The 132367-nt window shown below is 43.4% G+C and overlaps 3 protein-coding genes across 3 annotated transcripts; 2 read left to right on the forward strand and 1 right to left on the reverse strand.

Annotated features, from left to right (window-relative positions):
• The first annotated feature begins 11805 nt into the window (after nt 1–11805).
• LOC117001080 (sphingosine-1-phosphate phosphatase 2-like) lies at nt 11806–46882 on the forward strand. The gene is made up of 5 exons (XM_033069253.1): nt 11806–12003; nt 25577–25735; nt 35358–35537; nt 37670–37759; nt 43581–46882. The coding sequence occupies exons 1-5, from the start codon at nt 11806–11808 to the stop codon at nt 44121–44123; spliced, it is 1170 nt and encodes a 389-aa protein (XP_032925144.1). The 3' UTR covers nt 44124–46882.
• Nucleotides 46883–51521: 4639 nt separating this feature from the next.
• On the reverse strand, nt 51522–88202 carry FARSB (phenylalanyl-tRNA synthetase subunit beta). The gene is made up of 17 exons (XM_033069121.1): nt 88120–88202; nt 87126–87181; nt 86057–86211; nt 85466–85538; nt 85052–85167; nt 84488–84638; nt 83204–83312; nt 80898–80968; nt 79543–79604; nt 79404–79455; nt 77888–77949; nt 77268–77475; nt 76764–76844; nt 73702–73794; nt 71510–71627; nt 66134–66286; nt 51522–51793 (listed from the first exon to the last, which is right to left on the reverse strand). Exons 1-17 carry the CDS (start codon nt 88175–88177, stop codon nt 51642–51644), a joined length of 1770 nt encoding a protein of 589 aa, XP_032925012.1. The 5' UTR covers nt 88178–88202; the 3' UTR covers nt 51522–51641.
• Nucleotides 88203–89388: 1186 nt separating this feature from the next.
• LOC117000902 (2-acylglycerol O-acyltransferase 1-like) lies at nt 89389–110950 on the forward strand. The gene is made up of 6 exons (XM_033068976.2): nt 89389–89567; nt 99244–99422; nt 99819–100020; nt 102581–102755; nt 106196–106395; nt 108373–110950. Exons 1-6 carry the CDS (start codon nt 89474–89476, stop codon nt 108525–108527), a joined length of 1005 nt encoding a protein of 334 aa, XP_032924867.1. The 5' UTR covers nt 89389–89473; the 3' UTR covers nt 108528–110950.
• The last annotated feature ends 21417 nt before the right edge of the window (nt 110951–132367 follow it).

The raw sequence follows: 132367 nt of genomic DNA on the forward strand, positions 1-132367 counted from the left end.
ACAGGTTCATTGGCAACGAAAAGGTGAGGCTTAAACCTGGGGGTGATGCATAATTTCTGATGGGAATAATTCTCATTGTTCCCATCCATTTCTTTTCCATATCAGCACCTCTCAAATAGGTAACTGCATTACAAGCTTTTGCTAAGAAATTATGAGGAACCATTTGAAATTGTGAGGGCATGTCCTGTGTGTGCATCTCCTTCTAGAATAGCTAAGCTTGAACAGCACAAAGAGATCCCCCAGATGTGCTGTCCATAGGAAACCCAGCTCAGAAGTGTTCAAGCTGGTGGCAGATATGGGCTGGCTCTGCAGTTTGGGCAGAGGTGACTCTGGTGCTCCTGTGCACACCTAGCTTTGATATTCCCATGGGAATACTGTGTTGGATGGTTTGGGCTCCAGAGCTGTGCACCCTTGTTCCCTCAGGCTGCAGAGCAGTGACACACACCAAAGGAGTCCCCATCTCCTGTGGTGTGACACGTTATTCATGGCTCCTTGGAGCAGAAATTGTGTTTGGGCAGCTCTGCAGGGATTTTACTGATCTTTTAGAAAACAGTATTTAAATTGCTGCAGTCTTCCAGGTTAGCTGCAGCTTTTGGATCAAATGTATTTGTATAAAATTTACCTTCTCCTAAGCTAATGGCCCTTCTTCAAACCCTGTAGGGATGATATAACTGAATTGAGAATCCAGGAATTTCTTGGCTTTAACTGTTGGGGTTTTTTCAAAAAAGACCAAGCTAAAAAGAGAAAAAGAGGAAAAACCTGAGGGAAGTCCTTTGTTTTAGCCAGCACTGTGTTTTCTGCACTTCAGAGTAATAGTGAATATTTAATCCAACACTGGGTGCTGAATCAGGTGTCAGTGTGGGGCTGGCAGAGCCTGTTTGGGCTTGCTTGGAGCAGCAGCCTCTGCAAGGAGAGAGATTTCTGTGGAGCAGGGCATTTTCAGATGTGGAGCTGCTGTGTCTCAGTGGCACCTTGGGGCTCAAAATTAAGGTTATGTTGGCCACAGTAAAGCAGCTGGGTAGGAAAATTTATGAAAACAAGATTAATAATTATTATTAATTGTGATTAGAGTAATTAGTGAATACCAGCATGGCTATTAGCTCTTGGACAGTTACTTTTTGCTGCCCAAATTGTCCTTGCATTGCAATGACATAGTCTGTGGGATCACTTTAAGAGATTACTTAGTCCTTTGGGAGCTCTGTTTAGAAGACACAGCACACATTCCAGTTACTGATTTTATTTCAGGGTATCATTGGTAACCTTGAGTTAAAATAGGGATGGATGGTTATCTCTGAACTGAAATCCTGAGCCAGTGAAGCTGGTTAAGAATTTTTGTCATCAGCTTTAAAGTGGCCAAGTTTTTGTCCTTGAAAATGACAGGGACTTTTTTTTTAAGACAGCTTGGAAACAGCTACTATTGCTCAAACCACAATATTATGTATATGTGCTTGAATCAATTCCAAATGAGAAACAGGTGAAGAATTCAGGAATTTATTTTGCATTCATACTATTGCATATGTGCGGATATTAAAATTATAGTTTGTTTGTTTTGAGCTGAAGTGAACACACAGGAGTTGGTTTTGTTGGGGTTTGTTTTTTTTTTTGTGGCTTTAAAATAAACTTTAACACCTTCTCACAAGAAATAGCAAATCTAAACATAACTTGACATGAGCCTAAAAGCTACCCGCATTTTTTTGCAACCTTGGAGAAGTCTTTGAAAGAGGCATTAGTCAGAAAAGCAAATACCGAGTGTTAGGGCTGAATTAGGAACAATTCTGGATGACAATAGAAAGCATTGTTTTGTTGCTGTATCACCCACGTGCTGAGCACTGTGTGTGCTCTGGTGCCTCTCCTCTGGGAAGGAAATGTTCAGGCAAGAGCAAGGAGGAGCAGGGACTGGGGGGATGTTGTGTGCGAAGGAAACACAGCAGAGCGGGGCTGCACAGCCTCCGGGGGAGCTGGCTTACAGGGGGTGCAGGAACAGGTGAATTGGCTCTGCTGAACCAGCCAAGTGGCTCAGACACAGTGCAGGGATCTCAGCATTAGAGGGATGGACACTGCCAAGGGGGTGCTGCCAGCCTCGGAGCTCATCCTGCCAGGGGTAACTGTAAATCTGATTTGTTACTTGGCATACTCCTGCTCTATTGTCCCTGCTGCTGGCCCACTCCTTTTCATAGGATTGGTAAGGAAACTGAGAAGCTTGATTCCAGTGGGTTGATTAGATATGAAATATTTTATAACAAAACCAGCTAACAACTGGGATGTCTTTCTGAGGGGCGTGAGAACTCAGGAGGTAACCTATGGAGAGAAAACTCTTCAATTAGCTAAAAATGCCATCCTAGCTGAGTCAAGAAAGAGATTCCTTCATCCCAATTTAAAATCTAAATTACATTAATTGAAGAGTGTATGGTTTCTGAATTTTATGAGTAAGAATAACTGAAAATTGATTAAATTGCCATTTCTTATTCACAATTGTTTTCCCTGCAAATATGTGGACTGAATTTGTGGACACACAGTAAATGCCAGTTTGGAAGAATTCCACTGGATTCATTGCAGTTGTTCTAGTTGTACCTTCCTTGGTGAGTATAGAATCAGGCCCTGCAGGCACAAGTTTTCTACTTTTAGACCTGAGGGAATATAATCAGGATCCTGGCTGAGGTTCCATTCCAGATGAAGTCTTTCATATGCAGATTATAAAATCAGTAAAAAACAAGCTTAGTTTGGCAGGGACTTCTAAAGAGACCTTTGGATGATTTTATCAACAACAGAAGAGGCAATTCGTTCTTCATGCTAGAAATCAACATATATCTCATTTTAGGAGATGTATGTTGGTCTATACTGACTGTATAGATCTGGTTTTTGTGAAGACAGAAAAATACCATATTTGAAAGAAATTTTCTTTGGACCACTCCAGGTCTCTGGACTGAAAAACCTTATCCCCTTATCTCAGAGAAACATTTTTTACCCAATGCATTTAGATCAATATTTTTGGTTTATTTAAGTTGTCTTGTCTTTTTGACTGCCTAAGGCTTCAAATAAGATTTTAGAAGTTTATCCCAAGTTTCCATATTAATTCTGCAGGAAGCTTGAACACTGAGTTAAGATTTTTGGTTTGGGTTTGTAGATGCTAATGTAAGAAAGCTCCGAAGGAATGCAACTTCTCTCAACTCTTGTACTGCAAGAGACCTCATAACCACTAAGAAAGGGAGTTGAAGCCTGACTTTCTCTTCAGCCATTGCCAGGAAAACTGCCAGCCAGATGGATAACATAGTTAAAAATTCCGTGTGCTGCCATTGCTTTTCAAAACTGCATATTCCCCAGCAGAGCACAAATAAATAGAGAGATAAGGGGGTGGGCATGGATGCCTTCTCTGAAACAATCACTGGATGTCTCAAGTCTTGTTGGCTTGCACAGTGTGAGTGCAGGAGCCACAGTAAATGCTGCCCTAACATCCACCCTCCCAGTCAGAGGGTGCAGCAGCTTCTCTCAGGTGTGGTTGAACACCTCTCAGATGACATCTGACATTCAAAAGCTTGATGCAGAGGAAATATTTTACCAAGATAGCTGAAAATAATGTTAATATAACCCTACATGAGTTTGCATTAAAGGGAGATTCAAAGTATGGCCATGTTTCTCTCCTGTAAAAAAAAAAAAGAGTTCAACCTTTCACCCAGCCCCCAGCCTGCCATTTGGTGATATTTAAATGCAATTCAACAGCAAAATGTGTGGTCTGGGATGAGGTATAGTAGAAAATCACTCCTACTGTAAGTTATTAGAGGTGAAGGATCATTTATGATTTTGTTCTGAAGAGGGAGGAGGGAGCTGCCCAGGCAAGCCCCCTGCTCTATCTGCTGCCCCAAATTCAGTGATGTCTCCACAGGGAGGGCTCTAAATGGAGCTTTGCCCTGTATTTCTGGCTTCCATACGAGCCCCTTTTCATTTTTTCCTTCCACTGGCCCAAAGATGGTCAAGTTCTTAAGGGTTTGAGAAAGGAAGAGCAGGACAGGCTCAGGCTCTGGGAACACACTGGTGACACCTGAAAGGAACAGTCAGCTCCATTCATCCACCTGTAAGAATAGCAGAATAGCAGGGTCCCTGCTGCCAGAGCAGCTGAGTAGTAGTTTCTAGAATCAGGGCTAATTCACAGGTTATTAAAGGTTTTTCCCACTGCTGTGTACAGGTAATTTCACAGCTTCCCCATTTGAAGTGGATAACTTGTATTATTTTTAATGAATCAAGGTAAATGCTGTCAGACTTCCTAATGATTGTTTCTATCTACCTTAAAAATGTACATGTGTATGCTTTTTGGTTTGCTGCCAGTCAATCAATGTTAAAGCATTGACATATGGATGTGGGATTTTTTGCTGTCTTTAAAATAGGATCAATGACATTAAGGTTTGTCATGTAAATAGTAGAAATAAAGCAGAAAAATCCAAGTGCTATTTATGTTTTTTTGGATGACATCTGTAATGTGGGTGGCATAGAATAAAAAGTAGAAAATTTCAAAGCTGTTCATGGTTGAATGAATTGACTGAGCATATATTTTTTTAGCGGTTTAAAAGGCATTAGTTATTCAAAGTTTAAGCATGCAAACAAAATAAATATATGAACTAAAGATAAACCTATGAACTGGCTGCACAAATCTCAATCCATTTATTTGCTCATTTTCCACTCCCACCCTTTTTTCTCTGGACTGTTCACTCCTGAACAGACTTTTTGCTGAAACTCATAAATTGCCTGAAAAAAAATAATTTAAGAGATGAGCAGCTCCTGGCAGAGGCCTCTGTTGCCCTTTGCAGGATGCTTTTTGTTGACTGAGTATCTGCAGGGACCAAACAATCCTGCTGGCCAGGTTGACCTGCCCTGGCAGTGCCCACTGCAAATAGATTTTAGACAAAAGAAAAGAACCCTCTGTCTCTCGTGTTCCAAACCAGTGTTTGGCTGCAGTGACTCATGCTGCCGTAACGCAGGGATAAACATTTGGAAGACATAAAGCTGCAGCTTTAAGGATGATGGCAGCAAGTTTGGTGCATGCAGGTAAGGTGCCACAAAGGAGAAGCTGTCAAGGGGCAGGGCAGAGAGGTACCTGGCTTTCACATTCCTCTTCTGCTCTCAACACGAGGAAGAACCATGGAGAGCATGCTGTGTGCAGAGGGCATTTGGAAGTGGTCTCTGGCAGGGCAAGATAAACCTCTGCTCCCCTGCACTGGTGAGTATCAATTACTTGTGCCCCAGAAAAGGGGCAGGATTAAAATCAGCAGCTCCTTTCCCACAGTTTTTGTTCAGTTCTGTGAGCTGCCCATTAGCAGCTGACTGTGCTCAGGCTTCCTGCTGTGCATGTGGGCTCAGAGCAAAGCTGACTTTTCCAGAATAATGGCTTTCCTGAAGGAAAAGGCAGCTGTAAAAAGTAGAGTATTACTCTGTATTTGATAATAATTGTTCGAGAACTGTAACCTTGTCTCCATTTTTACACTGGCTGGATGAGGATCCATTGAAGAGCCCATGCCAGGAGATGTCTCAGAATAAAGCCAACAAAGGGGAAGGATGTTTGCTCAGCTCTGCCCTTCCAGCAGTGCCCGTGTCTCTTCAGCAAAGTGTACTACCAGCCTGACCATTTCCAGGGGAGCTGGTTGTGAGGATCAGGAGCTGGTCACCCTTAGCAAAGACCCTCCCAGGCCCTTTCACGGGAATGATTCACAGAACCTGAATTCCTTTGTTTTTGTGCCATCCTTTCAGTGCAGGCACTGAGTGCTGTAAGCAGAGATCACCAGACAGCAGCATGGGAGCTGCTGCAGAAAAACCACTAAAAGCCCTTTCCACGGCTTCAACTCCATTGAGGCAACACTCAGCCCAGAGAAAGAGAAGTTTTTGCCATTTTAAGCCTAGACTGGTGTTGATGAAATCAGATTTTTTTTCCAGAGAGCTGGTATATGGTATTTTAAATAAGATAATCAGACAGGTCGGTTCTTATTATAGTTAGGTTTTTAAAAATTCTTAGAGGTTGAGTTCAACATTTCAGTACAAGATTATTAATTCTTCTCCTGCTGCTGTTTCCTAAAGCACTGCAATAGCAAAGGTCTGGCATAGACAAAAATAACCAGAAACATTGTGAACACCTCTAGGAATTTCACAGTAGATATACATGCAATTGAAGTGTCCAACTGATATGGTGCAGAATAATTATTTAAATAACATGCTAATCTTCACTGGAAATTAGCAATACCATTTCAAGCAATGCTAATCATAAGCAATTACATGGAATTATCTGGTCACTTACACTGCAAACAGAAAAGTTAATTATTTCTACCCAAGACAGCAGCCATAGCTTCTGCACATTCCCTTTCTTGCAGTTTTTGGAGCTGCTTTCATCTTCCCAAGTTCTAAATTTTGCTTTGTTTTTGTACTTACTTTCTCTAAAACTGAAAATATAGTCACATATATATAAAATAAAGATATTATAATAAAATTATGTGAGAATTATTAACAAATGGCGCTACAGTTCCATTTTCCTCCATGCCTAAACTTGTAGGACTTGAGCAGTTGGGAGCCCAAAGGACTGATGTATTTCACACACACAGTGTGCTGGAGCTTTACATTTTCTGACCATCTGTGCAATGATAATTTCTGTGTGTTCAGTGCATTGAAGGCTGCAGAGGTATCACAGTCTCCATTTTTTATCACTCAGCTAAAGTAATGAAGATATTGGCATATAAAAATTTCCTCTTAGAAAAGGCCTACAAAATACACAGACTTGAGACCCATTACAGCTGTGCAGACTCCTGTTGAAATTCTTTCTTTATTGACCTTTCCTGCAATTTTTTCTTTCTAAAAACATTTCTTCAAAGTTGATTTTATTTGACCTTTGATAGACACCAAATCAAAAATTAAAAACTCAGATGCTGTGGAAACCATAGTCTCTCATGTTGGTTTCCAAGGACACTTTCTACAGATTTTTTTCCATCTCTTCACCATATTTCAAAATCTTCAGTTCTTCCAGCTGATCTGAGAAAGCTCCATTTTGTTGCCTGCAAGGTTAGTGGGTGGTTGGGTCTGACATTCAGTACTGAAAGTCTCAGATCCAAAATAATGTGTTCAGTAGCTTGTCAACTAAATATAATGAAAAAACAAAAGTCTTATAAAAGGAGTACTTGTAACTTGTGGTATTAAAGCATGCACATTTTAATGGTTTCTCTCTCAATATAAAGAGTAAAAAATGCAAATTGCCAAAAATGGTGAAGGAAGATGAAAGTAAGAGTTGGGCTCTAGGTATGTTGAGAAAATGGCTGAGGAAATGAAAATAAGTGTGATGAAGCTGAAGAGAAAATTTTCTCAAACCTGTTTAAATACGATGCTGTGGTACTCGATGAGTTGGGGGATTCCTGTCTTCACTTCAAGGCCAAAGGATCTCTGTGCCTAGGATTTCTGAGTGCCACCCCTCCCTCTGGCACAGCCCACACCTCACTGCCAGGTTCAGTGGTCCCAGGTCCCAGTGATGTTTGTGTCTCTGCCCTGCCGGTACCAGAGACTGCTGGGGCCTCTCCCTGCTGCCAGAGACACCTCATCGTGCACTGCCTCTCCACCTGCTGCAGCACTTTGAGCAGGGGCTTCAGCTTGTTCATGTTCCTGTCACTTCAGTGGTGTTTTGTTTGGAAAACCACAGTTCTGACACGTGTTTGTAACTAATAAGCCACAGCCTGCTCAGAGGCGTCTCAGCTGAGGTAACTCTGAGTGTGATCTTCCACAGTGAAACGTGGCTGCTGTCAGTAGAGTGACAGTAAAAGCTGTGCTGTATTTTGCTCCTCCAGACCCATTCCCTCAGCTTATGAGGGAAAACAAGGCTTATCTGGCTGTCAGGATTGCAAACTCGGGCTGACATCTGAAAGCTGAGCTGTGCTCTCCTAGCATCATCATCCACCCCCAGCTCTGGAATTTGTACTTCACTCTTAACTTTGTTGATGCTGAAGGCAAAATTATCCACCATCATGACAATGACACCCGTTGTTGTTAAGGAAATGCCTTCAGCACAAGGCACTATTCTCAGCTTTCTCAAAAGTAATCCTTTGTATTCTCATCTTTCATGCTTTTCCTCAGCCCAGGGGTGATTTTCTTCCCTTGTGAAAATGTAGCTAAATACAGACCAGCTATTAGTGAGATATTTTGGCTCTGGATGAGGCAGTTTCACTAGATAAAGCTTTAAAAGCTTTTTTTTGCTACTGGACAGTTTATAAATAACTTCTTTTAAACACTCTCAGAATTCTACTCATCTAGTCTTTTGCAGTAAAATTGGTTCCACTGGTTTTACAGGAAGTTGCCTTTCTCAATCTCTGGAAATCTGTATGGGCCATGCAAAGTTTGGGACAGTTCTTGATTTTTTTTTTTTTAATTGTTAAATCTGGGGGGTTCTTTTTTCTGCAAGTCCTTCAAGGGCCAAATCCTCAGTATTTTCTTGCCCATCAGGAGTAATGGGAGGTAAGTCTCTGGAAAAAGCCATTAGAACATTGTTTCATAGAGGGAATAGAAGATGATTGAGTCAGACTCTCGCTTTGAGCAGGAGTAAACAAGTCATTCTGTGAGCAGTAGAAATGGTAAAATAAGGTTCCTATAGATTTTTACATTTTCCCATTACTAGACATTTTCAGTCCTCTGCCCTTGCTTCTCCTCAAATCCTCCATCCTGTCCACGGCCCAAACACCTTTCACTCCTGGGCTGTGGTCCTTCCTGTGACCCTCTGTTCCCTCCTGGAAGCATCTCTCTTTCCCTCTTCCTGGTCCCCCAACCAAGCTGCTGTATCCTGCAGCTGTGTCCCCATCTGTTCAGTGCTGGATAGACAAGAGGCCAGGAGATAAGGGTGTCCTGCCTGGGGTCATCAGGCAGCTCAAGCTGTGTCTCTGCTGCACTGCCATTTTCCCCTAAAGCCACAGGAGCACAAATCTGGGGAAACCTCTGCTCCTGAGATGGATTTGGTTTGTATTTGCTAGCTGGTTAAAAAATTGGTTGAGGAGAGGTGTTAGAGGCAGTTTGATTAGATTGATCATTATCTTCCTAAGAAAATGTCCAAAAGCTGCTAAGGAGTTTCCTTTCTGTCTAAACTTACAAAGATGGTGAATGGTCTAGCAGGGAAGCCATGTGAGAAACAGCTGAGGTCACTTGGCTTATTCAGCCAAGAAGAGACTGAGAGGAAACCTCAGCACAGGCTGCAGCTTCTCATGAAGGGGAGGGGCAGGCACTGATCTCTGCCCTCTGTGCCAGTGGCAGGACCTGAAGCAACAGCAGGAGGCTGAGTCAGGGTTAGGTGCCCATCAGGAAAAGGTGTCTCCCCCAGGGCTGCTGGGCACTGAACGGGCTCCCCAGGGACGTGGGCACAGCACCAGCCTGCGGAGCTCAGGAGCCTTTGGACATTGCTCTCAGGCACAAGGTGTGACTCGTGGGGCTGTCCTCTGCAGGACCAGGAGCTGGACTTAACGATCCCTCTGAGTCCCTTCCAAGCCAGGATATTCTATAATTCTATGAAACTGGACCTGAAAAGTTTCCTTCACTCCAGACTTCAGTCTATATGAGGAACATAACTCCCAAAAATCCCTTCACTTTCCACAGCAAAAAAAAGGTCACAGACTTCCATTATCAGCTCATGTAGTACTTGTAATCACTCATATTGATTCCAAGACATGGATAAGGCATATTAAAAATAAGTAGAAATCTCCCTCTTCTTTTTTCTCTCTATTAAGTTTAGAGTAAGTTTGATTAATGAAACCTGAATTCTCCTCAGCTGGATGCTGACATCCTCTCTGAGACACACACCCACTAACCTACGTGTGCACCTGAAGAGGAATTAGGGAGAAGCTGGCTGTGAACACTCAGTTCTATTTTAATACCTGGGAAGCATTATAATGACATAACTATGTAGGCAGATCAGATAAATATTGACTTGTGGTTAACAAAGAGATGTTTTAAGATACCCACCGAGTGCTGGCCCGAGCCATGCACTTTCCTTCCTGCTTTCCACAGTGTCCCTGGATGAGATCCTATCCCACTGGCATCAGTGGCAAGGCTCCCAGCTGCAGGGGTGTAATTCTACCCTTCAAATTAACATCTTACAGATTTTTGTACATGATGACACATAGGTGGACAAAATAAGAATGAAATAGTTTAGAAGACTCTTTCAGTGAAAATAACCATGAAGGGACTATGATTTGGATGCATTCAGCCTTACTGAAGTCAGTCTATGTAGAAGGAATAAAAAATATAAATGCAATTTTTAATTAAAATTCCATGCCTGTAGATTTTTCACATATCCAGGGAGCAGGAAAAAGAAGACAAATGTTTCCCAGATACTTATGAGCGCACCTTTTAAATTTTACAGCTATTGAAAAACAGACCCAGAGGCAAACAATAAATAATTCCCCCCAGCAGAAGAGTACAAACACATAACCTGCACAGGCTGCCTCCCTCCTCAGTCCCTGTGAGCTGGTTCTGCTGGCAGGGGAGCCCTGTCATCATGGCCAGGGCTGTGTGTGCACACAGCAGCAGTGAGGAAAGCACCCACACGTGATGGCACCTGGAGGCTGGGCAAACCTCTCCTGACAGAAGATTGCATCTGGAGAAGATGAAAGAAAATGAATCACACAAACAATTCGATGAGATCTATGGAGTCTGTGCTGGAGTGTGGATGGGGGTGATGAAGGGATGCCTGGGATTCCTCACAGAGGCCGTGTGCCCTTGGGCTGGCCTGGCCCCAGCCCAGGCTGGGTGATGAGATGACTCTGCTGCACTGAGAGCAGGCACCCGTGGGGCCTGAGTGAGCATCTCCCACAGACAGCACAAACTGTGCCATGGGAACGCGCTGGCTTGCTAAAAAGCAAAGGAACATGGCTTTGGTTTCCAAGCACTCTGGGAAAAAAAAAGGCTTAATGCAATCTTGCATAATTTGGGGTACTTGAGAATGAAAAAAAGCAACAAACTTTAAACGAGTCTATGTTGAGCAAATGATGATTGAGCAATGCTTGTACAAAATATGTTTCTGTGAATAGAAATGGGCTGTTCTTAAAAAAAAAAAAAAAGCATTGATGGAACTGAGGTGCTAAATGTTTCAGAAGTAGGAATCAGCAGGGATCACCTGTGGCAAGGTTTGCAGCCTGAGAACTTGAAGAGGGTGTCTTCTAAGTGATAACTCCTCTTTTTTTGTGCAGGAAACTCCATAGGTGTATTTAATGGAGAAAATATTTAGAGATGTATCCTTATAGGTGTACGTATACATGTGATATATACAATGCAGGCGTGCAAATATTTGGGAAAAGAAATAAAAGCTGATTCCAAAGTGGACAAAGTAAAACTGGCACAGCTCAGGGTGTATTTTTCCCCTGTGAGATGAATTGATGGAAGATGAGCCCATGCAGCCTGGCATCCACACCTAAGTGTTTTTCCCAAAGATCTTGCTGTGATTCAGGGCATTCTAGCTTCAGGTTAGGAAGACAGCAGGAAGAACATCCTGACAGGAAAAACACCAAAAAAACAAGAGGAATGTCCTGTCCTCGCGGGGTTGGGAACCGGGGAGGGGAAGCGCAGGGCCCGGCCGGCAAGGGGCGCTCCCGGGCGGGGCAGCACCGCTGTGCGGGAGGGGTGGGACGGGACATCACACCTGTGCGGGACATCCCATCTCACGTGTGCGGGAGGGGCGGGACATCCCATCACACCTGTACGGGAGGGGCGGGGCACTGGCACCTGTGCGGGGCGGGGCGCTCTCACCTGCCCGCGGCCCCGCGGCCGGCGGGGCGCGCTGCGGCCGCGCTGCGCGGAGCTGGCGGCAGCATGGCCCGCCTGCTGGGCACCCTGCGCAGCTCCCAGCCCGTGGCGCGTTTCCAGCGCTCCTGCGGGCTCTTCCCCGCCGCCGAGGAGCGCGGCGGCAGCGGTGACCCCGCGGAGGGGCCCCGGGAGCGCGGTGCCTGCAATGGAGCGGGCACGCTGCGCTGCCCGGCCGGCTCCGGCCGCGCTGCCCCCGGCCCGCAGGTGAGTGAATGAGTGAGTGAGTGAGTGAGTGAGTGAGTGAGTGAGTGAGCGAGGGCGGGGGGCGGCTGTGACTCAGCAGAGCCGCCCCGGGAGGGTCCCCCCGCATGCAGCCGCCTGCCCGGGCCGGCAGGAGGGGAGGAGGGCTCGGGCTGCGGGCGGGGAGCGCCGTGCGATGCCGCAGCCCCGCTGCATCCCGGCCCCGCCGCAGTCCGGGCTCCCCGCGCTCCCCCGGGATGGGGCGGTGGGTGCGAGCCTGCGGAAGGGAGCTGCCTGCACAAGGGCTGGGGGGCACCCAGCCTGGCCCCGGGCTGCGGTGGGGAAGGAGCAGCTCGGCTCCTGGCGGGTGTGTCCGTGCGGGCGCACCTGCCGCGCTGTCCCTGCGCTCCGCACGGCCGTGCCCGCAGCCGGCTCTGCCGAGCGCTGCGCTCCCAGCGCCCCAGCCCTGCTGCTGATGGAGACAGCCTCAGCTCCTGCGCTTCCCGCTGGCCAGGCTGGTTTCCCGGCACGGTCTGTAATTCCCCTGTGTATCAGAAGGGAACAGAGAAGGGTATGATGCAACCCCTGTGTACAGGTCGGACGACCTGCTTTCTCTCTTACTGTAATGACTTGGATTCATTAGCAGATCGCTTTGTCGTGCCTTTTGGAAAGCAGGTGCGATAATGGGCTTCCAAACTCTACTGTAATATAAACCATTCATGGACCAGCCATGAATGTCACAACTCTACCACTCCTTCCTTTCTGTACTATTTTACTCTTCCTTTTTCCACATCCAGTGCTCAGCTTCCCATTTCAAGCATCTAAAATTCTTCTTTAGCTGCCACTTGACTCTTTCTCAATTAGGTGTAGTTCAGTCTGCTCACTTCTGAACTATAGTAAGCTCATTTTGGATAAACTGTGCAGATTATTCACTAAAAGATTTATCATCATGGCTTTGTTTTGAGCAGTGACGTAGTTCATGTTGCAGTGTTGATACTAAAATCCTGTCTGAGTTAATGCTCTGTGAATGCAGCTGTTCACCTTGAGCAACTGCTTTGGGTTTGAAGTAAGGCACGATTACCTTTATGTGAAGGGTGAATGTATTCTGGGTGAGACTCCATGAAATTTGGACGTAAAAGCAGAAGAGTTTATTCCTACAGAATTACGACATTTGCTTCTGAAACATGAAAGTTGGGTTCAAACACCCCACAAAATGAGATGGGAGTAATAGATTAAACAGTGTTTCAATGAATTGTAAAGACAGGCTCTCTCTGTTCCTTTTTATCAAAATTGGAAGTGAAAAGTCCACTTTTACAAGGAGGGCCTTCTGCAACCTGACAAGAAATGAGAAAAGAGAATCTGGACCTCCTTTAGGCTATGGCTCAGACCCTCTGTTTGGTTGATAAATGACCTGGGGTTGCCCTAATGTATCTGCAAATAACCAGTTTTAGGAATCTCATTTACATAGCAAATTCCTTGGCCATGAATTCTCTTATGGACAGTGGCATTTCCTTGCTGCCAGCTGCAGGTGTTTACAGAAAGGTGCTAAAATGCTGCTCCTGCATCTCCCTCCTGGAGCCTTGTGTGGCTCTGTGCCCATCCATCCCTTCCTGAAACTTGGGAGTTTCAAGGTCCTTGTCATGAGGACAGTTGATTTCTGTAAGGTAGTAACCTTCACACTGCTTTGTCTTTACTGTCACAACTGTCTTAAAGGTTCTCAGGTTCTCCTGTGTAAGTTCTTGGACAGCCACTAGGTTATACCTGTAAAAACAGAGCATGTTGCATGCAGTGAAGATGTGAATGAGACAGTGGGACTGCCACAGCTCTGTGTCTCCAGGACATCCCCCCTTTCTCCAGTGCCAGCTCTTGGGCCCCTCCATCTGACATGGGCTGGATGTGCCCAGCTGGAGAGGGAGCTGAGGGCTGGTAGGGGAAGATGTGTGGAGAAGAGAGAGGATGTCTCAAAGGGGGCAAAAAACAGAACAGCTCTTCCTCTGGAAGAAGGAGGCTTTTAATTATTGCATACATTTGTGCCAGGAGTGCTGCTCACAATTCATCATCGTCTTTGTTTATGTATAACCTGGAGATTAAATGTGTGTTTAAAAAAGAAAGCCACAAGGCCTGATTACAGTGGCCAGCAGCAGCATCAGTGGCTGTGTGTCTGAATCTTTGTAAATCAGTCCTGCCTGCCCCACAGGAGTTGCCATGAGATGAGACAAGGAATGAAATGCTTAGATGTGACAGCTGTGGCTGCAAGTGCTTCTTAAATAATGAATCAGTGACCCAGCCCATGTTTTTGGTGTTCCTTGGTTACCAGATCATTTAGAATCACTTTTTTAATACCTCAGATGCAAACTCTGGTGTCTGTGTATGATGCACAATGGTTTATGTCCTGGCTAGGACTAGATACTGAATCTATGGCTTTTAGTGGAGAAACTGTCTGGGTTTATTACTACAAAAGGCAAGAGAGCATCTTCTTGTAATTATCCTGTCTCTGGCTAATACTGATTTCTCTTCTGTACTGCTTCCTCTTTTGTGAAACTATCATTTCACAAAGAATTTATTTCTGGAACAGCTAAAAAGTGTTTTTTTCCTGATGCTTTGTAGGAAATCCTCAAGCTGTGCTCTTAAAAATACCAACTTACTGCCTGAAGTTGGTGTTCTGTGCGTGGCCAAATAAAGGTTTACATATATTTTAAAAGTGGAGCTTTGCTTATCTCTAATCTTCTGGTTGACTTTTGCTCCTGAAATTGATAGCCTGAATGAAAGGGTACAAAGGAAAAAAAACAGCCCTCTATTCAAAGTTCTTTGTAGAGATTTGTTTGTCTTTCTCCATTCTTCCTTTCCCAGATACTTTATCATTTTGAGATCTGTCTTCCTGCCTTAGAGAGTACAGTTCATGTTTACACTGTAGTTACTCCTTAACTGTCAGAACTGCTCTGAACTGGTGCAATGTTTACAAACTGCCTGGTGATGTTCAGTGCTTCTTGTTCATGCCGTAGGTGAGGAGGATAATCAGGATAACAGCCAGGTGATAACAGATACAGAAGGTAGGTACAAACTGCACATCCATCTCAGATGCATTGCAGTCCCCAAAAATGTGGTTACTTGCAGGATATAGATGAAAACACTGTTTTTGCTGTGATGGGATGGGTCATTTGAAGCATGCTTACTCTAGAGCCTGAGTCAAGGTCTCTCTTCTGTGGTGGTCCCTTGCAATAGATTTTTGCATTCACCTCAGAATATTGCTTTTTCTTTTTAAATTGTTTTTCAGGCTTACTTTGTTTCATGTTGTTTCCCTTTCCGTGCAGCAGTAAGTTGGTGGTAGCTGAGGCAGGTTCAGCAGGAGAGGCAAACCCGTGTGTAAAAGCCCACGAGCACTGCTAGGGAGGCATTTCTGCCTCAAGCACTAACATTTGTCTCCCTAGAGAATACAGCTGAACTTTTGGGAGCTGGGGAAACATGAAACCCAGTTTCCTGTTTCAATGGGCTGAGCACAAGGCTCACATTGCCCAGCATCACTCCCGTGCTCTGTACTCAGCGTGCAGATCTCCCCTGCCTGGCGGGGCTGCCAGGGAGCTGGACCATCCTGCATGTGTGCAATGCTTGCTTTGGGTTGAGGTAGCAGTGAGGGACAGCGTTCATCTCTATGAACAAGATGGTGTCACAGGAGGGTTTTGGCTGCCCTGAGTGGTGGTCCTTTGGAAGGTGACACTAGAGTCACATCCAGGATTCAGGTAGTGTGTGGCACCCCTGTGAGAATCAGTTCTGGGCTTGCCTCTCCTCAGGGAGCAGCCGTGCATCCCCTCTGGAGAGCAAAGGCAGGTGTGTGCTGTGTGTTACCATCTCATCTTGCTGCAGAAACACCTGAAGCTAACACAAGTTTGTCATTTCTTGCTGATTGCAATAGATGTCCTGTGAGTGGGGGCTGGCACAGGGGCACACGAGGGGCCGTGCTGGCAGCCCAGCTCCTCACACCAATGGTGATGATGATGTGCTTCATGACTCAGTGCTTCCTGGCTCACAGCCTGAGTCATCTTTTTGGAGGCCACTGGACCTCATAATGAGGAACTGTCAGGATTCTAGGATTAATTCCAGTGCTTGGAGGTGAGCCACTTACTGCTTTATAATTCTGCTAAATGTCTTGGGCCATTAGTTCAGATATCAACCAGAATAATAAAAGTTAATATGCTGTCGTTTTTCTCGTTTGGGTCTCTGGAGAACAGGAGTAGATTTAACAGACAAGAAGCCAGAGAAAATGTGTTCTGGAAAGTTCCTTTGGGTGGCCAGTTCTTTCAATTTACCTCGTTTTTATGCTCTGAAGGGAATGTGTATGGGTCATCTGGGCATTGGAAGGTGGCTAATGACTGCTATGGAAAGTAAATCTGAGATCTAGAGGGTACAGGTAGTGTTGTCTAAATAATGAAATTTTGAAATGTCTGTTCACTTTCCTTCTTTGAAGGGTTCCATATCAGTCCAGTTTGGGCAGCACCTGTAACTTACTTTTCCAAGGTAAACTGCTATTGGTCTAGATGTAGAGGACTGTGAATGCTTTAATTAATGCAGCTAAATTACTGATTTGTTTTATAACTGAATTTTGGAACATTTTTTGCTAGATATGTTTATTCCTTCCTTTTGAAGACAGCTGGCAGTTGCAAGCCCCTGTTAGTAGGGTTCCCTGAGCCTGTGGGTTCTGGCACACAGGAATTGGTTGCTATCACCCCAGGCCAGGCCATGTTTTATCCCCTTTGCAGCTTGCTCCACTGAATGGAATTATGACTGCTTTAAGTCAACCAGTTTGAGGTGTAGTGCCTTTAGTGTTCCCCATGCCATTTCCCTTTGAGAAGTGAGAATGTTGGGGTACTTTACTTGGCAGGAGTCAGACAGCTCAGCTGTGCTGCGGGAGCAAAGCCTGGGTGTTTGCAGTGGAAAGAGCCCAGAGGTATCAGCAGTGAGGAGCCTGTTCCCTGGCAAACACACAGCCCACCCACCAGGGTCTGTGGCATGAAGCAAAGGGCAGAGCAAGCAAAAGACTGAAAGAGAGGTGTGGGGAGGAGCAGGGAGTCCTCTCAGAAGGGCAGCTGACAGCCGTGCCACCTGCAGGGTGAATTTTGAACTGGGACTGACTGAAATGCTCTAAGGCTTGCAGGCACCTCCCAAAAAGCGTCCCCAGCCCTATGCCAAGCCCTGCTGGCTGGGGCAGTGCCAGGGGAGCTGCAGCCACAGCGTGCCTCGTTCTCTGGGGTGGGAGATCCAGGCTTGGAGCAGCACTGGGCACCACCAGCCCACACGGTGATCTTGTGTGCTTCTCCATCAGAAACAGAGCTGTCATCGGCATGGCCTGCACTAATTGCAGCTAATAATGAGGCAGCAAGAGAATTAAGAGCATCTTATCTGCAGCTCTCCTCCCAGGGCAGGCTGGCTGCTGAGCTGTCCTGCCATGTGCCTCTCACAGCTGCAGTTTGAACACATCCCTTCCTCCTCACACGGCTCTGTGCCTTTGTGGGAGTGCATGGACAAGGCACTTGTATTTATGTGATGGCACTTAACCCAAAGCTCTACTCTAGGATACTGCTCTTTGTCTCAAATCCTGGCAATATCTACTGGCAAAAAACTCACTTCACCCTGTGCTGGTGCCTGATTGTAAGAGATTAAAATAGTTTAGCTGTCTGAAAATGGTATGGTGTTACTATGTTTGTGTTCCAGAAGCCTTGCTGCTCTGTGCCTCTCAGAACAGACCTCTGCCACTGAACTGATCTCTGTGAAAATTTAACTGATTGGATTCATGATGCTGCTGGGTAGAAATAAGTGATTCATCTGTGGTGTCAAACTTCCAGGCTATAGTTAAATTTCTAAAATAAAATCTAAAGGTGAGAACGAGCTTTTTGCTCTGAAAAGAAATGTAACAGTGAAGTCTTGGTTCTCCATGGTCATTTGCCATTCCTGCAGGTTTCTGTTGGGCTGGATTAGGTTAGGTTGAGTTTCTCTTGGGGATCTCCTCAGACCTGGTGTGCTGGGGCAAAAGTGAGTGAGTCTTCCCATTCCTTCTCCCCTGTCTCTGCAGAACACCTCGGGTCTCCAGCAGCCATGCAGGCCCTGGTGACCCTGACTCCTTTGGTTCTGGCAGTCAGCACTCAGAGTGGTGGTGCTCGAGGGAGGTGGTGAGTGTGCGGGCAGCGTGACCATCTAACGCTGTGCTGCTGGAAAACTGCTGCTTTGTGGCACGTCCTTCTACCCAAAATCTTTTAGTAACACTGCACCTTTGGAAATATGAAGTACAGTAAGCTCCAGAGGAGTCTGATATCTGTTTTGAAGCTGGAATCCCCATCTTTCTGAACTGCCTAAAATTCGTTTTCTCTGTTTCTTAACTTGCCTTTTCCTCCCTCTGTCCACAGACACTGGTGCTACCTAATCCTTAAAATGCCTTCCTCAGACATTTCCAGGGACAGGCTCTATGTTGCACCCCACAAAATTGCAGTCTAATTCTCGTAAATTAAAATGCAATTAAATAAACCTGTCCTTCCAGTGTAAAATGGGGAGGAAGATGTATCATCTTCTTTTTCTTCTGCCCTTCCCTCGCCTGCCTCTCTTGCCCTGTTGTTTCCATATTGCACAAATTGGCCAGCTCTTCCTGGAACGTGGGAGGATGCTGAAGTGTGTGAGAAGCTCACCCACCTCTGTCAGGGCAGCTGAAGGAGCCGTGTCCCAGTGCCCAACCTCTGCCTGGCAAAGCAGGGCTCAGGGAGTGCAGGGGGTGAGCTCATCAGGGAGAAGTGCACAGCCCTATTTATGCTGCTGTTGTGCAGCTTTCTTGGCAGAAAAATGCTGCTGACACACATCAGCGATTCATAACAACAGAGCTGGGCTTCTGGGGAGATACTCCAGCAGCTGGAATGGCCATGGGAGGAACAGCTTTCCATAAAGAGCAGGCAAGGAAATAAATGCAGCAGTGATCCCTCCATGCTGGAAAGGCGTGTGCTCAGAAAGATCATGGGGGAAGGCAGGCCTGTTGGAGTTCCGCAAAATGATACAGAAAAGGGATGAAACATAATTCTGATCCCAGGACACCACTGTGTGGAGGAAGGCCAGACTGTCCTCCCTTTTCAACAGCAGCAAGCAAAAGCTCCAAAGTGTATGAGCTGGTAGGTGTGAGGTTTGACTGGAGGATCTTTAAAGGTCCCCTTCCAAGCCAAACTATTTTATGACTCTCTGAATTGTGGATGTCAACTCCCCAGGTGTCTAAGGAAGGAATATAGGAAGTCAAACAGTCTGCAAGGTTGAGTGCCACAGTGGACACCTTTTGATGGAAAGTGATGAGAGTCTCTTCAGAACAGGCTCCACAGCCACGTGGAAATCACTAGCTGGAAATGGAGATGTGAGAAGCATGATACCTGTGAATGAATTTAGAAGAAGGTGCAGTTAGGCTGGAGGATGAGAACAGAAGTCCTGTCAAGCTGAAGGTATGGTTGAAAATTGACTTCTATTCAATAGGTGCAGATACTTATTGGAGAAGCAGGTGCAAACTCAGTGTGGAACGGAACAATAGATGTGGCAGAGAGCTCATGGAGGAAAAACAGTCATTTGAAATCATAGGTTTGACATAGTTCAGTGGTGACAAACCTCTGAAAACTGCCCACAAATGGAATGGCATTGTGCAGGACTGTTCCTTCAGCATTGCTGAAGTGTCACATCTGATCTTTGGCTCTGTAATTCAAGACAGGCATGTTAGGTGCTGTGTCTGGAAAATGCTCAGTACCCCCTGTAAAAATTACCAGGTGATTAGGGAGCGAAGAGAGGACAGTTATGCCATTTTTGCATGCTTAAACCAACCTTCTCCTGTGTCAGCCTTCACAGGAAGGAAACAATTTGTTCCTTGTCTGCAGTAGATAAGAAAATAGCTATAGGTTTCAATTTCAGCAAGAAAGTTTCATTTCAGACTGGGTGGCAGGAGAGCAAAGCACTTGGAGATTGCCTGGAGCAAGCAGCGGAATTTGCACCTCAGGTTCAGTAAGGACAGGTTAGACAAACTTCCACCAGAGTGGTGGGGTGTAAGCCATCCATCCTTGGGGGACAAGCTGGACCAGCCTTGGTTTGGGCTGTCTGTCAGGAAATGTGAGGCTGTCCTTTGCAGTGACTGCAGGCATGGTCCTTCCCAAGAAATCTCCTCAGCACCCTTTCTATCTGCAAGATCCTTAGGTTGGTTTCTTGGTCTTTAAGGAAGACAATCTAATCAGTTCTTCCTTCCTTGGTTCTTCTTATTAATTGCCTAAACAAATGCTCTGTCAACTCTAGCCTTATGATATTCTTTATATTTAAGTGACTTGGCAGATTCTGCTACTTCTGTGTTGTCCCTTCAGCACAAGGAAGGAGGCTGATCATGCTACTTCTAGAGCTAGACACAGAAATAAAACCTGAAATTCAGTCTATCTCCCAACTACTAGGCAGAGTGGAAGGGAAATAATATGAAGGTTAAAAAATGGAATGTTCACACATACACTGAAGTGTCTGAACTGTGTTCTGGACCCATTCCAGCTTCAGTGTGTGGGGTGTGCAGGTGTGTACCTGTCTCTGACCATCCTGTACAGGCTGAAGGGGAGGCTTTGGGTGAACACAGACTGCTGTAGGATGTGGTGACTGATGAGCCCTGTGCCCAGGGGGCCAGCATTGCTGGGACACCTGCAGGGACCTTTCCCATTGTCTCTGGGTGGTCTCAGCCCTTGGTCTGGCAAAGCATGGCCCTTTTCAGCCTGGCTGCTGCTGGCCATCCCTGGTGCTGTTGGCTGTGCAGCACTGCTCTTCTAGTGTACCTTGCTGAGAGTTCTGTCCAATGGCCTTTTGGAATGAGTTAAGATACTGCCCAAGTACTGCCAGGATTCTGACTGATTTTTAGGCTGCCCACTGGTTCTTCACCTGAGACCACTGAAAGTGCTGTGACTCTGGCTTGAAGCTTGAGCATTGCTCTGTCTCATGCAATAATTTTCTTGCTTCTGCATCAGCTGAGGGTTCCAGGCCACATCCCTGCTCATTATGCCAGGAGTGCCTGCTTGTCTTTGCTTGCACAACAGCTGGGAGCTGGATCTGCCCTCTGTGTGCTGGTCAACAAGGACCTGCTGCCAACAGCAGAGCTGGACAAAAGGTTATGACATTTAAGGAGGACTTTCTTGTGATTTCTGTTTGTCTCCATCTCCACTTTTCTGAGGTTTTGGTTGGCCCTCCAGCAACACTCTGTAAACCTGGGCAGCTATTGAAAACTGTCTGCTTCATGTTCTGCAGATACTAAAAAATTAATTACTTGTTTTAAAACGTTTAAACAGAGTGGGAAGCTGCACATATGTATGAGCTTGGTTAGCTGTATTTTTGATGCCTCAGGGCTCCTGGTGTGTGCTTTGTGGGTTCTTGTCCTGCCCCTGCTGTCTCCTGACATCTCTGCAATCCCTTCCATGACTTGTATTCTCCTCACCCTACCATGGGTGCTGTGCACCCAGCCAGGGGCTCATGGCCACACCAGCATCTCCCACGGGGGTGCAGCCCTGTTCCCTGGCCTCCCACTCCTTCCTCATGGAGCAAAGGCTTGAGTGCTGCTGCTCCCAGGGGAGATGGATGCATAAGTGCTGCAGTGGAATTGGCTGCTCCTGGCTGCCTCTTGGATCTCCAGGAAACTCAGTGTGTTTGACATGCAGCTGTGCAGTTGGATGGAAGAGCTGAAGCCTTTGATAATCATGGGTTTTGCTTTTTCTCATTTTTCAAAATCTTACTGCCAGCATCTATTTTTTTGTTGTTGTTGTTGATGTGACTTGATAGGCTCCTTTTTTAACTTGGTACAGTTAATAAACATGAAGTGATGTAAAACTGACTGCTTATGCAGAGTACTCCAGTACAAAAGGCTTTTCCCCACTGGTTTTGCTCTAAACAGTACAGCCCTGTGGGGCTGAATTGTCTGATTTATATTGTCTTTGTGTACAGAAGCATGTAGTCTGGAATTTTTATATTTTTTTTTTCCTTTTGTGCCTGATTTTGGTGGCTTCTCTAAATTTAGAACCCTTTCTTCTACTGTATTAAAAAACCTTGAAGTGAAAAGTATGTAATGTGTTAATTAGGGACTTTGGGAGGGAAACTCCTAATCTTTTGCAAGGCAATTCTGTTGGAAGGGGAGTAAGGGACTTCAAGAACTTCAATTAACATGTACATCTTCTGAGAGATCCGAAGTAATTGAGAGCTGAGAACAGAGTGTTGGCTAATGGGATCTCTGGGTCAGACTCAGCCTCAGAAGTCTGATGCTGCACAGCTTGTCTCTGGAGACAGGGCAGGAAAAGCTGGGGCCTGTTTTGCTCTCTGACAAGAGATCTCCCAGAGGAATTGCAAGGAGTAGTATCTTTGCACAGCTGCTCTTTTTTTTTCCCTAAAAATGCATTTTTAATCTATTATGTTTGTGGCTCAGCTGCTGTTCCTTTGCTTCAGCTTTGTAGGTTAAGCACTGCATACATACATCCTTTCTAAAACGATGGATTCCTCCTGTGCTGTGTCATTGTGTGCTACTGTATCCCCAGGGCCATCAGGGTGTTGGTTTGCCCTGCTCTGCTGGCCCTATAGAATGTTCTGGGGATGCTCCCATGCTCCAGGGAGGGTGGGTGGGTGCTGTGGCAGTACCTGCCCTGGGTGACCCATCCCACTGCAAATGTGGGATGACCTGCAATAGCCATTTTCTGTGCCAATAACTGCCTAGTTTATTTATGGAGACTCATACATCCATGAGAGTTTCTTGTAGTCTGAGCACTTGAGGTTTTCCAAAATAGATATTCTGTAGTTGATGAGACCAGGTCATTTTTGTGAAATTACCTGTCTTATGTGTCTGTGAATGTTGAGACTTATTACATCTTGCTTCTGAAATGCTCTAAAAATTCTGACTTTATCTACAGCCTTAATTGCTGCCCATTAGAAGCTCTTTGATCCAGACTGAATAGCAATGGAGATGGATGGAAGGATGATCTGCTGAAAGGCTCCAGGCATTGAGGAAGGGATCAGGACACTGCAGTGCATTAAGAATAACCAAGCCTAAAGATAGGAGTTACTTAAAATTAGAGATTGAATAAATTTCTGGGAATGTTAGAAGATGTTAACACAAATAATGGATTTTTCTATGCTGGGGTTAGGATGAGAATAAAAAGGGAAGGCACTTGACAAAGCACTGCACTCTGCTTTCTGCAGAAACAGTGGGTGTGATAGTAAACGTGAGCTGACTGCATTCTGAAGGTGCATGGAGGAGGCTTGCTGCTCTTTGGGATCACAACAAGTGCAAACATCACTTTTTTTACCATGCACTACCAAGTCTCAAGTGGAGCAGTTCTGTGGCACTCTGTGTGTGTGACATGTGGCTGCCAGCATTGTGTCACACACAGGCTCTGTTTTGTCCCTGCCACGCATTGGCTGTGCACAACTGATGCTGTAGAGTTTAAAAAAAAAGTGTTAAAAACCCAACCAAGTGGGTGTGTGTGTGAGTTCTGATAAAAAAAGAATGGAAGAAAAAAGAAAGTTTTTAAGAACCATGTGGAAGGACTTGGACCTGCCTTTGGCCTGAAAATATTTCTTTTACTCCACATTTCTTTTAGAACCTGATAAACCATACATTTCCCCACAAAACAGTTACTGGAATTGGAAAGTTTTATCCCTCATCCCATGAGGTTGCAAATATAAAAGCATTACCAGATCCTCTCTGAGCTAGAGCATACAAGCAGATAATTCCCAGTACCTTGGAGATTAATGCTGAAGTGAGGAGTTAGTGGTGCCAGAAGAGAGCTTTCTGTAGGGCTGTGTTAAGTGTCACCAAATAGAGTTTCAGGGTCTCAGACAGAAGCATTGGAGTTGCTAATTGTGCTGGGGGTGTTTTCTGAGTGGCAGAGAGATTTGAAACACTCAGAATGATTGCTCTGTCATGCAACCACAGCAGAGCTGCTCTAGAGGGATGCCAGTAACTCATCTGTGACCTGTGTGACTGATAGATGGGGAACACTCCTCTGACCCTGGCATTTCAGAAAATGTTGACTCATCTTTTCTGTTGTTGGTGCAAAAATAAATTCAAGTTGTGGGGTTTTTATGATAATTGAATGGATGCAAGTTCTTTCCATCTTGCTGTTGTCATCTCTGTGCAGTTTGCATTATCTCTGCATTAAAAGCAGATGAAGAGACTGGAACTTCTAATGGCTTTTGCACTGAGTCACAAGTGCATATCTAGACTCCTTAGGCAATTTTTATGTTTTCTCACTAGCACATAGGATGAGAGTTTCTCTTTAGTAAACTAGTTACATAGCCAGCTCCAAGAATAAGTTTTCCTATTTGGAGAGTTTTACAAGCTTATGTCAAAGCTGAATCTTAACTTAGTGTGTCTGTGCTGAGACCTTCATCATCCCTTCTCAGTTCTCATCTTTAGGAAGTTCTTTCATCTTGTATTTCCATAGCCAATGTACATATTTTCAGTTTTGGAGGGAAGGTGGAGTGAGACTAGATTGGCTCCTTTGCTCCTCCCCCAAATCAAAACTCCTGTCTATTTAATTTCCTGAAGTGACAGGTGCACCTACAAAATGTGATTCACTTGCCTGTTGCCCCTGCTAACAGAGTGAGGCTTCTTAGTGCTGTCTCAGTCCCAAATGGCAGCAGCAGCAAACCTTTTCTAAACAATTCAACAAGTGGCCAAAGTCATGGCCTAAGCAATGTGTGCTCGCTCTTGTGTGGCTTCCCAGCTCTGGGTGTCACATTTTGGAAGAGGGAAAATGAACCTGTTAGGTGGGGTACATCTAATGAAATCATCCAGCTGCCAAATCCAGAGACTGAATGAAATTTCATGCTAAATAAAATGAATACATAAGTGCTAAAGTGTTGCTGTTTGCAATGCATCTACTAGTAATGCTTAAAAAGACAACCTCAAGGTTGTTACTTAAAATGTTGGGGTGCAAATCTGATGTTGGGAGGTGCAGCTCCCCTCTCTGCCCCCTCAGAGCCTTGTTCCCCTGGATGTGCTGGTGCAGCTGTGGTTGCTGAGCCCAGTCCCAGGGAGGAGCTGGGTTTTCCAGCTGTGGCATCAGTGTGGGGTGGTCCCATGAGATCCTGCCCCTGGCAGACAGGGCTGGAGGCACAGGGCAGAACTCTGCTCAGGGCTGCTGGCAGCAGCACCTGGCAGCAAATTTCAGGGACTATAATGAGCCAAATCTTAAATGAAGTAGTTCAGTAATTGCAGTTTAAGTTTTTCTCTTCAAAATGAATTTCCAGTGAAAACAGTGGTGGCTTTGTCTACTGGTGCAGAAATTTCAAACTTAGCATGTCAATACCTTTTAGGAAATGCACCTGATGAAAGGCTGATCCCATCTCTTGGAAGTCTTTGTCCATGTGACTGCTACCTCAGTTACTCTGAACAGATTTTTGCTCTGCAGGAAATGTAGCTGTGCTGTCACTACAGTCTTCATTCTAGTATAAAAGTTGAACTTCAGTGACACTTTTTATAACAAAGGATTTGGTTTAAGGACTTGGAACTGTAGCACTTATAGTATTTGAAGTGTTTGTTATATTTTCCTACTTCACTAAAATGATAACATTCTCTCATTTCCAGGATTGCACACAGAAGTATATTGTGAAGAACTACTTCTACTACTACTTGTTCAAGTTTTCAGCTGCTTTGGGTGAAGAGATTTTTTATATCACTTTCCTTCCATTTACCTACTGGAATATAGATCACTCTGTATCTAGAAGAATGATAATTGTTTGGTCTGTAAGTATTTCTGTGATTAATTTAAATTTTAATTCTGTATCCATAGCAAATGAATATTTAAGAACAAGAACAACCCTTCAAACAAACAAAATCCCTTCAAACAAAAGAAGCACCAACACTATTTGTGTGTAGCTCATGTTTAGGAAGAAAAGGCATTGCAATACTGAGGGAGGAGGCAAGAGGCATCATCTGACTCAGGGTTTCTTCATCTCTGCTACATCTTGGACCTTTTTTTTTCAGCACAATCACTGACTGAGATGCTTTTGATACAGTTTGCACAGAACAGTTGGGAAAACACTTCCTTCCCAATGTGTCATAGTATTTCAGGGATTGTTTTTCATCACTTCGGGAAATCTTTCTCTTATTCTCATTTATTCTGTGCAATTTCATATAGTTCTGGCTTGGTTGAAATTACTATAAGCCTGATAGTAAGGGGATATGCAGGCTGCAGTGGAACAATAAGCAGAGTGCTTCTGCAGTCACTTGAGGGAGGAAAGGTCAGATTGTCTGTTGAAGGCTAAGACTAGAAAGTATTGATTTTTATTAATATGAGAGCATTTACAATTTAACTGACTTGAGCATTGCTTCAGCATGGATTTGGGGTATCCAGAATAATGCATTTCCATTGTAGCACTGAAAAAACAGGAGATAACACCTGGTCTTGGATAGAAGACGTCAGCTGCTGTGTGCCAGTAACCTTAGTCAATACATTTTATAAAGAGAACGTGAAGAATAACTTGCAGATGAAATTTAGAAGTAGGTGGACACAGTATAACTAGAGCTGGGTTTTGGCCAGGAGTACACCTACAGCTTCTGGAAACATGCCACAGGAGATGAAAATTGGTAGTCACTGCCTTCTGGGTTTGCATATTGCTCAAAAAACTGAGCCTTTGGAGTTCTTTACATGTTCTTCTGTAGACTTGCCTTGCATATTCCTTGCAAGGAGCTCATCTGAGTATTGGCCAGATCTAGTCTGACTTAGAGTATTCAAGCATCTGATATTATGATGATTAATATTATTTTTCACTCGCTGAGTTGTGGAGTTACACTTTATACTGAAAGGGGGTAACTGTTTAAAATACATGGGTTTGTGACAATCTGTATCTTTAAAACATTAATTATATGAATTTGTGAAATGGCTAAAAATGCCTGTGCAGGCCATGTGTTATTGCTGTGCCATGCTCAGCTGGGAGGATCTCTTGGTGTTGGTCTAACAGAGTCATAACATCATAGAATGCCTTGGGTTGGAAGGGACCTCAGAAATCCCCTACTTCCATCCCCTCTGCTGTGGGCAGGGACACCTTCCACTATTCCAGGTTGCTCCAAGCCCTGTCCACCCTGGCCTCAGGTGCCTTGGTCATGGATGTGACATTTGGCTCAGCTGAGTGGGACACACCAAGGTGGCAGTGGGACAAAGCTGTGCTTTTCACTAAATTGGAGGGGTTTGGTGATGGAGTTCTGAAGAAATGCTTCTGAATGCATGATGATGATGTAGAACTGTGTTAGAGGACAGTAAAAATCCAGGCAGCCTGATAGTCTCTGACAACAGCAGTGAGTGGAGGGCTGGGAAGAGCATGAAGGGACAATTGCAGCACACAGGCATGTTCTGCAGAATTCCCTTACCACCTGGGAAGGAGCTGCTATCAAAGGGAGAGCCCTAAGGGAAAGGTAGGAGTAGGTCCCTTTTAAAGGGGTGCTCAGGATGAGGGGAGGTTGTTAGTGAAGCTCTTCAGCAGAGAGTGGACCAGCAATGGCTTTTTCAAGAGCCTGGGGTAAAGCACACGAATATATTGGGAGCAGGGCTGGCAGGGATGATGGTGACACAGGAGGTGACACCACTGGCCAGGAGAAGTGGCTCTGCAGAAGCAGCAGGTGCTGAGGGTGGTACTTTTTGTGCTGTTTCCCACTCAAACCTGTGAGTTTCTGCTGCAAGTTGGAAATTACGATGTTGGTGTCTCGGGATGAGTCAGGGTAGTTTCTTCCCTTAAAAATTAAAGTGGCATCAGTGCTGTTTACAAAGACTTCCTGCCATCTTATCTGTAATAGTTTATGTGGAGCCAGTCACCCCCATTTGAGAAAGATAATTTCAAACTGGAGCAGGGCCAGGGATGATTAAAGAACAGACTATTTTCTGGGCAGAGACTGAAAGCTTAGATAAATCCCCAGCAAAATGAAGTTGGAGAGAGAATGGGGCTGGCTGCAAAAACCATGGGAAGGAAGGAGCTTCTTAAAATAAAACTACAGTCACAAGAAGAAACATGCATAAGGTAGTCATAAATAATTTCAGTTGAAGCCAAAGGTTGTGAAACAGCTCTAGAAGGGTGAAGGGCAGAAAGAAAAATTATAAAGAGTTCATTTCAGCAGCAGCAGAGGAGTGGACTTGGAACCCTGGAATGTCTTCCCCAGCCCTGGTCCCCAGAGCCAGCTGCTTGTGCCTTTCTGTTCAGGTGGCTGGCTGTGGGAAATGCTGGCTGCTGCTGCATCCAGGTGCTTTGGCAGCTCAAAGCAGCATGCTGTGCTTCCATGGGGCCCTGACTCTGAGAATACAGAGAGTGGTGCAGGCTTTAGCTTTGCCTCTGTGCACAGATGGAGGAAATAGCTGTATGAAACCTCTGAGCAAGGTGCTGAGTCAGTAATGAAGGTGCTCTGGTGTATTTGCTTCTCTTCTCCAGCAATTTGAAGTAAACACTCTTGAAACTGCACAGGCCAGGGTTTGATGCCTGTGTCTCTTGCAATTTCAGCCACAAAGTGCAGAGATGAAAAATAGCTTCACACAGTCCCCAAATGTACTTTAAATTGACTGCACATCTCAGCTCAAGAGATGAAAGCTCACTTTGTTTTTTTTGGGGGAGTTTTTGTTGTTGTTGTGGTTTTGTTGTTTTTTTTTTTTTTTTTACTTTTTGCACTGCTTCAGATTTGAAATCTTTATTTTGGTATGGAATTTCAAAGGCAGAGACCTGGAAAAAAAATACTGTTTCAGTTTGATATTCAGCATGCCTGGAAATCTCTTTTTTCTGTTTTTTGTTTTTTTTCCCCAGGCCACATCTCTTTATAGCCTATAAAACTTTAATGTATGCAATGTAAATAAGAGCTGGGCAGCATGGACCTTGTTGGGGCAGGTGTGGAAGCTTTTGGCATGTGACAGTGATAAGCTGCTGACTCAGGGACAGGTGGCACCTCTGCAGGAAGGCAGAGTTTGGTGATGCCAGGCTGGGTGTGCCCCTCGGGGCTCCCTGGGAAGAGCTGGGCAGGGACATTTTCAGCAGCTCTGAGAAAGTCCTGGGTCTGAACCCACAGCAGTTCAGTTTTCCATCCTGCTTTTCAGAGGAACAGATTTCTAAAGGCTGTCAGCCCTCAGTTACTCAGCAGTGATGAGCTCTGAACTCCCTCTCAGGGTAAGCAGGCGTTTCCTAATCAGCAGGAGTTTACCTCCAATTGTGATGCCACTGATATTGCTGTGCAGTGATGGAAAACACACTTGAAAGCAAACTTTGGGATTAACAATTCTTATGTTTGTTAGTTTTAGCACCTTTGCAACACTCACTGAAACAAGCCTGGAACTGCTGACAAACAGAGTCACTCGAAAGCCAAGCTCTTTAAAGCCCCAAATATTGCACTGCACAAGAAACGTAAAACTGTATTCAGACACATAAGTAACTACATGTCAGAATACAAAAATAAATGGCGTGTGCAAGTTGATAAAGTGTTGATTGAAAGGGAATTTTGCAAGAGCTGGTAGTTGTACTCCACCCTTGAAGAAAAAGTGCCAATAAGGCTTTCGTAACTGAGACAAGCTGTGAATCATTTAAGGTGAAGTTTAAATTGGAAACCTTTTGTATTTCAATAGAACTTCTAGGTGTAACAGTTTGCCAGTTTTAGGTGTTAGATGACAAACTAGATCAATGTGACAGTACTTTTCCCTGCTACCAATAGCCAAATTTCCTTTTCTAAGCCATTATAAGATAGTCAACTACCTTATAGATTTTGTCTAAGGGCTTATTTTAAAGACAGAGTGACTGTGTTAGGGTGTTGGCTGGTTGTGCTTCTGCAGGTTTGAAGTTCTACTAACCTTGTTCTGGTTTTGTGTTTCTGAAGCCTGAATTGAGACAGTCCTCCTTCCTTATATATATATATATTTTTTGTATATGTACATATGCACATATATGTGTATGTAATTATTTTAGGAAGCTGCCCATGCTATGTCTTCCCTGTCCCCCTGCCTGCTGCTGCCCTTTGCTGTGGTGGGAATGCTGTGCTGCCTGTGGTGGGCTGGAGAGCTGCCTGTTGGATTTGCTGTTCCCATGGTGGCTGGGAGTGCCCGAGGGTTTGCCCATCCCACCTGCTGAATGCCACCAATGTCCCATTGACCTGGCCAAACCCTTGGTAAACGTGAGAAGTTCCTGTGCAGCCAGCACAAGGTTGATGTATTTTCTGGGAAACAATGCCCATTCTGGAAAACAATACCCATGCAGGGAATGGCAGGTCCTGGAGCTCTAGGAGAGCCAGGTCCCTCTGCCACAAGGGGTGTGTGCCTCGAGGAGGGTCCCTGGTGCTGGGACATGGGGAGCAGCCTGGTGCTCCAGGAGGGGATGGGAGCAGGACACAGCCTGAGGGTGGCTTAGGGCCCCAGGATTGCAGTGTCTGGGACTCCTTTCTCTGCTGGGCTCCCTCCACCTGGGCTGCTGCCAGGGCAAGGTGCCAGCAGTGCTGCTCAGTGACTTTCATGGTGTGCTCTCCTAAAGCCAAGCCTTAGTTTTGGGGTTGGAGGAGTAGCTCCACAAAAACCTGCTCTTCCTTGCCTTGCTCCTCTTTCACTCTGAACCAAGTGATGCTGGAGGGACACAGTCACAGCCAGTATCTGCTGCAGTGTTTATCTGCTCATGTAACCTGGGGGATGCTGAGAACAGAACAGTGCAGGCTGGGTGCTTGGCTGAATTTCTGTAAATCAAAGCCACGCCTGCCTCGGCAACCACTTCTGCTTGACTAATCTGCAAATGTTTATTAATAGTGCATCCTTTTTTTTTTTTCTTCAATATGCTTGGTCACTCCTATCAGTGCACGGTGCTTGTGAAAGAAACCCAAAGTAACATCATTTTCAAACTGTAAATTTCCTTTCTGGGAAGATGACATATTACTGCAGGCCACGGTTTCTACAGCCAGGTTATAGAGTTTCTATTTTGGAGCTGAACCAGCAGATTCAAAGTCAGGCTGTCACACTGTGAGTCTAGGGAAGAATTGCCAATGCTCTTTGACCATGTGTCTTCTCTAGAATTTTGTCTTGTCCTTTTAATAGATCAATAATGAAGATAAGGACAGCTGCAAAATCAGAAGTTGAAAACAAGTATGATCTGTTCCCCTTTGTTAGCTGAAATATTACAGAATACAAAAGGAATTGCTCCTCCTGACCTTCACATGCCAGTGGGAGGGTCAGGTATGTCCCTCCTGTGCAGAGGCTGCAGCAGGGCAGGGATGAAGGAGGATGTCCACACACAGCACACCTGCAGCACCAAGCAGGTTTCCTCCATCCTGCCAGGCTCAGGGTCTGGGCAGCTGCCATAGGAATGTTCCACAGGGGAAATTGTGTTCTGTGGCAGTGCTGCCATGCCTCTGCTCAGGGAACTGGTTTAGCTGTGTCTGTCTGCTCCACAGTGTCTGTGCTGTGGTGGTAAATCTGCTTCCAGAGCTCTTGCTTTATGTCATGGGAGTGATGCATGTGAGGAGTGAGGGGAAACCATTGCAAATTCCAGAAAACACATGCAGGTGAGGAAAACCTCCTCTTAGATGGCTGACTCACACACCAGAGGTATGGGAATGTCAGGGAAACAGGTCACTTCATGGTGCTCAGAGGGAGAGGAGCAGCCCCTCACCCCAGAGGGCTCTCCTGCAGGTCTTGGAGCAAATGAATGAGTATCCACACTTGTGTGGATGATAATGCTCAAATTTGGTTCTGTAGTTGTTCACTAAAGCAAGATCTGTTAAAATGCAAAGATGGATTTGTCTTGTTTATCCTGATGCAAGGGCTCAGGTGAAGAAGTATTTTTGGAGATAGACCATGTATATGACTCAGAGCAAATTAAGAGGAAGCTCTCAGAAAAGGACTACAGAGGCTGTCTTGCTGCTATAGCAACTGCCAATTGCCTTTGTGTAGTAAAATGTAATGCTGTTCACACAAAGTGGCAATAAAGCCTTGCCTTTCCTTCACCTGGAGCCCTGGCTTACTGTAAAGGGTTCCTATTGCCCTCAGCCCAGCCCAGCTGCAGTGGGAGGCACCAGAGTGAGAGGAAGGTCTTGGGTTTAAGTTGCTTACAGTTTGGGGGTTTTTTGTTCGTTTGTTTATTTTTTTTATTGATGCATACATTTGTTGCAAGGATTTAACCAGGAAGAATTCAGAGTCATTTTCACTGCATTGGGAGGACATGGATGTGTGTGAGAGAAGGGCGAGGTGGGCACTGCTGGATGGCTCCCACGAGTGCTGCTCCTGCCCTGTGGCACAGGGCTGTCCCCAGGGAGGGCATCCCCCTGCCTCGGACAGGCAGGGCTGGCAGAAGCTCTGTTTGCTTTGCTGTGCTGTGAGAGAGAGACTGGGCAGAGCCTGGCATTCCCTGGGCAGAGCCTGGCATTCCCTGGGCAGTGCCTGGCATTCCCTGGGCAGCGCTGTGCTCCTGCAGCCTGGCATTCCCTGGGCAGTGCCCGGCATTCCCTGGGCAGTGCCCGGCATTCCCTGGGCAGAGCCTGGCATTCCCTGGGCAGTGCCCGGCATTCCCTGGGCAGTGCCATGCTCCTGCAGCCCGGCATTCCCTGGGCAGTGCCCGGCATTCCCTGGGCAGTGCCATGCTCCTGCAGCCCGGCATTCCCTGGGCAGTGCTGTGCTCCTGCAGCCTGGCATTCCCTGGGCAGAGCCCGGCATTCCCTGGGCAGAGCCCGGCATTCCCCGGGCAGTGCCTGGCATTCCCTGGGCAGAGCCCGGCATTCCCTGGGCAGAGCCCGGCATTCCCCGGGCAGTGCCTGGCATTCCCTGGGCAGTGCCATGCTCCTGCAGCCTGGCATTCCCTGGGCAGTGCCTGGCATTCCCTGGGCAGGGTGGCCTGGCATTCCCCGGGCAGTGCCGTGCTCCTGCAGCCCGGCATTCCCTGGGCAGTGCCCGGCATTCCCTGGGCAGTGCCCGGCATTCCCTGGGCAGTGCCCGGCATTCCCTGGGCAGTGCCATGCTCCTGCAGCCTGGCATTCCCTGGGCAGTGCCCGGCATTCCCTGGGCAGTGCTGTGCTCCTGCATCCTGGCATTCCCTGGGCAGTGCCCGGCATTCCCTGGACAGTGCCGTGCTCCTGCAGCCTGGCATTCCCTGGGCAGTGCTGTGCTCCTGCAGCCCGGCATTCCCCGGGCAGTGCCGTGCTCCTGCAGCCAGCAGGGGCAGGTGGCACAGAGCAGCCCTGGCTGTGCAGGGTGCCCTTTAGCAGCGTGCACCTGCCGTCACTGTGTCGGGAACCCGGCCGGTTGGGCTGCTGGGGGTGTTTTAGCCACCCACAAGCGCTGCTGCTGCCACATAACCCAGCACAATGTGTGTAAAGTCGATACTGTACCCAGATAAGCTGAAGGCAAAGGTCTGGTGCTGCAGAGAGCAGTGCTTAGTCTGAGGTTATTCTGGAGTCCCCTGCTGTTTTATGAAGGTCATCTCACCTCTCCTTACCATCTATACAATGTGTTTCTAAAAAGTAGAAGGGTCAGAATTTAATCTGGGCTGCCAAGAAGGGGAGGGTGTTTTTCACTGGTATTTTCACTCAACCATCCCACCCCCAGCATTCAGTCTGTTTTTCACCATCACAGGAGTCCTAGCATAGCCTTCATTTTTGAGATGACTCATTTCCTCTTCTGCAATGCTCTTACATTCTAGTACTAATAATACTTCCACAAGTGGAAGTCATCATTATGGAGGACTGCTGATAAACTGGCTCATCCTACCTTGCCTCTCAGATGGTATCACAAATGGCAGCCTCAATGTTTTATGTTCTGCCCGAGAGAGTAATTTTTCTTTCAACCCTGGAATTTAATTAACTTCCAAACATGTGCCTGCATCCATTTGGAAACTGATGGCATTAACTAAATAAACCCACACAGTAGGTTTTTCAGAGATGCTTGTTCCTTGAGCTGTTTGCTGTGAGCACTCTGGGGCAGGGTATTCACTCTCTTCCCTGTGCACTGTGTGTCCCACCTGCTGCTGATAACATGGCAGTAATGTGATTCAGTGCTGAGGGATAAAGGCTGTAAAAGCACCAGCAGTCACTTTTCCAGGCCCTGGTGCTGGCTGTAGGTCTAGAACTCTGGTGTGTGCCTTTCTGTAGAGAGAAGGATGAAGGAATGTGACTGACTTTTTCCTGGTCCTGACCTGTGAATCCTGAATTCTGCTCTTTCTTTCAATGTGAAACCGTTTTAAATGGCTGATGGGAGAGAGAGGGATGCAATGTGCCTGGTGACGAATGTGGCAGTGGGTGATTGTGTTGCTGCTCCAGCATATGGCCAACACCAGTAGCAAGGGAAGGATGTTATTTTAAGCCCCCCTCCTTTGCTGGTGGAAGCATGAGAAGCAGAAGAGTGAGCTGTCTCACACAGCAACTGAGCTTTCATGGTAGACACCAGTTAACCTGATCATTGTATTTTTTAAAAAAAGGAAAAAGGCTTGCTTGGCTTTGTTTTAAAGAGCCTCCTCTGCCTGTGTGTGGCTGCATTATCTAAAGGGAGGAAGGCTACAAGAGAAAGCAAATACACCCTACAGGGGCAGCCTGGTTAACTTTACTCAGATGTCCCTACTGTGGATGCTGAGAGCCTGCTACCTTTGGGAGGAGGGTGCTAAGGAGCCAAGGATGCCCTGGGCATGGCTGGATGGGCAGCACTCTCAGGGATCCTGGATAGCACTGCCCTTGCCTCTGCTTCCCTTGCTGACCTGAGAATGTGACATTTCTCCTAAAAGTAGTGTTGCTGTTGGGAGCTAATCAATGCAGCCCTGGCTTAAACCTCTGGTGTCCCAAGCAAGGAATCAAAATCTTTTACTGGGGAGTTGGGCAGGAGAACAGGTACCTCATGTTGCTGGTCCAGTTTTCCCTCTGCTGCCTCTCTGAGGATGCTGAGGCTGTCATTTAATAACCACAGAAGCTGGTGGTGCATCCCAGCAGGGCTCCTGCAGCACGGGGTGGGCTGGGAGCTGCTGGGAATGGGGGAGCTGGTGCTGGACACTGCTGGGCAAGGCAGTGATTCACAGGTGGGAGTGGGAAAATTTCTCTCATGGCTGTTTTCTTTGCAGGAGTGGGGTTGTAAGGGATAGGGAGAAAACTTAAACTTCTCTGGCATGGAGTGGGAGCCAGCTGTCTGTCTCACACTGTCCTGTATTGCTGAATCTCACCAGCCAACCCTCCTTTTGGTCCCCCTTCTGCTCAGGTTACCACACAGTGCAGCAAAACCACCACTTCCTTTGCTGGCTGAGCTAATGGAAACCCCTTTAATAATTCAGGGGATAAGTCTCCACTTGGAGAGGTGGATTCTGCAGGAAAAAGCGCAGAAATATGGGTTGTTCTTGGGTGGGCTGCATGGGGAGTGCCTGTGCTGACAGCCCTGTGCCTTTCCTGTCCCCAGATAGTGATGTACATAGGCCAGGTCTCCAAGGACATCCTGAAGTGGCCTCGGCCCCTGTCACCTCCTGTCGTGAAGCTGGAGATGAGGACGAATGCAGAGTATGGGATGCCTTCCACCCACGCCATGGCAGCTACAGCCATCTCCTTCTCCTTTTTCATCGCAACCATGAACCAGTACAAGGTAGGGGTACAAAAGGAAAACAGAAGGAGAAAAAGAAAATACATTAAAAAAAAAGAAAAGCCCGTATCTGCTTCCAGCAAGCCACATAAAGCTTGCAAATCCAAAGATGTTGCTGCTTCCAGAGGAGTTCTGTATTTATTTTCACAGATGTGTGTTCTTCCCTGTGCTCAGCTGTAGCTGGTCAATAACAGACACAAAAAGAAATTAAGTAGAAATGTCCCTTTTTCTGCATGGACTCCTCTCAGAGCTGCTGGCAGGCTGCACTGCCCTGCTGTGGTTTGCTGGGTTCTCTGTCTTTGCATGTGGGGTGACCATGGAGGGGAAGGCGCTGGCTGCCAGCGTTTTGTGCTCACCCCATGCCCTCCTCGTCCGTGCTGATGCAGTGCTGACTCCCAGGGAAGCCACAGGAGCTCTGTGTCATAGTGCTGTCTGTATGAAAGGAAAAGCATCCTTGGAAATCCCCTGGCTCTAACCTGTGTTAGACTAACAGCACACACAGCACGGTTGGAAAGCCTGCCTTTGTCAGAGGAGTAACAGCAACTTCTCTGCACTGCAGCTGTAGGCTGCTTGGGGAAGTCTCATCATTTTTCCTCACCATCTTCCTAAAACGTTTATTTCCTGGAAACTCATTTCTCCATAATGATTATTTTCGTTCCATTTAATGAATCCAAGCCTGTGTTTCCTGTATTCTAGCAATAATAACTTCCTGGCTGCACTGTATTTAAGAATACAGTCCTCCCAAGGCATAAACCCTTGTAAACAGGAGGGCTCCTGTTCCCTGGGTGGTAACTGGTCAGAGCAACTTGACAGTGGCATGGGGACAAGGAGCTATAAGAGGGCATGTTCGTCATTCCTGGAAGGCCAGATCCATCCCATGTGTCAGAGCTGCCAAGAAGAGCTGGTCAGCATCACCTTCCCCTCAGCCCACCAGTGACCAGTGGGACATGCAGCTCTTCACAGGCTGTCCTCTGCTTCTTGGAAACTGCCATGAAACAATAAAGCTGCTGTCAAATAATTAAATGGTTTAATTGCCTCTATTAAGATGGAAAAATCTCCCAGTACATTATGCTACTATCTTCTCAAGATGCCCTAATCATCAATTACTGATCTGGACTAGCTCCCAGGCTGCCTGCTGAGGGAGGAGTCAAGTGGGTGTAAATGCTCCAAAGGCTTAGAGGAATGAGGAAAAATAGTGTTTTATGAACTGGGAGTGACATCTGCAGCTGGGTCTGAGCTCTCTATTCAGGGGGCTGGAGTATGCCAGGGGAAAGGGTCAGAAGAGAGCTGTTATGCTTAGAATTTCCACAGAAGCATTTTTGTGTTGACCTGTAGTCACCCATGTCAGTCGTCAGCCTCTGGCAGAAGATGGAGACTTTGTGTCAAATTGGATGAATTAATGGCACTCATTTGTATTTTGAGTTGGTTTATTTTTTACAGAAAAATCTGCCTTATGGACTGAGAGGAGCCCAGCAGCCCACTCAGTTTCAGGGTTTGAATGAGTGGATTAAGGGCTAATATGTTAAGCTTACTCTTAGCCAAATGTGGGTTTTTTAATTTTTAAATGTTGATTTATTTAAATGCTTCTTTCCATGTTCTTAGGCTACTCAGAGAGGGTATTAAGCAAAAAGAGCTTCATAAGAAGATGATTAAACCTTTAAGTGTCACGGGGAAGAACAGTCCTGACTGCTCTAATAGCTGGATTGTGGTTTCAGCCCAGACATTGATTCTCCCCGCTCAGCCCCACTGCTCGAGGACTATTGATCACTTCTGGTCAGACCCTGCAGCTGTCACAATCCCCTTGGCTGAGCTGGGGCTGCAGTGCTGCCTCAGGCATGGCTTGTACAACATGCTCTGCCTTTTTCCTTAAGCTCTTTAACACTGACATGGTTTTTACAGACAGATAGTGTAGGGAATAGCATCTACTTCCACAGTGAGACCAGATCCTCCAGAAGCAGGCACCACAGGTGATAAAATGACCTTCTAACAGGTGGTGTGTCGATTGAGGGGGGCCTTTGTCTCAGGTCACATTAATCTCTTGAGGAAAGCACAGAGCCTCTTCCCAGCACCAGACCCTTATGTCAGTCCAGCTGCCTGGTTTAATGGGTGTATGTAATTTTTTTTCCTTTTCACAGTACCCATTCGAGCTCGGCCTGGCAGCAGCGTTTGTGTTTTCCACGTTGGTGTGTCTGAGCAGGCTCTACACAGGGATGCACACAGTCCTGGTAAGGATGTCTCCAGCTCTGCCCTCCTGCAGCAGCTCCCATCTCCCACTCCCAGGTGATGATAACCTGCCTTGGCCATGCCACCACGGGGGCAGATGAGCTGTGCCACCGGCTCTGGGGCTGTGTGTCACACAGCAGTGAGGAAAGCCTGGGCTATTGCAGTCAGAGCCCCGAGGGGAGGCATTTACAGCCCGGGAGCCGGCTGAGGTCAGTGGCATCTCCAGCAGAGCTCTCCTTTCCCAAATGTTAATTGGGGGAATGCGCTTGGGCCAGCGGCGCTGCTCCTCAGCCAGCCCTTTGTGCTCTGGTGTCGCTGCTGTCAGCCAGGAGTGCCCTGGCAGTGCCGGGGGGAATTCAGCTGGGTGACTCGGGGGTAAAGATGGCAAGTGAGCTGCCCTGGGGGGCAGGGCAGCAGAAATGACAGGTTTCCTGTCTTCAGCTGGAAGGAAGCTAATTCTTAAGGGACTGAGATGCACAAATACTTTGTCTGCAAATAATTATAATATATCTGTGACTTTATGTGACAGACTCGCTGGGCACAGTTGCTTAGAGACATCAGAGCTGCTTTAGGAACGAATTTCAGTGTTAGGAACAATTATCAGTGTGATAGCTGCTTCTTTCCTGACAAGAGGAAACTTTATTGATCTCTTATATATATGGTGGTCAGAGCTTCCCAAACATGGATAAAACCTTCTGGCTAGAGTTGTTGGTCGCATATGCATAAATAATTGAATCTTTTTCACTAAGTATTAATGATGTTTGTAATGAGACTTGATGACTGTAAGAAAGGGAGCCCTCATGAGATTAAGGTTAGCTATAAAATATAGCTTGACATTCCCTTTCAGGCCCACTGGATCAAAACAACATCTTACATCGAAGCTGCAGACACCCTTTCTGAGCTACTGACCTTAAGTCCATCAGTAAAAATTCTTTGCATACTTCTGTTGCTGGCCCATCCTAATGAAAGGCCCCTCTAAATTTAGATGGATTTTAGGGTAAAGAAGAAAAAGACCTTTGTGCTTTTGACATGGTAGAAAAAGGCTGTAAAATAAAATGTTAAAAAAAGCTTCTTAGCTGAAGTGTGAGCAATGCTGCCTTTCAAAAGGGCAAATGTGTTTGTCTGGGGTCTTTATTCTGTGTGTGCCTTGGTGGGGATGGAGCTGGGGAAAGGCCCAATGGTCACAGTTTCCTCATGCAACCGCTCTCTCTTGTCACCCACAATGACTGGCACTGCTGAACTGATACTTGGAAAGGCTGACCTGGAACAGAGACTAGACAGAGCGAAAGGGATAAAATAGGTATTTATTGAAAGTATACTCTGGGCAGTGCAAGAGCCTGGCTGAGGCTACACCCAAATCAAATCCCAGATAGATCCCAGTCACGAGTCTTTACACTTTTATAAGTTTTGGTTCATTACATATTGGGGTCAACTGTCCAACCACAGCTCCAGGCCATGAAGTCCCAGCCCCCTGGCCATTGTTTATGCTTTTTTGGGTACCCTTTGTCCTTGATTCTCCAGCTGGGAAGGAATTGTTTTGTCTACCTTCTCTGTGAAGAGAACTTACTAACACCTCATATGAAGTTTCAGAGTTACATACTAAGCAGCAGAGAATCTGGAAAAATATAAAAGCTAAAACACAAGGCATCAGTCCCACCTGCAGTTCTTTGGGGAAGAAGTGCAGTTCAGAGCTGTTTGTGACCCTTGGGGGGACAGCTCCTGGGCTCAGAGCTGTGTTCAGAGCTGTTTGTGACCCTTGGTGGGACAGCTCCTGGGCTCAGAGCTGTGTTCAGAGCTGTTTGTGACCCTTGGTGGGACAGCTCCTGGGCTCAGAGCTGTGTTCAGAGCTGGGATGTCACAGGGCTGGGGCACAGCAATGCCCAGCCAAGCCATTGGCTGAGACACTGGGTTTTTAACTGAGGCTTTAATAGAAAGCATATAATAATGTATTAAGTGGTCATAGCATTTTATTAAAGCAAAGGAAAGGGTAACAAATATCCATGGCCTTGGTGTAATTGAATTTTTCCTGGTTTGAGGAACCAGAGGAGTGACAAGGGAAGTTGCACTGTGCTTTCCTGCAGCTCCAGTGCACAATCTCCTTTTCTGTAGTCTCAGCTCTACAAATCTGTTTGTATTTCAGCACTGCTGGCCTTGCTTTTGAATGAGGAGTGGTATCAGAAAGTGCAGTGATGTCATTAGAAGAGATATTCCCATTAAAGACCTCCTGGAGAGGCAGTCAGCTGGTGTGGGAGCTGTCTGCATCCTTCCAGCTGTACCAGAATGAGGGAAAAGGGAATAAACACCCCTGGCTGGGCTGTTACCAGGACAGCATCCCCAGCCAGAGAGTGGGGTGGCAGCAGTGCCCTCACACTGATGACAGGTAGTTTAGTTACAACCACCCATCACCGCCTCAACATCAGAGTGTCCCGTGTGCATGGAAAAACAAGGGAAATGCACAGGGTCCTCTCTTGTAAAGAGGTCCTCTGAGGTAAAGAGGGGATCTGGAGTTACCTGGAAAAGACAAAGTAAAAAAAAAAAGTAAAAATTTGGACATATTTTGAAGCAGAAGCTGTAAATTTTTAGGGGTTATTTCTGAGAAACCAAAAGCAATTAGAGATGATATGACTGGTAGTGGTTGTTTACCTTTTTTCTCCAGAGAGCTGTATTTTAAAAAATATTACAGTAATTTCATGATTACAAGCCGTACCAGATTATAAGCCGCACGTCCGGGTTCGGACCAAAATTTTAGTCAAAATGGTCCATCTTAAAGTTTTTGGTCCCTGCCTCAATGCAGTGAACAAGTTTTCCTGTCTCACATCTGCTGAAACCATTCCCTCCAGAGCCAGAGCTGCTGTGGTGAGAACCTTGCTGGCACTGCAACTGCCCTAATAATGTAACAATGTCCTGAGCTGACCAGCATGGTCACCTTTTATAACCATAAAACCCTGAAGGGTTTCCCCCCTGAGATATATCCCTTTAGTGTTGATGCATTTATTTCTGATTGCACCTCCTATGGGGGTGGGTGGGGTGTTCTGAAGCTCCCACCCTGCCCCTTTGCTGGGTTGTATTTCAGGTTTTTCATACTGAAGTTATCTCAGATATTTTATAGCTGATAAACACACAGCATGCTCGCAGTACTTTACCCACTGTGCAGTACAGTCCTTAGGGGTGCAGCTCAGGAGTGTGAGTAGTGCCTCACTAAATGAATGTGAGGGAACCCAGGCAGTAAGTGACCGTGTACCAGAATAGGTGTAGTGCTCTTTTTGCTGGGATTGCAATACCAGGGAAGCAGGGCAGATGTTTGGGGTGGGAGCAGCAGGGCAGTCTGTGCTGAGAGAGCTGGAGCATCCCAGCCGGGCAACCGGAGGTTTTAAATTTTGCTGCTAGTACTGCACCTTGAGCAAAATCCGTGCCTGCCCTTATTTAAAAATTCCTTTATAATTGCGGGCTTGGCGAGAGACTAATCTGTTTACACAGGCAGACAGGCAGGAATGTGCTTCCTGGGTGTGCTGAGAGCTGCTCCACCCCGGGAACAGCTCGGGTCCTGCTCGGGGGGACAGCAGGGACCGTGCACACAGCAGTTGTTCTCAGAAATCACAGCCATCCCTCCCTTTCCATCTTCTCCTCAGTTTAACGGGCAAGGGGGAAATCATTAATTCTGAACTGCTAAATGTAAGTGGATCTTGCCCGCCTCCTCTGGGTGTTCAAAAAATCAACCCTGCCCATTCACATCAGGACTGAAGGGAGCCACCACATGTCCTGAGCTCTCCAGCAGCTTCTGGTGAGGAGTTCCCAAAATGAGAAGCCCAGATATTGGTGGATAGGGGGAAAACAGAATAAACCACGGGCCTCATATATATATATATATATATATATATATATATATATACACACACACATTCATAAATCTATAAACATATATATATATAATATGTAATATATACTTATGAATTGTATGCATACGCTACTGTACTGATACACACATTATAAAACACACAAAATTAACAAATATAACAATTAAAAAAGCACTACTTTTTTAAAATGCACATTTTATTTTACTTATGAACGGTGCAAAAAGTTCTCCCCCCTAGCCCCATGGGTTGCTTTGTGCACCCAATTTGGAGACCACAATGACACTGGTCAGGGATGGAGCTGATTGTCTGGGTCCTGATTACTGTACCGGGGCTGAATGGGAGGATAACAACATTCAGAAAACTTTAATCAGGTTTGTAAATAGGGACTGTTTGCAACTGGGTTGGGAACTGCTGGAGTCAACTGGGTAAATCTGAGCAAAGCTTTGTGAGGAAATGCTAATATTTGGTTACATTTCTTTAATTGGAACAGAAAAGCATGTGAACAACTTTTGAGTTTTGATCCTTGATCACCCACAGAGGGGTATAGAGGACTTTTTCTTCTAACGTGAGGTGGACAAACATCTGTGTGGGAAATGGATGTGCAGAGTGGGGAAGGCATTTCTGAGCATCAGTGCTGGGAGCAGCCCCCAGCTCTTTTGTGCTGAGGCAGTTGTTCAGTGTTGGGCCAAAACATGCTTTGTGTGTAAAGGTATCACCTAAGAATTGACATCAAAACATTAATTACTGCAAAGTAAAGGTATATAATATAATGGTATTTTACATACTAGGCAAGTTTGTGTATTTCCATGGCTAGCCTCATGTTTTGGATGAGGGAATAAATGGAAATTTGTATTAGGAATATGCAAAATGGCTGTAGGAGTTGTTTAAAACCAAATGTGCTGTGAATCTAATTGAAGTTGTAAACAGCTGAAGTTCAGCCATACAGGAGTAATGCATTTACCAGAATGTCATTAAATATTTCTGTTGTGAAAAACTCCCTTCATTCCTGCCTAACTCAAAGTGAAGCTCACATAAATAATTTTCAGACTGTGACCAAGCATGGTAGTAGTCAGCTGTCAGGACTCGTGGAAAAGATACAATCTTAGAAGGGGATATTTCTGTCTGTGACTAACTTCAGCTTTTGCAGAGCATTTTGTGGCTGTACTAACACTGCTGCCCCTACGTGACACTGCAAGGACAGCACAGGGAAACTTGTTTTATTGCTTTTTACCTGGCTGCTCTCATACAGATGGCTTTTGTTAGGGGCTGCCTCCTGTCTCCTTTCTCAGCTTTGTGGCTGACAACAATCAAGTTCTCGAAACACATTATTGCCTCTGTTAATAAATTAGGGTTTAACTATATGCTTGCTTCAGGCACTGTACTGAAAGCTGGATTTCAGAAACTTGGGCAACAAATTTCTCCTTGCTGTTTCCCTGCCCGGAGGTGCCTCCCTCCCTGCTGGCAGAAACCAAGGCACCACGTCCCTGCACTTTCCATTCCTAGAGCTTGTGTTTCTGGGATGGGAACCTGTCCCTGACAAAGGACAGCATCTCCCCTTTATGCAAAACAAGCTGGGGATAATCGCACTGATGTGATGAAATTGCTCCTCGGGTTAGGGGAGGGAAAGGGTTTGTGTGAAGGCTGCTCACTGCAATGTTGTCCCTGGGATGGAGTTGTGCACGTGCCTTTTCCAAGGGCATGGGTGGAGAATGCCCTCAAAACACAAGAGCAGGTGAGGAGGAGAATGTGTGTCCACAGACACATGTATATGTATAGGTGAGGTTGGGTTTGTGCACTGCCATGTTTTGTTCAGCACAGGCTTCAGGTTGTGCCTGCACTGGATAATGCCATCACTGGGTTCAGGGTGTTCCTCCAGCTTGGCCCCACCAATGCAGTCTTTTATCATCACCCAAATATCTGGTGTGCCTTCTGGGCCTCACAAAGCCTTTTAAATGTGATTTCTTTACAGGATGTGATCGGAGGAGCGCTGATCTCGGCTATGCTGCTTGTGCTCTTGTATCCTGCGTGGGACACAATAGATCACTTGCTGTTAACCAGCCCCTTCTGCCCCCTGCTTTCCATAGTTGTGCCTCTTGTCTTATGTTACAACTACCCCAAACTAGACTATTACAGCCCCACCAGGGGAGACACCACTACCATCTTAGGAGCAGCAGCTGGAGCGACTGTGGGATTTTGGTTAAACAACCAGTACGCTGCTTCAGCCTACCCCAGCAGAGGAGTTCAGCCTGGCTTCCCTCTGACCACCAGCACAGCGGTGTTTGTGCTGGCCAGGTTCCTCACAGGGATCTCAGTTGTGCTGCTGGCACGCTGGGCCATGAAGAGCCTGGTCCTTGGCATGCTGGGCTATCGGTACCGGTTCCCCATGCGGGACCTGGCAGCCCGCCGGCGCCTGGAGGTGGAGGTGCCCTATAAGTTTGTGACCTACTCCTGCGTTGGCTTCACGGCCACCGTGATCGTGCCACGGCTGCACGAGCTGCTGGGACTGATGTGAGCACAGCTCTGCTCACCACTGCTGCAGAGACACCATCATCCAGGCTGGGGGCTCACCACAAAGGGGTTTGTGCCTTTACTGCTGTGCTGCCTTGGGCTCTGGCTGGATGCCAGGTGCTCACCAAAGCTGCTCCACACTCCTCTCTCTTCAGGGAGAAAAATTACAATGAGAGGATCATGGCTCGAGACAAGGGCAGGGAGAGATCACTCAGCAGTTTTACTGTCACAGGCAAAACAGACTTGACTTGGGGAAATAAGTTTAATTTATTACCAAACTAATCAGAGCAGGATAACAAGAAATAAAACCAAACATTACAACCACCTTCCACCTACCCCTCCCTTCTTTCTAGGCTCAACTTCCCTCCTGAAATCTTTATCTCCTGCTGCCTACCATCACAGGGGGATGGGAATGGAGGTTACAGTCAGTTCATCACCTGCTGCTGCTCCTTCCTCCTCAGGGGTAGGACCCCTCACACTCCTCCCCTGCTCCAGCATGGGCTCCCTCCCACAGAAGACAGCTCTCCAAAAACTTCTCCAATGTGAATTTTTCCATGGGGTGAGCTTCTTCATCCAGCATGGGTCTCCTGAGGGATCAAAAGCCCTGCCAGGAGCTTGTTTCAGCCTGATTGTCAAGCCCTTCCTGGGACCCCTGCTTCAGCATGGGGTTCTCCAGTGGCTGCAGATGGATCTCTGCTCCCCATGGACATCCATGGGCTGCAGGGGCACAGCTGCCTCACTCAGGGGAGTCTCTGCTCTGGCACCCAGAGCATCTCTTCCTTTCTCCTGTGATCTTGGTGTCTGCAGAGTTGTTTCTCTCCCACATCTCCACTCTGTCTGCCTCAGTTGTGCAGGTTTTTCCTCTCCTAACTCTGTTTTCCCAGAAATTCTGCTACTGTCACTGATGGGCTCAGCCTTGGCCAGCAGTGGATCTGTCTGGAAGCCAGCTGGCATTAGTTCTGCTGGACACAGGGGAAGCTTTTGGCACCTTCTGAGAGAAGTCACCCTTATAGCCACCCCCTGCCACTACCATGCCCTTGCCACACAAAGCAATGGCCTAAAATATCTGACCTGGAGAAGTCACAGGAATTGCTGTGCACAGGTAACTTTGGGTTAGAAATCACTGACCTCACTGTGTCCCTTAATCAGACACCCTTTGCCCAGGCAGCTAAATATGACAAGCACACAGCCCAAATCCCTGCCAGAGCAGCAGCAATGGCTGTTTTGCTGTGGGGTTGGGTTCCTGGGGAGCAGGGCTGTGCCTCTGCCTGGCTCCTGAAGCAGCAGAGCAAGCCAAGGTAAGGCTCAGGTTTGGGGCATGGGGAAAAAGTGGGGTGGGGAGAGAAGTGACCAGGCAAGAACAAAGTGCTGTCATAGGGAGAGCTCTGATGGCACTGCCAGACCAGGCTAATTCTGTGTGGATGGTTTTATTCATCATTGCAATCTAAAAAAAAAGCCCAACCCCAAAATGTTAAAAAGAAGGAAAAGCTAACACAAAATGTTGAATGTGATTTGCAACAGAGCCTCCACTAAAAGATCCTCTGCCTACAAACAACTGAGCAGTTATTATCACAGCACTGAGGCCTGAGTTCAAACTGTTTAACTCCAATTTAGTTGTCCTGGCTTGGGGAAAGGAAAACCCCTTCCTGTCATGCAGAGCTGACAAGGAGAGTCCATAAACCACGCTGTGGAAGGAACTGAGTAGTGACTCTGGTGACTACAGCGTGTGACAATGACAAGATGCCATCATTTTCTGCTGCTGCTGCACATCACAGTTGTCCTTCCATCCATCCTGTAACACTGTGTGTACACCTGTAGAATAGCAGGGAGGCATGTCCATAGGAAGGGCATCCCTATAACTCATGCTGCTTATTTAAAACAATGTATTTCAGCTGTTGGACCAATGAGCTGTTGAGAAATACAGCAGTGAATGTGGTCTGCTTGGCTAGGAAAATGTACTGGAAAATGTATTGCTGCAGAGCTTCAAGCATGGCCCCGTTGCCTTGCCTGGCAGAATGCACAGTGAGACCCAGCTTTCTAACCATGCCCACTTGTCTTCCTGACTGTGAGAAAAATGACCCTGAGGAATGGAAAGGAGGTGCTTTGCCATCCATTGGCTGCCTGGATAAACATAATAAATTCCAAATCTGTAGCTGGGAGTTCTGTCTGAGGAGTGTGAGGCATGCACATCAAAGAGCTGTGCCTCTCTAAACCCAAGTTGCAAATCTCCAGAAGAAATGCAGGCAGAAATTTTAACCATTTTTAGATTTGCTCAGGCTGTGGATAAACTATTTTATGTCAGTGTGGACTTTATAGGTGCATGCAAACAGCTCCAGTAATCCTTTCAGCAGGGCACATGGCCACTCACACCTGCCCCTGGGTGAGTGCTGGCCACCACAGCCATGGGCTCCATCCTCAGCCCCTCTCCCTCCCACACACCACTGAAGTGCTGCCATCAGGTTGGAAAGACCTTTAAACCCCTTGTGTTAACAGTGCTGCATGACACACAGGCAAGTGTGTCAAGATGAGCATTTAAGCTGGAGATTGGAATTACTCCCAAGAAAGGTTCAGTTTGACAGGGACATCCATGCAGCTTTATGTGTAAAATTTTGTTCTGATTCGCAGCTATTTTATGCTATCAAGATTTTATAAATTATATATAAATGCTGAACAGGTATTTTTATAGTATTCACCTGCATGTGATTCATGCAATACATGCAAACTCTATTTGGTTCCAATTTTAAAATAAACCTATTTTGCAGAGTTTGGTGTCTGTCTGTTTTGCATCCTCTATTGATACTTGTAAATGACTGATGTGAGGGCCATGAGTCCCAGCTAAAAGAGTTTCCCAAGTGCAAGCACCCACCTCTCTTCCCAAGCTGTCCTGCTTGTGACTCCTTGTCTCCTGCTCAGTCCAGCTCCATGCTTTGGCTCCCCCAGAAGGGTCTTGCTTTTTTAAAAACATTTTAAAAAGAGATTAGTGGTCTACTAACGACTATTTGTTACAACACTTGCAAATGTAAATGAGTGAGTTGCATGTAATCAATGCAGGGGGCACTGGAATCTCCTTCACCTGCAATATCTACTTCTAACAGACTAAACAGTTCACTGGAAGCCAATTTAACACGTGCAATGAGAGCATGACAACCCATGAACTGCAGAATATTTTGCATTAGTGAGGAGCCTAACAAGGTTTTGTGGTCAAAACGTGTATTTGAAACCAGGTAGGGCCTCATTCTCCTCTCAGCATCACACCCTGCCTGGAAGTGAGGTCACTCCAAGTGCCCACGGATCAGGAAAAGCCAAATTGCTGCAGCAGCCCTGGGCCAGCTGGGCTAGGCAGGGCTTTCAGCTGGGCTCTGTGCTGAGGCTGTGCTCCTGGGATGCTCACTGGGATGCTCAGGGACCACAGCCACAACTGCAGAGCCAGGCTTGGAGAGGCAGGTCTTCTGGCAAGGTGAGACACATCGCCCTTTCTATATTTCATTAACTGGAAGCACCAGCTCCTCACTGCAAATTTGTGTCTTTGCTGTCCCTGGAAATGCCCCTCACCTCTTCACCCCTGTAGGGCAGACGCCTCTGCATTTCCAGAGTGCTGGCAGAGAGTGAGAGAGTGAGGTTTTGTGGTGGGCAGTGCTCTTTCCTTTGTAAGACAAAGGCACCAGCTGAATCCTCTCGAGTAGGCACACTTGTGTTTTAGAGTAAAACACTGTTTTGATGTGAATGGAGTGGGAGGCAACTTCAGAGTATCACAGCCTGGGCTGCTGTGTTCTCAGTACTCTGTGTGTCTGTTCTGGTCCAGCACTACAGCTCTCCCTGCTGTGCCTGCCTGCAGCTGGAGGGGTGATGTAAGACAACCTAAGTTGCCTTTGTGGTGCTGTCAGGAGGGATGTAGCAGGCACCTCACCAGAGCTTAGTCCACTCTGTCCTGCCTGGAGGCTGCTTCCCCTGACCTGCCTGCTTTGCAAATCGCTTTCTGGGCAGTGGAACTGACCCAGGCTTCCTCCTGTCTGGGGCATCTCTGTGTGCTGGCTCCCCAGTGCAGAACCAGCCACTCTGCCAGATGTCAAATGGATGTTGCACCTTTGGGCAGGGATTCAGAACCAAAGCAGTAAGCACTGAATTTCCCTGCTCTAATATTCCAGCAGTAACTTTATCACGACCCCAGTCTCCTAATCCATCCAAGTGCCTATGCAAAATTGCAAGCAAGCTCATGACTTGCTTTTCTGGATGTAGCTGATATAATTTAGGGAACAGAAGAAAAGAGTCTCAGTTTCAGTTTTGACCCTTCTCAACTGTGCTCCGAGGAGAAGTTAGAAAGCACAGCTACCTCTGTGAAGAGGCTGGGAGTGTGGCTGGGCACTGGGTGGGATCTGGCACGTTTGCTGAGCTGTGAGTAAAGCAGGGCCCTCGCTGTTTCCTGCTCCTGTCAGAGCTTCCCTGCTGTCTCTGTGTGCCCCCACCTGCCCCTGTCCCACGGGCACCCCGCCCTGGCAGCAGGCTGGGTTTCAAGGTCGCTGGGCGGTCAGAGGTGTCGTGTGTGCCAGGCCATGATCCCCTGGCAGCCTCCTGGCAGTGCTTTTGCCCAGCCTGTTCCACACTCACCTGCCAAACCAAGGCTGATTTAAATTTCAAGTGAGCACAGTGCCAGCCTGGAGATGGAAGCAGTCCAGGTGTCACCTTTATGTAAACACCCTTGTGCAACAGCAAGGGTAACCTGCAGGCAGCAGGGCTGTGCTGGGAGCTGCAGCCAGGCTGTCTCAGGGTTCTGCTCTTTGCAAAATCACCACCAACGCACAGCAAGGACAAACCCAGAGCTCAGAACTTGTGTCCAGCAGAATGGGACCCAGCAATAGCCCAGACAGCACACTAAACCAGGTCTGATCTCTCTGTGACCAGCTCTCCAGCCTTTTCTGCTTGTGTTCAGATCCCCAGCCATGACCCAGTATCCACAGGGAGCAGGAGAGGCCACAGTAATCCATAATTGAGGAGCAGTAGTTATAAAATCCCACTTCTAACTCTTCTTTAAAAATAAAACCCAAGTTAAAAAGATGTTTAAAAACTGCTCAGAAGTTCCCACCAGCAGCAAAGGTTTCCTTTGCCAGAGCCATGGCTACAGCAAAGGGTAAAAGCAAATTTCAGTGCTCACAGAGGCTGGCTCCAGCACGAAGCTGTGTAATAACTACCTCGAGTACTGCACACAGCTATGAGCAGGCTGTAAATACCAGATAATTGCTTTGGAGCTATGAAAGACAAAGCCTTGCAATAAATACACAAGACTTATGTGAAGTGTCCCACTCATCAGGAATCACAGTTAATCCTGAGCACAGCACTACAGCAGAGCTTGAATTTCATTGCAAGGCTGCTGGCACCACAGTTAACTGGAGGGGTCAGGGACTCTGAAGAGCCTTTTAACCTTTCTCTCAATTCCCATCCTCTACTTTTAGCAAGCAGTGGTACTTACCTGTGACAAAGCTCGTGGTTTAGCTGCCAATGCACGAGCAAATGGCATGAAAAAGAAGTGATCCCTAAAAACCTCACAACACATGCCATTGCAGCTCAAGCCCTTAGTCCCAGTTTACTCTAGTCTTTACATTCAAAGGACAGCTAAATTCACAGGAGAATTGGGACACCCAAAGAGTCCGAAAATCTTGTGTAGAGAAATATATTTAGTGCACACAAATATGCTTGCACTCTGCTGCAATGCAAATCTGCCTTATTGTCGTCCTAATCCCCGTGCATGACACACCAATAAACAAGGGGGGGTTAATACTTTCCATCTGCATTACAGATTGCTTCCCACACTGCGAGCCTGCCTGGCTACAGTTGTGTAGGCATCACAGAGAGAGAGATCCTGCAAATGCCAAGCTGCCTAATCCCCTGGGAGGTTTAAAATGTGAGCTGCAGTTTTCTCACTCTCCGTGGGCACTGGAGTCAGTCGTGCAACGTATGGCAATAGCTATATTCACATTTCACGTCTGTCATGCAGAGATAATTAAAATCTACACTTCCATCTGAGGGGAACCACAGGGTTTCCAGATGGGTAACTGTAGTGCATATTTCATAGTGGATTATCACTTGCACCAAAAAGCCTTGCCTGTTGCCTTCCCACCTGTTGAGATTATTGATGGGGCTGCCATTGAAAGGCCTCGTGGGCCCAGTGATAGGGGGCTGTGCAGCTCGTAAAACTACAAGCTTACCTCACCACTGCACATCTCTGCTCAGTGGGGCAGTCACTGGGGCACCCTTCTCCAGCAACTCCCAGATGTCCACTCTTGGACAGGCCCCTCCTGGCTCTCACACAGAAAGGAGCCTCAGTGCATCGGCCTAACACAAAATACTGGCTGTTGTTAGCCTGCAGCATTAGCAATGGCTATAATATTGCAAAGGAGGGACAGCCAGCCCCACAAGCCTGCCAGTCAAGAGCTGCTGCAGTGTACTGAGCTGACCACCCACTTGGTGACATTCCTGCAGAAAGGAAGGATTGGGCATCACTGTGCTGCATGGAGCTTCTCAGTTTCAGAGGGAGCAGAGGCACAATGCACCAAGCTGTGACACAACTGCTGCCAGAAAGCCACCTAGAAGGAAAAGCCTGACCCATGAGAGGTTCTCATGTACTGGCAGGGGTAGAAGTGCCAGAAAAGCAGCCCTGCCCAAAAGCTGCGTGGTCCTGCTGCACAGCTGGGGTCCAGAGAGCCCTGGTGGGGCTGGGAGCGCAGTGGGCCCACGCTCACTTCTGCAGACAAACATGCCAGCCCCAGGCAGACAAAGGCTTTGATAGTTTTCTGCTACTCATGCAAAACACCACTGGCATATGCTCTTAAACGCACTTCCCCATTTGGTTTGGAGCTTCAAAAACCGCTAGGCTGACATCAACAATGAAAAAAATTTAATTCCACCCCCTCTCCTTTCTGAATTTAGAATGATAAAGGACCAACAGTTAAGTCTGGAGCAGGGAAGCAGATATTACACACATCTTGCTTACAAAATAGCTCTGGTTTTCATGAAACAAGTTTATTTTCCTCCCCCAGCCATTGATGAGCACATGACAACCGTATAGAATAAAAGCTCAACTCCTTAGTTCTGCTCACATTCACTCAACATTTGCTCTAATCAATTATCTTATTTCATGCACTAAGAAAAGAATGAGATTCCTGTTATGCAGCCATAATCAGTTACAGTATGAAGCTGTGTCTGTGGAACATTTCTGATTTTGAAAACTAATCATGTGCTCTGCCATTACATTTCTCTTGTAAAACACTGGGCTTTGACCCAACTTGTTTTCTCCCCCCTGCCCTTTGAAAACATTGAGGGCACAGCCTAGCCTGAGATCCCACATTCCTTCCCTGCAGAAGCCAGCCAGATTGCACTGTAAAGAACACATTTACTCAGGGAGGCAGGATCTGTTTTCCTGGTTTATTGGAACATAAAAGCATAAGCGGATGTCCCCTGGGAGGCCACAAAAGAGGAGAGGGTGCTGCATGTGACAGTGGACGGCTGTCAGAGGATAAAAGTCACATCTTCACACGAAGGGCTCAATATTGATCTCTAGGACAGAGCAAGGCATGGTGAGCTCAAACTTGGTGATAACATCAGGGTGTACGACTCCAAGTTTCCCAACGCTTTGACCTTTGACAAAGACCTCAGCACAGCGACCAGGAAAGAAAGCAGTGCCTGTAAAGAAAGTGAGAGAAAAATCAATATTTCTTTGGGCTGGAGGAGTCAATAGGCATTTAACGTGCAGAACAAAGCTCTCAGTATTAAACGGTTCTCTGTGCTGAGATGCTCAGAAGGGGCTCTCACATTCTTGCATTAAGACTGGTCATGATTGATAGAGAAGGAGAAAACACTGAGTTAAAAATAAAATGTAAAGCCCAAAGCGTGGGCATTTTTCACACTCCAATTGTTTTGACTAAGTTCCTCCTGCAATAGAAATTAGCACAGTTGAGTCAGAGGGCTACTGAAATGAAGAACTTTTGCAACCTTTAGGCTATTTAACATCTGAATGTCTCCCACCTTAGTCTGTTTAAAGAAATAAAGCTTGCTGTCATCTAAAGCGTAAGTAGGCATGTCAGCCTTGATTGCCTGTCACATAATTAAAAACAACCTGTATTTGTCATCTGGAGAAGAACTTTTAAAGTAGTTTCCTATACACCATAAAACTGTGAAACAATGAGCACTCATAGAAAGTCAAAGATCATCTTCCTCTTACCTCAAACCAAGTCTCAATTTTTAAATGTTACATGGAAGTCTTTTTCCTAAAAAAGTAGTTAAATTTGCCATGAAGAAAGAACTTAAAGCAGCTGTGCAGACTTTTTCATGGAAAGACTTTTCTACCTGGGAGCTTCCCCATGTGTGGTGGCTCTACCAGCACTATGTTCTAGCTTGTCTGCTGCAACTAAACTTGCTTTTTTTGGCTTCTGTCCTGAGGTGAGTGGCATTTTTATCTGATAGCTCTTCTAAAGACAAACCCGTAACAGACCAGCCACCTCCTCCTTATGACAGCACCTCTTTCTGAACGAGTGTGTGGAAGCAAGGCACAGTGTGTGGGACATCCCATGAGCAGTGCTGCAGGCAGTGCTGTGACATCAAAGGGGGAAAGGGGAGAGGATGAAACAAGGCCACTGAATCCTTAAGATTCTGAATCCTCAGAAAGCTCCTCCACCTTGATTTAATGCTGCTGCCTTCAGTGTATTCTGCAAAAGGATCACAAGAATTTCCTGACAGCAACTTTCTCTCTGGTTGCACCAAATGCTACTTAAGGCTCAGGATCAGCCCAGGACATTTTAATATGTGTACAAGGAGCTACCTAAAAAGGCAGTAATGTCCAAATGAACCTCAAACCTCAGGAACATTTTCATGATACTCTGTCCACTAGTGGTCAAGCCCAGAGATATTCTCTGTTAGCTCCACAGTGGAAATAGTTAATTTAAGAAGTGTCTCCTATGAGGTTTGTAGTTGTAACTTGCAGCTACAAGAACAGCAATTAGGTCTTTTTCTTGCCCGAGTTGCTGCAAGTGCAAATTAACTTCAGTGTCCACTTCAGTTTTGGCTCCCTTGTGAAATCTGACCACAGTAGTAAATGACCACACTAACATTGCTTAAAGGCTGTCTTAAAAACACTTGGAAGTAGAATCTTTTAAATTATCCAGTTCCAGTCTTAGCTACAAGCACAAACTAACAACTTACACTGGATGTAGAACAGTGAAATTACCTCACCCTGGATGCTACTGGCACGTGACTCCAGCCAGAGACACACTTGCCACAGCCAAGCTGTACTATTCAAAACAAGATGAAACAAATTTAGAAAAGAGTCAAATGTCACACATACAGATCACTGTGCAGATTGTGGGTGAAAACATAACCTAAAAATAAAGTTGCCTTTTCTTAGTGGTAAAGGCTTTCCTCTCTGTAAATAAAGCTGGTATTGTACCAAAGATGTGAGCAGCACACAGAGACTTTCTTTTAGACACTTGACTGTAAGCTTGAACTGGCACAAGGGCAAGAACCAAGCAGAAGTTCATAATGTTGGCATGGTACCCCACTATAAATCTGTAGCAAAAAAAGAGCTTTGACAATAGGGTCAGTTAAAAAGCTGTGAGTCTGACTTGTCTGTTCTTCTGAGCTTCCTTCTGTGTAGTCTTGGGAAAGTTATTTTATCTTCCTGCACATCTTAGACCCAGCTATGTCATGAGACTTAACTGTTTTTAAACTTGTTATAGATATCTGATGGGGTCTAAAATAATACTGTATTCAGTCAACCTAACAAGGGCAGTTTTCCAGATCTGTGCCACTTCCCATTGTGTGAAATAATACTGTTTTCATACACAACAAATGCTCTGCTACCCATCACCAGCTGTTGGTCTCCTAGTCCCAGTGAGTTCTGAATATGCTGCTCCAGGCTAGGGGTTAGACACTAAGCAGAATTTTCCATCTCATGTAGCAACTGATGCTGGACCATGATGTTACTTTTCTTTGCACTTCCTTGCAGTGAAGAGGGAAATATATAATTAATATTAAGGGGGAACACTTAGGTCCCCAAAGTGCAGGAAACGGGACCTTCAAATGACATCTCAATTTCTAGTTAAGCTGACCCTGAAATTCTGGCTGCTTCACAGGGCAGTCACCAGTGTGCCCCATGCTCTGCAGACATGGCAATTACAGGGCACAATTCTGTGGCTGGAAAAGATCAGACAATAAGCAAATAAAAATGAAAGAACCTGTTAAAAACTTTAGAGTCCCCATCTGTCCAGCCAACACATGGCTCTTGCACCAAAGAAACATGAGCTGAGAAACAGGTTTACAGAGAGTTTATGAACTCTGTTTAATAATGGAACTATTATTATGGTAATTGGCTGCACTACAGAATGCTTCAAAGTATATTCCTGCCTGCCAAAAGGGCCTCCAGACTGCATCCCACAGGGGGGATCTAAAGCCTTCCTTATCTTAGTGAGTCCTCTTTGACCACACAGGTGGTAAGGGAAGGAGGTTGGCTCAGGCACTGAACCAGGTGGTGCTCCATGTGCCTCTGCCACGGAACCAGAATTTGGAGCAAATGTAAATTCCAGGTTAAAAAAAATCAGACATTGAAAGGGAAGCACAGAAGGAAAAGAAACCTCAGAAGTAATGTGAAAAACCTGAGGGAAAGAGAAACAAGCATTTGCAGGTGGGGGAGAGCTTTGATTGAGGGACCAACCACAAGTACAAAAGGAGACCTGAGCTAGAGGAGCCTGCTGTGCTGGGGTGAGATACAGGCTGCAGGAGGACCTGAGAAACCTCTGGAGCAGGGCAGCAAACCAGGAAACAAAGGTAAGGACTTTTTTCATTCTAATTTGTGTGTTTCTGGTATTATCAAGTAAATAGCAATGGTGGCTAGGATTTCTAGCGAAGTTTGTGCTATGGACTGGGCAGTGTTATGTCACTTCAGCTCTTGATGCAGAGTAAAAGTGAGGGACAAGGCTGTACGAAAGATGTGCTGAGGGTACTTGCACATGTGGAAATTGATAAAAGTGCACATGCTGTTACCATGTTTGTGGAAGGCATCCTAGAAGCTGAAGCCCAGTGCGCTTAAGCTTCAGTAAAGCCTTGATGTCAAAATTAGTCTTTCCAGAATCACTGGTAGCTGTGATCAGTAGCTTTTGAGCAGGGGTTTACCATAGTGTGTCCTGTCTGTCTGTACAGTATCATTCAAGAATAGCATGGTTGTGAGGAGCACAGTCTTCCCAAAGAAACTGTCCCTAGTCAGGGAGGCAGCTGGAGGCCTTTATCTGCTAGGAAGAGATTGTATTTGCTGCTCGTGTAAGTTTGCTGCTGCTCCTGTAAGTCCAACTGGTTGGTTGTACCATCAACTACATTGAGAGTCAAAATTCACTTAAGTTTTAGTTCACTGCGCCTTTTGTTTTAAGGATAACAGACTTATCCCTCTTGACATAGTAAACCCTTTCTGTTCTGCACACAAATAAACTTCACCTTGAAATCTAGTCAGAGATTGTATTGTCCTTGCTGATAGAGACCCAGACAATGCCAGAGCAAGCCTGAAGGTCTGGCAGTGGAAATCCACATCTTAATGTCAGGTGTGTAAGTGGTAGTTAGGAGAAGGGGTGGGGTGAAATCCAATAGCTGTTCCTAAAGAAGGGATGCCAAAGCCAGCCCTGTCTTACACTGACACACTACACGCAAGGCAAAGACAAAAGCTGCTTCTCGTGGCTGCAAGTAAGAATTTAATTTCTGATGTTCAGTGATGTAGAAGTAATACCTTTAATTAAAGCTTCTGTAGCATGTCCTCAAAATCCGTAATTGCCTTTCTGTATTCAGGCAACAGGGCCACTTTGATTGCTTTGGGGTAATTCTTTGGCCAATAATCCAACAGAGCATGTAGTCTTTAGCACATTTTCTGGCTAATTGACTCTCAAAGAGCTCTGAGTTCCCTGCACTCTTTGTTGTCAAACACCTTGCACAGTTTCTTTTCTCTACCTTACTCTCCCTTCCTTTCAAAAAGAAATAGATTAAAGTTGTATTATAGGCCTGCAGTTGCACTAAGCCTTCAAACCTGCTTATTTGTTGCTGTAATTTGAAGGAACACTGGAAGCTGAAGCTTAAGAAGGTAACAGAGCAGAGCTTATCTGGCCTCAGTAGCCTTTCATCTTAATTCTCCTCCCTTCAGTGACTCCAGCTGCCCTTTCACTACCTCATCACAACTCACCTGGGGAAGTGAGTCCTTTTTGCCTGTGCTACACCAGATAGAATTTACTTTTGTAAGGTTAATGTTGGTTTTAGGATCGAGTTCTTCACATTTTTGACCGATTTCTTTTTTTGGCAGAAAATGCAAATCAAATGCAGAGTCAGAGGGCACTTGGAGCCCAGGCAGTGTGTTGAAGGGCAGCCCCTCTTTCTGCCTATACACAGCACAGACAGGCTCCCAGAGCCTTATGCAAACCAATGGCAACCTCAAAATCAGATCTTGTCATGGAATGATTTACCTTCAGATAACTCTTAAAACCACAGACAGCTCAAATCTTGCATGATTTCTGGAACATACTGAGAGACCAACTGTTCTCATAAGTTGCACACTGTCAGCACTTCTTCCTTATGCTCTCAAGCCCAGAAAACACATACTTTGGGATCAGTGGGATATTTGTCAACTTTAATCTCTTGACTTGTCAGTTCTGACTAAAGCTGTGCCAGAATGACTGCCATTTCCCCACATTATACCTAACTGTAGTGACACACAAGGAAATTCAAATTAGTACTATTAAATTTAAGGTATGTGGCTAAATTACCCCTCTCAAGAAAATAATTAACACTTGACAAAAGTCACAGAATCAATGAATATGTCCTTGTCTAAAGGGCATCTTTCATTCTGATCTCTTCCTCTGTTTTTCCAAAAGCCTCCTCATACAGGGCATAGCAGAAGAGGGTAAAGTGACAATCAATTATTTACCTGGACTGCTACACTGGATTTCCAAAAATAGAATTGAATATTAGAGTCCTTGTGCAGACAGTAAGGCTGGGAACATGAAGAATCATCCACAGATTTGCAGTGGTCAGTAAATCACCTTTTCCTATTACAACTCAGTGGCTGAGTTTCTATTAACTTGTATTTCAGGGAGGGTGTGAGGAAAATGCTTCTATCTCAGAAGAACTCTCATATACAACACTATAAGGTGTATTTGTATTTCATTCTTGCTGTGGAGTGTCCCAGGTTGTTTGGTGTTGCTGGATGTCAGAAAGTGGTTCAAGGATGCAGTAGGTTTGAGGCACATCTTTATTCACCTGTCTCAATCTCAGGATTACAGCAACCTCAGACACTTACAGTGATTTTACCCAGATAATTTTGTTTCCTAATGGAAGGTAATACATGGGTGGGTGTTGAGGCTAAGGAATGCAGGTATTTGAGGTTCTCTTATTAAACACTGAATGTAGGAAAACTAGGAAAAAATCTATGAAATTCCATGTATTTCTCTAGAAATCAGTATTTGTGTATAAAGCTGAAAAATTTGCCTTTGTGGGGCAGTTGTGAGAAACAGCAACTCTGCAAAGCAACTCAACTCCAGTGGAGAGTTACCATTACACAGCTAATCTTTGCTATTAGGCTGGTTTATCTGACTTATCCAGATTTATTTGAAACATTATACTTTGTCTAAAAGTCACAAACCTAAGCTGATATTATGTCACAGCTATTTTGTCTATAAAACGAAGGAATTCCTAATCCCCCAAAAAAGCTCACTTTTAAAAAAAGTCTTGCTATTTCACTTAAAGCTTTGAACATTAAAAAACTTAATTTATTGGTGTTCTGTGGGTGTTTTCATCACTCTTTGGATATCTAAATGAATGATTTGTCCTTGCAAACAACAAAATCTGTCAAACTAGGAAACAATAAACCATATGCTTTCTGGCAGGGGGTATAACATACTCTGTGCTCAGCAAGGCAGCAGGTTTTAGCTTGTTAGGCTCTGCTTTCATAGAGGCACTAGAGAATAACAAGAACCAGCACTAAGCCAGCCTGCAAGTCTACTTTAGTGTGTCACATTTGGTTTGCATGTTGTTTAATCACTCATGTCCTCTCCCAGTGACCTGCCTGAGATACCCAAGAGCCACCTGATGCTGTGCTTTCACAGCTCCCCCATTTCATGCCTTTCAGGAAATGATGTGACAAACTGGCATGGAATAATACATCATTAAACAATGAATCTCAGCAGTCACTGGAACTGTTCATCCCTTAGTTTTAGCAACCAAGGTTTATGTTGCAAAGCAATGCCTTACAGTGGCTCCAGCAGGAATAGAAATGCCTGAGCTGAGTGAGCTCAGCATATCTGTGTATCTGCTCTTTTTTAACACATACATCACAAGCAAAGATAAAGTCACCTCCTCCACCATGGGCAACAGGTATCTTTGGAGATTGCATTCACACTGATCTCAATGTTTGAGCCAATATCTTGCAAATTCATGTTTAAAATGTTATTGCAGAAATAAAAAGGAAAAAAAGTAAGATGAAATTTGAAGCACCACCCCTCTGCCTTCATATTAAAGTCAAAAAATCACACCAGACTGGAGAGCTGCTAAACTATAAAGTATAAAATTGGCATGCTCACATTTGGTGGCATTCATATCAGTATGGCAGTGAAAATGAAAGGAGATGCACACTCAGTTTGCCTCCAGCCCCAGCAGGCTGAGCAGATGAGAATGGAATTGAAAGATGGAGCTGTGGGACAGGCAAATGTAGCATTTCTTCAGAGAAGCCAGAACTGCCCCTGCCCCCTGAGAAAGGAGCTGTGCTATTGCTGCTGCTGCCTTGGATGAAGCATTTTTTTTTAATAAAGAAGGCTTTGCAATATTGAAAATATAGTTGATGACTAAGCAATAATTTTCTATTTAAAAATGTAAAAAGTTGGAAATTACCTAAATCTATAATTATACAATGCAAAGCTGTGCCAGACATTTAAAATTCTTAATTCAAGGAAGACTTACCTGTTAAGACTTGTTACGATGTGTGATTAAAAAAAAGATAGTTGCCTTTGGGGGGCAAAACCAAAGGAATTAAAGTCTGAAGAGGCCCCTCCAGTAAAGGAACAGCAGAAGAGCAAAGAGTTGCCAGGGATAAGACATTGACATCTTGAGTTCAACAATCACAAATGCCAGTGATTTAGATGTGGGGGTTTTTTTTCAAAAACTGATAGGAAATGAAAACCCTTAACTGTCAGGAGAAATGCTACTACTCCTTGGAGCATGCCTAATCTGTCAGAATAAAATGCAATGGGAAGAAAAATATTGTAATCTTTAATAGTTGATACTTGCAAAAATAGGCACTAGAAGACAGCTTGACACTTGAAGATAGGTTGTACTTCTTTTCAAATTGACTTGATGCCTTCCTCATTTCCTCAATTTTTGCAGTTGCCATAGATTTCCTTTATCCCTCCCACTATAGGATGCATACTTCTAAATCAGTCAATTAAAAGGAGTTTCTCTTCAAAAATAATTGTCTGGATTTGAGAAACTAACACTTTCTTTGCTCTCTAATTGACTTTCTTTCATATGTGTGTGTGGGGGAAGTGTCAAACATTATTTGGTGATGAAAGTTTAAGAGACAAAGAAGTCTAAGCCTGTCAAACCTTTTGTTATCCCATGCTGTGCTAAAATGATGTACTTTAACTCACACACTTTTTGGGGATAAGAGTTGATACTTGAAGGGTATTGAGAAGGAACATTCAAGTTTCAGAGAAGAGCTGAAATGACCACAGGAATGGAGCTTTTTTCATACTAAAAATCAGCAGTGTAACACAAAGCTAATGAAATGAGACCTATTTCTAGAAAAGCTGAGTTTTGCAACAAATCCTGTGCTGTTTAGCCTACCTGCATCACCAGTGCCAGAGTGTGCTGCCAAATTTTGCTAACCAGGTTTATCTGGAGATATTCCAAATACTGTACACTTGGCTACATCTGTAATATAGTCAACCCTCCCATTTCATATCTTTCCTGGGTACCTTCTTGGGTATTAATGGAGTTAAAATCAAATTGGAGGCATTAACACCATAGTGGGAAGACACTTGATAGAACAGAAATAAGCTTGGCAAATTTACAGGAATTTAGTTCCTATAGATCTCAAGACCTGTATTACAGAAAGGAGACAACAGACAAGTAAAGGGACATTAAGTGAGCAGCCACACCCACTTTACTAGATAATTTAATGCAATTTTGACTTGTTAGACCTGTCATTCTTCATGTAACTAAGTTCCCTTGATGCTACAGAAAAATCTGTTAAAGAGAAAAGGATGAGAAATTAATTAGATATCAAAGTAGTGGCCCACATGGAAAAGCAACAAGAACTAGTGACAAACATTCAAGTTTGCAAGATGATTTATAATTAAGCCATTTTAATGATCATCTTGCAGAATTAGGGGAATAAATTTAAAAACACTAAAATTGGTCAGGTTTAAACAAAAAAGCACCTGTTCTTAGCTATCACTATTAATTCATTAAACTGTCTGGAAGGTAGGGAAAGGACTAAAGAGAGACAGGAGTGGAAGAACTTCAAGAACAATTTATTTGATAAATGAGTACTAACAGTTTCACAATAAAAAAGAGGAATGTTTTTGGCCAAAACCCTACCCATATTTTGTGCTGAAGTGAATGCAATCAAAAATCCTTAGAGTTTAATCCTTAAAGTTCCTTAGAGACAAAAATAAGAGAAATAATTTGCATTTCAGAAAATATGATTAATATCAGCGGCTGAAATTCATCAAGGAACTGAAAAAATTAGGAAAGATTAATTACTGCTGCAGTAAAGACAGCATTTTAAAAAGACTTTAGAGACTCTAACAATTTGCTTCCAATATTCTAGTAAGTGAAAGTATTCTACCTACAAGATTGGCTAAAGAGACAGAAGTGTATTAAGTTTTTAATAAATGTTTTCATCTGGGGTGGAGGGGAGATATTGTCCAGCCCATTGAGCAAATGAAGAAAGTGTCTGGTTACATCCACCAGGCTTAGGCTGTTTCTAAGACACCAGGAGTCTCAGGCATCAGATTTGTGGTGCAATTCTCAGAGCAAATATCCTGCCTGCTCCTGTCACAATACTGGGAATTCACCAGTACCAGAAAAATGTTAAAGTGGTGCCTGTATTTCAGGATGGATGATCTAAGTTGATTGTCTGTGATAAAAAAAAATTGTGGGGAATTGGCAAAAGTGAGACTACCAGGAGTGGAATACCGTGAATTACCAGCTGATGTGTTTTATTAAGAATGGATGTTTTCAAACAAATGTGATCATCTACCAAACCTGTAATTTGAAAGACTACGCAATGGCACCTATAAAAATGCCAGTTAAGGGGATTTGGAGTTGTCTGATAGTTCCCAGTATGTCAGAAATGATATTTCAAGGCCTGGTAAAATTGGCACATCTCCTTTAGCTATCTCTGAGTAAATAGACAATTATTGACATTTGTGACCAATGCAATGGCTGCCAAGACAGGCAGCTGAAAGGCCAGGATTGCCATTAAGAGCAAGCTACAATTTCTTAAAATAAGGCAGGTATTAATAATGCCAAGCTCAATATGAGCACTACAAATCTGCATATAGTTCAGTCTCCCAATTTAAGCTGATTACTGAGATAGATGCTGCAGTTCAAATCCATACCTCTAGCTTGGAATTAGTCCCAGATTTCCCTCCTCTTGTCTTGTGAATTGAGGTTCACGGTCTAAATCTTCCTTTCAAAGTTGTTTATTGTGTAATTATTACTATAAAAGCCAATGTTTATTGATGTTCTTAGTTATGGAGGTAACTATTACACCTCTAATTTCACAGCTGAACCTTATTAAATGGGAAGCTATTACTATGATTTACTGTGGAATTAAAATTTTCTACACTTTACTACACCTTTCATTTAATTAAATAAGGGCAGTAAAAAGAAGGGAGTGTGACTTCTGTTTTTGTTGGGTTTTTTTTTTTGAAGACAACTCTCAGTTAGTGAATGAAGCAAGAGTTAGTATGAATTTATCATGTACACATTCATGTTGAACACAAACAGGCTGACCTCCCAGCTTTGCTAAGCTGATCATTACCTTAAAAGAATGAATGGCATGAACATTTAGTTTATAAAAAGTAAATTAATAAATTCAGGAGTCAGCTGAAATCCCTGATAATCAGTACTGTAGAAGGAAGCTCATGTCACAAGCTGACTCTCTTTAGGGGTTGCTTGTTTTCATGAGATTGCTGTTTCAATTTTGTCATAGAGGACAGTGGGGCAGACAGGGCCATGAGCAGTAGCCATGCACAGATTCTCTGCCATTTTCTGTGAACCTGTCAAGTTGTTTCATTTTGATAAAACAGGGGTATTTCCTTTTCAAATAGTTTATGCTTAGTTAAATGCCATGTGCAAAGTGAAAGGTACTGCAAAACCAGGGGCTTCTCCCTTAAATAAGGGACTCTTAAATGCTACATTAGGAGTGAAGATAATTACACCTTCCACTTCACACCACTCCTTTGAAGGCTGTGATATATAATCCACTGTCAGGATTTCCTAAGCCCTTCTTTATTCTTTTCAGCCTAAGTAAGGCTTTACTATGGACCCAAACCCCATGATTAGCATCACCTCCTGTGATTGTTGTCCTGATTTCTGGAAGAAAATTGTCGTCTCAGATGGTCATGCAAAAGCACAAGATCACTAAAATATTGCAGAAAAGACACCCATTCCTGATTAGAACTTGAAATTAAGATTATCTTCCAATATAATAATAATAATGTCTCTAATTTTCAGTTCAAGGGAACTGAAATCAATGAGAGTGAACTAAAAGTTAATTTTATGAAATTACCTGAAAACATATAACTAATTTTGTTGTCTCTTTTCACCTGTATTTTTATATTTTAGAAGTTGTTTACCCTCTAACCAAACACATCCATATTGATATTTATATTTTATTAATGGTATGGTTAAGTCTCCAAATTTTAATGTTTTTTTTATTATGGAGAACATACGATTTGAGGAATGATCATATCTTTTCCATTTATATTTGATTATGGATGCCTGTGCCATAAAACAAAGAGGAAAACTAGAATGCTTTTTTAGGCCAGTAGGATTCACTGTCAAAAAGGTAATTCTGTGCATTTTAAAGCAATGGGGAGCATTTCAGACCTCTGTCTTTAAAACTTTAATTTTGTATGTTTAGTGACAGCAAGAAAAAGTTCCATTAGTAAGTTTTAAGAAAGTGGAAAGTATTGAGTGTCAAATGTATGTTGAAGTCTTCAAATTCAGTCACTCAAAAGCCTCTCTTCCTTAAGGCTGCTCTGAACAGCTCTTCTCCATTTATTACCTAGCTCAGATTACACCAAAGCACAGTGCAAAGGCCAGGGGAACATCACAATTTCACCCATATTTTCTAGCATCTGTACTTTTTCCCCAGGTGTTGCTAGAGAGGCAAAACCACTCTGACCTTAAGGTCAAATCACAGGGCACTTAGGTGTTGGCAGAACAGAAGGAGCTCAAATAACCATCATTTGCACATATGGACCAAGCAGGACCATAGCACAGGCATGTCATTCTCCAGAGGGAATTTGGGCAAGTGTCAGATCTGTGCCCAACACATCTCTATCTATTCTCTGCAGCTCATTTAAAGCTAGACTTTATTCTTTTTCTTAATAATCAATGATTATTGTTTTACAATAATCAGTGGAACTATTTTAATCAGTTACAGAGTAAAAACAGCTGGCCTAAACCCTACTTTTGCACTGTGTTGCTTACTGGTCTCAAGCTTTGTTTCAGATTATGGGCAGAGACAATACCTCTAAATCTCTCTAAATCAGGGGCCTAGGATAAACCCACTTCCTGCTGTACAAATTTGTAATTTGGCACAGGCAATAAAACAGCTTCGTGCAGATGCCTCTAAAAATCTGTGCCATGTGCAATGTCCTGATTTCAAACCTCTGAAGTAACTGGTACTGTTCTTATGAATTATTTCAGTATCCTGAGGTCTCTAAGATGTTACACTGAGCAGTTACCTTACTCCATCATCTGCTGGCATCTCCCTCACACACGCTTAATTGACAAACTGTGAAGCAACTTAAAACCCCCAAAATAACAAACAAATAAGCAAACCAACCACTAAAAAACCCAAACAAAATTCTCCAAGTTACTCTGATTCCAACCATCTCTGCAGTGAAGGTCTCAAGCTAAGTTGGTGCAGTGACACTGCATTTCCTATGGCACTAGAGTATCAACCATCTGCATTGATAGCAAGGTTAAATTCCAATGTCAAGATAACTGCAAGGAATCCATGTGCCATCCCAGGAGAGTTTCTGAATCATTGGTGAAACAGAAAGTAGTAGATTTTTTTTTTTCTTTTTTTGGCTATAACCAAGAGCAACAAACTGCTTGTAATATATTGCACATGACAAGGCATAATCCACCCTCTGCACTAAATGTGCTGTGGAGTAATGTCATGGGAATGCAGGGATTTTGAGTGAGCATTGTAAATCTCACAGCATCAGGAATACTGAGCAGCACTAATATCTAGAAATAACTTCTTCCCTGTGTTGGGATTATTTTTGAGGTCTCTTTCCAACTTCTTGAAATTAGCTGTCATGTTACAACACAGGATATAAAACACTTGCAAATGTTTTTCAGTACTGAAGTAAACTCTTGATCTGTCTATACAAAAACCTACTACAGCAGAGTTTTGAATAGGAATAGAACATTTCAGTTTGACTTCAGTGGCAGCTGATTACCCAACTCCCAGAGGCTCTTCCTAACTCCCCACTACCACATCCCCCTTCCAAACAAGAGGCTTTGCTATTACATGTTCTGTGCTTGATAGAATTAGAACCAGAAGTACAATTGTATTAAACATTCTTCTGATTAACCTGGGAATCCTAGTAACAATATTTTAACAAACCCCTGAGAGTCTGCCTAAGTAACACTGAGCAAAATAGTACTTTCTGGAAAAAAGCATCAGTATGTCTGACATAAGTGTGCACTGAAGTGCCAGGAGACTACTTAGCTCAAGTGTTCTGCTTGGTATATTGGCAGCACACTGCAGAACAGGGAGACACCAAACAAATTTTCATTCAAGTTCCATGAACAGGAGAGTTGGGTCAGGTTGCCAGGGACCCTGTGTCAGGGCCACTGTTCCAGGAAGTGCGGAATTAAAGCACTTCAAGCTGAGTCAGTGTCTCATACCTCTGAACATCACTGCATGACACATAAGTAGAACCACAGCTGCCATCCCTGTGGCCATGATTTTTTATTCTGTGCTTTCTATGCTGCCATTTTAGGTAGCAGAATAGATGAGTTCCTGGTGCTGCTCTCTTCCATCAACCTGTATTCTTGCAATGAAGGAATCAGGTCAACCTGCTTGCTTTCTCCCTTACATGTACAGGCACATACACAGAGGAGATTCTGCACTTAAGGATGTTATTTTTAATTCATGTGCAGCTCACCCTGTATGGAGAAGGGAGAGGGCTGTTATACAACTATCTAAGCAGCAGGGTCAGTCTCAGAGACAGTAGCTCTTTGAATGAAAGATATATAAGGCATGTAGCTTCACATGAACATATAAATAAAAGGTACCTATTAAAAAAAAGCTATAGATAAAGCTAGAGATCCAAAGATAAGGTGGAAGAAGTGGCCTTTTCCAGGCTCTCTTAGCCAAGGAGGATACAGCGGGTGTCTGGCATATTCATCAGTTCAGCAAATTCCTATGTACCCTTGCCATCAGCAAATTGTTATAAACAGTCCATGAAGCTCAGGGCATATGCTATAATTTAAGTTCCCTTAAAAAGCTGTGAACTCACAAAGTACATTATTCAGGACAGCTCACAGAAGGACAGCAATCCCATTTCACAATCAGTGAATGCAGGCAATGTCTTTTCACTATCATTCCATCATGCTGCAGTATGACAGCATATATAATGATATTAATCCTTAGTCTCTACTGCTGAGGACAACCAAAAATTCTCCTCAGATTGCAGGGGAACATTTAAGTTCCAGAACAACCTCTGCTGTACACTGTAATTCTTTCTTCCTTACCTTCAGCTGCCTTGATGGTGTAGCCATTCTCTTCATTTGGTGGTACATCCAGGACCTGCATGACCCTGTCCAGCAAACCATGGATGATCTCAAAGCCTGGGCTTTTGTTATAATAAATAGCACATAGATGTCTGTAGTTTTTTGCTCCCACATCTGCAGAAGAAGGAAGCAATTATGTTACCTGGGAAACTTTATCACACTTTGAACTCACCTTGCCTTTTGCATCACTTTTTTTCTGCTGCCCTGTGAAGTACTTGTGGCTGAAAGGAGAAATAAGTGTATAAAATGGCTTCTCTGACAGGCCTGAAATGTAGATTGAGGAAATAACACTATTTCTTTCCCCACTGGACTCTCACAGTCAGAAATATAAAGAAAGATTTAAAGTGCTCTAGGCCTCGAGCAGGAAAGATTTTTATATTCAAGTATCTTGTATGCGATGACAGGTACCAAGTGTAAAGCTAAGTGTTAAAGAAATTTAAAATAGACAAGCCAAAATGCAAATACCCAGTAGGCATGGAGAAGCTTGTGATGCTGGTGGGAAAGCTAAATATTTATAGAATTGGCTGTAGAACAACTACCAGCACAAAACAACCAGCCCACAACCTGAAACGAGTGTAATAATGTTAGCATGGTGATCTGTGAGAGGATCTTAATTCACAGAGGTTCCCAAATCACAACTGATGCTTTCTGGGATCATCTTGGACATCCCTGAAACCAAGTGATTATGAAATATGTGCTACTGCACAAATCCAAGACAGTGACATAAGGCTCTCCCACTTTGGACAACTCAAGTCAAACCCCTGCCTTATGCCTTCTGACATTAGTGATTTCAGCAAAATATGTTTCCCTTTTTTTTTTTTTAATTTCAGCATGAGTATGTAGCAGCATGTTGTTGTACTTGTACCTTGAGGCTACCCCACTGCAATGCACCCTGTCTGGGACTAGGGGGGCTTTAGAGGTTTTACTCATCGTGGGTTTCAGCATTTTGATCAAGTCAACAGGAACTAAGCTCAAAGAAATGAGAAAAGGAATGGCTTTTTCAGGCAGCATAGAGTTCAGCAGTGAAAATTCTTTACCACAGGCTTTTGTGGATGCCAGGAGTTTACACAGCTCTGAGGAGGCAGATAAATTTATCAGTCCATAGCTGATAAATCCACTGTTTCTTACTACAAAGAATTACATTTATGCTGGGAAGTCCCTGAAGTACTCCTGGCCATACAGCAGGGGAGCCCTCTGGCAGCATTATCCATTTCTACCTCAGAAGCTCTCCTGCTTCTGCCCTGACAAGCTGGAGTTACAGTCAGGGCATTAATATCTATCATATGAGAAATCAGATTAAATGAAATTTATGTCTTGTTTATGTACTCCAAATAAACATTCAGTGACAAAAAATCTGACAGGAGCTAAACAGGAAAGCATTTATCAAGTGACCACAAATACAGAAGTTAAAACAGAAAAACACAGGAGCAGAGCCTACACACAAGATGAAAGTTCATCCTTTTTGAGTCAGAAGTCATTCAAAACTTCTAGGGCAGCTACTTGGTACCACAGCTGCAAGTTCTCTCACCAGTCACTGAAAGCTGAACTTACTGTGGCACTAAGTCTGCAATTTGTCACTCAGCATTTTTTTCCTGTCATTATAATAATGTGCAGTGTTAAAGAATCCAATCCTGAAGTTAAAATGGCAACATAGGAAAGTAAAGGCTACAGAGAAAAATATCAATAAATGCAGTGTCTGTTTTTGGGTCTGAGCACTCTGGCTGCTCTGTGTGTCACATGTGTCTCTGTTTCCCAGCTCTAATGAGATACCACGAAGTAGTGCAGTCAGAGATGGTCAACAATTTATTTTTATGTTATACTGAGCAACAGAATAGAAAAAAACTATTTTCCCTTCCCTAAGACAGCATATTCTTTGGGCTAGAAGTTCAGTAGAAGATTTTCCTTTTTTTAAAATGAGTCATTATGGTAGCAGATTTTGTGACAACTATCTATCTGAATTTTAATTTCATTATGATTAAGATAGTCAGTGGTGCCTTCAGACCAGAGTTCTTAACTAAAGCATCAGAAATAAACATACACAACATTTTTTATCCCTCATGTTTTCAATTTTAGGAATCTTTGGTAAAGGAAAGGTGGTTTTTTTCGAGTGTTAGAAAACTTACTCCTTTACAGAGTTCTATCACAACAGAGGAAGTTCATTCACTACAGGAAATAGGAAGGAAAAAAGATATTGGGAATTGTAGGCAAAAGCTGGCAGATGTTAGAAATGCTTCAGTTCTTTCTAAGTCACTTAAGAGCTCTCATGTCATGCCATGAAACATTTCTATTTTTCAAGTGAGCTTGCCAAGTATGTCAAGCCAAATTACACATAAATATATGTATGTATGTATATATTTCTGAGACTTCAAAGCACTTCCTGGGGATGCTGCTGAAAAACAATCCAAAGGATGGGCAGCTGCTTAGGAATATGTGAGCCAAAAGAGAGCAGAGAAGATAAAGCAGTGTTTTATCTGTTCACTGTTCCCTTTCAAATTAGAGCTGCTTCAGAAAAGTGACCTGGTGATCTGAAAAGGGACACCTGCTCATGCAAACTTGTCTTTTAGCCTCCCAAACTCTTTTCTGCAGAAAACCAACACTTCCAGACAGTTGGAAATATGCTTCAAAAGGTGACAGCAGCTGTATTCACAGATGATGTAAATTGTACTAAATGTGTGCTACCATAAGCTTGCCAGACTCTCCCAGATCACTGGTCAGAGGTGATTTTCTAATGGATTCATTTCTTTTGTTGTGGTGAAAGGGTGTTCTCTCCTAGGCCTGATAGTAAAGGTACTGATTTATACCCTAACTAGTGTAACTGTCCTACAGAAGTGATTACCTAGTGCTACAAATTACACAAATAGTGTGCAACATATTCAGAATCAGCACGTTTCCTTCTGCCCTGAGAAAGAACATTTTTGCTCAGATTTGGTTGATTTAGTTATATTAAATCTGCCACACGTTTTGCTAATTTAATACAGCAAAACTTTGTCAGGTAAGTCTGAAGAGAAATCTGTCCAGTTCACCCTGGTAAGCACAAGCTCTGTGAAAGAAGGTGCTTTATTAAAACCCAGTGTGTTTAGAAGACCTAGGTTCATTCACACATGGATGACTGCAAGATGCCATTTCAAATACAGTTAATGTCAATACTCTTTTGACCCATACTTTTGAAACTATTAATTGGAAATTCTGCATGCCAAAATCATGAAATAATAAAATTAAATTAAGTCAGTCTGATGACATAAGCCTTGTGCAGGAAATCTCATTCCATATGTGAGAGGACAACCCCACATTTTTCAATATTTGCAGTTGCCTTTTTCCACTCCCTCTTCCCCTCCAAACTGTTTATTAGTCAAGTTTCATTTGGAAGTCAATTTGGGGAAGACAGTAGTGATTATAAACACAACACTAAAACCCATTTCAGGTTTCACAGTCTGTAAGGGCTCAGTCCATGAGAGGGCTGCCCAAGAGCAGCCAGCACAAAGCTGCTGCCTCAGAAGTCTTTGTCTATTGCAATGATTCCCATCAAAATTAAGTACACCACAAAATCATTCTTTATAAAACTGTTAAGCAGCCATCCACATAAATGAAAGCTTTCAAAGGCTGCACTTCAGAAACATGAAATGAAAGTAACAATTGAACTCACAAACTTCATAATGCCAGAGTAAATGTGCTCCTTAGTCCAAGATCAACAGCCCCACTCTTGGTTCTGAAGAATGCTGGTGCTATTCTGCCATCTGTCCCACGTTTTTTGCCTTCTCGCTAACTGCATGCCCAACAAGGAATGAACTGCACCACCAAATTGTCTGCATTTAATAAAAAAGAGCCTACATGGTTTGCTAAAACTGCTTGTTTTGCTTGGCAAGGCTCTTTTTTCCTTCAAAAAGAAAAAAAGGTAATCTACCAATTAAATTCATCACCAAAGCAATTTACTTGCCATTTTGTTTAGGCCTTATATAAACCTTTGTTTTGCAGATCCCAGATACTTTAAACACAACCACTAAAATCTGAAACCAGATAATGAAACAACAGAACAATTGCTACCACTGAATTTAAAGTAAAGTCAGCCTCTTTACTGAGGCAAAACTCCATTCAACTCCTCCCAGAAGTTGTAGGTTGGGCATTCCTTTTCTCTCAATATACCAGAGAGAAAGACATGAATCAGTAAAATTTAGCCAAGTTTTTAACATTAAAAAATGTCTTTACAGTTCATTTTACTGTGACACATTTTTCCAAACAAAGATAATTTGAAATTTTGATCATATACCATGAAACCAGAGCAAAGAGGCCCCAAAACACAGGAAGGATTTCACTGAAGCTTCTGGAAAGTGAACGAGCTGCTTTGTTTCATGTACAACAATTAAAGCTACAGAACAATTCCAAGGCAGCCATGCTTTCTTAGCATAGCTAGATGAAGTGGAAAGATAAGGGTAATATTTTACTAATGAGAGAGAAAATTTTATACTGTGGAGCTTTTTATTTATGGATTCAGTTTTTCACACACACTTGCTCCATTCTCTACCCTGTATTTCTGTACCAATCTCATTCTTCATATCAGTTATCAGCTTCCCAGAAAATAATTTGGAAGAATAAATACAAGCAATCCTGTTTAAAGATGATGGGAAAGAGATTTATGTTGAGACATATTGACCCCAAAAGGTTCCTCTGAATAACTGCTCTCTAGGACAGAATCTCCTATAAATAAAACCTGTTCTTCCTGGGCTCAGGACATTCTGCTTTCCAGCTGGCACAGCCCTGCACATCACTGAGACTGCAGTGGTCTAAACAGGCTCCTGAATTGTAACAACAGCATGCCTTTGGTACTTCTGCTTTCCAGGGTTTGTGCCACTTGCCAGCACTACCAGCAGGTAGTTTCTCTCATGAGCTACATCCCTGATAAGAATATCAATTATATTCCTGATCAGAATACAAAAACACACTAGATTAAGAGCACAAAAACAGGCACATTGATACAAGCAATTTAGAGCAGATAATTTATTGGTGCAAAATTGTCTTGTGTTTATGCTTGCAGTTTTTCAGTATCTGTGACAGATTTTAAGGAATAGTTAGATGCCTAAAAATAGCTGCAGTGTATCTTCCAGCACTTTTGAGTAGACCATCTAAAATGAACAATGTTTCCAGCCACTCTAAAATCCAGCCTGTAAACCAAGCTCTTAAATCTTGTGCTGTGCATGTTAGTACAAAACCCCATTGCAGTATGGAATGACTATAATTATGGAAAAGCCTATTTTAAAGGAAATACAGATTTACCTACTATTATCATTTGGTATGTAAATGTGTTTACATCATCAAAGATTCTGAGGGACCTTTTCTTCTTACCTGCATTAGGATCTTTTACTACAATGTCAGAAATCTCAAAGAGTTTGAGAGGCAAGGGCATCTTTCTGTTGGCAGCAATAGTTTTCAGCAGCCCAGGAAGGAGGGTTGTACGTGCCACCTGCAGGACAAACAGAGAGACTGCAAGTCAAATACCTTCCAAAATATCTTGTTTTCTTCAGGTTTTTTGTTTTGTCCATTTGTAACAGGAATTTAAAAGTAGTCAAGTGCAAATACTGCACTTACCTCTCATGTTTAAGCAACTTTGAATTAGAATTATTAAACTCAGAAATGTACATTCTTTCCATGTTCTATATACTGCATTTTCTCAAGGAGTTTATATGTGAGCTTAGAACTGGTACCATTTCACAGGTGGCTGAATTGCAGTGCAGGGTAGAAAAATAACATAGGAAGTGAAAAAAAGTCCCATAAATTTACTCTCACTTTTACAAAATGCAAATTCTAAGTGCAGTTTTGGAAATATCAAGTGTTATCTAAAATGTTATCTCTATACTACAGGAAAATGCTATGTAGTAGTCAGTCACGGAGACCTGAAATCTATAGAAAATATCTTCAAAGAACCAAGCAAGAGAAAATCATACCTGTGAATGTATCTGTAAGAACAGTAACATTTCCTGTGTTCTCCATTCAAATACTACCTTTGAATTGCACCTTTTTTATTTGTCAGACTTGAAGAGTCTGATCCAGTAAAGCTAATATAAGAGGGGTGGCAATGACTCTCTGCTCCTTGACTGCAGGTTCAAAGTCCCCATGTGCTCAGCCACAGTTCCTTCTTATGCTTGTTCATGCAGCATTTCTGTCTATTTATCCTACTTTTCCTAACCAATGAGGAGCTCCAGCTGCACACTCAGTGTAGGATGGACCCTGGCATCATCCTGCCCTTCCCTTGCTGGCAGAGGACAGGGGATTGGGAGAGTCATCCTGAGAATCTCATCCCAGCTACCATCTAAAGCTGAAAGTTTATAGTGCATCACAAAGAGCAGTGCTTCCCAGTTTTCAGGGAGGTCTACTTTTCAAAGATTTTAAAAGACTGAAGCTCTTTTTTCCCCACAAGGAATTATCCATCCAATAGTAACACTGCTCAGCAGCACTGCTACTGCAAAGGCCTGCAGTCTTGCAGGAGTCTGAAATTGTATCTGGCTAAAGGAGCTGCCATGCTTTCTCTTTTTGTTCACTTTATTGTTTGTTGGGGTACACTTTATATTGCTCACTGTAATCACCATACTAAATGGTAGAAGTGAATAGATGGTAATGGTCTAAACAGGTTCCAACAGTGTCTTGCATGACTGCTTATTTGTGGTACCAAATAAAAGGTGCAAAAAATTCTGTTCTTGAATCTCAGAGCAGCAGAAGACTGTCATCAATATTAGAGAAAAAATCTAGGAAGGTATTTCAGAAACTCAGAGAAATTGGGTGCACTGAAGGTCTTAAGGGAAAAAAAACACAAATCACAAAATATTAATAGCTCAGACGCCTGAAACTTTTCAAAACCTTTCTAAAGTGAGTTTACCTTTGTATTTCTTAGGCTAGAAAGAAAAAAAAGGGGCCTCCAAATTTATGCTCCTTGTAAACTAAAGAAACCATCTTAAAAAAACCAACACTCTTGAAAAGAAATATAAAACCCATGAATACACTCTCTTGGTATTTTCAGAATTGTTGACAATACCATACTTGAGCTCTCACTTCCTGCTTTAGCTAAAATCAAAGGATCTAGAAAGGAGTATTAAAATACTTCAAGAGCATCACAGACTAAAAAAACAAAACCAAACCAAGAGTAATAATGATCAATATTTTAAAAAAACCCAACCCAAAGCTCAAGAAGTTTAGAGATTGTCAAGTCTAATAGTTCCTTCTATGTTGAATAGGTTTTCTAGATGAGGGAGCTGATCCATCTGGGATTTTCTGCAATAAGAGGGCTCAGTTTTGCTACATTAATACCACACAGAGCATGGTACTTTGCTTTCTTGAAAAGCTGATAGTATTTCACACAGGAAGAGAGATTTCTCAGTGGAGTAACAGAAGATGACACCTTCAGCACATAAGTATACACAAGCTCTTTAATGCAGGAAATGTAGCTTAGAGTTTATAAATTTTATTTCCTGTAGTTTCCTTTCTGTCCTTTTTAAAATACAGAATCCATAACAATACTATTTTCAAAATGCAAATGGTCTCACCTGAAATTCTGCTGTTTTGGGGTTTGCTATGATCACAGCATTTGTTGCAGAGATGTCTGTGCCAAGTTTATCTGCAATATCTTCTTGAGAACACTGAAAACAAGACAAAAAAACTATCAAGGTCAAGTAGTTAAAATAGACAGTAAGCCAATGATGAAATTTGATATCAAAAATGAACAATGGAATTATAGCACTGCCCCATAATATGTGCTCTCACACCTAACACTCATAGAAATTAAGCCTCAGCCTTAAGACTAGGTGGGCAAACTGGTTTATTTACAAGTGTAAATTATTAAATAAAGTAAAGCTGGGTTTAAAAAAAGCAGGGTTTTTATTTAGGCTTCTCTCACGGATTGTTGTCATTTATTTTAAAAACAGGCTCAGATTCTGCACCCTGCCTTGCAGTGTTTTATAATGAAAATAGCACTTGCAGAGGGACAGGTATCTGTTCCTTCACACAAAGTAAAACAATCCCTTGAGGGACACTTACATAAAGTTCAGTACTGTCTATGAAAAACAGCTCATATGGCCAAGCCTTCAATTTTCAGAGCTGCATAAGATTCTTGTAGTTTGTTCAATTTTTGGGGCTGAGGTGTTTGTAAAGCCTGTATTCTAAAGGTGTATTTTTAAGCTAGTCAGTAAAACAAAATTCACTCACTTTATCAGGCTCAGCCAATGTCTCTGCACATACTGCAATAGATGCTACTTCTAAGATTTACACTTCAGATATCCAGAATTTATAGCTTTATTAGAGTAATAAAGAAACCAATAGCAGACTAGGCATGTAATTGAGGATTTGCTTGAGTACTGCAGTCTCCCAGAGTGTTCTCTTTGTGCTGGCAGCACTCACAAAGTGTGTTGATAAACCAACTGTGAGAAAAATGAGCAGATGATACCATCTGAAAAAGTGGATTATTGAATAATAATTTTAAAAGATCCCAAATAACACAAGGAATGCTGAACTTAGGAGGAGAGAACTGTGTTAACAGTTTTCAGATGTGTATCTAAACTACAGAATGTTACTGTGATTTAACTACATGCATTCTGGCTAAACTGTAGCTCCTCACAGAAGGCAATGTTACTGTGTACAAGTAACATTGTTTCTTGGTTTCTCTAACCAAGAAACAGATTGAGCACAAACACATAAGCAGTGTTTGTCATATAACTGGGGTACAGAATGTTGCAGCATAAATTATATCAAAATTAACATAAGCTTCACACTGGTATTTTAATAAAGTGTTAGGGACACAGCAGACTGTGAGTTTCATCCTGCCACAGCAGAAATACAAATGTGAAATGTGACACCATGACACACTGCATGACCTTCAAAAATTCTGCTGTTGCAGTTCATAAAGGTTCTCAGTTGTAGAAATGTAATATATTAAATGTTGCAGACATATTACCTATTTGGTGCTGAAAAAAAAAAAAGTATGTGCTCAAATAACTAAGCAAGAGTGCAGCACTCAAAAATGAATAATGAATTAGGAAATATTAATTTTGGATAGTAATATTAATGAGTAAAGAAAAACTTCAAAAGCTTGACTATACATACTATTCCTCAACATGGCAGTAACCACAGGGCTGACCTCTGTCAGATATTAGCACTGCAGGAAGCAATACTACTTACTGTCCTGGTTACTTAAATGAGTGAATAACCAAACATTAAAACTGGAATATATTTCTCAGAATGAGATCAGATTTTGCTTTTGAAGCTCTGTGAAATGTGAAGGTGTTAAAATTTTATTCAGTCCATTCAAATGACCGAATCTGGGTGCAATACCTGAACTTTTCAACTAGCAGAAATGTTTTAGGAGCCTGAAATGCTGCATCTTAAAATATTTGAGTAAATTAGTAAAAAATAATCTGTGAGCATATCACTCTTTCTCTTAAGAGGTTGTGTACTTTCAAGGATTTATACCTTGGGCCACCTAGTAAGTTTTAGGTTCAGGAAGAAGTTGAGAAATTCCACAGAGATTTTAACAGCATATGTGATGGTAGCTCCCTATGTGTTAAAATGTGCACAAACTGGATGTTCAGGCAAAGGCTTTGAGCAGATCTTGTAACAGAAAGGATTTTTAAAAATATAAATTTTCAATAGCTGCCTATGCCAGTCTCCATATATGGACAATTACCATATACATTTGGATGGCATGGGAGCATATTTAACTTTTTGGTTTTTAATAGTAGATCAGGTTCTCTGATCCAGTTCACAACTAAGGGGTATGAGCAAGTGGCCATGACAAAGATGTTGCTTCCTACTGTACATTCCATTTTAGCACAACAATCCTGCTGTATAATTTCCATAGTACAAATTATGGCATCAGTTAGTACCAGGGAGTACTAACTAATTAGAGTCCTAATTCTCAGCCAGACTACTGCCATGGCTGTGAGAAATAATACCTAGAACCAGTGATAACAATTCTATATTTTTAATCTATATTTGTAACCTATATACCATATACCTATTTGTTATCTATATTCAAAACCCTACCTGTGGTGAAACTCACAAAGGATGTCCCCTTAGTGTCCATGTATTGTAACTTTTTTATGGACATTCTTAAAATAAGCTCTTTGCAGACTGAATTATCTAATGCAAGGAATCATAGGCAAGTGACAATACTAAAGAAGCAAATAGAAACAGGAAAATCTCAATACACTGTAGGAACATTGACCAGAAAGTACTAAATTTTCATGTTGTTTTTCCAGATTATTGAATTATGATGAATTTAAATCTGGTCATCAAAATCTTTAGAGAGATTTGCTGTCTTACAACTTCATCCTATCAAGTTAAACTAAAACCAGTCCTTCAGCAGCTGTTTCCCTCTCTATACTTAGAACTACATACCACATTAACAGTGACTCATTTAATTTCTCTGACCTACAAACTCATCAAAAATTGTACTGTGATTCCAAAGCCCTTGTAAACAATCAGCTGCCAAAACAGTACTGGATAATACTGGTACATTTATACAACAACATATCCTCAGACCACCCTCTGCAGTTTTGATTGCATCACTGTTCAAACATGCGATTCAGAAAAATATGAAATCAATGTAATATACCAGGGCAAAAGTGAGTGCTTCAGTGAATCCAGCAGCTGCCAAGTCCAGTCTCAGAAGTTCTGTGAGCTTGTTGAGGGGGAGCTAAAATGAAACAGAACAGTTTTCAGCTTCCATCTAAAAGCATTTTGCTATTCTTTCCCGAGGTGATTCTGCCTGTTACATGATGGTGAATTCACTAGGGACGGACTATGCTTGTGTGCTTAAAATTTTTGAAAGCATTAGCCAGCTGCCTTTAGGCTTGCCTGAGGAAATGAATCTCCCAATTAGAGATTTAATACGGGCTCCCTACTTAAACCCTGTCTTTTTTCAAGTACCAGCAACCACTGGTCTTAGACTTATTCAAATCAGTGGGGCATCTGTTTTGTATCCCATCCATGGTAAATACTTCTCAAGGCAAAGCATGTCAAAATATTTAATTCCTAGGTTCTGTTTTCCCCAAAGCCCTTCTGGCATGCAGCAGTCATTTACTGACAACAGAGCATTCATTTGAAGGGGCAATCTTACTTGATTAGCTATGGTGTACGTTTTCGGAATCACCATCTGAATGTTGTTATAACCATAAGCTATTGCTGCATCTTCTACGATATCACAGGCATGGATAATGTCTGCTCTGGTAGGAGGGATTTCAATCTCTAGATGGTTCCCATTCCCTGTGACGTGTGACTTCAAACACATCCTAGTCAGCAGCTTTGCCAGGCTTGATGGAGTTTCACTGAAACAAAACAAGAGAGTGGTAATTTATGGATTTTGCACTATATTGACCGGCTTTGTAAAGTAATCAGCGTTTTTTCTGCATTGCCTCATATCCTGAAGAATCTGCAAGTGCTTTATGGACTGTACAAAGACTTAGCATTCAAAGAAAACCAGCTCAGAATCTCACTCATGAGATGGTCGTTTTCCTTAACTTCATAACAGTTGTGTGAAGCCATAAAGAATTATTCACTTTCTCTGAAAGCAGGGGACTCTGTTACAGAGTCAGTCTAATTACCCAAGATAACATTTCTTATAAATTTAAAAAAAAAAATCACATAGTCCAAACATTTTTAAAACAATGCAATAATCAATGTCTTCTAGTACCTCTGTCATGGTTAATAAAAGCTGTGTTTTCATTTGCAGTAACACACCTGATTCCTACTTTCTTGTTAATGTATTCAGGTTTCACCTTCTCTGTTCGATAAGCCAGCTCCTAAAAAGAAAGACAAAGATTTTAAGCACACACAGGGCCTGCCATTTCTACCTAAGAGCATTCTATCTCATTAATCTAGCTTCTAATTGCCATACTAAAATGACACCCATAGAAGACAAATATGGAATATTAGTCTACATTTAGCATTCTGAAGTTAACAGGATTGTTGAAAATATACTCTGGTGATGCAAAAGCTGTTCTTGGTTAAGCTGGAAGGGTGAATACAGCATGAAATCTCTGTTATTGAAACTTCTGATAATTTCTGATATAAGCAAGTAACAGAGTCACTGAAAGTTTCTGGTGAGCAGTTCATCCTAAGTCAAAGCCCTAAAGCACAGAATGGTCATGCATGAGATCTCATGGTCTTGTACAGATCAAATGACTTCTAGGAGGAAAAGGAAGGAAAACTTTCTATTTCTTTATTGGCAGCAAATACCTACTAGTATTTTACTTAGCAAATGTGCAACATAGTTAAGAAAGTTATTTTGTATGTATTTATATATTTCATGTGTTTCTAAACTTTAAACATAAATCCTTAAAAACCATAGCATCTGAAACGGGGATTTTTTTCTCTGTTTTATCCAGCAAAGCTGCTTTGGTTTCTGCAGAGATTTCTGTCTTGTTTGGTATCTTTTCACAATTCTACATCTTTCCTTTGGTGATTAAAACTGACATTGTGAAAACAAAAAGCTAAAATGACACTAGAAAACCTCTCAGCAAAACTAAGTTTCTTTCCCTCTCAACAGTTTGTACTCCCTTGGTATATCTGATTTTATGAACTCAACCAGATCTGTCTTCAGTTACTTTCAGGAAACAGGAGGAATTGCTTTCTTTATACCTATTAAGAGAATAAAAACGTAAGACTCCATTAATGTGAAGAGGTCTGTCTGGGGCTCTGAACTGAACTTGAAGTCAACATTCTGCCTTTTAGACCTTTACATACTTGGTGTCTGTAAAGTGAAAGACTGAAAAATGCTGTGTTACAAGCTTATTTTAACTGAAGGGCATTAAAGCTTCCAGATCTGATAAGTACATTATGCTGAGGCTGGTTTCAGTTGTCCATAGGCTGAAGGACCTCTTCCTGCATTCATTTTCCTGATTTGGAACATGTAGGTTTTAAAAGCTTTAGATACAGATGATGACCTTTGATTTGTTCTGAAAAAGTTCCTATCACAGGTACTCTAAACCATAACAGTGTATTTTTAACCTCATCATAATTCAATGGAGCTTCAGAATGACTTTCCTAGACAAGAAGCAGGAGTTATTTTTCATGGGGTTAGAGGAGGTTCTAACTCACTAATACAGAGAAAGTGCCAAGCTGGGATTTTACACCACACCTCAGAACCAGCACATGCTGCCACTGTAGGAAAAAAAAGCAATGTCACTCTTAGCAGAGTTTGTGTCAATGAAGCCCTCTCCCTAAGGACACAGAGATCTCCTAATGCTGTGCTTACCGGATAGATGTGGGTCTTCCCATTGGGATGAACCACTTCTACTGCTTCAACACTGAGAGAGACAGAAAAATATGAGTAACAATTGTTTTTAACACATGGCCCAAATGTCATGTCTCTCTGCTTGGAGATTTATACTCACGTGAATGGCTTCTCACAATATTCACTGAACATCGTGACCATAATATCAAGAACAATTTTTGCCTACAAAACAAACATAATAATCACATTGAAATCTGTCATTTACTTCGGTTGATGTAGACAAAATATTTTAACAAAAAAACAGAGAAAATATCTCATCTTACATCTTCTTTATTCTATTATAATTTCCTAGCAGCCTAGAATACTAGACTGAATTGTAAAAAATATTTTCCTTCTGCTGCATACATTTGTGCAAAAGCTTGCAAATCTTTGCTTTTCAGGGTTCTGAAGCCTTTGTGTATCTTTTCTAAATTCTTTTATTTAGAAACTCAGGGGTTTTATTACCATTTGGAGCTGGGTCTTCCTAACCTTCTGTATAATTAGTCATTTTACTGAAGTTCAAGTGAGAATGGAGAGGCTGAAGGACTGCATTGTTTAGCAATACATTATTGAATAATCTCATCTGCAATTTTTTTTGTTTGTTTTACAATTAATATTTCAAGAGATTAGTATAATGGAATGTTATAATGAGATTCAGATGAACTTCTCAATCCACAAAGAGGTGTTTTTGATGCCTGACAGTGTAATTTCCTTTTCTTAAACAGAACAACACATATTTATTTATACTATCAAGACAAGCAGTAGCAAGAAACAGTTATTTATTAGTCTGCTTAAAAGCCACTTCTCAACATGCGAATTTATTTGTGTTGTTAAATACCATTTTGTAGTAGGGTAAGTTAAAAGCAGTTTTACTCTTAAGCATGAAGTTACACACTTTAGGGAAACTATCAATGAATGCACAGCCTATATTCAAGAACAATTATACAAGGCAATTATAACTCCTTGGCTTTCATGCTTCAGCTTTGAGTTACAGAATTTGCATATGGAAACACTTGAATTTAACAATTATTTGCATGGCATCCCTGCTTGATAAAGATAACTAAGGAGAAAAATCCTTGTCTTTCTTCCCTCAGCCCAAATTTTCAGTAGGAGACAAAATGAATCTTTACAAAGAGTATTCTGCCAAAACAGGAAGTCTTAGTAAATTTTATTCTTTTCCAAGCCTTTCAGATTTAGAAAAAGTGCTCAAAAAGAACAAACAGTCTCTAATTTACTTGAATTATTTTCTCATACAAGCTGAACACTTAGTGTCAACATAAAGATACAGTAAAATCAAAATTCAGTGAAAACACAATGCTATCTGTTTCCAGGGAATTCTACAGTCTTTTGTATTGGAATGTTGGCTCCATACAGTAAATGCCTTGTTGTTGTAGTGGGTCTTTATATTGGAGCTCTATTATCCAAAGGGAAAACAATTATATTAAAGCATATCAAAAGCAGGAAAGATTAATTTACCTTTGTAATATCTGTGCCTGTACATTCAATAAACACATTTCTGGTTTTTAGGCTTATTTTTGTATGATCACCTAAAACATGTGAAAACAAGAACATGTTAAGAAATATTAGTTTTATTGCAATAGCACTGGTACTGATTCATTTTGTGTCAGAAAGATCATTGTCATTTTCCACAGCTTAAAAAAGCTATTCTCTACTGCACCAACATTCACAGCTGTTGGCAGAATAGCAGCTGTTTTTATTTTTGAATTTATGAATCAAATAAAAGGAAAAAGGCAGATCAGACACACACTGAGTGGGTTATGCTTTACACTCAAGACACAGGGATGATCCACAGGTATCCTGGCACTCAGCTGGAAAAGGCAGCTAACAGAACAGTGGCCATCTGCTGTTAGCAAAGGGCTCTGCACTGCCACAGCATCCCATCTTCCCTGGGTTTAGTCTCACATTGAATCACATTTGTGATCTATGTCATTTCCTTGGACAGGAACAACTGAAATGGTCTTCAAAAAGTGATGTAGACTAATGATTATCAATAGGCATTCTTTGGTCTCCTGACACTGCTGATACCTTATAAGTTGCTCTACAGTAGTGACTTAGGTCTAGTATGGGTTCCTTCTAAGCATGAATTTGCTTTGTCTATACTGGGAATTATGATGTGTGCACCTAAGTATATTCCTGTCACACTCAAAAATTTTCTTGTCTGGAAGAAGTACCTGAAGTGTCTCTTTTGCAAACTGGCTGTAAAGGCCCCCAGTAGCTGGTTCCCTACAAAAGTGGGGTCTGTTAGTAAGCCACAAGCAATCTGGAGCAGCTGTACAGAGATCTCATTCTGCCTGTTAGGTACAGATGGGCAGTGCACACCTGGAGTGAATTCCATGGCTGGGAACCATGCAGGAATGGGCACACACAGTCCTAGAACCGTGTGGGATCATGCCAAATCCAGCCTCTTTGTCCTTCTTGCCATTCCTTGCACCATTCATTGATGCAGATGCACCCCACCACAGCCAAAGAAAGCCTTCAGATGTACATGAGAATTCCTGCTTCCTTTGTTTGATTCTGACTTAGCTTCTCTGTTTTAGTTTCCTATCTGAGACATTAGGTCCCAGCCAGACTGGAAGTTAGGTGCACCAGAGATCTTAAGACTGAGGGATCTTGTACTCCCTTACATCTGTGCTGTATCTCTTTGCAGATGGAATGCTTTCAGCATCTCTGGACTCACTTCAAAGCAAATACAAACCTTCACATCAGTGCTTGTAGATAATCCAAACAACCAATACAGATGTTTACACTGCATTATCTGTTTAAAAAGCACCTCTGACCTGGAAGTCTCTCTCAGATACTGTTCCCTAAAGCAGTGGCAGGTATTAAATTTAGTTCAACGTTTTTAATTGATGAAAGATAAACAATATGAAGTGCTTATAAATGGAACACCCCCAAGCTGAATGAGCCTAACAAAGAAGGACAAGGTACAGAATCTTCAGAATAGTTACTGTTACCAGTCCCTGCCAGAGAGTTTGAGCCGCCTTTTAAGAAGATTTGGGTTAGCTGGATAAGGTCTATTAGGAAGCACATATCCAAAGAGATTATCACTGCAGATTTATTGGTCAGTGTAGGCAAAATTACTGATTCCTGACCTATATTTCAGTGTGTAGGTATACTGAATTATCTTTCTTTAAGGAGTAATTCTTGTCATACCATTAAATGGCTTCAGCAAACCTTGTTCTCAAAAATCACCCATGGTTTTTCTGCATTCAGAGGAAACCAATGTCTAGAAACAATGCCAAAAGTCTAAACTAATTCATTCTCTTTAAGCAATTAAAGTCTCCTGAAATCACTTAGTGGGACAGCACTTGGATCCATAAAAACTAGTTCCCACAGCTGGTAGGCTCCCTGCTGTGACCTCATAAAATGGAGTACTAAGTTGCAGTTACCAGTTACAGTTACCAGTTTAAAAAATAATTTCTTGCCGGCTTCTTTTAGCTGAACAAATGCTTTCCTAAGGAAAGTTCTGGCCACAAGGAGCTTTATTGAGTTGGGGAAGAGTATGAGAAGCTCAGTGCAGAGGTTTGTAGTAGGACTTTTACACCCTTCTGATGAAGATGAGAAAAAGGAACACTAGCAGCCTAGGGAGGGAGCAAAAAATTTTACTACCTTTAAACTGAAAGAAGAAAAAAAGATTTTATGAAATTGTAAGTGAAACAATTTTAAGAAAACATAATAATCCCTACAACACATCAGTGCTTCTGTCAGACACTAATTCACAGACAAAACAGCAGTACAAAGCAGTCACAAATTAATCTTACCATTGATGATTGGTGGCATGGAGAGAACAACCCCATTGCTGTCATAAATGACAGGATAACGTGGCTTGTTTTCAATCAGGTGCAGATAGTGCCGAAGGTGGCTGTCAGTCTGGAGAAACAAAGCACAGCCTGAATTGCACTTCAGCTCACAGGTGAACTTCCACAGAGCCACAATGCTTTGGTGAGTGATTAAGGGGAATTTTGAATGTGGAAGGATTGGGTTACAGTTAAGTACTTTACTAGCAAAGGATGTTTTCGCCCAGCAGCAGGAAAAGTTTGAAATGACAGAACTGGATTTTTGGTTTTCTTCAGAAGTGCTGAAGATTATTTAAAGATTCTCTCAAACATGTGTAGGCCATGCTACCCTCGTTCACCACAGCAAACATTGCCAAATATCCTTAGTCTACAGGAACTCTTCTTAAAAGTGATAAAAAGTTAGTACTGCAATACTTTTGGTTATAAATTGCTGGATACCGACACATGTAAATTTTGATTCAAATTTAGGTATAAATTTGTTCTAATGACATAAGTATGGACTGTGCCACAACCCAATTTCCTTTTAGTCTCTCTTGTTTCTGAGCTCTCTTACTCCTTAGTCACAGATACTTGAGGATTTGTCTCTGTGGCCAGTATGTGCTCCAGCAGAGCTGTACACTGCAATGACAGTGATAAATAGTATAATTTTCAAATGCTGACATTAGAACTGGCCCACATAAACATTGTAAAATCAGACTTAATAGGAACTTTCCTAGCATTTGCCTGGTTTCATCAGGATGCTGAGCCAAGAGCAGTGCCAGACTTAACTTGAGCCTTTTACACAGATATGCTTCCCTAATATGCAGTTGGGTAAATAATCTAACATCTTCCCCAAGTAAACTGGACAAATGAAGGTAACTTTAAAAAATCTGGTAATATCTACCCGAAATTTTTCCTACCCTTGTACACCAAATATTTATATGTAGACAAATAAACAAGCTTTTACAGTATTATTAAGACCATCATGAAAACAAATCTTCATGTGGATAAACCAGAAGTTTTCTACCAAACCCATTCTAATAGTTGGTCTTAGTCCCAAAATACAACATATCTTTCAGAGACGATAAAATATTATCATGCATTGCTCATGACAAGCAAAACATGGAATGTTCACTGGCTGTTAAGCTACAGAAGATAACTGTGTTTTACTTGTAAGAGTAACTTTGAATAACAAGGATATGAGAGATATTTAGCCTTGGAAATTTATCTTCCTCATTTAGAGCAACAAGTCTGAAAAATTCCACTTACCCTATACAGATCCATAATTTGTGAGGCTGTGTACTCCTTGGATTGATTCAAGGGTTTAAATTTAATTTCAGAAGGTGCTTTGGCTGTAAAAGTAAATGGACCAGTGATGGTGTCCAAGTCATGGGTACCTATTGCTACTAATGCTCTTTTCCTAGAAATAAAGAAGGCAAAATAATGTTTTTACTAGTAATACTTGGGAGCTTTTTAGAGTATGATGCTCTGCTGTTCACAGAGCTTACTGAGAAAGCTGAAGGATAATTTTGAGAAGCCCAGAAATTACTTGATGAATAACATTTTAATAAATATTATTATGAATAACAACACAACTGTCAAGGCAACTTCAGAGGGAATGTTGCTACACACTTCTGTCTCAACTGGTGAATGAACTGTAACAGCTATTTATGTTGAACAATATTGGCAGCAGACAAGAACAGGTAAGGAAATGCAAAGGATCAAGAGAGCTCCTATAGAAGATTTCCCTTGGCATAACCATAACGCCTCTATGCAATAGGGATAAAATCATGCACACAGACACTATACACTACTTTAAATCTAAGCACTAACCTGCAAATATTTTGGTGTAGTTTCTCTTGGAGGTCGATGAAGCTGTCGTAGCGGTCCTTGGTAAAAGTTATATTTCGGAGGACGGCGGCTACAGCGTGAGGCCGGATCTGGGCAGTCTGCAATTCACAACAGCAGCATGCAGACTTCAAGAGAGCTCTGAAACTTTGATATGAGCTCCATCTGAAACTTTGATTTGATCTGCTACTAGGTTCACCCAAAACAATTTGTCTGTTTTTCCTCCCCCTCCTCATTCCTAAGACTAGACAACACCGAGTAGAGATATTTATATTTCTTCAGCTCCTGTTCTGCAAATAAGATTTCCAGTCTCACTGCTCTTACAAAATCATACTGATACGGATCTTGCTGCTTCAGCAACTCTCAATACATTTACAAAAGTGCAGTAAACCTTTTTACCTGTTCAGTGACAATCAGCCTCTGACCTTCACCCTCAGCTGGTATTATCTTTTCGAACTTAGGGAGATTTATCCTAAAACAAAAACAGAAGTAAGTCTGTAGCTGAAATGCAGCAAACTAGAAATGTAGCAGCAATTATATTGTAGAAAACTTCCTTGATAACATTTCTTGGCAAGTAATTAGCTAACTGAGCAAAACTTGTTTTTTATGGGATGGTAAACAGATTACTGAACTAGAAAGGATGAACTCAGATAAAGTTCTTGCAGAAAAGGGAAATAAATTATTTGTTTTGGTATTTACTATAAAGGATCACAAGGAAGTTTCTCTGCAGAAGTTCTTTACAGAGGATAAATCTCAAATGGAACAGCAATTGAAAACTTTGTAGAACAGATACAAAGTACAGTAACATTCTAGTCTAGTCTGTTTAAGTTATGCAATAGATCCCCTCCAGAGGAACATCTGATGAATCTGACCTACATGTGTAACCATACTCAAAATCCAAGCAAGCAGGAAGTTCTGTTTACTGACCAGAAATGGACCCATATTTCAACAAGTAACAAACAGCACAGAAATCTCACAGCTCTGCCCTACCTTTCCTTAAAGACCTGCAGTCCTCGGACCAAGCCTTCCAGGCACAGCAGATCATAGCGGTTGGCAGGGACATCAATTTTATAGAGAACGACATCAGACGCCCCTTTTGCCTTTTCTTCACCTTTTTCTTTACTTATAATGTCCTTCTCAGACGTCTGAAACCAAGCAAAAATTCGGTTTTAACCTGTTACATCTTAACATTGACGGCAGAATGATAGTGAGAGGAGAAACCGTATTAAGTTTAACACTCTAATTTGCATTTATATGGCAAATGGGCACACCAAATACAAGAAATTACATAAAACCTCAAATTCAGAAACTGTAGAGCAGTGTACCACAAGAAAAATCCAGTATTAAAATTTTAAGAAAAAGATTATAGGAGCAAGAACTTTCAGGCTGTCAGATCCCAGTAGAGATCTGAGACCTCACTTCTGGCAATAGATTGGCAAATGACTTGTCATAATCAAATTTATTCTGAAATAAAGCATAACATACAATGTTCAGATGTCTTTTCATAAACATCATTAAAAGGCCAATAAATTAAAATTAAATGGCACAACCAAAACAGGTCTACTTGAACAAGATTTGCCTGGATCGAGTTATCAGGACTAGCGAATCTCCACAAGTACAGAACCTTTATCAAAATTTAAAATGTAAATCAGTTACAACTCAAGTAACAATGTCCAAGACAAATAAATTTTTTGTGGATATTGCACAGATGACTGTGTATCAAACAAAGCCAAACAGATCTTGTAAAATATGATCAATGCATGCCCTGTGGCCATATTTATGCTGCTAAATAAAATAGTGCCTGAGACAAGATCAAGCAGCACAGAGTGCTGAGCTCCAGAAAGTATTGCAAAATCTTGGAGTCTCTTGCTTCCAAAGCAGTAACTTTTGTAAGTCTAAGGGTTTTTTTCCAGATTCAAAACATCTTTGTTAATACAATCCATTACAACCCTGTACCAGGGGATATACTGAAAAAAATGCTATACAAACTTCTACCAAAAAGCAGTGCTGTCAATATGTTACATCTACTGAAAAAGCAACAAATAAGTACATTACTTACAATTTCATCAAGCTCCAAACCAAACTCAAAGCAAAGCTCATCAAATTCTTCATCCGCTGTGAAGGAAGATGGTGAATTTTGGTTAATAGGCAGACCTCAGACCTAATTTTTGTGTGTGTTTGGAATGTTTTCAAACAAGATAACAAATGCTATTAAAAAAAATAAAAGTAATTGAAGGAATTTTCCTTATATTTGCATCTGAGTAGCAGCTTCTTTAGCACATATTCGATTTATTGACATGGTATTTGGAGAGTCACAAGGGAGGGCTTCTGATCTTTGGAGCTCAGCTCCTCAGCCAAGTCTGTCAGAGCAACTCTGGCCTGAACAGATAGATAATGAAATGAGAAGGGAATAACTGGGCAGCTTCTGCCGAGTGCTCCTACTGTGATCAGTCCGGGTGTTCTACAGAGGTTGCATCAAGTGCGCTGTACAGGTGAGTAACACCCCGGAGCTGACCGTGCAGATCCGCACCGGGCTGTCTGCCGAGCCACAGCTCCCGTCTGCTCTAAACCACCGATGTCCCGAACGCTCCTCAGCCGAGCATCTTAAATCTGCTTCCTGAGCCACGCTATTCACTGCTCGCTTTGCCTGCTCTCCCTCTCATCTCTCCTTCGTTTAACCAGATCCCAAAGCAGACAGTGAAACTCCAGCCAGAAGCCGCCATGTGGACACGCGTGGTCGCGGTTTCCCGAGAGATGCGGGCTCAAAGCAGCGCGTGTCGGGGCAATGGGCAGAGGGGGCAGGATAACACACGGCTGCGCCTGGCGTGCCGAGGAGCAGGCGGCAGGAGAGCCAGCGGCGCTCCGAGTTCTGAGCTTCCCCGAGAGCCCCAGCGCGGCCCCGGGACACGCAGGGCGCGGAGGGCGCGGCCGCCGGCACCGAGCGCGCCCCGGCCGGGGCGGGCAGCGGCGGGGGCGCCGCGGCGATGGCAGCCCGGGGGCCGCGGTGCCGGGCGGGCGCGTCCCGCAGCACGGCGGGGATGGCGAGCACTCACTGTAGCTCCTGCCCAGCGCCCGGAACAGCAGCTCCCGCTTCACGCTGACGGTCGGCATGGCGGCCCGGGCCCGCGCTGCGCCTGCGCCGCGCTCCCGCCAGGCCCCGCCGCGCTCCCGCCGCGCTGCCCGCGGGCCGCCCTCAGCCCCCGGCCCGCGCCCGCCCAGCACCGCGCTGCCCGTGCCCTGACACCGCACCCCGGCCCGGGGGCTGCTCCGATCTCGGCCTGCGCCCGGGAACAGGCGGGCGGCGCGCCCAGCCCGGCAGCGCGGCGGGCACCTACGGCGGTGACATCAGCCCGCGCCGGGACCCCGCGCTGTCACCGGCGCTGGGCGGGACGGGCGGCCCGTGAGGGACCGCGGGTGGCGGCGGTGCCGCTGTCCCGTCCCCGGGTGGGCACCGCAGGTCCCAGCGCTGCCCCTGTCACTGTGGGGATGGTGAATCCCAGCGGTGCCGCTGTCCCGTCCCCGGGTGGGCACCGCAGGTCCCAGCGCTGCCCCTGTCACCGCGGGGATGGTGAATCCCAGCGGTGCCGCTGTTCCGTCCCCGGGTGGGCACCGCAGGTTCCAGCGCTGCCCCTGTCGCTGTGGGGATGGTGAATCCCAGCGGTGCCGCTGTCCCCATGGAGAAGGGGAGGTCAGCTGGGCCAGTGCTGTGCAAGTTTCGGGGGGTGGTTTCTTTTTCACTCCCAAGTTTATTTTGACGATCCCTGTCACAGACAGCGCTGCGGGCGGGCGGTGGCTGTGCGTGTGCTGGTTTAATTAAAAACGAAACGCTTGACGCCAAGCACTGCAGGAACTCTAAGTTCTGGGTCAGCTCCGTAAGCTCTTTAAGGGTAAGAGCCTTAAGCACGCCCGGAGTGCCGGCTCTCCGGCCGCTCCCAGGGGAAAAGCCGGGCCCGCCAGGGCAGCGCAGGTGCTGGGTGTGCGGATGCACCTGGGTCCGCGGGCGGGGCTCGCTCCGACAGAGCCCCGGTGCCTCCGCCCGGTGCCGCTCATGCGGAGCCTCAGCGGGCGGGGGGAGCGGCGCCGGCCGCCCGTGGGAGGAGGGGGTGTCGCAGCCGCCAGCCCCCGCAGCCGCGCCCGGGCTGTGCCCGCTCCTGCTCCTGCTCCTGCTCCTGGATCCGGTTTCCCGCGGCCGGGGCGGGCGGCACCGCCTCCCGGTCCCCGCCTGCCGGACCCGCGGCCGTGGGCAGCGCCGGCGGCGGGAGGGGCGCGTCCTGCACGGCGGGGCCGCGGCAGAGCGGCGCGCAGCGGGCAGGTGCGGCGGCTGGAGCTGTGGCTGGGGCTGGGACTGGAGCTGCGGCTGGAGCCGGAGCCGGCAGGTCCGTGCCTCCCGCGCTGCTCTCCGTCATCATGAAGGTCGAGTTTGCCCCCATCAATATTCCCCTAAAGAGGAGGATCCAGACAGTCGCCGTGCTGCAGTGGATATTCTCCTTCCTCCTGCTGGGTAACAGCCTTCCTCCTTCCTGCCCCTGCCCCAGAGAGAAAAGGCGAGAAGCGGCTTTTTGCGTGGCCGGCGTTCCCCGTGGGCATCGCTCGGTGCCAGCCCGTTGCTCCACGTGGCTGCAGGAGCGGCCGGGGACGAGCGGCACCCCGGCGACCCTCGGGCGGGCAAGAGCATCGCACTTCTTTCTTTCCTGAAAGCTTTGGATGGCTTTTCCTTTTTTTGTGGGTCTGTTTCTTTCGATGAGTTCTTCTTCACACATGATCCTAAAAAGCTAGTGTCTGTGGCTCCTCATTGAGACGCCCAGTAGGTTTCTGACAGCAATTTTTTTATCGAACATGAGCATAAAGTTTGGTACATGGCTGATGATGTTTTCATTCGTAATCTCGTAAAATAACTTTATATGCTGTAGTTCAATAAAGTTCTCATTTAACAAGGTTATGAAAATGGGCATTGCTGGTGAGTTGGCTCAAATGCAGACACTTCTGTAAATAGATGAAAAATATCCTCACCGGCTTTAAGAAAGTGTTGCTAATTCTTTAGCAACAAAGTGGTAATCTTTTTCCACTGATTGTTCCTTTATAATTAATGTTTCTAATATCCTAATAGACACCTATCACTAAACCCCTATTCACAGCAGCAATTGTATTCACATGGGTAGGTATCTCGAACATGATGAAATGAATCACTTGACCAAGGTAAGAAAAGCCTTAACTCTATCCGTGGACTGTAAAAATTGGGAAGTGGTTATTGAATGGTCTGTTCTGAGGTACAGAGCCACCTGTGTGTTACTGGAAATGCTTAATGATCGTCTATGTTCTAGGATTTACAAGGAGGAAAGGAGTGTGCACATATCTTCCTTGTGTGTCTTGCAGATACATTATCCTTCAGATGGTCTGATGTCTTTCAGATTTTTTTTTTTTTAGGTTGTTAACCTGCACACGAAAGATTTGGGGGAAGTATGGAGGGTATGAAGTATCTTCACAGATTAATCAGCAGATGATTCTGTTACCTCTAAATTATATGTAGTTAAATGATAAACAGTTTGTCTGTGGCTACATTGTAAGTAGTCTGTACTTTTAATTTTCTGTTATTGAATTAGGTCTAGGCATTATTTCAGTCTCATAAAGCAGTGGAAGTTGGGGGCAGTGGAAGAAAAGATTCCCCCCACCCCCATAATGTAGCAATACTGCTGCAGAAAATCACATGTTCCTGTGCTTACTAGAAGTGATTGGGATGCAAAAAATCCCCTCTCTGTAGTTTAGCTGGCAAAGTAGGGAGCTGTCATCTGCAGCTGGCACTGCCTGGGAACATCAAGGAAATCGATTTGGAAATGGTTTTATGGCTGGTTATGTTGACTATGGTCAGTTCATGTGATCATGAAAAAATGGATTTGCAAGAATGCTTGATTAACAATTTGATTCTAATAATAATTATCTGTTTGTGCACCATGTGGATGTTTATCTTTAGAGCTGACCAAGGTGACCTTGTCATTTCGTAGGCAGACGCTTTCAGTGATATGGCAGCCAGTAATCTGGCCAAAAAGTTTCCCTTAGCTGCAGGAAAATTCAGGTGGATGAATCCTAAATGACTTAAAGCAGCAAGAATTGGGCTGGTTTCTGATGTTCTGGACTACCCCTATGTCTGGATTTTTCAGCCTTTCTTTTTTTTTCTTTTTTTTTTTTTTTTTCTGAACAGTCTTTGTAAGCTTTGAATTCAATTGTGACACTTTCAAATCAGGGAGGGGATGCCTCAGGACAAGTGAAATACTGTGTGCACTCATCACAGAATAGGCTGGAGGTTTAGGTGTTCTTTGGGGGTTTGTGTGTGGCTGGAACTAGTTTATGCCAAGCATGATCTTGATTGTCTTGTGTTATATATCTGCATGTGAAAACTTGAACAAGTAATGCCCTATGACAACTCATGATTCATGATATAGATAGAGGGATTCTGTTTAGAGCAGTGAATAAATGGGACACTGGCTTAGCTGCTAAAGTTGTCCATCTAGGTATGTTGTAACATGCCATAGATTAGTAAAATGAACTATAGGACTAATTGATGAAGCAAGATAACTCTGAAAATTAACGCCCTGAATGACAAAAGCTACATTGGTCAATGATATGCTTCAAACCTGGGTAGTAAGGTGTGAAAAAGTAATTTCACACATTGAGTGAGCTGTAAGGGGAACGTGAGCCTATTACAACTTAGAATTCACAATGGGACTTGGATAGAAGCCTCTTGGTTGTGCAGCTCGTGCAGCTCACAAGCTGGCCTGAAATACAGATGTGCAATAGTTGCTGAAGCCTAAATCTCATCCCTGCTATAGAAAGAGTGAATCAGTCTACAAATACTGAAAAAAATAGCAGAAGCAGCCTGATACAAGCAAAGTTCTGCTTCTTTGTGCAGTGTAGCAGCTTGGGCTGGATCTGCACTACAGATCCATTGCTTCTGCTGTGCAGTGTAGGCAAAGTAAACATGTCTCTGTCTCAAAAAAGCTGTACAGATGTGCACAGAATTTAATTATATACAAAAGGAAACTCTTTAAAATTCTGGCTGTAAGTTCCCATGCTTCCTTGTTCTGTGCTGCAAGCTGCCAAAGTTCACCCTCAAAGGGAAAAGACAAGTTTTCATTGTAACAGTGATTTGCCTGTTCATTATCCAGGGGCATGACACCAGAAGCAAAAATAAGTTCTGCAATACTGGATGTGTATGTAAGAGTTTCTGGGTTAGATGAGACAAATGCCCATTAACAGATTCCCACCGTGTGCTGGCTGAAAATGCCATGTGGTTTTCTAGCTTATGTTCTCCAAGCGCAGCAGACCAGAAAGGTTTGCGTATAACTTCCATGAAAAAGTGTTTTAATTGGGCTTCTGTCTTTTGAAAGACAAGTATTATCAGTCTTGAGTCCAGAAAACTAGAGCTGTTAAAACTGAAAACTGGCAAATGCTAAAATCCTGCTATTTCTCACTGTATTAAGCACAAATCCAAAACAGCTTCAGGCTGAAGTGTAATGTTAAGCCACTAGTGTTTCACTGCTGAAACAGCAAATACATGAAGTTTTGCAATGTGGCAGTATCTACTTTGGATAAAAGGCCAAACCAGACAATTTTTACAGGCGGTAGTTTTATGCCGGTAATTGCAGTTATTAGAGATTAGCTTGCTTGGCCAGGGGCTGATGGTCCTGGGGCAGGTCTGGCCCTGTTCCGAGCTCGTGCAACACCCACACCATCTCTGCCTGTGAGGCTGTGTGCTGGCTGTGTGCTGGCTGCTCTTGATCACTCTGTGCCACTGTCCAACCCAACCCCAGGCACAAAGCCACCTGCAGAAATAAAATCTCCACGCCTGGAAGGGCTGCTGGACTGACAAAGCAAAGAGGTTACATAACCCCCATTTTTGTCTCATAGGTTCCTTGTGCCTGTGCTCTAAAGAAATTATCATTGTTGATGGATGCAATGGTGCCTGGTGTTTGCAGGAAATCTTTGGTTTTAACTTGGAAATATTTTTCTAAACAACTTTGGATTAATTTTACTGCATTTACCAGTATGTCTGATATCTTCCTATTGGGAACAAGTGTAAGTTTTTTGTTTCTCACACAGCAGTTGGGCATTTATCCTTGGTGTGTGTGAGCTGTGTGCATCAGTACTGCACATCTGTCAGTGAAATTCAGTTTGTGTCAGGAGGTGAGCAGCACCCAGGCAGGAGGGAGATCAAAAGGTTCATTTAGAGGCAAAACCATTAAAACAAAGAAAAATCAGTCAGATTTGGTTGAAATGCTGCTTTCCCTGTCCTTTAGCCTTTTGTTTTCCTTTCTAATGTACACAAATCAAATGACAGGGTTTTTGACATAGTAAAGCTAGAAGGCGAGTTGGTGAGCTATGTGCTCTCAGTAACTTCTAAAATGGACAGTGGAGTTTGAGCATATACAAAATCAAATGCAAAACTGAGCAACTTGGGTGGAGTGGTGGTGTCTTGGGCCAGACAATGAGAGAGGGAAATGAGAGTTTAACTCTCCAGCAGGGATACCAGGGTATTTCTCTGAGAAAAGGTGATGGTGGGGGAGAATGGTGCATCTTCTAAGGCCCAATTTTGGGGCCCAGCAGTGTCCCTGGTCCCTCACTGGGGATTTAGGAAGTAATTGCTAAATTGGAGGCACCCCTGTATTTATTTGCACACCCATTAATAATGCAAAATTAGTATATAAGGTATACTTTAATATGCACAAAACCACAAAATAATATGCTGAAGACATTGGTATATATGAAACTACATCCTGTTCACTAGTGATTAAACTTCTGTGCATGTAGGATGAAGCAGTCTGTTAATTGAACTTGCTGGAAACAGTTTTGAGTTGTGGATTTGGCTTCCCCAAAAGAATAGAAATAATGAAACATTTGCCCAGAGTGAGAGATTGCTGCTGGAATAATAAGTGGTTTCTGTGTTGAGAAAGAAGGTGTCAGTGCAATGTGCTAAAGCAAATATTAACCTTTTCTGCAAACGTGCCATGATGGTTTGTTATCTGGTGCTGATTTAATTCATCAGCTATAGCTGGATAACTAGTATGGTTTTGTTCTTCCTTGAAGTCTTTTTAAAAAAGAACTCTTCTGATGCTTAAGAAAACTCAGCTAACCTCCATGAGCCCTTCCTAGCAAGCTGGCTGGTATTGCTACTTGTTTTTGTCACTGTACTCATCTCTTTGTGAACTTTATTGTGGCCTATGGGTAGGACTGAAGTGTGATCACAGAGAATAGTAGGGTACTTGCTGACTAGTATTTCTAGGAATGCTGCCTCTGTTACCTCCATCTTAGGGAGGGAATTTAACCATGTGTCTCTGTATTTGTTTGTATCTCTCAAAAATAATAATAAAAAATGTCTCGGCTGTGTCAGGCCAGAGACCCAAGGACAACCTCTATGTGAACATGAGTGACAGTGAAATGACAGGAGAAAGAAAAGAAATGGGAAATAGGCAGACTAAATTTGGCATGCTGTCTTGGGATTTGGCAATTAGTAACTTGGGGATTTATGGTATATAGGGCACTCTACCTCCAAGTCAGTTGTGTGTAATGCTCTGTATCTCTTATTTATCAGTATTTACCAGTGGAAGGTCTTAGGAACTTGGAACCAAATTTCAGCATAAACAAGTCTCTAGAGGGATTGTGTTTGCTATCACAGCACTGCTGAGATACAGCTTCCTTGTAGGAATGCTCAGATATCTTTGTGGCTCCCAGCTGTAACCAATAACCTGACAAAGGCCCTCACAGGAGACTGATCCATATCCAATAAACACTGGCTGCCCAACCACCTCAGTTCTGGACGTGGCTACCAAATTCCTGGGGAAGCCAACAGTTTTCCAGTGCAGTTAGATATCTGCCACGGATAAAAAGTGTCAGTGGGTTCCTGTGTTACTTGTGGAAAACTGTACATTGAAAGAATTGCACAGAGCAGTGGGCTTTAAATAGGACAGTGCTAACATTATGTCTCCACATTTTTTTAAAAGATGCTTTCTATTTAAAAGCTGAAGAGCAATGCTCTGCAGAGGCATGAGCTTGCTTACTGTTGCCTTGGCAGCCTGCCTATTCTCAGGTGTTGCCTTTTGTCTCAGGTGTTACTTTGTCAGGAATACTGGAGTCCATTTGCTGTAGTTGTTCCTTCATGTGTGTTTCTGTCATTTTCTTCATTATATGTATATAAATAAATTAGAGAGTATTTTCAGCAATTAGGGCTAAGTATTTTTTTTCCTGCATGAAAGTATCCCACAAATGGGGAAAATAATTTATTTTAATGCTAAAATCAACTGGTCAGTGGTAGCTTGAGGGATAATAGAGAGGAGCAAATGTTCATTAGGGATGAAAACATCACGGCACAATTCTTTTGTGTTCCCTCCAAAGTTCTGTTCCCAACCCAGCTCAGACATTGCTGCTCTGAAAACTAAGGATGAGAAAACCACTGTTGTTGCAGATACATCAACATGGTTGTTGAAGAATGTAATTTTTGGTTTTGTGTGCTTTTTTCCCCCCAGTGTCCACAGACATAAGAAATGTGCTTTTCACCTTGCTGTGTGTATTAGTACACAGATGTACTCATAGAACCCAGGGAGGGGCAATACTAAGAATCATTTCCCCACCTGTGTATTTGCTAGGATGCTAGTGAGATAAAGATGTTTTTTTTACCACATCCTTGGTGGGATGAGGTTCAAATTGCTGAACTCTGAACGTCTCCAGCTTATTTAAGAGCAGCATAATGTGTTTAGAGAAAGCTTTGCTAATTGTATGTGGGACATGGAAGGAACTGGCTCAGAGTACAGAGCTGTCCTGAGTTGCTGGGCAGTCCTGAGGTTTTGGAGTGAGCTCCTTTGCATGGTTTTTGGAACACTGCAGAGAGCCTGTGGTGCTGCTTGGGGCGAGAGCAGCACCCCTGGCAGCAGGGGCACACCTGCACTGCCCAGCCATGCTGTCCATCACTGCTCTGAGCAGAATGGGAGCCTTCTCCTCTAGGGACAGTCTTGCATTTGGTGGCTTTCACAACAGGTATTAATCCAAGTTTTGATGCCTTAGTAACTCCAAATGCATTTGAAGCTTCCAATTTCCAGATTTAACCTGTGCTGCTTTCCTGCTTAAACATCTCTGGTGTTTAAGTAGTTTATAAATTTGGTGCTGCCAATTGCGAACTCAGAGCCTGATTAATGATTGAAGAATCAGGTGTACAAATATTATTGGGCAGGATGGCTGCCAGTGCTGATAGCTAATGCTACTCAGAGTGGTTTTCATCCATTTGTTGCAAAAGATGAGTATCCATGTGTTTAAATGGGAAATGGAGAAGTGACACACCAACGTTGGTCCACAAACCCAATGTTCAGAATTCCATGGCAGTGATTTGTCTTTTAATCTGTATTTCCTCCTTCCCCCTCAACCACCCCCAAAATCCAATGTATGATAGATATTTTTCAAAACTCTAATTCAAGTTCAACCAAAAAATTACACTTAGAACGTACACTGTAACTAATATCCAAGGACACAATGATGTAGTAGAGTGACAAATTCCAAGTTATTTGCCTTTTGCCTGAAATTTGTTTGTGAATTTAGTTAAAATGGTTGCTACTTATTTACTCACTGTCTTGTCTGAAGGGGAAAACATCAGGTTTGTGTTTATAGGCTCATTGGTTTTGAGTCATCAGTGTTTAGCTCATCTTGCAGGCTGCTAATTTGTTGCAATAATGAGGAGGTATGGTAAAAGGAATTTGCCTCACATGTCTCATTGGGAATGTAGCAATCAACTTTGTCCTAGAAGATGCTGAGCTCCCCTTAGGAAGTGCTAACAGCTTGCTTACCTCCTCACACCTTGCAGTGCACTCAGGAATGTGTCCTAGCTAAAGCAAAGCAGTGAGCTTGTTGATCTGGTGTGTTTGTCTGCACAGGATTAAGAACAGCCATCTGAGTCTGCTCACTGCTGATGTAATTAGCTCCACAGCAAGGATACTTGGCTACAAAGCAGTTTCCAGCTGTTTGCTGGCAAACTGATAGTGAAAAGCCATGTGATTCTGTGTTAAAAAAGCCATGTGACTGATTCTGCATTAAGTCAAAAGTGCTTTTGAAAGGAAGGGTAGGAAATAGAAATACTAATTTTTGCATAAAAAATTAATTGATTTATAGCAGCTAGAAAAAGCTTCTCACACTTGTTCAAACTTAAACTAAGAATCTTGACATCCTGTCCAGATTAGCATTCCTAGCATTCTATAGTTTTAGGCTCTCTTCTTCAAGGAACAGGCAATGACTTTTCCTCAGTAGATTTCTGTGCTCTATTTTGGAGTGATGCTAGTGTGGGATTCCCTATGAAATTGAGTGTCATATTTCCCCTGTGTTACTTGTACTACATTAATGATGTTCCTTAGAACTTGTTTCAGTTCTTGTGAGTTTTCCACATTGACTTTGGGGGACTGTGGGCCTCAGTTAGCTGTGGTGTTTTTCAAGAGCTCTTATTCAAGTGCTTTTCTGTGCAAGACTGGGGTTGTTTGCTTGAAGAGGAAGCCGTAAACTTCAGCAATGAGCTAAAGAATGGAGTATCCTTGAAAATGGTAGGTTTTTTTCCTGCTCCTGCTTTGGTTTATAGTCATTTCCTTCTCCCTCAAAGCAAATGCAATTCCTTATTTTTCTGCTCATATTCCTGCTGGAAACGTGAATGTTCATTCCTTTCTAGACAAGATATCCAATTCTCTTCTGAAGGCACGGTCAAACTAGGCACAGGAGCAAGTTGGTTGAAGTTTAGAAAAACTAAATATTCAGTTTGGAGGAAATGCAAGTCTGCCTGTAGACCAAGTTGAGATCTCATCTCAAAACCTGCGTAGTCTAGGGAATCTGCTGACTCTTCAACACCCAAGTAATAACTCTCCTGAATGAAGGTGATCTGAACTAGGATGAATGGGTTATACTCTTGGTTTGTCTGCTTACTCAAAAGTTTTCAGGTCTGGTGATCCTTTACATTTTGTGAGCCAAATTATTGCCTGAATTACTTCTGTTGTTCCTTTAAAAATCTGCTCTATTTAGTGTATATTTAGATCAGTCTGTTTCACTGGTGTAACTTCTAGGACTTCACAGAATATTGTCCTCATGAAAGCCAGTCAATTGTGAGACATAAAGACTGCTTCTGCATTGTAAAATATCTCTGAAAAACACTGGGTTCCTGCACCTCTGCCCATTGAGTCTTCCAGTGAGAGCTACATTCTGTTTTGCTTGCCATTGTATGTATTTATGATGCTAAAACCTGGCTTCCTTCCTTCCTGGAGCTCAGCATCTGATCCATGAGCGTGGTGCGGTTTGTTCAGGAGGTGGCAGAGCAGCAGGCTGCAGGGGTACCACAGGGCACAGAGCTGCAGCTTCTACTCCTCAGATATCTCAGGGCTGCTCAACACACTGCAAGACTACAATTCTGCAAGTTCCACAAAGAAAAAGTTTCCATAGGATTTCCCTGAGTAATTACTTCAAGGTTGAGCCCCAAGAAACACATTATATTTAACCAAACAACTTTTTCTTGCTCTTTGGATTGTGTACAATGCAATTCTTGTATATCACTATTGTAGCAGGATGTTACAATTCTTAATTGATGTGTTTGGTTTATCGGGACTTACCTGCTGTTGTTTTCCCAGAGCAGCCCTGAACTTCGCCTTTGACTGACACATTTAATGGCTAAAGGAACCTCTTCGTGTTTTGGTCTTGTCTAGTGCATCTCCTTGGCACTTTGGGCTGGGAGTAGAACTACCACCCCCCCATATTATAGGTAGAGAAGCTGAGAAAGAGAATAGAAAATCACTGCCCAACATCCCTGTAATTAGAAAATAGATGTTGCTATGGCTCCCTTTCCCTTCTTTCCTTCCCCAGCTTTCCTGTCACTCCCTGAAGCATTACATCCTTGTTAGCTCTTGCTGTCTCCTTTTATTTTGCCTTAGGTAAACCAGATGCTCTCTACCAAAGATCCAGTTGTGCTGTAGAGGGACAATTCATAGACTGAGGTGATCACCCTTGTGATGTTTCACCCTCACTGTAACAACACAATGTGGAATAAGATGAGTTCAATTTGTGTGCATTTTGAGTAAATCTGTAAAAAACATATCAGGGTTGGGCATTCAGGGTCTTAAAAGGACACAGATGTGATTAATGCTTGCTATGCTTTCACTTTTTGTCTCTTGTAGCAGAGTTTTGCTGTGGATTCTTCGTGATCCTGATCCTGGGCAACTTCTGGTTCCTTGCTGTTCTGTACCTGCTGTGGCTCTACCTGGACTGGGAAACACCATGTGCAGGGGGCAGGCGGTCCCAGTGGGTCAGAGGCTGGGCTGTCTGGAAGTACTTCAGGGAATACTTTCCCATTCACGTGAGTAAAAGCTTTCTCACAAACAGCTTGCATAGCCATAAGCATGGGCAAACATCTAAGACTCACCTTTGCTAAAAATTCTGATACTCACTCCAGGGTGAACTTAATTTCTTTTTAAAACATGGGAAATCTGAGATTTAGTGACAAAAGGGGACAGAGCCTGGTTTTCTAGTTGGACTGTTGTGTGATAAGATTGTGCTTCAGTGCAGTAAATGCTAGACATGGTGTCCTGACACATTTATTTAAGCTTCGTTTATCTGTAAAGCAGGACATTAGCTTTAAGTGCTCAGGAGGAAATTCATTGTCATTGCTTCTATATCCTGTCAATGTGCAATCTCCATAGCTGTTGTTTTTGGGGTAAATATTATAATGCTCACCACTGACTCCATTTTTCAGCTTATAAAAACTTCAGAACTGAACCCAAATCACAACTACTTACTTGGCTTTCACCCTCATGGGGTCCTGGTAGCTGGAGCCTTTGGAAACTTTTGCACCGATCCTCCTTTCAAAAATTTATTTCCTGGGCTTACTCCATATCTTCATATCATGCCCATCTGGTTTGGCTGTCCCTTCTTCAGAGAATACATAATGAGTGCTGGTAGGTAAAAGCAGAATGCCTCAGCTGTTGCTCTGTATTTTAGCCTCTGTTATGAATGTAGAGTCTATTCCTCTACTTATATATGGTAAGTAATTTCAGAAGGATAAGTGTTTAACCTCTATATTATGATGAACTGTTGTGGGAAAATTTGGAAGTTTTAATTAATATTTTTGTAAACTATATCACTGAGTTGTTTTTTCTTTCTGAAAAGAAGTTGCTGATTTTCCTTTGAACTATCAGACAGCAGTCCTGAGTATCCATTATATACAAGAAGAGAAGGGCATAATAATTTATAATTTTATTCAGTCATTAGCAGGCACTTACAAAACAAATTCAGGATAATCTCTTACCTGAAGGGCTTAGTCTTATACATTACAAATATCTTTATACCCATAACTTAATTACCTGCTCCTGATTGAAGCCCCATGTTGCAAATTTGTGTAATTTTAATTGAGATGTAAACTCTAGAGAGAGGGATCTTTTTTCTCTGTTCTGAGAAGCATTTGTCATAAAGGGGTGACATTCATGACTGGTACTACAGTAATAGTAACAAGCAATCAAGTTGGGGGAACAGGAAAATGAGAAGAATTAAATAAGGATTAGTGCTTCACCCCCCAGTGGTTTAATACAGGAGTTATTTTACTTAAATTCACTCAACTACAGCATTGAAGCATGCTCTGATGCACAAGACTAAGTTCAGGAGATAGAGATCTAACCTTATTCGTGACTGCAACACAGAGCCTGCAATCTCAGAGAAGCTGTTCCACTGCTCCATTTACAGAAACATGCCTAGGATATTGCCCAGATTAATATCAGAATTACTTATCTATGTATACTTCAACATATCAGAGAATGCCTTTCTATGCAAATGTCATTTCTGAGGGCGTTCTTTAAGGCTTGCTAACTGAGGGATTTGCAATGGTAGAACATTGCAATTTTAAATACTGTCTGGAAGTCAGATTTACATGTTTTTGGCATTTTGACCCATGGGAACAAATATTTACCTGCAGAATGGGAAATAACTGCAGTAAAAGGCACACTAAAGAACAGCCAGCATTGGAGCTCAGTTTTCACAGGTATGCAGCTGATAAATGAGAGGGGACCTTTGGTGTAATACAGGTCGCCAGTCAAATCATAAAACACTTGCAAAATCTTCCATATCCTGAAAGCCATGCTCCTGGCACAGTGTTTCATGTCCCAGTGTTTTTCTGCCTGTCTCCAAACGTGCAGTTGTCTGTGGCAGCATGGCTGTGGCACTCCTGGGCTGTGGTGTGAGCACAGGGCAGTGCCCTGTGTGCAGGCTGGCAGCTCAGCTTCAGCAGGGCTGTCCTGGGGAAAGGCAGCAGCTCCTGCTTTCCTTTCCAGGGAAAATGCATGCTGACATGAATGAGCATCACCTGAATTATCTGTGAATCCCAGGTGAGCTGCATTTTCAGAGTAACAGTGAATGGGAAGGCATATGTGGCAAATGGATGTAGCTTTTTATTGAGGTCTGGACTTGCTCTAGTTGCAAGCTGTTCCTCTTGGTGGCCAGCTCTTAAAGATCACAGTCATCTTCCCTCTCTTACAAAATTTTTACAATCCACATTGTAATGTCCCTGTTGGAAAAAAGACCAGGTAGGGAGCAGGACGTCCAAAAGTGCATTTTGATACCAGCTCTGTAAAACCAACAACATAAACTATACTTGATCTCAAAATTGTCACTTGGAGTATATGAATTCAACACAGTGTAATTAAATACAGCTTCTGGGTAAATGGAACCACTGTAAGCCTTTGAAATAAAACTCAGGGATAGAAGGAAAAGGAACCTTTGAAAGATTAGGTGCATATCTGTTGGAGGAAGGATTTTTCAAAGCACAAAGTCCAGAGCAAGACCTAAGGAGATGCTCAAGTCTTGTACAGCAGTGTGCCTCTGATTAGAAGTATCAGGATCAGTAGGAGTACCAGAAAAGCTTCATATAGTCTGATGTTTTAGCCTACTTATTGATGAGTGCCTGGACCTGGTTGCTAGAGAATGAGCTGATGCAGTTACTAGGAATGGTAGAAGTGAGTATTTTCTGCTTCTTCTAATTCTGTCATGCAATTGCCTTAGATGCAGCTGCTTTATAGCTTTGAAAAGAATGGAGAGGTTTGCTTGGCACTGTAGCTCCAAGTTTAAGAAGTCCTCTATACATTCTGTTGACCCTCTGTGCCTGTTTATGTGCACCTGCTGTTCAGCTTTAGCTGCTGCCTCTCAGCAGTATCTGCTGCCATTCATCTCCTGTTCTTGGCACAGAGTCTCTCTGAGGGGAGTTGAGTTGCCAGAAGAGCACACCCTGAAGAACTCCAAACTCTTGCAATAGGCAACAGCATTTAACTCATCATCAAAGTATGTGACATCAAAGTATGTGCCCAAAACCAAATCTGTTGCAGAATGAGGAGGTTGAACCAAAACCTTTGAAATCTGTTCTGTGCTGTTAGAATTTTGAAACATCATTTATATATTGAAAAATATTCTTAAATGTCACTGTACTTGTACATGAAGATCCAGTGGTCACTCTTAAAATGTTTCCTCCTGAAGGAATGGTTTCTGCATCCAAGGAAAGCGTCTCACATGTGCTGAACAATAAAGGAGGTGGCCATGCATCTGTCATTGTGATTGGAGGAGCCGAGGAATCTCTGAATGCACATCCTGGAAGTCTGACCTTGAACATCCTCAAGAGGAAGGGCTTTATTAAAATGGCCCTGAAACATGGGTGGGTGTTCCATGAAGCATGCTTTGAATGCAGACTGATTCTTAAATATGGTTAATATTATATCAAATTGGAGAATTTGAAAGAGTCTAAGTGTCTAAGAACATGCAGATATCTGGTAAAGGAGCCAGTCTGTCCACCTAGATCCAGTCTGGGAGTGTTGAAAACTCCCTTTGACTTTCATAATTTATAACAGTAGGTGTTATTAGCATATCTTGTTTTATTTCAGTTGTTTCTTGCACTAGCAAAGAGTAAGAATTATGAAATGATATTAGTAAATCTTGGCTGGTTTTGCTGAGTAGGGCAAACATTCTGCTTTCTGCTCGGTAAATTGAAGATATATTAAGGTAGAATTTTCTTATAATTTTAAGCAAACAAACAAACAAATTGGATAGCCAGGCCCTGTTTCATTAAATCACTGAAAATTATGGTGTAGGAAGATTTGTTTTCACTATTATTCGGAAGATTTTTCTTTTGAAGATTGCCATTTGCAAAAGTAAATTCCTGGGAATTTTTGGTGAAAATCTCCAGGAAAAACTAGATAACTTTTTACTATCATGCAGCCATCAGTGTGTAATTAAGCAGAGTTGATATAAATATCTTTTGAGTGGTTTACACAGTATAAGATATTGTGTTTGTTCTGGACTGGTCTAGATGGCTTGTATATTAGAAATATTGAAACCAGTGATCTGTTCTGACTACACTTTCTGACAGCTCCCAGGATTATACATTGACATGTGAAGCAATGAAAAAAAATACTAGTCTTGAGAAACCTGTAGGAGCTTTTTAAGCTATTAACTGGAGAAAAGGTGGTCTCTGAGGAGCTCTCTGCTTTTACAGAGTGCAAAAGACTAGAAACTGTTCTGTGCCAAAATTCCAAGGGTGTTTCTTACACCTATCACTAGGATTCTCATAAAGAATTTGTGTGCCAATAGAGTGCAACTTTCTAGTCTAATTTGCACCCAGAAAAAAATTATTGTGTATTTGAATTAGTAGTTTTCTGCCTAAATGAGTCTTCACTCAATTTTTGCTCAACTGTTGATTAATTCAGTAGGATCCTCAACAATCACTAGCTCATATTTAACCATAAATATTAGAAAAATATTTAGGTGCTTTTTTTGTCTGAGTATGTTGATAGATGTCTGGTCTGTCATATCAGAAAGGTTGGTGGTGGTTATCTCTCATCTAAATTGGTTTGGATTGAGAAATCAGATACACCTGTGCCTCTCATGACATTGATTCCAAAAGTATCTCCAACACCAAACAGCAAGAGTGGGACACTTGCAAAACACAGGAATGGCCCCTTTAGCCCTTCACTTACTTAGATTCCAGTGATGGTCCTCATCTTTCTGAAAGGGTCATGGCTGTCTGGAGCCCTCCTCTGGGTGGCAGTGCCTATTTCTGAGTGGCCAAGGGCTGCAACTCACATGGTCACTGTAACCAGCAGGCTCCAAGTCATTCCTACAAACAGCAGCACAAAACCCTGCTTCTGTGTGAAATGTAGGAATTCTGAGCTCTCACCTGTCCAGCAGGGCTGTGGGACAATGTGAGCCTGACAGAGCTCATGCCCAAAGACCCAGCATCCAGAATTGCTTCTGGTTGTGATGTCTTGTTTTTAACAATTAACAAAATGGGAAGAAAATTTCCAACTCAAGTGGAAATGAAAGGGCAAGAGAGGCTTGTGGGATGCAGGTGAGAAGATTCAGTGCCTGCACACATTCCTGGTGCTCATGATCTGCAGCAGCAAATACCAACACAGGAAGGAAGAGGCAAGGGTTGTGCTCTCTGGCCCTGGCTCTGTGCTGCTAGCACAGAGAAGCTGTGTTCCTCAACTGGGAGCTTGTCAAATGTGGCCTGAATATGTCAGCAAAAGTCCTCTGCACTTCTGCAATGGACATTTTGGTCCAAGGTAGTACAAATACCTGCTATGAAGTGAAGAAATCCTAAAGACACAAGACAAATGATGAATCAGATAACTTATCTTTAATTTCACAATCATAAGTTACTTATTTCTCTGTCTCAGCCTCCTACATAGCATCTTGCAAAAGCCTTCACTAGATTAAAACAAATCCCATAGTGTCAGGGCACCACAGCTATTGCACCACAAGATGTTCCTGTTTGTCTTAGTGTTGTAGTAAAAAGTGGAGTGTTTACACAGCCACAGTAAGTACTAGGCATTCTTTTACAGGTGGTAGAGTGATAAATCCTCTGAAGAAGGAAACTTTGAGCAGACACAAGTCAGAATAATACGTAGGAATTATAGTCTGTGTGAGTCCCCAGGCTAAAGAAGCTGTTGAAGCTGTTGTTTTTTACTGTACAGGTGGATTTTGACTGTCCACAGTGCTTTCCAGCCAGCTCTGTCCTCAGTGCATCCTCCTCAAGCATTCACAGTTCAGCAGAAATTAATTCTGACAATGTTCTAGCAATACTGCTATTTTACAGTAAGGTTTTTCTCAAAGGTACTGGGGAAAGAATAGAGCTAAGATACAAACTAAGATTTAAGTAAAGAAAATAAAACATCCCTGAATCCTTCAGAGACTGCTTAGGATTAGCCTGCTTTTTTTCCTCTAAACTCTGTAGAATAGTTAATGAAACTAAGCATTAATCAGAAACCATACTGCAGCCAAGGTTTTAAATACAATGATGGGTTTACCTGCTGGAGACAGCTGCACAGATTCTATCCACTCAAGTAGTTTGTCCAGGAGCTAGTCAGTGCCTTTCTTCCCAGGCCAATTCATAACTGAATGAGAATTCATTAGGCTGTGCAAGAGCCAAAGTGGGTTCATGTAATTTCTGTGGGTAAGATGTGACCTCTGGTAATAATGGATTAAGGCTACTGTTTTCAAAGGAGTCCAAAGGAAGCAGGGTTCCACTGGGAATTGGACAGCAGAGGAGGAATTTGGCATTGCACTCATGCCTGTGAGGGTGTCTGGTTTTTGTCATGGTTTTTGTGCTGAAATCAAGGGCACACATTACTCTGGTCAAAAGACAAGGGAAAGCCAAAATCTGGTTTTGATGCCACCCAGCTGGGAGCATTATAAGGTTAGCAATGAGGCTTCTTTGCTTGCCAAGGGAAAAAATGTAGTGGAACACAGGTGGACTTGCTGAAATAGTGGTGGATAGAGACATATTTATGATATATGCAATTACTCATTTTCATAATTCCAAAGAGTCACAAATTGCAATAGGTACCATCCAACTAAATACTGCCAAAAGCAAGATGCTAGCTGTGTGCCAATCACTTGATTTTTTTAAACACCAACCAGCCAAGGCATCCAAAAAGCTGCTGCACATGAGAGGAGTTGAATGCCTGCTGCTGATGAAATCCAAAGCTGCTGAAACTCTCTGTGCTGGTTATTGTGAAATGTTTCCATGCTGCTGATGTGAACTGAAGTGCAAGTGCAGGCTGATGTAGAATTCTCAGTGTCCTCTTTGTTTTACAGGGCTCATTTGGTCCCAGTCTTTTCCTTTGGTGAAAATGAACTATTCAAGCAAGTTGCAAACCCCAAAGGTTCATGGCTCAGGAATGTACAGGAGAAGTTGCAAAAGATAATGGGCTTTGCTTTACCACTATTTCATGCTAGAGGAGTATTCCAATACAGTTTTGGCTTAATACCTTACAGGCAACCTATTCATACAGTTGGTAAGTTCCCTGCACCTTTTATAACATGTTTGCAAATGTTTAGAAATTCATCAGTGTGCTGCTAATATCTGTAAATTTATAAATCTGTTCAAAAATAATTGATTGCTGTGCATCTAATATGTCACTTATTTTAAAGCCAAAAAGCTTTGGAATGAGTTGTATTGGATGAGATCTATAATCTGCTTCTTTTTTTTTTTATGGGGGGGGTTGATGATACCAGGACTGTTCTGAAGCTTAAAATGCCTTAGTCATTGAGGCATTTCTTCATCATGACAAAAGCACAGGAGTGCTACAAAATTAGCAAGATCAGAGACTTGCAACAGAACTTGTAAGATCCCATGATGTAAAGGACCTCATGTTCTTTGATGTCTCTTTGGTGTTTGAGAACTATCACAATGTCCCTGTGTCCTTGGAAGTGTGTGGGGTGTCCTTGGTATGGTTCAGCATGGCTTTGAAAGCATTGACTCAGCTCCTGAGATCTGCAGAGGCACAGTGAGCTCACCTGAGGTGATGAACTGTACTGCCAATGTGGCCAGCTACGGCTGATTTCAGTCCTGGTTCAGAAGCCATGGATCCAAGAGCCATTCAGCTAAGCCAAGATCTGTGAAGTTTGAGTGTTTTGGGCTTGATGAGTGAAGTACTTTTATTTTTCCTTTACTTTTTTGTCAGAAATAGAAACAACTCTAAAATATCAAATTGAGCAAGTTCCTTAAAGCTGCACATAATATTAGAGAGATGAGTGTAGTCTTCAATTCCACAAGAAATCTTCACTCTTGGGAGCACAGACTGTTGCAGAAGGACTTGGGGGCTGCTGGCTGTTTCCAGTCCTGCCTCTGGAAATCCTGTATTGTATTTATATCGATTTCACACCCCTCTAGGTATTGCTCAATCCAGGGCTGGGTTCCCACCCCAGCTATGTGAAGTCTGAGTTTCAGCACCACTCAGGGCCTGAGAGCTGATGGCAGCTGGAGCTGCAGCAGGAAAATGCAGGCTCAGCTCTTTGTGGTTCTGGCTAGGCTTCCCTTTACTCATCACCATCCAATCTGAAGTAGCAACATGTGTTAAAAGGAATTTTCAGGTGCCTTTGGAAAACTCCTGGGGGTGCTTTTAGCTCTCTGTTTTTCTAGACTTCCTCTGTAGTCCCAGTTGGGTCTGTTAAGGTCTTGGCCCTTCCAATGCAAGAGCAGCTGTCAAAATCTAGTGATTAAACAACACAGGAAAGACTGAGATCATGGGAAGCTTCTCTTAGCAATCCACTTTTTAGCCATGGCTTTTTGTGGAAGGCAAGGTTGCCCTCTGGAATTCCATGGAGTCACCTCCCATGGAGCAGGTAGCAGGCTTTGCACAGTACCTGGAGAACATTTTGGTTTCCAGTGATGTTTGTGGACAATGGATGGTTCAGAAATACCTCACAGTGTTTAGGGGGTTTAGCCTCCCTAGGCTGAGGTCACCAACAACATTTCTGGTGCAGTGATATCCATTTTGACTAAATTGGAAGGTAAATGTTTCCTTCAGTCCTGTTCGTGTGAATGTGTGGTCGAGGGCACCACTGTCCTCTTAAGTGTGTCCCTCACACTGAGTAGTGTTACTATTCAGATCAGAGCAGAAGACAGTAAGAAAGTATATATTTTTAAATACTGTGTTGAACTTATAGGCAGCACATAAGCCATAGCACTGTGTCTCGAAGTGTAAACTGCTCCTTCAAGTTCGTGCTTATAGCTCTTCTCATTTGCTCTTTTGCTGCCAAACTGAAATGTTGGGGGCAGATTAAATTCATTTTACCTGAACTTGAGCAAAAGGAAGTGAATAACCAGCCCCAGAACTCAGGATTGTGAAAGGCAGGATCAGGCCCCAAGAAAATGGGGCTGTGATTCTGCCATCTGGATGGGAATTGTGGTGGAGCTCTTGCAGAAGGAACAGCAATTCTGCTTAAAAAGAGATGTCAATGAAGCTAATGCTGTTGTGTTTGATTTACAGTGGGAAGCCCCATCCCTGTAAAACAGAACTTGAACCCCACCACTGAAGACATTGATCAGCTACATGCATTGTATCTACAGAAACTAAAGAAATTATTTGAAGAACACAAAAGCAATTATGGCATCCCTGCACATAAATCTCTCATCTTCGAGTAGCAAATTACAATTTGTTATTCTGAATCTCATGCAAAGAAACAGTGTCTACTGAAAGATGTCTTTCTTGCAATCCATATTTTGCAATCTGTAATTGTCCTTATGTAAGGAATACTTTTAAGAAGGGATTATTAGATGATTTATTGATTTTTATCTTATTCTTGGGCGGTGGGGGGAGGATCATTGGGGTGTAAGCCTCGAAGCCAGTGCTGTTTTCAGTTGTCCTTTTAGGTTCATGTGTGCCAGAAATGCGAGTGAGAGACTCCACTCAGATGTTCTTACCACCATGGTACCTACCCACAGCTTGAGCACAGGAAATTGCCACAGCATGAGATCAGCATCAGAAGTATAAACCCAAGAAGTCTTTGATTAGAGAGTGAGAGATTTACCAGCATTTGTCAAACATGACATCAGATTGTTCTCTGAATGTCAGAAACCCTGCTGCTCTTCCACAGGAGTGAAGGTGTATGTTTTCAGCAGATGGCTACTGTAAACCACTTACATGAGAATTCAAGAACAAATAGGAGCCTTCAGCCCTGAATAGGATATTGGTAAAAATGGTTTGTCCAAGTCATGGAGCAGAGCAAAACTTCTGTTTGGAGAACAGTGTGTTGATATTTCTGTGTGCATGTGTGTGCTGGGGGGTGGGAAGCACTGAATGATGTGACTTTTCTGGACAATCTTTGCTTTGGATCATAAGTTGGAAGATGAAGCAGCTTTGGTAGTTTCAGCCTCAGAAGAGATGGCAGGCACAGAACAGAAGTGAGGGAATCATGTGAACTCTTCATCCTGTGCAAATTAAAAATGATCCTATGTCAAGCACTTGCACAGAAGAAAAGGGAACCAAATTTGTTCAGTCAGTTCTGAAATTTCACTAAGGAAGGTGTTCTTGATAATGCCTTTTTTGCCCACTGACAGGTGTGTTAAGCTGGTGCTGCAGGGTGACACAGCTGCAGTGCCAAGGCAGTGTGAGCATAGCTCTAGGGTGCAGCAGGTTAAGAGGATGCAATGTATATAAAAAAGGTGCCTGAATTTGAGAAAATGTTTATCCTAAATGTGGATATCCACTTCAGAAAAGAAAAGAAAAAAATCTTAGCCAAACTATTTTTCAGTGAAAATGCCTAGGTCTTGGAGATTATTGTGTATGTATGGAAAGAATGTAATATATTACTGAATTTTTATGAGACCAATTCTTCTATTTGTACATGCTTTCTGTCTGCCTACTTTGCATATTTGATGTTAGTAATGACTTTGCTCCACTTTAAGCAGTTTTGGTGCCTAAATATTATATCAGTACTCTGACAGGTCATGCATGGGCTTGCCAGGCAGCCTGGTCATCTTCAGTTGGCTCAGTTGAGCACTGAGCTCCAGGAACAGCAGCACTGGATGCATTGTGTATTCGATGGGCTGGAGGCTCTTAGAAGAAACACAGCTGGGCTTTGACAACAAGGTAGAGCTCTGGAAAGAAAATATCTCAGCAAAATGAAGGTGTTTAAGGTGGAAGTTACTTACATGGAGTGAACTCTGAACCAGCACCCCAAAGCCAAACAAGTATTTGCCAGACAGAGCAGATTTGTGCTCCAAAACCCCTCCAGCAACAAACTGGTTTCCTTAAGAGGGCTCTTCCTTCTAATGCCTATTTGTCATCCGGATGTAAACAACACTGAGCTAACACTGCATCGTGCTCTCATTTTCTCTGCAATGACACAATCATTCTGGGAACCAGGGCTGGAATCTGCAGTGCCTGAAGAAGCCCCCTTCCCTGACAGACTGCTGCCAGTGTGCCCACAATTCAACTCTACCTGAGCTTTCTTGGTGCCAGGTGTGCTTGCCCTCCCTTCCCACGCCTTTGCTGGTCACTGATGATCATTGTGGTGTGATCTTGCTTCTTCAATTTCTGCCCACCTTTCCCTGGGTTGAGATCTCTGGTGTCTGTGCATGGAAAATACTGAGTGGTGGCTCATCATTCAGCAAAATTGGGTTTAAGAGCAGGGGTTGGAAAGAGGAAGCAGTGTGGCTGTGCATGTTTGACACCAGCCTAAGGTCAGGACTGTTTCAGCTCTGAAAAGGGCATGTTTCTAGGGAGGTCAGACATGGCAGGTTTGTTACCTGGGAAGATGTCTAAGGGTCCTGAGGATTGTACAAAGTGAAGATCCTTGAGCAGTTGCTTTTTCTTAACCAGCTATGTGAAATTTCCTTTGGATTTGACTCTTTATTGCCTGCCCTGATGAGTAGTGAGGCTTATTCATGAAAGAAGAATTTGGAATCTATGTCAGATTGTTCTCTCCTAGATCATCTGCTCTAATGAGACATTTCCTCCCGTTCTCAGTCTGTTCTTTTTCCATTACCTTAATGATACAGAAGATCAGGCTGTAAATTAAAAAAAAATTAGCATTAGGTTGAAGATGGAAAATAACTTTTTTTTTTTTTTTAAATTAAATTAACCAAAACTTCTAGGGAATATGTGGATAATGATTTCGGGACAATATCTGGTCCAATATATCTGGTACCAAAGGATACCCTATAGACTGGCTTTCCTCTGAATTCCATGAGGAAATTATCTATGTGTTCTTTGTGCCATCTCTAGCTGGCTCAGGTAGAGCAAGTAAGGGATTGTGTTGCTATGGCTACTGGTGTTGAAATTGTTTTGTAACAATGGAGGTGGTAAAAAACCCAGCAAAAAATGACAAACCAACAAAATCTCCAAACAACCTCAATATTAACCATTGCTCAGTTACAACTGCATATTGCTTATGGTGGTCCTTCCAAATTACCTTTTATTAACCAATTGTCTAGTGTACCCAGGACTATTTTATAATAGAACTTCTGTCTCTAAACATGATAGACATTATGTCATCTAAAATATTTACCTCTGTGATAGTGTGTGGATCTGTTAAGCAGCCCTGCAATCCTGAGCTAAAGGCCAGAGCCCTGGCAGCCACAGACCTGTTTTGGCTACCACAGGCACCAATCCCAGCACTGCTGCAGGCGGGGGAGCCTGCCTGTTGGTTGGAGCAAGAGTCTCCAGTGGCATTTCATGCTGGATAAAGCAAGAGCAAGGAGCTGGCAGGAATGGTGACACATCCTCCCCCAGCTGCAACTGGAAGAACTGGGCAGCACGCACATTCCTGGGGGGATGCCACACTGCCTGGGGCCTGCTTTGGGGGGTTTCTCTTTGTGCCTTTTAATGGCACAGGTAATCCCAGGGAAGGCAGCCATCCAGCAGCAGAAGCTGTGCCTCTAAGCCGTGCCAACACTGCCTCCCTGACACTCAGGATGCAGTTCCTGCCTGTTCCCTCGTGTGAGTGAACACCTCTGTGCCAAAATCCATTGACAGAAAGTCAGTCCTCGATTATTTTTACTTTGTGAACTACACAGCATAGTTCACACTTTGTAACTTTTTATGGTACCTGTAAAATACGAATGTCAGTTGTTTCAATGATAGCTGTGGCAAGGAGGTGTGACATAATAAAGGTTTGTACCAAAGTGGGATTGTGTTGACTGAAATCCAGATACTGTAATTTGCTGCTGTTAGGTGAGGGTCCTGGCTGAACTCGAGGGGCCACAGTAGCCTGGCTGTCAGGCTGGGCTCATATGACACTGAGATCTCCGGCTGGATTGCTTGCTGCAGTCTCCTGAGGAGAACCAGAAGCCAGGCTGCTGATGGAGTTCCAAAGGGTGTAAGGAAGAAGTGACCTACAGCAGGGGAGGGCTGGGCTGCAGCAGTCCTCAATCAGTGCCAAGGGAGCACAGCAGGGTGCTGGAGCATGGCAGGGTGGGCAATCTTCTGAGGAACTGGTGAAATAACAGCTTTTGGAGTTTAATTCCACTTCAGTTTGAAGAAATGTTTGAATTTTAAGTGAAAGTTGCATGAAGGAATCCAAATCTTAGTACCCTAGAGAGAAGAACAAACCCTGCAGAAGCTCTGCTTCACTCTAGGAACTGGGGAGCTAAACAGCTGCTTGGAGTAAAAAATTAGTTACATTTGTCTGTTGGGAAGAGGAAAACCACCCACCTGACAACAGTGATGTATTTAATGGGATTTGTTTGTTTCTTTTCAAAGTATGGCAGCTTAATGCAGCACTAACAGCTGTAGTGACAAGTATCAATTCCAAAGACTGGCAAAGGCTAATTGTATTTTGTTACTAGCTTAATACTTTTGTTTATGGAATGATGCCACCTTGCATCTCAGAAGAGTATGAGGAGGGAAAATGGGTTAAAAGTGGCCGTGGATTGTTTTGAAGTAGCTCCATTATGTTTGTGCACATGTGTGAATGGAGATGTGTCATGGTTCATCAATGGATCAACATCACATCCTGGTTTTGCTGAAATACAAAAAAAGAAGCAAGTTATACCTGTAAAGCAAGAAATGGAGAAAAACAAGGAAGGGAGAGGAACTGGACATTCATGCTTCCCAAGGTGCTGCAGCAACACTTGTCCTCATCACCATTGCTTGTGAGAGGCAGGAGATGTGACCTCCTCAGCCAGGTAGTGGATTCTGAAGGCAGCTGGGTGCCCCGAGGGATATTTGGTGTTTCAGCTGAGGTTTCTTAAGGTTGGTATCAATTCCACGTCAGCTGAACTGCTCGAGCAGTGCTTACAGTGCAGATCCCAGAATTCCCTTGTATTTTCCCAGTTTGACAGAACAGAGTTGCAGAAAAGGATGAGGAGAAGAAAGGGGGAAAAAAGGAGGAAAAATATTTGTTTAATATAGTCATATCCTGGAAAACCACATCCATTTAAAAAAGTAACTAAGAACCATAAGTGAGGAACCATATCCTTTATGGTTGGTTTTTTTCATACCCTAGCATTAAGTTTCACAAATAGCACAAGCTAGGGGAAAAGCTTTTTCCAGTGCAGAGAGGAAGAGACTCCCTTAAAGCATTCTGGGATCAAGAAATACTCTTGCCCAATTTGGTGGACATCTAGCCTGGGTCCTTTTCCATCTTGGACAGTAGTTACAACTAAAGCTGTTGTAAAACAGTTTGTCCAATTTGTTTTCAGTTGGATTTCCCACTGGCACAGATAGAGTCCCATTGTTTTTGTAATGGCTGTGATGAAATGTAATGAGCAGCCCAAGAGCCTGTCACGTCGGCTGGGAGCTTTTCTTGGCTAACAAGAATCAACAGTGGGCTCACCTTTACCTTCTGCAGTCAGCAAGCAGGATTTAATCCTATGGCAGAGGTGTGTTACCTGGAAATCTGGCATTCTTCCTGTTTGCAGAACAGACTGTCCTCTAAAGAGGGGAATTAGAGTGTTTTCCAAGGGAAATTGTTTAGGACTAAGTCTTACCTGTAATAACACAGATATGTATGTGCTCGGAAACACACGGAGGTCCACGTTAAAACAGAAGCCAGGTGACTGATTTATTGCTAAAAATTTACGCTATTTCTCACTTCAGTGGTGTTTCTGGTAAGTGTCACAGCACTGGCTTTTAAAGTTTAAAAACGTAGGGAACGCTGGGCTGCGCGGGGAGCACGGACGGAGCCGCGCGGAGAGCACGGGCGGAGCTGCGCGGGGAGCACGGACCGAGCTGCGCGGGGAGCACGGGCGGAGCTGCGCGGGGCGGGACCGAGCTGCGCGGGGAGCACGGGCGGAGCTGCGCGGGGAGCACGGACCGAGCCGCGCGGGGAGCACGGGCGGAGCTCCGCGGGGAGCACGGAGCGAGCTGCGCGGGGAGCACGGACCGAGCCGCGCGGGGAGCACGGGCCGAGCTGCGCGGGGAGCACGGGCGGAGCCGCGCGGGGAGCACGGACCGAGCTGCGCGGGGAGCACGGACCGAGCTGCGCGGGGCTCACGGGCGGAGCTGCGCGGGGAGCACGGGCCGAGCTGCGCGGGGAGCACGGGCGGAGCCGCGCGGGGAGCACGGACCGAGCCGCGCGGGGCGCACGGGCGGAGCTGCGCGGGGAGCACGGAGCGCGGTGGCCGCCAGGCGGCGCTGTAGTGCCGCGGTCCCGCTGAGGGGAGCGCTGGGGCCGCCCGCAGCCGGGCCCGGGGAGCGGAGCTCGGGGCCGGGATGGAGAACGGGCCGGGATAGAAGACGGGCCGGGATGAAGGGCGGGCCGGGATGGGGGACAGGCAGTCTCGGCTCGGGGGACGGGAGAGGGCGCGCTGCTCGTGATCTGGCGTCCCTGGGCTCAGGATTTGGGCTCGCTGTCGCTCAGGCTCACGCGGAGGGACGAAGCCGGGCCCTGCAGCGGGGGCTTGAGTGCGTGCCTGTTCCCCCGAGCGGGATGAGAGGCCCGCGGAGGAGATGAATGAATGAATGAATAAATGAATGAATGAATTAATTCCTCCTGCTCCTGCCCCGCGGGGCTGTGGCCCTGCTCGCTCAGCCTTTGTTTGTGCAGCCGAACGCGGGCTCTGCTCCCGGCCCCGCGTGTTCCTGCTCCGTGCTGAGTTCCGTTGCTGCTCCAATGCCTTCATTCGCTGCCTCTTTCCCTTCCGCTTCACTGTCTCACCTGAAAACAATTCTGTCTACCTATGACCGTGTAGCCTGACATTTTAATTCCCGAGGAGGAACGACGGCAGAGAACAAGTAACACAATCCTTGCTACTCTGGGAGCTGTTGAAATATATAGCTGTTTTTTGATCTTCAACGAAAAAGAAAAAAATCTGTGAAAGAAATGTTTGATCTTTAACTCTCTCATCTCTTTTGCTTGCAAAATCTAATTTTCATAATACAAATGACTTAGATTGCTAATGTAAACAAAGGATTGATGTGATACTCTTTGAAAAACGATTGAATTTTACTGCATCTATCAGTAATGTGGGAAAAAAGGGCTTTTAAAGGAAGTTTAGTGTCCTGTGCCCTGACTCTCAGCCAGTGGCAGACTACCTTATCACATACTCTGTTATTATTACTTCCATCAGTCCAAGTTTTATCAGCCATGAGCCAGAAAGAGAAAAGTCTATTATTCAACCATAAAACCTGCTGAGGTGGAAAATATTTGCTTAACTGTCACATAATGCCTGGGTTGAGAAAATGGATGTAGCTGGGTTACCAACGGTTGTCATGTGAAATGCTGTACTCCTGGCTATGTCTTACAAATCAAGACAACCCATTATTTCACTCTTTAGAACAGGAAAAACTGAAATCCTGCAATTCAGCATGCCAATAATTTTTGGGGTGAGCCATCTGAACACAGTGTGTTTGCACTCTTTCGGGGAATACGCCAGCCCTATGTAAACACACCTTGCTGCCAAAGGGCATTTCACCTGAGTAATGGCTGTACGTTAATCCTATTAGATGGGACTCAAGTTGAGAGGAGTGGAAGTTCCCAGGAAGGCCTCCCTCCACCCTCTCCTGCCTGGAGGGTCAGTGGGGCCTTTCAAACTGGATGGTCTTGTGTGACCTCTTGATGTTAATTTTGAAGGAAACATGTATTAGGACTTTTTGTTTGATATGTAAGTAGGGTCTAGTGGCTTGAGCTCACCGTGGCTCATGTCTTGATGTAAGGAGGTTTTTTGTGCATGTGTCCTCTGGAACTTACAATTTTTCATCACAAGGTGCAGAAGTGGGGCATGGGGTCAGAGCTGACGATTTTCTCTTGAAATGAGGGGGGTGATACCCTTTCTAAACTTTCCACGTGCAGCTTTTGTGCCCAGCTCCTCCATCCTGACAGCAGCTGGGGAACAGCACAAGAGGTTTCTGTTCCCAGCACTGGTCAGCATCTCCTCACCCTTGAGGAGGGTGGTTTCCCCCCTGTTACATCAACTGCTGTCCCAACAGTGGCTGACAGCACTAATCTGCATTACCTGGCATTAAACAGGCACAGTAATTAACTTGCATAAGCGCTTTAGCAACTTTCAGCCTTTGAGCTGCAGCCTGTCCTGTGTATGTGGTGTAGGGCCTCTATAGGCTGGGCACAGCACAGGGGGAAGTTGGGGAGAAGTAAAGAAAGATGACATTTCAGCTGGAAACAATGAGCAGGAGAGAGGAAGCACACAGGGTCACAAAGAAATAGCTGTTGTCATTTTTTCAGGAGTCAAGGCGTGCTGAAAGTCATACAGGTGTTGGGCACTGTGAGATCCACAGCTCTCACTGAATCCAAACAGCTATGGAAGAAATGTCTCTATGGCTAGTCTTATGTTCTGTTATTCCTATGTGAGAAGTGAAGCTGTACCTAGGAATTAATTCCTTCAGTTTTATAGGTTTTGCTCATCAGGAATCATACCTTTAACTAATTCTTGCTGCTGTGCTTGGGAGATTCAGTTCAAATGTGCAACCTGAAGCTGAACCAAAATGTAGCTATGTCCATAATCTCCACTGTCCTTGAGTGCTGGATTCTGGTTGCTGTCCTTGAATTCTGGATTCAAATGTGTCTAGACTCTAAGGCATCCATCCCAAGAAGCACTATAGAAATAAGTCCAATTTGTCTTTTCCCTTCATTCTTAAATATATCTGATGCAGCCAATTCAGATCTGCTTTGAATCAGGGAAGACTGAATTGCATTGGTCTGTAGCAATTTCTCTTTCTTTGAAAACATATGGTACCAGGGTAAAGATCTCAAAGTAAGCAGGAAAACTTGAGATTTCACTTTCCCACTAGACAGTGTGTTATCCTGTCTCATGTGTGAAGCTTGTTTTACTTTTACATGAGACCATAGTGAGGAGTCACCAGCAGGTCAGCTGAAATTTCTGCACCTTGACTGGAAGACCATGTGGGTTTCTTTTTTGTTTGACCTGCAGACTCAGGGTCCCCCTGTAAACCTCACAGGAATGTTCTTTTTGCCTTTCTGGGTGTGTTGTCTTCAGACAACACAAAGCACAGCAAATTTTCTCATGCCCAGATAGATAGCAGTGCAGATGCCGTAGGAACTATTGAGAAATGTGCACTGCTGAAGTAAACAGAACCCTTAGGTATCATGGACCTCAGAGCAATGTCACAAACCCTGTGGGCATGAAGCACAATCAGAGAGGCATTCAGTCTTGAAAGCCTGTAGTGACGTTGGGAGAAGTTACTGCCAATGAATAATCTGCTCGAGAGGATTCTGCTTACAGGTGCTGATGGTGCAACAATTTGCGTGAAGAATGTGAAAAATACAAAAGGGAAAATTGTCCTGAATCCTTTTAACCTGGCCCAGTAGTCTAGACATGGTCTAGATGCCAAGACAGTGGGAAGGCAAACAGGGAACAGGTTGACAAAGGACTAACCATTTTATAATAAACAAATTAGAGTTCATTAACTGATTGCTTTGGGATTGGGAACGGGCCCTCATTCTCAGTGCCTGGGTTAAATTCTGTGGTACAGCATGATCACTGCTTCCCAGGTATCTGCTGCAAAGTGCTGCAAGTTTATAGCCAGATCCCAAATCCTGCAGGAAGGGCTGTGTCACGGCTGCTTCCCCCGTGGCACCTGGAACCCCACTTCTGACAACTGGTCTGTACAAACACTGGTGTAAAAACTAGAAGAGAATAAAGTGTTTTAGTGGCTGAATTTGCTTGCCTTTCAAAATCCAGTGCTGAAACCCTGACCCTCACTGCAGCCCTATCTGGATTATCTTGAGAAACTCATTCCCCTCTGAAGAAAACCACTCATGGGTGTGAAATGCTCTGATTCTTATCTCAGTCTGAACATGTTGCCAGTGGAGGTAAAACTAGTAAGTGATACTGTCATCAACCTGGGTATTCTTTTTTGAGCACTGAAATGTACCTACATAAAAGAGAGAGTTCCTGGATTCCTCTTTTAGACAGTAATTTTTGTTTTAAAAGCTGATATAAACTCCATATATGTTATTTTCTATAAGACATTGGAAAATTAAGTAGACACATTATTTATATTAGTAAAATTAAAAAGTACAAGAAAATTATCTCCACTTAAAAGAACAAAACCAAAAGTATTAAGGTAATAACATTAAATTACTTTGAAGTTCAACTAATTGTTTTAGAACTGAAATACTAAATACCATGTCTTGTTTCTACAAGAATCTCTTCACCTGATTTTGGTTGATGATAGCCTGGCACTCTGAACCTTTGGGAAAAACCTAACTGGTTTGGATACCTGCATGGAAATTACCAGTTCTAAAACTGTTTATTACAGTTTATTGGTATTATGGTGGCAGCTGATTAATAATGTTGACCTGCTTGATATTTGTATGGCATTATTACACATTTTGCTAACATACGTGACATACCCTTTTCAGTGTTGGAAGGATATTCTAATATTGCTCGACTGTATTGCTGTTTACTGTCTAGGGTTTCACAGTGCAGGATGGTAAGAGCTAGAAAATATAGAGAAGAGCATGAAATTGGTTCTTTCCCTGTGAAATTGCAAATCTCATGCCGTTACAGTTTTTACACAGTTGCATCAGAAACATCTGACATTGCTTCCAATGAAGATTCATATTGCAAGACCCCTGTGACCCTTTCTGATATAAACACAACTTCTTTGCTTAAGGCAGAGTATTATTTGTGCGAGGGCATCCTTTTAGCTGTGTGCTGAGATTGCAGGTGCTCCTCAAAGGCCACGCTGGGTACGATGTGTTCTGCTCCATTCACAGCTCCTGCTCAGCCTGCTGCCACTCCTGACCCACCTACACAACGGGAGAGCTGTGCCCTGTGGTGAGAGGTCAGGCACAGCCTCCCCATCCCGGGCTGCCTGACAAAGGCTCTGGATTGCCCTTGCCATGCTGGTGTCCCACTGGAGTCCCTGCTGCTCCCAGTCGGGGCTGTGGGAGCGGGGCTGAGCCAGGCACTGACATCAATGGGAACTGCTCTCAGTGGGCTCTGGACACTGACTGGCTTTACTTAATCTGGGAAGGCAAACCCAGCTGTCTTTGGGCAGTGCAGAGGGACAGCTGTGCTTTTAATCACTAGCATTAAAATATATATGAAAATTAATTGGAGTATGGTGTACAACTGTCCCCAGTCCTGGCTCCTGGGCTCCACTGTGGCCACCTGCTGGCTTGTCCCCTCTCCAGCCCTGGCTCCAAAGGAGGATTTGATTCCTTCACTGTTTTAAGCTATACCCTTGATTGCACATGAAAACTGCATTCCTGGCCCCTGTCCAGAGTTGTAACCTTGTTGCCAGAATTTATTAAAAGCCCCAGCCTGTTCTTTGTATCACTTAATCTTTACTCTGATCATGAACAGTACAGACGTGCCTTTGTAATGCACCAGCACTGTTTGATGTAATGCCAGTGCTACTATGCGCTTTCATTATTACTTGGGATAACCTTCAATTAAATTTTCAACAGAAAAAATAGCTTTTTATTATGTGTTCATTGGCAAGGTATTTGGATTTATCAGGTATTGAAATAAACAGTATTGCTAAAAAGAAAACCAGTCTGAGCTTAGATAAAACATGATTTCTCTACAGCACAGTCAGTTAAATCTCCTATTTTAATAATTTATGAACATTTGAAATACAAAGAATTAGAACATAATGCCCAGGTCCTGTTAATGTTTGCAATGGGATGTATAGCCACCCTAATTTTGGATTAGGGGATTACAGCAAAAGAGCTACAATGGATGGGAGATACAAAAATCTCATTAATTAATGAGTAAACAAGTAGTTCTACATGCATGTGTGTGTATATGTGTAATAAAATGACAGTATTTTCTGTAGCTGATTTCCACTCCTAACAGCTCTTAAAAATTTTGAATGATGCTTTTCATATCTCTTAATTCTCTCACAAAGCACTTAAGTCTAACTTACTGGAGTATAAAGCAATCTGAGAGCTGTGATTGCTCTACAACAGCTCAGATCAAATTAATACAGAAGGCAAGGTTTATCTTTTTAAGAGTGCATTAGTTCCATCCGCACTTTCATCATCAGTCCCAGGCTTGTTCCATCTTTTTACATGAAGTGAATCTCTGGATTCTCAAAACTATTGCATTTAGTACAGCAATATTAATGGCTTCTAATGGAACATTTAGAAATGTATATATATACAAAATTCACCTGGATTTCTGTTCTGCTCACATACATCAAACATTTCCTGATTTATCAGTCATTTCAAACAAATCTTTGCAACAGAAGAAATAGGCACAAAAAACTGGAAAGTGGTCTGACAGAGGTTTTTGATTTTAAGTTTGAAGAATACAAAGCTGAAATCAAACTTCACAGCTGAAACCCATGTGTAGTTAGATGACCCAATGCCATGATTTCAGCTGCTTTCCAATTACTCCCCTCCACTAAAAGCAAGTGAATGAGGACTGAACGAATGAATTCAGTGTGACAGATTTGTGGCTTTAATTACATGTGGTGTGAGGTAATGATAGTCTTGGGCTGTGACAGCAGGTTGCTGGTATTCTCACTGCTCACCTGCTGCTCATGCCTCTCCCCAGGGAGGAAACTCCATTTTGTTTATTCCCTGAGCTGAATCATTCCAGAAACCTGGCTGGGAAGGCAGCCATAGCCAGAGGAGCTGAGAGGGCTGACCAGAGGTGACCAGAGCCGAGGGCACAGCAGCTGAGCGGGGTCTCTCAGGAGCCCTGCACGCTGGAGGAGAAGCTTGGTGGAGCTGCAGCCTCAGATGTGGGCCAGGAATGCTGTGAGGAAGCTGAGGAGCAGCGGCATGGATTTCAGCAAGACACGAGAGCCACCCCTGGATCTGCACCCGCCTCAGCTCCAGAGGTATTTGGATATAGAGTGAAGCCTTCATCCAACAGATGTTAACAGAGGTGCTCTGACTTGTGGGGGAAGGGGGTTTACTCACCTAGTTTTAATGCAGCAGTGGGAAAAGGAGTGCCTAGCTTCACTCTGGAGCTGGCCATCACTGCTCAGGTGTATCTCTAATGTCTGTCAAGGGCCCTGGCTGGTGCTTATCCCTACAGCTAGAAAGAGGTTTTGTGAACGGGGTCTGGAATCCTATAGGAGGTGTTGGGATTTGGTTTTTAGTAAATACAGTATGTCTTTTTGCTTTGGTATGTAAATATTTGTATTTAATTAGCAATGATATTGCATAGGGATCTAGCAATGCATTAAAAAACCCCAGCCTCATGAAAGTTTCACAGAAAAAAACCCCCATAGATGTGTTAAGAGGATTTTGGTTTTGTTTTCCTTATTGCAAGCCTCTTCGTGTTTCTAAGACCTTGTCTGTAATGGGCTTTAAGTTTCTGCTTGCATTATAGCAGTGATGCAGACTACTGGTGCAGATGTGCTGCCTCTAAGTACACAATGGCTGCAGCTGCAAACAACCCCTGCAAATGCAGAGTATGGGGGGAAAGAGGGAAAGGAGTGCGCATAGAGCAGGCTGTGAAGTGTAGAGTTTTCTGAGTAGTTTCTGTGGTGTGTTGGTTTGATTTTGCTCAGGAAATGAGTAAGAGAGAAGGCAAACAACCACCACCAGAAGGCACAGTGGTGCCAGGCAGGTGGTACAAGAAAAGGGGCAGAGTCACCTGCCCTCCCACAGGCAGGGATGTCAGGCACTGGCATGCAGGGAAGTGCCTGAAATGAGGCTGCTGTGCCTTTGCTGAAGCAAACAGGCACATAGGGCATGTCAGCCTCCCAGGTATTTACCCACATACCTCTGGCCAGGCTGCAAATTCTTCAGTTCAGCAGCAGCCAACACCCACTGAAGCCAAGAGCTGTCTGGCTCAAGTGAGAGGGATGTGATTTTGCTTTTCAGTTACCAAGTATTGCATCTAATTGAACTTGCAGGGGAGAAAGGCTGATCTTAAGCTGATAATTCCTTGTTTAGATGTGACTTAAAATAACTGGCTTTGGGGAGCAGCAGTGCCTCCTGATCCCAGTGAGAATTGTCATCCTGCCAACAGTGGCTGCAGGTCCCAGAGTTACCACTGCCAACAACACCAAAGGTTCACTGTCCTGTGTTCCTTATCACCCACTGAAAGGCTGACTGAAAATCAGGAGCAAGAGCTGCTCAGGGCTACCAAGGTCTGAAGAAGCTGGCTCAGTTTTAACTCCCCTTCTTGCCTCATTTGAGCAGAAGCTGTCAGCCACCTCCTGGCCGGGCTAAGGGGCCTGGAATGCAGCTGGTGAGAGGTGATCACCAAACCTGTCAGTAGAGAGGCTGTTACCACAAGTAGTGCTGACAAAGTAGGATACACATGCATGCACTTCCCATTTTTAACATATATCTGGCTTTCTGTGGATGACTTGTCAATTCAGGACATCCATAACTAGCTTGTACTGCCACATTTTTAAATTTTAGCTCATGACAGAAAAAGAAAAGCACGTAGGGGGAGGTGTCACTAAAAGCAAGTGATGAATCCTGGCACTGTCAGAATTTTGGATGATGTGAACACATTTCCATGCACTCAAGAGCCAGTGATCTGTATCCTTGTTACTCATTATCACGTATCTAACCATAACTATGTTTTCTGTTACATGGCAGCACAAGTATGCATGTTGTTTTTCAACAAGTATGAAAAGGCTTTTCCTTGTGGCTGGAGTACCACATGCCAATTTGCCAGCTGTGAGACTTTGATCCCGGTCTAGCACAACTGCTGTGAGATCAAGGGCTGTGTTCCATTCAGCACAACGAGCACTGGGGACGATGGAGAGCAGGGGTTATGGCAGCTGAGCTGAGTGATGCTGTGAGTTATATACTTGATGCCTACAGCTCTTGCAGAAAGGGGAAAATCAGAATTTTCACGGGACCCAAACATTTAATTCAACAGGAGGATAACCTGTGTCTTGGCCTGCCCTTCCCCAGTGCCAGTTTTGTTCAGCTCTTGCTGAAATACAGTCTATTCTTGAAATACCAGTGGCAGTTCTCCTGTCTGCATTTCCAGTTGGCCACATCTGGGCTGCCCTGCAACCGGCACATGATTTTTTGGGACTTAGGTTAGCCAATCCCCTATATACAGCCATAGCATATATTTATTTCCTAAACCAAGTACTGAGCAGTAAATGTCTCTTGAAAGCCCCACTGCAAGCCTCAATCTAGAAAAAAAAAAAAAGAAAAAAATCTTTACTTGCACTACAGAAAAATTTAAAAAATGTTAATAGCAAATCTAAGATTAATCCATCTGGATTTGGAGACTGTCATGACTTCAGGTTTTGTTTATAGAAACACCTGTGTCTTATTTGCTGGGATTCTTTTAGGTGAAGATTAATCTTTCTTTTGTACTTGTCTCTGGCAAATGAAACGTAGAAAAACTGCAGGTTTCCCCAAGACTGTCTGTGAGGGCTAGAAGAGCTCTGGGAGTGGTGTTTTCAGGAGGCTGGGAGATGATTTGATTCCTTAGAATTGGGAGTGGCTGTTTCGTATTCCTCTAGGCAAGAGACATTACTAAATATAATATTGAACTATTAAATAAGGGTGATGGGTGTTGATCTGTTCCACACTGCATGATCATGTTTGCAGAATAGTACCAATGAATTTCTAAGATCAAACTGCAAACTAGATTTTTTCTCAAGTAGAAAAAACTGCTCTTTTCATGGTGTAATGACTGTGATGTTGATTGTTACCTTCAGTGCTGAGGAGGGCATGGATGGAGTAATAAAGAAGTGTAAAAGGCTTCATGTTGCAGGTTGTTAAATACAGAAATAAAGATGGAATAGTTAAACATCTTTTTTTTTCCCAGGAGTTTTGTCCTTTCAGATAGAGGAAACTTAACATTGCTATAAAATCTGATATCCCTTACACAAGTCAAATAAGGATTAATAAGGAGAGTCGAAAGCATTTAAAAGTAAGTTTCTTAGTAAATACTGGTTCTCAATGGTTTGTACCATGTTGTGTTTGCCTCAGAACAAAGCAAATAACACTAATGGCAGTTCTTCTGGCTGATCCTGTCCTGAAGGTATCCAGATTTCACACATTGATTTGTTATTCCATAATATACTTTCAGCAGCAACATTAATTATTCACCATTACCTTTATATCACAGTAATTACAGTGTCAGCTGAGTAGTCAACTTGTCTACTGCAGACTTAATATCTTGAAAAAATTGTGCTCTAATATATTCTGAGAGTACTGGACAATAAACCAGCCCTATAGTTTGCAGACATTTCTAGCACATTCACAGGCTACAAAACTATTGCTTTATTCTTTAAACCTAAGAGATTAAGTAGAACTTTAGGTGTATAATGACTCAATGTTTATCAGGCCTGAGATTTTATATCCATACATCTTTGCGAGTAATTAACAATACTTTTATCTAGGTCCCCAGAAAACACCGTTCATTTCTTCTTGTTTACATAAGAAGCAATTATTGCCAAACCCTGCCCTGGTGAACAGCAATACCTTATTTCAAGCAAAAACAATGGTGTTGCTGTTAACATCCTATTCTGGGAGGAAAGGGAGCTGACTCAGTGCATGCAGTCGAGCCCTCAGAGCTGTCTTCCAGGAGCAAAACAGGTTATGTGAGATTATGACCTTGGTGAGCTGTGCTAATGACTGTGACTTAGAATTCCAGGCTTTTGTCTCAAGTAGAGAATTAGATGAGACAAAATGCCTTTCAAACAACCCAAATTGCACTAAGCAAAGTGTGGATACAATTTTTAAAATATACAATGAGTAACTGGGTGATCTCCAGCTAAAGTATGCTCAGTTTTTCCCAAGCTGGTATGTGTGGGAGCTCACTGCACTAAACCCACAGAATGTGTGTTTGCAGGAGGTCCCTTGAACACCTGTGCTGTGCTGTGGTCCCTGTGGTGGTGCTGGCTGACAGCACAGGAGCACAGTGCTCCCAGTCCACACCCACTACAGAGCACACTGGCCCAGTAACTTGTCCCAGTTGGCTGGCAAAGACCAGCCCCAAGTGGATTTTGTGAGTGATCTGTAGTGTGTGAGGATAAATTCATGTTCATTGTCTTCCTGCCAAAGGTAACAGCTATGTAGATTGGGGTTAGAACTTCTTGGCATGGGCTGTCTCCAGAAAGGTCCAGCATCAGTATTCAGGAGCAAATGCTGTTTGTGCTCAAGCTGGACCACTATTCAGCATAAAAAACTTATTTGAATTGTGGTGTTCTCGTATGAATGTAGCAGGGTTTTGGTCTCCTATGTGAAACATTTAGGAGATATCCCTTAAAAAACATTCACAGCACATACAGAGCATTTTTGGTTTCCAAATTTACACATTTGCATATATTCTACTTTCATTTCTTGGAAATGTTCTTGTCTTTGAAATATCAGAGTAGTGAAGAGGTACAGAACGCAGTGTCTTGAGGAACACACATATGTTCCATTAGCTGAGAAGTGAACACTTTGCAGCCATGCAGGTCATGGTCTGTGTGCTGTTAAGCAAGAGTGGTTGTAGTCTTCCTCACACATAAACTGTCTCCCTTAATCTTAATCCCTCTAATCCTTAGACCTTTCCTGTGTCAGGTGAGGATGAATGTTCCATGTGCTCCCAGCTATCACTGGCCTAGTTTCCCTAAACCCAGACCACCCTACATCTGAACTCAGTGTTGTATCACTTTAATCAGCAAAGAGATCACACTGTCTTCACTTACTTATGCCTTCATAGATTTACTTCAGAATAATGCCAAGGTGTAGGAGGATTATAAAATCATACTTCCATAATTGCACCTTCAGCTTTGAAATCCTGAATGAGACCTTGCTCTTAAATCCTCCTGCCTTTATCCTAGGCATATTCTCTTTTTATTTTCTGATTGTATTTGTTATGCAAGTTCTCAGTTCTATATGTTTCTAATGGTTTCTAATATGTTTTTAATATGTTTTCATGGTATAGAATGGAATGTTAGTATATGTAAGTATATTAGTATTTAATTTGGATTTTTTTTAGTCAGTGATTTCTTTCGGTAGTATTGCAGTGGGATAGCCTTAAAATATACTGAATTTTGCAAGTACTATCATTGAATTACTGAATTTGGCAGTTACTTATTTAACATACAATTATTCTCTTAGGCATATAAAACCTATCTGTTAGGGAAGTTCTGTTTCATAGTCTGTTGTTTCTGATATCAGATTTGGAATCGCTAAGGAATTGCTATGAAGCGAAGGAGCATGTCCATCAGCCAAAACTTAAATGAGCCTCATTTTATCATTACTGAAGAGTGTGAGAGATTTGGAGGATGAGGATTCCCTTAAGCAGGAGGTTGTGTGGACTGTCTGATGCAATCAGTAAGGAACACTGCAAATGTAAAATTGAGCAGATCTGACATTCAGCTCAGCATTTCCCAGAAGAACCCATGGATGTGTAAGCCCCTGAATAATCCCTGGTTTTACACATGTATAAGTGTCATAAGTGAGACTTTAAGGAAATAGTTCACTTTTTTCTCCACTCTGCTTGGCACATGTCTGCTACTCCCACTCCTGTGTAGCTGCAGTGTCTCCAAAGTGCTCTGGTGATGGGCAAATGGCACTAAATAGAACAAGCATTGCCTTTAGGGGCTAAGCAGGAGACAGCCTGGCACTGATCAGCTCAGCCTGCCAAATCAGACACCCCTGCTACAGCCCTGATGTTTTGAAGAATTCCCTAGTTAAGCTTACAGAAATTGGGATGCCTTTGGCTTCCTTTCCATATCTCTGCCAGAAGAAAGATGCTCCCTCCTTTATAAAACACACTGAAAGCCCTTTTTTTTGAAATTTCACAATTTTATGGAACTGTATTGTACTACAAAGAAAATCCAGGTGTGTTCAACGAACTTAAGTTTTTTTGACTAAATTTCACGTGACTGATTTGTTATCCCAAATGAAATCAGGTGCATCTATTAGGATGCAAGCAACCCCAAATTCAAAATCAGTTTTTTGTATGAATCATAATGCAGTTTGAATAGTCATTCCCTGAGTGTACTGACTAACAGTACCTTGGAGTCTGTGAGTCACAAAACATTAACATTTGGTTTTTACACAGCAGACCTGGAACGTATTGCAATATCTTTCTTTTTAAAGTATACTCTAGTTTTGGCTTTTACACACCCCAGCTGTGAGGGGAAATTCCACCACTGATGTGGTTTGCACAGAAGGCAGGATAAAAGCAGGATGTTCTCCCAGCACGTGTCCTGGGTACATTTGGGCACCCACCTAAGCCATGGCATTTCTCAAGCTGCCAAAGATGTGATTGTTTACCTCAGTTTTCTCAAATAACCTCAAAAATCCCACAAGAACACAAATTTAAGCTTCTGTTTTGGAAACCCTTGGCCACATTTGTTTTCTGGTTGAAGCTTTAGACAGCAAAGTGGTCTTGTTTTACGAAAACATTGTATAGTACTTGGCTAAACAACACCCATTGAATAAAAGCAAACTATTGGAAGCCTTTGCAGCCTTCACCTTGTAGACCAGGAAAGCACTCTTGGGCTGTTTTGGCCACTCACTGTCATGTTACACAGTTTATAATGTGCCATCTTTCTCTGTAACAGTACTTGTTTACTATGTTTATTTATCCAGAATTGCAGAATAAAGCAGATCTGTCCTGAGAAGGGGTTTTTCTCCACCCTTCTCAATCCAGACAAACCTGGTGAGTCTTACTAGGGTGGTCTGAAAAGCAAAAGGGCTCTGTGCCAGTGCTGCTTGGATGAAGAAACACTCTCAAAGCTGTGTTGCACCAGGGTGGGAGGGGTGGTGGTGGACTGGGCTGCAGCACATCCAGTGCACCCATGCTCATGGAACAACACCTGGGCACACAACAAGCTGTGGGGTAGCACAGCCTAGGCAGCTGCTGGGGTACAGTGTGGAAGGCTCAGAGGACTTAAGCCTGGGCTTGGATGTTTTTATAGACGATTAAATTGTGTTGTGAGATTCTCAGGATACCACTGTCTTTGGAGCCCATAGGGATGAATGTTTTTCTGCTTGGAGACACCATTTGACGATTTGATTCCTCCTGGCTGCCTTTGACACCTCAGTTGCACTGTAACGTTTCACTGGCCTAGAAAACAACAGGCAGCTTTTGAGCAAGAAAGTTCAGGAGCAGAAATAAATTCTATTTTTAATCCTTCCCCTGATTTTTCCGTGGTGACACAGTTTCTCATGGCATGGCAGCTCCAGGGTGTGGCAGTGTCACTGAGTGTGCCTTGCAGCTTGTTTTACAGATTTAACCTGTTTACATGCTTTTCCCTAATTAGAAATTTCAGGTTTGTGGGGTTATCCTACTATTAATACCTGAATGACACTCTGATTTATCACAGTGGATTGGCAACAGAGCTGTAGGATGAGAAAATACAAGCTAGGAATTTAAAGAAGTACTTTTAGCAAAGCTGAGCCTGTGTCAAGTGGTGATAAATTTTCCACTATACCCTTGATCACCTTATTATTAATGTCATCAATCTCTCTGTGAAAAGTGGCTCTGGGCATGCCCATATGACCAAGTGTTCTACTAAATAATTAATCATCGGGGCATGTTGCCAGAGTTTGCTGCTTTCTAATTTAATCTTGGCAATTTACTCATTTGTTTCTTTATTTGGAAACAAAAAGCTTCACAGATAAAAATGAGTCAAATGTACTGATATGTACATGAGGATTATTTAGCATTGAAACCTCGTGTTGCTTGGTCTAGAAATGTTTTTCCATCTTTTAAAGCAACACCCCAAAATTAACAGCTGTGAGAATGATCACTTCAGGAGCACAAGCTGTTTCTGCTGCATCCCAGCTGGATCTCCCTGCTCTACAGTAGTAACTCAGCCCTTTGTATGCTTAAAAGGGCATTCAAAATGCCACACGAACAGGATATCTTTAGATATAAGTTATTACATCAGTTTGAGTGTTTAATTAGAAATGACCATGGATATGAATCCCTTTGTTGAACAGGTTATTGTTTGTAACTAAAGCAAAAAAAGTTCTAAGCAAACAGTTTAAAAATGCTATCTTTAGTTATAATTATTTTAATTTAACTAACACTGTGTTAACTTGTACCATTCAATTATTTAATGAGTCATGAAGACAGTTTTGTAATTTTAGAGTCATTCATTTTTCATATGTTTGAAGGCATACACTGAAAATATATTCTGCTGAGACTATGAGCTCTAGCCCTTCTTTAATGGTTTCTGTTATTTCACATAAGAAGTCAGTTTGATTTTAGTTTAAACCATATGTACTGTCCTGTACTCCTTAATTTTGTGTCCCTCCAAGGATTTTTAGTTAAAAGCTTCCACATCTGTTATATCTGTGACATTGTTAGGTTTTCCCACTCTAGCTTCTTCCCAAGATTCAGTGGGCAGCAGCCTATTCATGAAAGATTAACGCCAACTTTCCACACATATTTACCCATTCATAGACTCTCCTCTTCCAGAGAGGCTCATGGTTTTTTATTAATTCCTCCTGGATATCAGCTAGAACTGGCCAAATATAACATTGGCTTGCTGTTACTTGACTGTACTTCCAAATCAGTATTTTCATAAGCTCACTTGCAATCTTCCCTGCTATTTACTGCTCACTATTCATTCTCTGCTGTTGAACAAAACATATGGCAGTGCTTTTTTCCCCTTGACTGCATGCCTGAAACTTTTTAAAAGGGAAAGTGAGAATAGTTAATGAGCTTCTCCTCCTGGAAATCAAAAAGAACCAAGCCAAACAAGCATTTGTGAATACATGAATGTGGTTAGGAACAGCCATGCATGTTTTCCCAGATACTCCTTCCCTGCCTGAACTTCTAGGGTGATACAAGTACTCTTTCCTGCCTTTAATTGTGCTGTTGTGCCTTTTTAATGAAAATATAAATAAGCTACTATTTCCATTTCCTATCATTATGCATAACTTGTGTAGGAAAGGTGACTGTCCCCCACAGTCACTAGTGTGCCTTGTGCAGGTTAAATTTCCAATCATAAACATAAGTTATTCCCTCATTTTATTGGCAACTCTTATGTGTACCATCTATCCCCACATTCTTTGGTTTCCCCGTGGGATACTCAGCCTAGACTCGTGCAAGAAAAGTGCTAAAGTCACACATGACACCAGTATCTTCCAAAGCCCTGCTCTGTAAAATCTACACTTAAGCAAAAGGTATGGCAGTATTTCTGATATCTTGAAAAGCTTTACTTCTGCTGTATATAAACATCAGGAGCTTATGAAGAACCTCCTGAAAATACTGCATACATGTAGGAATCTTCAAATCAACATGTTGTTGTTTGTGTATAATTTCTTAAGCCTTAGATGTCTGTAAAGTGGAAGTTGCTTTATCACTGTAGGCTGCAGTTGATGTTTCTCTTCTTTTGCTGAGCTGAGTTAGGAACCATCAACTCCTCATTTACCCTGAGGACTGTCAGGGATACAGCCAATAGCTGTGTCTATTTGGAATAAATATAACCAGTTTCACAGTTAGTTATTTGGATTTCAAAAGACTGAAAAGTTCAGGCAAACTTAAATTAATACACCCTATAATAAAGGTGAGGCTGAAGTACAAAGTTTACAACAAATCTGTATTTGAAGTTGAAGTTTCTTTGAAATCTCCTTCTCATAAAAGTTGATAGCATTCAGATCTAGCAGTTTAATAAGGATAACATTTTATTTCACGTTACAGATTCCAAGCATTTCTCAAAGTGAGGCCTTTGCCAAGGTATTTTATGGCTCAGTTGCTGGTGATAACCCAGCAATAAATAAGAGCAGAGGGTTCAATATGAGATCTGATGCTGAGCAGATGAGCTCTGTGCTGTCCACTGCTTTATCTCCCGTATTCCTTTACATCAAATCACTTTTGTAGTTTTATCCTGAACCTTCCTTGTCTTGAAAGAAATGTGAAATACGGTGTAACACAAGTCTAGGAGTTTTCCCTGTGCTAATGTTCACAATGTATTTATTAATGTTACTCTGTCTCTATCAACATTAGTAAATCTTTTGGCAGACAATGCCTGAATTCCCTTCTGTTGCACAAATGTCTGCATTTCCCATCTTTGGAAACTGAGTTTCTTCTCCTTCCATGTCTGCTTATCCTTTTCCCTTTTTTTTCCAGTGAGTGTGCAACTGTTTTAAGTATGTCACCAGACTCCTACCCGTAATTCAGGTAGCATCTCCCTTTTGCTCAAGCAGCTCATGACCTTTATAACTCAGATGACTCTTGTGGATATTGTTTTCCTGCTTTTCAGAAAGTTAGCAGCCATCTCCCGTGTTCCAGCTCTAAACACTTGGAAGTGTTTTTCCAGTAACAGAGGTGACTGACTTAGTTGGTCTTTGGATTAGAAGTATATATCCTGTTAATCTGCTTTTAGCAAGAGTGGCATTCTCTGCCATTCGAGTAACTCTGCAGATGGCTGGAGATGCAAACAGAGCTCCTGCCTCTGAAATGTGATGTCTGTGAGGGGAAGGAGGAATGGCTGCAGGTGGGGCACAGCCCTGGGCAGCGGCAGCTGCAGGGTTTATGAATGGCTCCAAGTAATTCTCTGCTGCTCTGTAGGTCCATCAGTGTCCTCAGCTCTGCAGTCTGCTCTCCCCTTGCCGTGTGCTGTGCCCTCACACCCTGGGCTGCCGTGCCAGGCCTTGACCTGCGCCAGCCCAGCCAAACAAACCCACCCTTGTGACAATGGTGGCTGTCCCACCGCAGTAACTAAAGCTTTCCTGTGGGCTTTGGAACCTTCTTCCCATTTGCTGCTTTTATTTCGCTTCTCTTTGGCAAGCGCTCATTTGTTTTGCATTTGTTTTGTTCCAGTATTGTATTACACCGGTTAACTGAAAACCTTTAATTCTGAAGGAACGTTTCCAGGGCCTGGATGAGTCAATATTGACAAAAGATCCTCAGGAATTGTTAAAGAGGAGCCCAGCCTTGAGCAGCACTGGCCAGAACCTTTCCAGGCGACCAGCTCAGGTCGGGCTGGGTGTGACATGAGGGCTGTCTGGCTGTCCTGCGGGCAGAGACCAGGCCAGGAGCGCCTGCAGGAGCTGCCCCGCTCCTGTGAACCCTCACACGCGGCAAGGCACGGACGGTGGCCTGGAGCGGCTCCGGCCCTCAGAGCGGCTCCGGCCCTCACAGCGGCCCCGGCCCTCAGAGCGCCCCGGCTCTCACAGCGGCCCCGGCTCTGCGGCACGCTGATCCGCTGCCGC

Source organism: Catharus ustulatus, chromosome 10 (genome assembly GCF_009819885.2).
Source record: "Catharus ustulatus isolate bCatUst1 chromosome 10, bCatUst1.pri.v2, whole genome shotgun sequence".
In the NCBI taxonomy this organism is placed as follows: Eukaryota; Metazoa; Chordata; class Aves; order Passeriformes; family Turdidae; genus Catharus; species Catharus ustulatus.

Coding starts and splice junctions, on each gene's coding strand:
- FARSB (XM_033069121.1), bottom strand. CDS start 88,177: ATGCCGACCGTCAGCGTGAAGCGGGAGCTGCTGTTCCGGGCGCTGGGC. Junction 80,969..83,203: donor CATGCCACCAATCATCAATG/GTAAGATTAATT, acceptor CACATGTTTTAG/GTGATCATACAAAAATAAGC. Junction 77,950..79,403: donor GGAAGACCCACATCTATCCG/GTAAGCACAGCA, acceptor CTTTCTTTTTAG/GAGCTGGCTTATCGAACAGA.
- LOC117001080 (XM_033069253.1), top strand. CDS start 11,806: ATGGCCCGCCTGCTGGGCACCCTGCGCAGCTCCCAGCCCGTGGCGCGT. Junction 25,736..35,357: donor GAATGATAATTGTTTGGTCT/GTAAGTATTTCT, acceptor TCCTGTCCCCAG/ATAGTGATGTACATAGGCCA. Junction 37,760..43,580: donor CAGGGATGCACACAGTCCTG/GTAAGGATGTCT, acceptor ATTTCTTTACAG/GATGTGATCGGAGGAGCGCT.
- LOC117000902 (XM_033068976.2), top strand. CDS start 89,474: ATGAAGGTCGAGTTTGCCCCCATCAATATTCCCCTAAAGAGGAGGATC. Junction 99,423..99,818: donor GGGAATACTTTCCCATTCAC/GTGAGTAAAAGC, acceptor TCCATTTTTCAG/CTTATAAAAACTTCAGAACT. Junction 100,021..102,580: donor AGAATACATAATGAGTGCTG/GTAGGTAAAAGC, acceptor TTCCTCCTGAAG/GAATGGTTTCTGCATCCAAG.